Source organism: Triturus cristatus, chromosome 1_2 (genome assembly GCF_964204655.1).
Source record: "Triturus cristatus chromosome 1_2, aTriCri1.1, whole genome shotgun sequence".
Lineage (NCBI taxonomy): Eukaryota > Metazoa > Chordata > Amphibia > Caudata > Salamandridae > Triturus > Triturus cristatus.
Window position 1 is genome coordinate 386,395,123 of NC_140580.1, and position 144,179 is coordinate 386,539,301.

The window sequence follows — 144,179 nt, forward strand, 5'->3', positions numbered from 1 at the left end:
CAGGTTGTGTTGGCGTGCGATGGCCGCAAGGGGGCTCATGTAGACATTGAAGAGGGTGGGGCTGAGCGAGGAGCCCTGAGGGACGCCGCAGGTGACTTCCGTGGCTTCTGATCTGAACGGGGGCAGGCGGACTCTCTGTGTCCTTCCGGTGAGGAAGGAGATGATCCATTCCAGTGTCTTCTCCTTGATCCCGACGTTGCTGAGGCGCTGCACTAGGGTGCGGTGGCAGACAGTGTCGAATGCCGCGGAGAGGTCCAGGAGGATGAGGGCCGCTGTTTCTCCGTTGTCCAGCAGGGTTCGGATGTCGTCTGTGGCAGCGATGAGGGCGGTCTCGGTGCTGTGGTTGGCCCTGAAGCCTGACTGGGAAGGGTCGAGGGAACCAGTCGTCTCGAGGAAGGCTGCCAGTTGCTTGTTGATGGTCTTCTCGATGACTTTGGCTGGAAACGGGAGGAGCGAGATGGGGCGGTAGTTCTTGAGTTCGGTGGGGTCCGCCGTTGGTTTCTTTAGTAGAGCGCTGAGTTCGGCGTGCTTCCAGCTCTCAAGAGTGATCCTTTGCAGTGTAATGCTTTGTGTGTGATACAAAGCAGCTTGAAGGTGGATCTTCTGGCAACTGGTAACCAGTGGAAGGCCCTCAAGACAGTCGAAATGTGAGCTTGTGGCTATACATGTAGGAATAGTCTAGTGCCAGCATTCTGAATTCTCTGTAATCTTCTCATAGTTGACAGAGGTGAGCCGTGTTTCAGACCATTAGCATAATCCAGTTTTGATCGGACAAGCGAGATGGTAGCTTGAACTTTGTGAGGGAAACCTAGGTATGGAAAGATGTTTTGCAGTGTTTTCATTGTTTGAAGGCTTGTTTTGGCTACACTGTCCACGTGTGCATTCATTGACAGCTTGGCATCAATGGTAACTCCAAGGTTTCTTACCTCCTTAGGTATTTTGGCAGTGGTCCTAAATTGTCAGGCCAGGTGCAGAGACAGTCATGAGGTTTCCAGTCACCACATGTGAGTATTTCAGTTTTGTAGGCATTCTATTTGAGGTGGCTCCATGTCAGTCATTGGTCAACGGCCTAGAGGCAATTCAAGATTTTTGATCTTTCAATGTCTTTTGGGTTTTCCAGTGACGGCATTCTCTGAGTGTCATCTGCGTAGTTATAGCAGGTGAAGTCAAAACCATTGATCAGAGCTGGTAATGATTTCATATCGATGTTGAAAGCATGGGTGAGAGGATTGAGCCTTGAGGGACTCCTGCTTTAATGCTGTATGGTTTAGAATAGAAAAATGAAGTATGTGTAATATTTGTTCTATTGTGTAGGTTAAATGTGATTCACACGAGACCTGTGCCCTAGATTCAGGCTTTCTCAAGTCTTTGGATGAAGTGTGTCTTGATCTACTGTGTCAAATGCTGCTGAAAGGTCAAGGAGAAGAAAGGTAGCAACCCAATTGTACCTTGTTTTAAAAAACAAAAAAAACTTTTTATTTGTTTTCCAACAATATTGCATCGGTACATATTACACATCTTAACCATATTCGCGTTGTTCACCCCTGGTTCTGATAGCTCAACATCTACATCTGAGATGAGCAAGTAGTGATGTAGTTCACTGTCCCTGTTACAAGCCAGCTAAGTGCAAGAGAGATTGCCAAATAAAAGGTTACACAGCATAACATAATGAATGACATAGATCAGGCATCAGAACATCTGCTAATTGGAAGGAGGAGGAGACACCACCTCTGCTGTCAACTGGGCCATCAACGTTTGCCGTTCTCTTCGCATCTCTACCATAGGGGAAATGCAGATGCCTCCTCTGTACTTGTTCCTCTTTCCCCATTTATGTTCCCACTTCCTAGGACAGCCCCGTCCCTTGAACACCGTCTTTTCGGCAATCATAGCTGTGTCCATGTCTTTTGCCCACTCACCAACAAGCGGGACCCGACCCACCCCCCATTTCTGCGCTATGTTGCGCTTCGCGATGATTAAGCCCATCGAGGCCCAACTCTGTTCTGCCTGGGAAAGGTCAGTCGCTCCCCAAATATTAAGAAGACAGAGCTGGGTAGACAACCGTAGGGGCTTGTCACACGTCCTCTCAAGTTGACGGTAGATCTCCTCCCAATAGTTCCGGATTTGAGGACAGTCCCATATTATGTGTATGAAGGTACCCACTTGGTTACAATGCCGGAGACAGAGTGGGTCATGGCATCTACCAAGTCTAAATAGGAGCTGAGCGTCAAAGTAGACCTGATGGAGCACTTTCAGCTGAATGAGCCGTAGGCTCATGGGAATGGCCACGTCCCTGGGGGAGGCCTGTGCGTCTCGCCAGTCGTCATCTTCTATGCTTCCCAGGTCCGTCTCCCAGATAACCCTCACTTTTAGCATCGGATCTGCACGGTTATTTACCAGTTTCTCATAAGTGAGCGAGATGGCCTTGTGAGTCATGGGGTCCAATAATAACTGGTCTTCCAGGGGGAAAGAGTCAGGAAGTGGGGTATCCTTTGGCAGAGCGGACAAGATTGCGTGACTAATCTGTAAGTATCTAAAGGTCTCGGATGATGCCAATTGGTACTTTGACTGGAGGTCAGCAAATGAGGCCAGCTTCCCTTTTACCCACATGTCCCCAACCGTGGATATACCATTTGTGTCCCACTTATCAAATCCTGGGCATCGACCAAGGCGTCCCAGGATGTCAGGCTCCCATAGTGGCGTCGCCTTAGTCAGTCGTCCCCTCCAGCCCAATTTTCTAGTGACTATGTGCCAAGTCTCGACCACACGGGCCATAGGACCAGTTAAATGAAGTTTACGGGGATTAGTGTATAGCGCCCTATTATAGCCGCCCGTCCCATAAGCCAATGATCAGTTCAGAAGTTAGGCTCGTCATGCGGGCCGACCACCCAACTATTGATTGGAATTAGCTGGAAGGTATGATAATATAGTCGTAAGTCTGGTAGGCCTATACCTCTGTCATACCAACCCATGGTAAGCTTAGTCATCGCGATTCGTGGTGGTCTTCCCATAATAGGCTCCGCAATGTGCCGTCAATTTGGGAGAAATAGGAGTCTGGAATAGGATTGGGAGTGTTTTGTAACACATAAAGAAAAAGCGGAAGTGCAAGCATCTTGAACAGGGATGCACGCCCCAGGAGTGTGAGAGGGAGCGATCGCCAGTGAGCTGCATCAGATTTTAGACGTTGGAGAGACCTGAGCAGGTTACGTTCGAAGAAGAGGTTAACATCTGGGGTTACAAAAATGCCAAGGTAGCGAAAGCCTCCAAAGGGCCACCGGGATCTCGCAGCCCCTAAGGATAGCTGGGGGAGTGCCCCATAACACATACATCTGGGACTTGGACCAGTTTATCCTGTATCCAGAGTGGGCACCATAAATAGGGAAAATGTGTAGCACCCGCTGCAGAGATCACGCTGGAGATGCCAGATATAGGAGGATATCATCCGCGTACAGCGAAATGCGGTCCTCGTGGTCAGCTGTCCATTTGATCCCTCGTATCTCCAGATCCCCCCTAACCCAGATTGCGAGTGGCTCCAACACCAGGACAAATAGTAATGGAGACAAAGGACATCCCTGTCTAGTGCCCCGGTTCAGGGCGAAAGCGGCAGAGTGGTGATTATTGACGACAACGTGCGCAGTAGGTTGTGAGTACAGGAGCCTAATCCAGCGTATTAGCTTGGGTCCGAATCCCATACGAGCCAACACGGCGTAGAGAAAGTCCCATTCTATAGTATCAAATGCCATGGTGGCATCTAAGGATGACAGGATCGCATCTTCCTCAATTGTATTAACCCTACCAAGGGCCCCTTTCACCTGTCGCAGATTTCGAGCCATGTTTCTCCCCGGCATGAATCCGGACTGATCTGGGGGGACCAGGTCAGTAATGTAAGGAAGGATTCGATTGTCCTGGAGTTTGGCAAGGATCTTAGCCTCAACGGTCAAGAGTGAGATGGGGCGATACGATTTACAGTCTTCCACCGGCTTGTTTGGACTACTATAGCGGCCGTGCAGATATCTGCCGGAAGGAGACCTGACGCAAAACATTTGTTATATAGATTCAACAGGTGGGGAGCTAGTATTGTTGTCATGGGTTTAAAAAGCTCGATAGGAAACCCTTTTGGACCCATTGCCTTGCCGGATTGATTAACATGTATGGCCTTATGGATCTCCGTCTCCGTGACGTCCGCCTCTAGGGCATCTCTATCCTGTAGGGAGATGTTGACCACTTTAAAAGTCGCTAGGAGGTCGGCCGACATCGGGCCTGAGAAGCCTGTGGGACATTATAAACTTCCTCAAAATAAGATGCAAAGGTATCAGCAATCAGTTGAGGGTCAATTAGAAGAGTGCCATCTGGGCTGGCTATCGCACGGACCCACTTTGACGCCTGCTGTTTATGTTCCAGCCATGCCAAGAGTTTGCCTGTCCATTCACCTTGCTCGTAGATCCTATTTCGGGAAGACAGAGACTGCAACGTGTCCTCCCTCATTAAGGCCATTTCCGTGGCTACCATGTCTATTCGGGTTTAAAGAGAGGTCCGCACAATGGTGATTGCCACTAGGAGATCTTTTTTTGAAGGCTCCGGGTCCTCCCCCTGAGCTCCGACACCGCCAGGCCTTTCCTCCTGAGATTTCTGCCACCTGAATTTCTCCAGCTTGGCTAGCGTCACCATTCTCCCGCTGCGGCCCGTCGCCATCTCAGCTCCGTGGGAAGGGTGAGGTTGCAGGGCTAGGGGACAACCACCACTCACTGCCGCCTGCCGTGGGAACACCCACTCGGCCTGTCGGCTGTGGCACTCGGCCCTCCAACCCCACGTCGATGAAGCACTGCGAAGCACCCCTCGGGCTCTCTCGGGGGCTCCGGTCACTCACCTCGGCTCCAAGTATGAAACGCCCCACTTAGGTACAAGTTGTGGCTCTCCGTTCCGGTACCCCCGTGTCCGGCAGACACACAGGATTCCACAAATGTAGCAGGCCCAGATCTAATCACAGCCGTTGTAGTATTTCACATCGTCCCCTTGTGTGGTATGCAACTGCTGCCGTCACCACTCCTTCAATCTCCAACAGGCCACAGACGCCCCCAGGTCCTCCTCAGGGAAACACTGCTAGGTCCTAGCACATGACTGGCAACAAACAGTCTTTCAGTGTCCCCACCGGGAGCCCAGTATTATATATGGGGTAACGCATAGACCAGAAGCGTCCCCATTGTAGTCAAGGGTCTCTGCAGTGCTAGAGCAAGCCTCCTCTCAAAAGTTGCAGCGGCCCCCTGAATCGTCCAAAATGCTGTGGAGCACAAGGGGTGACAGTCTTTGCAGTCGCTGGGTCTGCAGGGAGACTCCCGCCCAGATATGTAACCTCCCAGTGATGGAAACACGCAGCAGCACAGGGGGTCTTCAGAAAGCAACGCCGATATTGTCCCCCCCGCAGTCCTCACCAACCTGCTTCGTTATCAATCAATCAATCAATCAGTACATTTATATAGCGCGCTACTCACCCGCGAGGGTCTCAAGGCGCTGGGGTGGGGGGTGCTGCTACTGCTCGAATAGCCAGGTCTTGAGGTGTTTCCTGAAGGTGAGATGGTCCTGTGTCAGTCGTAGGTGTGCGGGGAGGGAGTTCCATGTTTTGGCTGCCAGGTAGGAGAACGATCTTCCTCCGGTGGTGGTTCTGCATATCCGTGGGACGGTGGCAAGGGCGAGGTTGGCGGAGCGGAGCAGACTCTGGGGCAACGGGATGGAGTCAGGATGGGGGAACCACCCGGCCGGCTCTTCCGACCACTCGCGGACCAGGCCTCAGCTGCGGTGTTGCGTTGCGCACCTGCCCCACGGGGAGATACTTCCGCCCGGCGAGGCCACTTCAAGTGGAGCCGGTGTCTGGAGCCTCCCTCGGACAGCAGTCACGATCGGCCCTAAAGTCTGCTCGCCTTTCGGCAAGCATCCACAGCATGCAGGAAACCCCTCGAAGCGATGTTTCGGCCGGGGCAAATCAATTTAGGCGGATATTACGGGAGTGGGGCGACGGAGCTCAGCTACCTTGCGGCCATTCCCATCGGCAGTTCTGTACCGTGTTTTTAAGGTAAGGTCATTCCAGATAGAGATAATGGCGGATTCAGTGACTCTTCCTGGTCGGAATCCAGTTTGAGTCAGAAAGTATGGAATTCTCTTGTGACATCTGAGCTAAAGCTGCTCTTTCTATAAGTTTGCCCATGGATGATTCGCTTGCTATGGGTCTGAAGTTGTCAGGGTAGTTATTTTCTTTTTTTTTAACAGTATGCCTTTTGACTTCTGTGAAAGTGATTGTTTTGACTGGGATGGCCACAGACGGTGACAGTAGAATGTTTTTGAAGAATATGAGGTGGATAAGTATCAGAGGACCAGCCTGCTGGCTTACTCGCTTTTACAAGATCCAGAAATTCAGTTGATGATAGCTCTTTCAAGGAACATAAAAAGGCTGTTCTTGTCTTTCTCTGGAGGGTTTTGTAGGTAATGGGTTGGTGCTGTTGTTTTTTAAGTAAGGATCAAACAGGTTTGCTTTAGTTCTGTAAAGATTTGCCACTTTCTAACAAAATACTTGAGAAATGATTAGGTCGCTTCTGTACATTTTGGCTTCCAGAATTTTGTGTTTTATAAAATTCTTTATCAGCACACTTGGCATTGTAAATTCAGTTGGATTAGTATAATTTCTTTACCTTTTTGATTGTAGACTTGTATATTCCGTTCTGTCTTTTAAGGCATACCTTGCCTTGAGGTTTGTTTGTTTTGAGCCAGTTGAGCTGAAGTTTAACAATTTGTTTTTGATATCTTTTAATTCTGCATTCATTGAAGGGGTGTGTTTTCCTTTGTTATGAGTATATGTTTTCAGTGGGATTAGGAGATCAAAAGCTTTCTGGAGCTATTCATTATCTGTTTGTACAGTATTGATTGTGGTCAGATCTGTGTTTGGAGTAAGCAGGTTTTCTAGTTCCTCCGTATTTTGCTTGTTTCAAGTTCGATATGTGGTTGAGGGCAATATAATTTTAGTTGGGGTGGGTTTTGGTGTCTTGTGGTAGTTGTCTGAGTAAGTGACTGGAGTAATTGTTTGGAATGTAACTAGGTCTGCGTTGGTGAAGATGATATCTAATGTGTGTACAGCGGTGTGTGTGGGATTGGGAAGAAGCTGTTGTAAGTTGTGTGTGTCTAGGCCAGTGAGGATGATTCTTGGGTGTGGCATATTAGGTTTGTCGAACCATATGTTGAGGTCACCAAGGATGCATATGCTTGAGTATGTTGGAAAAAGGTTAGAGATTGTATCTAGCAATGTTCCTGGAAATGTTGTATTTTACTTTTTGTTTACTTTTTTTTATTGGCATTTACGTGTAGCATGCCCCGATTTGAGGCAATAACATGTATCAATATTGCTTAATACAATTGCAACAGTACCAAATTAGAGGGTAAAATTAATACAGAAAAGCAAAGAATACTGAAAAGCAACATAAAACAATGGTACATTAAGTGTAGATATACAGCATTCCACACAGCATGTAGTAGGGTATTCCAACCCCAGATCCCGGCACTTGGGTTTAACACAGGCATCCCCCCTCCCCCACCAGGCCAGTGTAACCAAAAACATATCATCTTCGTTACATGCTAACAACCAGGCATAGGTTCCAGAACCTGATGTGCGTCTTCCGGGTTGACTACCTACCCATCCGCTCAACCCCAGTGTAGTTGTCTTCCCCCGGCACTATCTAAGCCTCTTTCTTGCATAGTACTGTGTTCCATGTCCTGTGTTTGCAAGTCCTGTTGACTACCTCTAATCTCTCTCCCTGTGCATACCCTCCAGCAGTGCAGCCTAAACCTCCAAATCCTGCTGCAGTTTATCCTACTGACAATTGAGTTTCATGTGTACCTTCTCCACTAGCCCCCCTTAAGCAACATCCGAAAACCACAGTGTAATCAAGGGGGACCTTGTGCTCAACCACGCTTGTCTTCTCTTTGCTAACACTAAAGCGAGTTGCAGGAACTTCCAGTGCATTTTTCAATCCCTGAGCTGCCTGACAAGACTGAGCAAACACACCTGAGGGGATATATATCGAGCGCCAGCCCAGTCACATCTCGCAGACGTACAACTGCAGCTGTCCAATATACCCTCACTCCAAGACACTCCCAGGCCATGTGCAGAAAGGAGTCTCTCCCACATCTAGGGCAGTTGGCACTCCTTTCTACATAAAAATGACTGAGTTTCATAGGCATAAGCTGTGTGCGATGCACAAAGTTAAAGTGCACCAGCTTGAATCTGGCATTGCACAAAACCCTCATCATCAGCTCTCAAGTCATTTTCCAGTCAGTATCCGACAGGGGCACATCCAGCTCCCCCCATGCCTGTAGGGGTGCTGTCTCTACCCCGCCTTGAGTGCTTTATATAGGTGTGCCATCACATGTCTTGTTTATCCAGCTGTCGATAACTGTAAGGTGTCTGTTTGCCTGGGCATGTGTGGGAAATCAGTCCATATCTCCAGTGCCATGCTGGACACTGTGGCATACTACAAGAGTTGTCCCCCTCCTACTGAAAATGCATCCCATGCTTCTGAAAATGTGAGGAAACCCTCGCTCGGATAGAGGTCACCAAGAGTCTCACACCCTTCCTCTCTCCATCGAGCCAGTGAGATGGATTCATTAAAATGACTAAAAGGTAATACCGTCAAAATAACAAGGTCGCTAGCAAAGGGTGGCCTCTTCAAGACCCAGTAACTGTTCGCTCCCACAGCTCTGTGACTTGTCAGATCAAATAGTGCACATCCTGCGGTGTACGTGAGGTGTGCATCAACCGTGCCGTCAAGGAATGTTCGCTGTGAGTTCCTCACAGCAGTCTCTTCCCTGAGTCATCGTTCCTGTCTGCCCACAGCACTGCGTGCTGCAGTTTAGAGGCATACTAGTTAGGCTCCAAATCTGGAATGCCCCCCTCCAGGAGGTACTGCTTGAGGAGTGGCAATGCCACCCGGCTCCTCTTCCTAGCCCACACCAATGATGTCAGGAGGCTGTCAAGTGTCTTAAAGAAAATTCATGGCAGTGTAAAAGGAGTATTGTGCACTAAATAGAGACACCGGGGAAGAAAAAACATCTTTGCAACCGCTATTCTCCCTGCCATTGACAGCAGCAGTTGTGTTCCAAAACTGTACAGAATTAGTCAACCCGGTAATTAGCGGATTAATGCAGTATTGTTTCTGACTATGTAGCGAGTGACCAACCATAATGCTAAGGTAGTGAAAGACCTAAGTTTCCAAGCACAGTCCCAGTGGGGCAGCTCCCGCTCAGGGGTAATCCACAAGGCCACCAGTGGGAACAGCTATGACTTCCCTTTATTGATGTGCAGTCCCGCAACCCCTCCGAATTCCCCAAGTGTCGTAGTATCGGCACCATCTCCACGAGCTGTTAGAAATAGAATAGCATGCTGTCAGCATACAAACAGATGAGGTGCATGGATTCCCCCACCACCATGCCAAAGCCCTCCATCACATTACAAAGCCTAGCCGCCAGTGGATCCTTGCCAAGACAAAGGCCAGATGCAAGAGCAGGCAATCCTTTTTCATGCTCGAAATCACCTCCCACTCATCCAATACCAGGCCACCACTCTACACACTGAGTCGAGGAACCATGTAGAAAAGACCCACCAACCCGCAGAACTCGGGGCCAAAATTCATGTTCCAGAGAACCTGCTGGAGGTAATTCCATTCCTGCATGTCGAATGCTTTGGTGATATTCACCGAGGCTACTGCTGGATCCTCCTCACTGTTGTCTGCCGAATGTAACATGTGTCCAAGCCGACGCAAGGTAGGTGCCATGTGGGAAAGTTTTATTAGGTGGTGGTGTGTAGACACGGAGAAAGTGTACTTAGATACTAATCCCTTTATGGGTTTGTGTTCTTCAATTGCATTATTTTAATAGGTTCCCCATTGGGTTACTCATTCTTAGTGCATTTTACCACATTCTTCTCAACGTTTCAACATTCATCAATTTAATAACTCTTTTGGCTTCAAGGTACTTTCATTCGTTATTTATTTCATTTTGGGCATACTGTTGTGTCCTCAATGAATAACAGGTTTAGTGCCCTCCTCTCCCCAATGCATTTCGGACCTTATGCAGTCCTTTGTCAGAGGGTGTCCTGTTGCACAATGAAGGAGAAGTGAAAGAGATAGTAACATGAGAAGGTTGGGGTAGGGTTGGATCAGACAAGGAAACATCGTCAGCTTTGATGAGATTTGTTGTTTCTTTAAATATGACAGCTAGGCCACCTCCTTTTTAGGTCTCGCCTGACCCAGCGCATGCGCTGGTCTGGCAAGACTTATTGAGAGGGCTCCAAAAAGTGCTACCAGGCCAGCCTAGAGGTACAGTGCATGTGCGCGGGCGCGCGCGCCGCTCATTACCGCGATAACTTTCCCTTTCACGGCCGCTTGTTGAATCTGAATCTGCGTGTTTGTCACCATGTGCTGTGTGTTCCTGGTTGAATCTTCAATGCAGCATTCATAGCGCCTCTTTGGCTCACGTGCGGGTGTGTTATCAGCTGCTTTCATTCAACATGCAGTGTCTCTAGTGTGCGAAAAAAGCTGTTTAATAAAACTTATACTGCTTCTCATCTTCAGGCGAGTCAAAAGTCGTGATGCCGCTGTGGGTTAAAGGGCATGTGGTGTCACTTCTGTTATGCCAAAGATTTAAAAAACCGGCTGCATGTAAATGCGGGCACACGTTTGTACTGATCGAAAACAATTGTATTATTTTTTTGGCTTTTTCCCGTTCATCCGATTAATGTTTTATACAAAGAGCGCCTTTGCCAGGGTTGATATTGATGGTTAACAGGGCGTCTTTCCTATGAACACCTTGGTAGATCACGAAGTGACGAGCAAAGAGACGACCTTTACTTACTGTGTGTGCACTTTAGTTGTGTAAATGTTACTCAAGAAACATGTTTCCCAATTTATAGAGAGCGAACTGTGTATTCAAAGGAAGTGTTTCTTCTACCTTTCCTTGCAGAGATCCAGGTTGTTCTACGGATTCCTGTTCTTAAAACTGACCGGTCCTTCTACCAGGCCCCTTGTTTGATTTCCGTGCTGCAGCCCAGGGGTCGTGCTGTTCAGCTGCGAATATTCCATCCCAGTTCCCGGTTAAACGTCAGCCTACCCTTTGGTGCCCGAGCTAGAGTCTGCTGGCACCTGCCAGTGCCAACGCCTCAGAAATGGTGCCGAGACAAAAAGAAAAGAATAGAGGAAGGACTGTCATCAGTTATCACCTCGCTCTGCTGAGAAAGACCTCCCAGCTGCTTCTGCTTCCTCATCGCATGGAACGAGAATTATAGGGACTGGACGATTGGCTGCACCTGAGCATTGAAGAGAGATACTGACACTGCAGACCAAGCACCCAGAGCAATGAGTCCAGCCAAAGACATCCTCACACATCACACCGACAGCAAACAATGCAAACGCTGCTGTGACCAAACAGAACACAGTTCAATATTTACATTAATACCTTCAAAGTTCTAGCGGTAATTGGACCGAAATATCAGCAGCTGCTGTTTCTGGGTAATGGGTTGTTTGCAAGTATGCTTGAAATAGTACCTCCCCTGTATCAAACCCGGGGCATATAAATACATCAGTACATTTCACCCCTTTGTCCTCTTTTCTTCGCACAGTCCTTGCATTGTGTGATTGGGTCTGGTACAGGGCAGGTGCCCTTTATTATTTTCTTCGTTTTTAAATTGTTTTTTTTTACTCTTTAGACATCAGGATGGGCCTCACTCTGCACGCTGAGATCCTGAAGGCCTACCATTGCCTTGGACTTCTTACTGTGACACCCTGGGCCTAAGAGTCCTCTAGCTGGTCTCTGCTGATGGGGGTGTGTTAGTCCTTCGCCCTTGCTGTTTACCTCCTTACAAATACGCTCTCCCGTCTAGGCAGGTCAAGGTGCAAAATGCTCCTATCCCTATTGCTTCTTCCGGACGAGGGCGTGGACTGCAGCCAAGTGCACAGTAAACAAAAGAGATGCAACCCTGTGCCTTTAAGAAGATTTTGTCTCCACCCTCTGCTGATCAAAGTACGAAGTTTTCATGAGAAACGCCGTCAAAGCAGCAAAATCCGAAATAAACTCTGCTCTGCAATGTTGCTATATCCAGTCGCCGTTGTCTCCCTTCAGACACAGTATGAACCCTCAAGGACAACACATGCCATCCCACGAAGACAACGGGATGAATGTGCTACTTCTTGTAAGGACATATATGCTCAAAATGCGTTGTTTACATGTTTTGTAGATCGCCAGAATCATAGGATGATTGAGCCTCCCGCCAGACTCCAACCTGGTCCCCAGGTAAAAAGTCGCAATAAATTCACCTAAAAAAACCCGCACATCTGTGCCCTGCACAAACGCGCACCCACGTCATAGGGGCCTGTATTTGTAGTTCAATGATTGCCCATTTAATAAAACAAAGTGTATTCCAGTTATTGTGGGTGAATTCGGGACACTATATCTGGGCTGCGAAACCTGCTTATCATGAGCACCAGTTTAGTTACAGAAGGACACATTCATTTTTGGAAGGCACAGGGAGATGAAGTGATTTGCCCACAATCACAGGATGTTGATGGTCATAGCTGAGACTCGAACCCGGTTCCCCAGCTTCGAGGGCGACCGCTGTAGCCCGAAGGCTACATCCTCTCCCTTAGTTCGCCCACTCTCTTTCCCATGTGTGATAAACTGATGATAGTCTACAGTAGGTTCACTTAATAACGTAACTTCACCTCAGGAAATGTCTCAACGTATTTTATCTTTAAACATATTTGCTTAATTATATGATCGGTTGTTGATTAAAACTTTTGAGAGACTTTTTAAGAGTTTTATGACATGCATAAACAAATACAGCTTATCTGAATTGAGTCCAAGTTACACGTTTTTGCTGTCATTGTATTTGGATTGCCGTCCTTGTGTCAATCCTTGTTACACCCACATTGGCAGCGATTGCTCTCTCATAAGATCCCAAAGGTGAGACCTATTGGCTATGCCAATGCTTGTTTACCTATGCGATTTTGTGTTACAGTTTGATATCCTGGTGTGATAGCTGCATGCAATACTGGTGCCACATTATCCCCAGCCATGATTCGGTTATGAAAAGCAAGTAGGTTTTGTGTTTATCAATAGGTCAAAAATGTGGTACTTGTTTTTTTTTAAATGGAACGAGCATTTATCAATAGGTAGTCTAAAGAATGTTTGTTGGAGGTGGTGTGAATTTGTGCTGCATGAGAGTGAGTAATGTCCTGTGAAGTTGTGGGTGGTGTGCTCAGGTTGGTGGTGGTAACTCATGGTGGACTGAGAAAGTATTGTGTTTGTTCATCAATATCTTCCTCCAAAAGGCTTCAAGGACATTTTGGGGGTCTGAATGTGTGAGTGGTGGTGAGTGTGCTTAAAATTGAAGAATTGGGTTGTGTGTGAAAGCTAGGTTTGTTTTGGAATAGAGAAGGGGAAGCGTGCTGTGGAGTTCCTTTCTTTCTTTTGTTCACGTTGAAGGTGTATGGGTGAGGGTTAGTGGTGTTATATGGGTCCTACAAATTAGGTAGGAATGTGTATTAGATCAATTTAAGTTCATAATATAGGGACTGAGTCTTCTTTTATTATCATTAAATGTTGGTTTGACTAGCTCACAGTACCACATCTCAACTCCTAAACCTCCAGAGTTACAGATGCTGTCAGTAATCTCGAACATACCACTATTCTCAAGGAATTCATGGAAACAGATCTAGCACTTTCGTTTGTCACTTTTGCATACCTAAAGTTTCACAAAGGGAAGAGACAATAATACATTTTCAAATGTTTATTGTAAAGACCTAATACTTGTAAATAAACCACGGTGATTATTAGACAAATTAGATTATTAAAATGGTGAACAACAAAACAATTCAACCATGTTAATTGTTCCTAATGTTACTCCTGTCTATTACCCATACCCCTACACCAGCAAGAGCAGAATGGGAGTACCCTTCTGCCAGACCATTTTGGAATGATCTATCCCAATAACTTGGTGTAGTGTCTCAGGAAGTTGGCATCAGTGCATTAACGAAACTCAAGCCTGCACACATCTGCCTGTGCAGCTATCTTCTTTCTTTGAATGAATGTCGGGGATTGTGGAGCTGCATCTCAATCACAGATCTCAGCAGTTTCCAAGATAACTCCGGTGTGAAATGCCTCTCACCAAATTCAAAACAGACACTGTTTAAGCAATAAAACATCGGCCTTACCTCATTCTGCCAGAGATGCAGAAAAACATCTTTTACTTAGTCTGAGCTGTCACTTATGAATATAAAATAAAAGAAGGACCTCGCATTCTAATTATGTCTCTCTCTGGAACTAACAGTGCAGACTACAAAACGACAATGTCTACCAAAAAGAATTGTGTGCGTGACATTTTCTCGTGTTGGTCAAAAACCAGTTCACACCACTATCTTTAAAACATGCTAAGTTAGAAGGTAAAACTAAAATGGAGACTAAATATAATTGTTATAACAGTGGTGGGGCTTGAGAGTCATGATGATGGCTCTGAATTGAGCAATGGACATGTGAGGGAGTGTTGTTTGCTATTGGATTGAGCAACTGATGCATTTGTTGAATAGGAAGTGTGAGGTAGAGATGGGTTTTATTGTAATTTTTGGGGGCTGTTATTTAGAGAAGAGTGGATGTGTGTAGGTATGATGGGAAGTTGTTGAATGTGTGTGATTTTGTTTATATACATTGTGCATGTGTGTGCTGTATTGCTTTTGCGGGGTAGTAACATTTGGTATGTTTATAGTGACTTGAGGTATAAGATTCGAATGTGAGGGACTGGTGATTGGAGAATGTTGATCATGGGGTGATATTGTGTTTGAGAGTAGAGTTTTGTACAGTAGGAGAGTGGAAAAATATTAGCTTGAGAGATGGTTGAACGCTGTGTAGGGAGATGAATGTGCGTCACTGGTGGAGGAGAGTGTTGAAAGAGTATTGTCATTGGTTGTGTTTGAGAACAGGAGGATAACTGTGTGGTAATGTAGTATGATAGTGAGTTAAAGACAGAGAGTATTGAAAGGGTGTTGTTTGGAAAGGGTGGGAGTTAGTTTGATTAACTGTGTGAGTGTTTTGTTTTATTGTTATGTGAGCAAAATGTTGATATAGTACAGAGTTGTAGTTTGTGTATGTGAGAAGCTGGTCTGGTATATGATGTACACTTATGTAGGTGGACACCTTGCACCACTCCAGACAACCCTTATGGTGAGTTAAGAGGTCTTAGACAACCTTAGAAAGCTCTCAAAGTAGTAGAGCTGTGGAGAGCAGCCTTTAGGCTTAGTCCAGACAGAGTGTAAAAATGCCTGTTTTATCAGAATGCAATCATAGTATAGATACTAGTGAAAAATAATAAAACAAAGTATTTATAAAAATAGGTATTTATTATATAATTCTCTCAAACACATACAAATATCACCTACCTGGACATATGTACAATGCACACAATACTTGCAAAGCAATCACTTTAAATAGCACAAAATACATGGTGGGCCCCAGGGGGTGACCAAACCATATTCTAAGAAAGTGGTATAAGAACTACGACTAGAATCCAGACAATGTCGAGAGGATGTAGAAGTGCTGGGTACCCAAGGAACCACCCAAGGTGAGTAAGTAGGAGCCCCACAGAGAGCGTGTGCTGGGTGAGTACACGACCGCGTGCTCCGTACAAGTCTACGTGTAAGTCCCGGTTGGATTTTTAAAAATTAAGAACCCTTCCCAGTGGACCCTGAAAAAACCCCGTGGAAGACAGAAGATTGGAGAGGTACCACACCCGTGGATACCCTAGTACCCACGTTACCTACACAAGGGAAGCCGGGTGCATACATGTGAATTGGTGTGGAAAAACCACAGTCGTTTCCAATGGAGGACTTCAGGAAACTGCGGCTGTTAGAGGAGGAGAAAGTGTCCGGTGGAATCCAAAAGTGTATTCTAGAAGAGAAGTACCTGCAAGCAGAGGGGATAGAGTCTATGTCACTCAGGAGGGACAGGAGACTTGGAAGACGAATGTCCTCCGATGCCCGGTGTTGCAGGAGAGTTGACGAGGACCTTGACTCTGCAGCTGTGAGGACCAGGCGATGCTGATGAAGACCAGGAGCCATGCACAAGCTGTTGCACGAAAGATGTCGAGTGCTGAGGGGTCGATGTCTGGTGGGAGCACCACTAAACATTGGCAAATGCAACCAATGAAGGAGCAGCAGGGGAGTCTGAGCAATCACGGGAGCCCAAGAGAAACAAAGGTGACCCTCAAATGGACCCTCAGGCCATGGGCACTGGAGTCGAAAGAGGACCTCAAGCAGCTCAACAAATTTTGTAGGCCAGGGAGCACACGATGCAAAGTGGCTGAAGATTATGGTCACTGGAGATGCTTGAGTTTGGGGCTACTTCGAGCCCGAAGACCTTCTTGGAGAAGAGTCAACAATCCTTTGCAACTGCAAGTTGACAATGTGCACAGGGGTCCGGTTATTGCAACCCCCATGAGGGATACTGGGCTCAAACTTGGTGAGAGGGCAGGCCTTGGGAGCTGTGGAAAACCACCAAGTGTGTTGCAGAGCTGTCTGTAGGAGCTCAGGATCAGCAGACCAGTCGACTTAGTTGCGGTGCCTGTGAATGCAGGGGAGTGACTCCTTCACTTCAAGGGAGAATCCTTCAGGTGTCTATGATGCCCACAGGTCTTGGAAAGTTCCTTTACGGTGCACAGGCACAGACGATGCAGCAGACTGGAAGAGAGATGAAGTTGAGCCCAAACGAAGTCCAGCGAAGTCCAGAGTGCCCAGACGGTAGAAGTAGAAATGGTGTCTAATCTAAATCTTATCCCACAACAAATCTAGGGACCTACACCCAGGTAAACCTTTAAGTACCATAGAGAAAGGGTTGGGAAGATTCAGGCGGCCCTCCCAGGGGAGGGGCTGGACAGGAGGGGAGGTTACTCCCATGTCCTGTGTCCGTTTTCACGCCAGAGTGGGAGCCAGCAGCTCCCAGTACTGGTTTGAACTGGACTATGCACAGGGACACCAAATGTGCCCCTCATGCAGACTGAGTGGCTCTGGCATTTGCACCCACCCCATCCCAATACACTAAATCGTATCTGGGACGTGGTCACTCCTCCCTGTAACAGGATGCCTATTGTTCTGCCTTCCCCTGCTCGAGCTTGGCTCAGCAGCAGGACTGCAGAATTGTGTCTCTGGTCAGCAGCAACCATTTTGTGCTGTCCGGGTCAAGAAGGCTGGTAACGGGAACACTGAGAGCCTAACGGAGGACTCTTCCAGTGCTTGGAATCATCCCTCCTACACCGTTTATGGTGTGGGGGTATGATTTGAACATGTTTGATACCAAACATGAAAGGATTTATTGCAGCCAGATTCGAGATGGTCATCGCGTAATTATGTGGTGCCCCTCTATATAGTATATGGCTGCTTCACTGACAACCCGGGAGAATGGACTCCGTAGGCTGCAGGGGTGTCCTGCTCATACAGGGGCACCCTCTCACCTAGAACCAAGCACCTTGCCTTCAGAATTGCAAAGTCCTGCTATAGGGTTGACTTATAGGTTTTAAGTGCTGTGACCCTAGAAATAGGAAACCTATACATTTAGTAAGTGGTGGTAGCACCAGCTTACACAGGCTGAAATGGCAGGCCTGTTGTTCCATTTTGAATGGTCTCTCATGGGTGGCATAATGCATGCTTCAGCCCATGGCAGACCTCTGGGGTACCTATGCCCTGGGTACCTTAGCACCATATACTAGGGACTTATAAGGGTACGCCAGCATCCAATTTGGGATGTACCTAAGTACTGAACATAACAATTTAGGGGGAAAGCAGAGAGACAGGGGTCCTGGTTAGCAGGATCCCAGTCAGACTAGTCAGTAATAGCCTAGCACCAGGCAAAAAGTGGGGTTAACCATAGAAGCAGATCCTACTTTACTACAGTGTAGGAGTAGGTGGGTGTATGACTACAAGGGTATGTAGGTGTGTGTCAAATATCAGGTTAGAGTTTGTTACATTAGTGAATGGTGGATTAAATATGTTTGTTGGTAGAGAGTGGTGTGGATTATTGTGAGCTAATGTGCATGGCAGTGTTTGTGGCTTTATCTTGGAGTGTGCTTGTAGAATGTGTAACAGGCAGCATCTCTGGCCCTTTGCCTTAACCAGCCCAAACAGGTGACTCCCTTGTCCTGTCTGCCCGTAGCTGAGGCGCCTTGGGTGGAGGGCTTGTAAATGGTGCTTGGGAGGTCACTTGCCCCTTTCTCGGCCCCTAAGGCTCAGCTACATGCCCACAAGTGGTTGCCCAGCAACAGGCCAAAGAGTGCACCTGGGGGAGGAATATGGTCAGCTTTATGATCCACAAGCTGTGTCAAGGGGAACAGGTAGGAATATGAAAATGGAGAGTAGGGAGGCAGGAAATAAGGCTTTCTAGTAGTAAAGTTTTGTTAATGAAAGACGGAAATGCACAAATCACAAATGTTTACAGTGTCCCATTTAGAAACAAACAGAAGCACTGTTTAACTCCAGGAATGCAAAACTATAGCTTTTAAGAAGCACTCTGATTTTAGTCAAGGTGTACACATCTGTTGGGCTGATAGGCCGACCCAGGGAGCCAGCAGGGTCTTGTGAGAGGAGAGTCAAGGGGCCAGAGAAAGCAGGCCGGAAAAAACATTGGAAGAAAGAGTCTGAAAAGACAGAAAGCAGAGCAAACTAAAGGGAGCAGAACCCCTAAAATGGGAACGGGGGGGGTAGGGGGAAGAGAGGAAAAAGGGGGTAGAGTATAGAATTAAGAGAGGAAGACACAGGTTGCAAAGAGGGAAAGGAAGGGTGTTTTACAGGTTTTACACAAAAACAAATTGTTTTTCATTGTGCAACAGGAAAATGCAAAGCAAACCGGTTCAGAGTCCAAATGGACCTCTGAGTGTGCTAGAAATCAAAGATTAACAGGTATTACACTGTTATATTTGCAAACAGTCAGATCTGGATTAAGCTCAGGTTATGAGAAGGAGTGAAAGTCTCAAGCTCAATCCAGAGGTGATAGATACTTGATTTACTGCAAAAGTCGAACCATGTCCTTGTTGAAACCCCTTTGTAAGTGACTGTCAAGCTGTTAAGTATATCCCAGTACCATAATTATAATGTGACACCACCATCGCCCCACTGCAGTGCTTAATTTGTAAAATATTAAGTGCAGGTGCTCAAAATTTTTGGAGGAGGCCACACCCACTTCCCTCAGCTCCACCCACTTCCTCCACTGGCCCCACCCACTTACTATATTGGCTCCACCTCCATCCTCAACTGGTACTGCTGAAAGCCAAATGTAATGTCCAATCTGAATTTCAGCCAGGGTGCCTTCCTCAAGTAAGATTTTGATAGAAGGTTCTGCCCTCCCCCAAGAACATTTTGAGAAAAAGGAAATCAACAAGTGTATTTAAAGCACAATTTTGGAGTAAATCGGCTAAAATGACTAATGCATGTAAGGGGACACATGAAATATTCCAGTACCAACGACCCTCAGCATCATAGGGGACTTCATCACCCAACCAGTAACACGCTGGAAGGCGGGTTTGCTGAATGGTGGGGAAAAGGGACGGGGGCTCTGACGAGCTCCCAGCAATCCAGCTATGTGGGACTTACTGGTGGTAATAGCAGGGGTCCTTGGTCCCCAAGGACTCTCTGCAGCCAAGGGTACTTCATTCACCAACCAGTAGTTCGTCCGGAGGCGCCTTTGCAAATCAACCTATCTAGCAGATCTCCTGGTCATATCAGGAGGTGTACGCAGTAGCAGCTGGCAGGGAATGAGGGTGGGGGGTGGCGGAGCTGGGACAAAATAAAAAATACCTCTTACCTCTTCCTCCGGCCGCGTCTCTCTTCTGCTTCTCCAGCAAGTCCCGGAACCAGGAAGCACCCAGACTCCCTATAGCCAATCAAATTGCTGCAATGTAGCGTTGTGATTGGTCTGAGTGCCGTGGATCGGAGCTCAGATGGGGACTGGGGGCCTGGGCATGTTCCTTACCAGGCTGTGTAATGCAGCCTGGTGGGGAACATGAAAAGTGCACATGACTATTTGGCCAGCCTTAGACGGCCGGTCCTCAGTCATGCGCACTTGGAGTGTGCAAACCACTCCTCCTCCTGTGCCACCAGCCCTGCCTTAACCGAGCCCCGAACCTGCGAAAAATAAAATGATAATAACTATGGTATTATCATTTTATTTTTCCTGATCAAAGAGAAGTAGGGCGACACTCCTCTTCCTTAGCCTTGGGTGTAAGACAGTCAAGAAGTAAGAATTCTCAAATCCTGTAAAAACTGAAACTTGGATCTTCCCAAGCCCTGAAACAATCCTTTTCTGGTTCAACCTCAAGCACCTGGAAGTTGGAACTGACTAACTCGCCAACATTTTATAGTTCAGAAAAGGTCTAAAGACCTACTTCTTCACAATGTATTTCTATGAGCCTGGTTCTTCGACAGTTCCATCATAACGGGATCAGGAATGGCCCCATCTTCATTACAGGTTCAGAACTGACTGGGATCACCCCATTTAAGTCATGCACAGACCATTTTCTCCAGCAAAGGACATCGCATTAACTTTGTTGTCTGGGTGAGACCTCAACTTTCCAGGACCCAGCATTCCTCAGTGCCTCGCCCCCACTTTACCCATCAGCCCTCCTTCAACTGTAATAAGTAACCAATTCGAACAACGTGCCCCTTGAATGGCAGGCGTGAACTACTGACATCACTAACGTGATGCAGTCATCATGCCTGGAGCTGGGTGGGCCATCCTCGAAAGACATGCGAGGCAGACAGGCATACATCCGAACAGAAGGAGCTGGAAGGGACAGGCAGGTATATTTATTTTTAATAATTAGTGGGCCCTTTCACAGGGGATACAAAATTCAATAGCCCCGGCCCTGTCAATTAAGTGCCGGTGCTTAGCACCGGGAAACACCGGCACAAATTAAGCACTGCCCCACTGTATGCAATTCAAGCAATACTTTCAAGCATAGGAAAACCACTATGTATACCTACTACAGCAGTATATTCAATACCATTAAGTGTTGTTACATTTTATGCAAATCATTGCACACCATACATAAAACCAAATATAATACAAATATATTATGTAAACAGGTTCACACCATGCCCTGATCGAAAGCCTCCACTACATCAGCATCCAAGGGGATGCGCTCAGATGGATCAAATCCTTCCTCACTGGAAGGACCAAGAGGATCCACCTTTCACCTCAATGAGATCACCTGCAGTGTCCCCCAGGACTCATCCTTACACTTGTCAGCCCATATATGAGCCCGATGGCCAACAGCTTAAGATCCCACGGTCTCAACATAATTTCCTACGCAGACAACACCCAACTCATCCTCACACTCACAGACAATCCCACCACCACCAGAACCAACTTTCACAGATGCATGACAAATGTCGCCGACAAGATGGAGAAAAACTGCCTGCAGCTGAACACAGGCAAGATGGTAGTACTGATCTTTGGCAACAGCAGAAACACATGGAACGACTCCTGGTGGCCATCAGACCTAGGACCCGCACCCACTCCCTCCAACCATGCCAGAAACCTCAGAATCATCATTGACAACAAGCTCACCATGAAATCAGTTTAACGCTGTCTCCTCGCATGCTTCCTCAATCTGCGAATGCTACATAAGATCTTCATGTGGCCACCCTTACACTCAAGACACACCGTGACACAACCCCTCATCACCAGCCGAATTGACTACGGCAATGACCTCTATGTAGAAATCTCCGCGCACCTTCTACAGAGACTTCAGACCATAAAGAATGCCACAGCCAGACTCATCCTCAGCCTTCCCTGACGAACCCACATCACACCTTAACTTAGGAAACTCCACTGGCTCCCTGTACAGAACAGATGCCAATTCAAGTTGCTGACCCATGCACATAGCTTTACACAACCAATACATTAACCAACACCTGAACTTCCACCAACCATCGAGAGGACTACGCTCCACCTCCCTTTCACTTGCCCATACTCTCTGCATCAACCAAAGCAGAAGTGGAGGATGCTTCTTCTCCCACATCGCAGCAAAGACCTGGAACAGCCTCTCCATGCACCTCTGGACCATACCTCACTTCTGGAATTCCGAATGGCCCTCAAGACCTGCCTGTTCCAAGAAGCCTCCGGGGCCTGCAAGGGCCTGGATTCCCTATTGAGTGATTAGCTACGCTTTATAAATCCTGATGCGGGGTTTAGGAACTCGTTGTTCCAACATATAACCAGATTCTTTACCTCTAAAGGAAATTTGCTGGCATTATCTACCACAGTAGGGTGTGCCACAGCTCACAGGAACATCATTTCTGTGCAGTAGGAAATGCATTCTTGTCTCGGGGTTCCCTAGGCGGGCATTTTGGATGGGGGGGGGGGGCAGGGGGAGGGTTGTTAGTCAGAAAGTACATACAGGTTGTAAACACACAGCCTGGCAACCTTTACAGGAAGGTTGAAGCACAGAACTATCCGGCCATTAAACTCAACTCTTTGAAAGAATGCAGTTTGGAATCAGACAATGAGCTTGTTTGTGAATTCATCATCTTCGTCAGTAATGATAAACACTAGTATGTGCACGGCTGTCAGAATCAGAATTTGCATACGCCAGAACTTTTAGTCCATAAATCTAATTGTGATGAATGTTCTCTGCAGTGAAGCTGCACACCACGTTTCACAAAGCTTCAGGTGCTGCAGGAAAAAAAGCCCAGCAGCCCGCGTTGCCGGCCTTGGTATTCCACTGTGGCCCTGCACTTAATCTACTTTTGTTTACTCGAAAGCTCGTTATGGACTGCCTGCTGAGGTTCATGTTTGCCAATCCCTCGGCATGTCTCCTCGAGTCAATTCTTTTGACAATCTGTTGCTGTGGCGTCACTTCCAGTTTCCCTCGGTGATCAGAGCATGTACTGCTCACTGTCAGCGGCAAAGTCTTGTTGATGGATGAGTTTGCAAAGCACAGACAGGCCGATTGTGTATGTGATCTCCTTGTGAATGTTTGGGAAATGGTCCTGGGAGGCCAGTGGCACTTTAAAATGCCTTCTTTCTTTACTCCTCGATGCCTTCGGATGCATCTAACGTGAGAATGGGCAATTTCTTTCAGTTTTAGAGCTATCGATCGAAACATGCTCAGTTTCTTTTTGAAGTTAGATAGGTTTTTTTTTAGTGAGTTGGAAACAATTTGGACTCAGGACTTTTATTGTCACATATTGGCTTGTTTTCTGAGGGAAAATGAAGTAGGGAATGCAGAGAAATGGAGCACCCTCTGTGGTAAGCCGGAAAGAAAAAGAAATTTTAGGAGTAGTAGTAAATGTGTTACATTGATTTCCTGTAGAAACATCCAGACCACATTTTTATGGAATGAGTCGATTCCTGTCTTTTGCTAAGATCCTTCATGGCATGGACCATCGTGCCATATAATACATCCTCTTTTACCTGGATTGCTGCCATTTTGGGATTAAGGCTCCACTTTCTGCTTATTATGAACTGGAATGATTAATAAAATACAGTTTAATCAAAATCTTGTCTGACAATGCACAAATAAATGTACAATGCCTACAGTGACCTGAACGAGGCATTCCAGCACTCAAGTTCGCGGGGAAGAGACATATATGAGTGCTTAAAATGCATGGTTGCTATTTAGCCGCCACTGTGTGAATAGTGAGTATTCTCTGACATTTACCTGGATGCTGGCTAAATAGTAGATATTTTGCATTCTTTAGCTGGTGGTCTTGCTAAGAGCAGAAAAGCTCCACTTTTCATCCGGCTGCTTGCTAAACCATAGAGATTTTGCACTGTTTAACCGATAGCGGTGCAAATAGCTGGGATAATTCACTATTTACCTGGCTGCTGGCTAAATTGCAAGAATCATGTACTGCTTGGCCTGCTGCCATGCAAATAGCAAACAAACTTTACTATTTACTTGGCCTGTGGCTAAACAACATCCATTCTGTTCTGTTTAGCGGGCAGTTGATCAAATAGCAAAGAAAGCTCACTTTTCATTCAGCCATTGGCTAAATAGCAAACAGTATACACTCATTATTTATACAGCGACCAGGCAAACTGCTAAGATACTTCAGTCTCTATCAGGCCGTTGGCAAAAGAGCAGATATATACAATTTGGATATTGGCCATGCAAATAGCAAATAAACGTTGTTATTTACCTGACGACGAACTAAATAATAAACAGAATGCATAATTAGTTGCTGTGCAAATAGCAGATAAACTTCACTATTTACCCGGTTGTTATCCAAACAGCTAAAATTATGTATTATTATGCCGAGTACAGATTTCAACAGGTACTTACCACCAGGTAGAAATGCAAACAAGGACGGACTACAATTGGCACCCAACTCCTAATGCAAGTTAGTGATAAAACTGGCTTTAATGCAGTTTGCATCTGAACATCACTAACTCACAGATTTAAATAAAGGCCCAGTAGGCATTAAAGAGAAATTCTGTTTCCCATTTATTATGGAGGAAACAGCACTGAATGCCTCTCTTTTATACCAAAGGCAAGGATACAGTGACTTGGGAGGCACATTATGGCGCTGTCACTTCGGACATAAGTGCCCCATCTTTAAGTTTACTTGAAGAGTGTATGATAAAAATGATTAAAGGATTTACAAAACTAGGTGAAACACTTTACCCTTCTACAGCTATGTACTTGCACTTACAAAGTCATGGACATTTATGAAAATGCTACCTGTTATCAGAAAACCTCTTTTTCTGCTCTGAGTTTTCATGCATTCTCAAATTTAGTAATTCTGGTTCAAGTTAATTAACCCCTTGCGTGCGGGTTTATTTCTCCCGCTGTGCGGTAGAAATAAACGGCGTTCGGGAACACGACGTCTCCCGGCCGTCGTGCGCACACGCCCACCGTAATGCACGACGGCCGGGAGACGTCGTGCGCATGCAAGGGGTTAAACAAATCAGAAAAAAACACTCAAAAACAATGATTTATAAAAGCAAAGGCCATAACTGGAAAACTTGTATCCCAGTAACATGGTGCCAACTGATGTTTAGGGTGATCTTTTCAAAAAAGGAAACAATTGCATAGGACCCCTTATGCAAGTCACTAACACAGTATAATTGAGAGGCATCATTCCAATTTCATAACAGAAGGAGAAACAACAATATATTAAAAAATAGAATCAATTTTCTTAAACAAATGTCTGTCAATGTTCTTGTCAGATGCCATCATAGCTATTTTTAGCAAGTGAATGTTAAATATGTCTTAAAGATCGTGTGGTTGCAATTAACATGGTCATTTAAGTCTTATTTCCTTAAAAAGAAGTGACATGGACTGTGGATCAAGGATATATATACTTTGTAATTGATTTCCAAATATGAGATTCTTGAAAGGCAATATGACAAAAGGTAGGGGAAGACAAGGATCAATTGTGATCCAGTAGGGCATTAATTACCATTCACAAGAGAATGGAAGGTCCGGCCACAGTCGTAGCCCCAGATATGAAAGCAACAAAAAGAGATGACTGGGCTGTTCCTTAGGACAGGAAAGAGGAAAAGATCACTAGGGAAAAAGGGTTCGTGCTCAATGGAGGACAACCCCTGGGTATCCAATTAGTTGGATATAATGGCCTCACACACCCTTGCGAGTGTCATGCTTCATCATCGGCAATGCTCCTCGTCGGGCAGGCGGTGCAATGCCCAATGGGCTCACCTCTAAGAGGGGCTCTTTATCGGAGATCTTTTATCCAACTGCCTATGAGTGAAGTGGGGGTGAGGGGCCAGGACAGAGTAGATAGTGTGGGTGAGGATAAAATGTGGCCTAAGGTACCGGAAAGCAATTTTTATTCTGGTGGTCCTCTGCCACAAATAAAATCAAGGATAGCCGGTGCTCAGGGGGACTATGGTTTCCCGGAATGGACCAGGGCTAGAGTGCAAATGGTGTGGTCAACATGTTTCTCGCTTCTAGTACAATGACTGCGATTCTTCAGGACCTAGTAAAAAACTACAATCTACAAAACATGACCTAATGATTAGTATCAGTTTAAATACAGCACATAAGTTGTACTACCTGTATGACACTGCTCCTACCTAAGGGTTAGAGTTATAGGGTGTCAACAGTACCCGGTGGAACTGACATCAAGGGAGAAGCCATAACCTTTCAGGTTTCTACTGCTCGTGTCAGGGCCAGTCAAGCCTACCCATCTCACCGGGTCCGGATAGTGGAGATGGGTAGGCTAGGTCCTGAAGAATCGCAGTCATTGTACTAGAAGCGAGAAACATGTTGACCACACCATTTGCACTCTAGCCCTGGTCCATTCCGGGAAACCATAGTCCCCCTGAGCACCGGCTATCCTTGATTTTATTTGTGGCAGAGGACCACCAGAATAAAAATTGCTTTCCGGTACCTTAGGCCACATTTTATCCTCACCCACACTATCTACTCTGTCCTGGCCCCTCACCCCCACTTCACTCATAGGCAGTTGGATAAAAGATCTCCGATAAAGAGCCCCTCTTAGAGGTGAGCCCGTTGGGCATTGCACCGCCTGCCCGACGAGGAGCATTGCCGATGATGAAGCATGACACTCGCAAGGGTGTGTGAGGCCATTATATCCAACTAATTGGATACCCAGGGGTTGTCCTTCATTGAGCACTAACCCTTTTTCCCTAGTGATCTTTTCCTCTTTCCTGTCCTAAGGAACAGCCCAGTCATCTCTTTTTGTTGCATTCTTGAAAGGCAGCCTCTCTGCATTGCCTCTATTAACCTTTTGACGCAGTTGATGTTCAAAACTCATGGGATTTGTTTTTTCTCTTGTTAAACACTTCATAGTTTTTTTTAACAAATAGTGTAGGACTGATTTTGTACAGCCAGTACTCAGACTATAGAGTCAACAAGCATAGCCCATTTCATGAGCTGCAGTTCAGTCTCCCCACCTCTTATATTTTCTGCATGTAAATAAGATGCATGCAGTCTTTCAAAAGGCCAATTTCTGTATTCCACAGACAGACAATGAAATAATTCTTCCATCTCTATACCAGCGTTGTGCTATGTGTGGTAGTACCATTGAGTATTGGGGAATTTATAGAAACCTTTGAAATGTTCTTAAAATTATCATGAGTGGTGGATGGAATTAAATGAGTGTATTTCATTGATCTCCCAAGATGGAAAAGTTTAAATTAATGTGAGGAAAGCTGTGTGAATGACTTGGAAATGCTATGCTATCATTCTTTGTCAGTTATTCTGGCTATCCCTATGTTCACCTCATGTGAACTGAACTATCACGTGTGTCCTTGACAGTTTTCCATTCTTTCACTGTACTGTTTGCTGGGGCTCTGATGATGGGGTACACCCAAATTGTGCCCATACTAAGTGAGATTGGCTACTGGCAATTCATTTCAGGCTAAACAACAACAGTTCCTAGTAGCTACATATTAATATAGTGCGGACACAAGTCTTTTAACCTGTGTTGCGGTAGTGAGATTAGTTATTGGCTGTCTAGATCCCCAAATAGGTGGTCTCTTGACTTCCTCATGTATGCAAGCTCAGTATGTGTGGTTTAAGGATACTGGACAAGCAGGTGGCCCTTCAACACTTAGCTGTCTTAGTCCATGGTATGAATGCATTCTCTCCCCAAGCCCAACTCATTGAAACCAGTTGTAATTGGTGGATGAGGAGAAAGCATCCAAACTATTTGCAACCCATTTGTCATGTTAGGGTTCCTCCTGCTATAGTGAAACCCTCTAATACCCCGCGTCCAATGTTGCTGCGTGTTGCTTAGGCAATGAGTGCTGATGGAGAGGCCTGTCTGACCTGTAATCAACAAAACAACTTCTGCCCAGTGATTCGTGGCTCCAGAATGTAGGAATATTTGGACAACAAAAAAAGAAGCACTTCTCTAGGAATGTACTTCTTCAGATTCCAAAATGTATTTAGTGCTTCTAGCCACTTATAAGTCCCCAAAACTCTGTGTTGTCAGGTAAAAATCCACCTTGTTTGTTGTGCATGACTGATGTTGTGTATCCAGGTGGGAAACATTTGGTATCATTTTTGAGCATTCGACAATTGCTCTAATAACTTCATAGCATACCTGCAGTTAATGCTTAAGAATTAGTGCACAACTCAATCACCTATCTTTATGTCTCTTCTCTTAGTACCTTTCTTGGTATCATAATATTCCTTGGTGTTCTGTTGTTTTGCAGCAACACTGTTCTTTATTGCATTTTGATCAACCCACACATATTCTTTACTCTTCAACCAATCAGGAATCTCCTTCTTTCCTTGTTCTCTTTCCTTATGGGATATAAAAGATGATACTCCAGTCACAGAATGTGGTGTTATTCTGTGCGCCCATGTCAATTTTCTTATCTCATCTTTCCATGGCAACGCATTGGCTCAGGACAGCTGAATATTCACCATAATTAAACTGTTCACCCTTTCAACTAATTAATTGGCTTGAGGTATGAACAAAGCTACATTTTCATGCATACCTTCCATTTTTGTCAAAAACTCATTAATGCTTCTGAAGATAAATTGCACTCCATTATTGGACACCAGTGTCTTGGGAACTCCTCCACTCATAAATACCCTTTCTAAGAATCTGATTACATTTTCATTGTCAATGAAATCTAAGGTTTTTGTCATGAACCATTTGGTGTGGTAATAAATTAAAACAATTGTGTACTTATCCCTGCTACTTAATCTGACTATAGGACATAAGAAATCTAGGACCTCTCTTTCCCAAGGCTTATTGGGTAGCTCCACACTACCCAAAGGAGGTTGTCTTGCAGTCTTTGGATTGCCACTGTTGGCACCTCCGTAATAATCCCTAACTATGTCTTCAATAGTGTCACCCATTTTGGGCCACCAGAAATATTTTCGGACACACCTTTTTGTCATGTTGTGAGCTGGGTGCCCTTCATATGCTATTTAAATGATCCTTTTCCTAAGTTTCTCAGGGGCACGATTTGACTTCTGATCAGTTTCCCTTCATGCACACTCAATTTGTCTTTTACATTGTAGTATACATTCAATTCCTTATCACAATACTCATTCCCTCAACCTGCTGTTTCACATCTCTCTTACTCGCTCAGTAAAAGGTCTTCTTCCATAGCAACTCTCCATTCTTCTTTTTCTAGAGCTACTTCTTCATGCCTGTTCATCATTTCCTCCATGTCTACTTTCATGTTCTGTTCTGTTTCCTTGATAGGTAATATAGATAAACAGTCTGCCACAACATTCCTCAGACCTATCACATCTTCCACTTTGAAGTTGTATTCAAATACAGACAGCATCCACCTGGATATTTTAGCTGTCACGTTTGCTTCTATTCCTTTTCCCGCTTCGAACAGTGTATTAGGGGTTTATGATCAGTCCTGACCTTAAAGGGTAGTCCCCACCCAAAGAGCCTTATTACGAGTTTGGCAGTTCTCCTGTTGGCCGCCTCCGCCATGCCGACAGGAGGACCGCCAAGCACGTTGAGCGCCCACCGACCGGATTACAACTGTAATCCATTGTGGGCGGTGCTGTAGCATTCTCCCTGCGGTGTCTCTATAGGGCTCATAGGTGATCCTTAACTGCAGATGCCCCAGTGACAGCGCCTGCAGCACATTTCTGCACGGTGTGGCATGCATGCCCTAATGTGCAGGACCTGGGGTGTAATTCCAAGGGGGGGCACAACATGAGGCCCCCACATGCACCCCCAGGCCCAGCAGCAGTTGCCTCTACGCTACCCTTTTCATGGCCATGAAAGGGGCAGTGGACATGCAACTCGTAATATGCAAGCCGGTGCAGCAGCGGCACCCTCAGCATATTGCTACACTCTTCCGCTGCGCAACCTCCACGGGATCCTGGATCCCCAGCATACGCTGCGGTCCTGTGGCGGTCCATCCAGCACACTCTATATTCTGCGGGAAGACCAGCAGTGGTGGGACAACCACCACGAGTATGGCGGTCCTGTAGAGCTTCTCTTTCAATTACTGAGTATGAAGTGTATGCCTTTTGAAGATGCCTCGAAGCACACCCTATCTTTCACTTGTTGCTCCAATCCCCACACTACTCGCATCAGTTGCTATATAGGTTTTAGCAGTGGCATCAAAATGTCCCAATGTTGGAACTTGCAAAATTCCACCTTTTACACTTTTGAAGCGTTTGTCACAATCTCCATCCCGAAAATTGCATTCTTTTTCATTAGTAACCCCATGGGTTAAACAATTTCAGTGAAATTGGCCACAAACTTAAAAAAATATTCTGTGAGCCCTAAGAATGATTTCATTTAGTCTTTACTTTCAGGTCTGGGTGCTTCCTTCACTACCATCACTATGCTTTTCTTCTTTAATAATTTGAAAGAAAAACACCTGTTGTCCATAGAGTAAAGAATGTCCCACAATTTAATGAGAGAACCTATGCAAACATAAGTTGTTTGAACAAAGAATATTTGAACCTACCGAGTCAGCGAAGTGGTTGGCACCAGTAGTGATGGCATCAAAACAGAGCGGGGAAGATTCAGCTATGTATTGATTTGAACAAAAACATATGGGTAGACCGGCGACCGCTGTCGTATATTTCTGAAATATTAACAGCTGTGGGGAGTGGAGTGTTCTTTATTGTGATTGACAAAGTCATTTACTTTGTAAAGCAAAGCTCTGCAAATAATGATTAAAAGGTTTTATGTTGAATATTACCTAGTTGGACCCATATTGTTTTACATGTTATATACCATTTGAAAAATAATTGTATACATATTAGAGGCTGGCGGGTTATTTAAATAATTACCAAGAGTTTCCATTTCAAAAATGATGGAATTGTTCCAGGTAATTAGTTCTCAAGTAGGAGTGAATCCACATAATTAGAAGTCAGTCAAGTAGGGATAAATCCATTTAACAAAGAATGAGTCGTCAATTAGTTCCCTAGTCAGGATGAATACATCAGACGAACCTTAAGTCAACTCTTGTTTTGTGACAAAATAGATTTAAATGACGCTTCATCAAAGTTTCTCCATCCACCCAAGCAAGAAACCCCTACCCGGGCCTGCAGGATTGTGTTACTGGCACTCTGCAACACAGCCAACCAGCGCGCGGACTCCAGGTCCCGGGGGTCCTCTAGAGCACTACCGATTCCTGTAATCCATGCACACCGAGTGACAAAGGGGCACATTCAAGAGAAAGTATCCAGCCTACTGGAGCCTTGACAGGGAGAGGGGGGGAGGATGAAGCTTCCAATGAGTCCTCATGTGGGCACGTCAAGGAAATTATGTTTTGATTATTTATTTCAAGTACAAAATGTCACCAGTGACATTGGGATGGCACATTTTCCACCACCAATATAGGAATGGTAAATGTCTCAAATGTGTAGTGTCACACACTGCTCAGTAAAAGTTTTCACAGAACCAGCTATAACCCATATTCTTCAGGAAAAAGACTTCCAGTAGCCTTGAGTCTTAAACCCCGAAATCCATATAATAATTATGCACCTCAACGTGAAACAATCAAACGCATAGTGCAACATTGAAAAACAAACACTAAACACATTGTGTGGGAGACTTCTATACCCAAATGTTACACAGGAATCATGTGGTGGTATCTACCTTCACAAACATAAAAACTTTATTTTTACCAAAGGTTGGCAGGCTGCCATTCACGCTCTGGAACACTAGGGTGCCGATTCCGATCCGGGAAAAAAAAATTAGCGTATGAATCGTATCCGTATATTTTCACGTACGAATCGTACAAGTACCGTACAAACTGCGAAGTACGATTCGTACGTGAAAAATACATACGAATTGCGTCGGGAAAATGGTCCGAGAGGGAGCCGTAAATATTTACGTCCGAATAGCGTCGGGAAAAGTGTCCGATAGGGAGCCGGACATTTTTACGTGCAAATCGTAAAACAGAAGTCCGAGCGCGCAAGTACGATCCGTTCCGCCCGTCCGAATACACAACCGCATGTAAAAGGCCCCGTACGGAGCTAACGCTGTAGCCTACATGTACACGGGTAAACTTGTGCCCAAATACGAGTCGTACAGCCCCCCTACCCCGCACATGTCAGCACTGTACCCCCGTATGTCAGCACCGCACCCCCCCTCCGCACCGTACCCCAACACCGTAGCACAGCCCGCACCTGTACGGGCCGCACCCCAGGCCCGTCTCCCAGCTCCGCACCTGTACGCCCCGTACCCCAGGACCGTACCCCAGCCCCCCACCTGTATGCGCCGCACCCCAGGCCCGTCTCCCAGCCCCGTACCCGTACGCACCATACCCCAACATCGTAGCCCAGCCCCGTACCTGTACGCACCGTACCCCAACACCGTAGCCCAGCCCCGTACCTGTACGCACCGTACCCCAACACCGTAGCCCAGCCCCGCACCTGTACGCGCCGCACCTCAACACCGTAGCACAGCCCGCACCTGTACGCGCCGCACCCCAACACCGTAGCACAGCCCCGCACCTGTACACACCGTACTCCAACACCGTAGCACAGCCCGCACCTGTACGCACCGCACCCCAATACCGTAGCACAGCCCGCACCTGTACGCGCCGCACCCCAACATCGTAGCACAGCCCCGCACCTGTACACACCGTACCCCAACACCGTACCCCAGCACCCTCACCCAGCATCGCGTATGTACGGACCATACCTACGCGAAAAAGACTCGTACAGAACCAGGACACTGTAAAACAGCACAAGGAGGGTCAATTCGACTCGCACAACACCACAAAACACGTCAACATGACAAAATGCATCTCTATGACTGACCTGGCACATCCAAACAGGCAAACAGAGGACCAAATCCCAACCACCTCTTATAACACACCCACCACAAATTCAAACACAGCCACACCCACAAATGGACCAATAAAAAGGGCCCACACACAACCCATGAGCCATTGCAACAGACCCACTGCTCACAGACACCAAAGACAAACAACTGCACCTTACTCACACCTTAACTACACCTTAACTTACACACCTTCACACAACCTCCTTCACAAACACCCCTTCTTCACCTTCACACACACACCGTCACATTCACACCCACACACCCACAACCATCCACACCCACACCCCACACCATGCCCACAGACAAGAATCCAAAGTTCACAACGGCGGAGCTGGAGCTCCTTGTCAACGAAGTCATCAGAGTCGAGCCACAGCTGTTTGGAACATTGGTCAGAGAGACCAGCATAGCCCAAAAAACCAGCCTGTGGCAGAGGATCGTCGATAAGGTGAATGCTGTTGAGCCCGTCCGAAGGACCAGGCATAAATGCCAAGCCAGGTGGTACGATCTGCGCAGGACAGTCAAGAGGAAAATGAATGAGGAATACGCCCAGAGTAACATCACTGGAGGTGGGCTGCCCCGCAGACCCGTACATTACCATCCCTGGGAGGAGAAGGTGATGGCCACGCTTCCGCCAGAGTACACGGAGTTGAAGGAGTCGCAGAGCCTGGTGAGTACACAAACAACTCACGTAACATGGGGGGGAATGGCATCCACACCACAAATACACCAAATGCACGCAACTACCCCCAAGCCCTCACCGCACACAACCACACCCAAAAACCACGCTCATGCCACTAACGTCTCCATGCCCCGTTCACAAATAAAGGCAATGCCATGTCCCAGGCCACACAACCACAAACCCAAGACTGGATTTCCGGGATGCTGGGAGGGTGGGGCTCACACAACACATTGTGCAACTCAGAACCAGACACCAATGCCCACAGCCCATATGGCCTAGGTACATACCCATGCACCATGCCCAATGCACAGGGACTGGCAAAGTAATGACAAGGTAGATGACACTTGGCCCTGCTGTAGGCAGCACAAGGCCCTCCTGTGACCACTGTATACTCAAACAACAACTCCACTAGCTCACATACCCAGCACAGGAACTCACACACACTGTCATGCCAGCATGCACCATGAGGGGACAGACACATCACCTGGGAGACCCAATGACAAATCACACTACACACAACAGCAGGCCTGGTCACACACCCCCCCTCACACAAGCACACACCCCCGGGGCAGGCAACGTATTTACCCACTCTCACAATGGACATGTGACACAACAAGACCAATTCATAGCCAAATAAGCATCACAGCCAAAAATCTACTGGCAAACACTCAGGAGCACATACCAATCTGTCCCCTGCAACATACCCATCCCCAAGTGTACATTGAGAGGAATGCTAGGCACATCCAACCACTTGGAGGAACTGTGACTACTTGAATATGTATGAACCATGGATGTGGCATGAAACAGCATTAACATTGTCTCTCTCTCACACACAGGGCAACGTCATCGACCTCCCCCCAACAATGGGGGGGAACAATCACAGTCCCAGGCTCAGCGTGAAGATGATCCCACCGGCAGCGACGACTCTCACCACTCCGTGGATGACCCCGACCAACCTGGCCCCTCTGGTGCCCAAGCCCCTGCAGCACCTGCTTCAGGTACATCTGTGCCAACCCCCACCCCCATCCCTGCCACATCCTAGAAGACACCTAGGAGCCCCGCTCGCACTGAACAACACAGCCAGTCTGACCAGGAGGGACAAGGTTCTCCGGGCACCCAGGAGAAGGCAGACGACCACGCTACTGCCATCCCTCAGGTGTCCTGTAGACCTGATGTGCCCACAACGGCAGGCCAGGCTTGTGTGGGCAGGGGTGGTGGGAGTGGAGGCAGGCGGAGGCGAGAACCTGACCAGCCAGCTGAGGGAACCGGTATGGCACACATGCGCCACATCCTGGACACATACCGGCGTGACACCAGGGGCATCAGCCAGGTTGTGTCGAGCCTCACAGACATCAAGGGGACCCTCGACGAGATGAAGAACCTGCAGGCCGAGCAACATGCCAGTCAACAACAACACCAAGGACGGATGGAGGCAAGACTGGCTGAGCTCCTGGCGGTGCAAACGGACATGAGCCGTTCACTCCGTCGGATTGCTGACAATATGGGCAACCCTCCCTGTGACACCAGGCGAAGACCACCACCAGCCACAAGGAGGGAGGAGGAGGAGGATTCGTCCGATGTCACTACAGGGTCTCGGATGACAGTGGTACAAGGTTGGTTTTGGGTCAGGGTTGTGGCCTGCCTCCTGAGTGTTGGTGAGGAGTCTGAAGGTCATCCTGCAGCACACAGTGATCCATTGCAGCTATCTCTGTTGGACGGTGATGTGGCTGGGGCGCGGGATGTTGACGCTGAGGTGTGCAGATGCAGCCTGGATGTGGACAAGTGTCCCTGGATTTTGGATGTGGTTGCTCCGTAGAGGGCAGGGCAGTATTTGACACAGATGTTGTCGTGGACCTGGGGGATGGTCCGTCTTACCTTGGAGTGGATCTATCTGGGGATCATGTGCATAATGCTGAGGGTGTTGCAGTGTGAGGTACAGATGCTGGTGATTACCATGGCAAATTAGAGCAAGCAATCCATGATGCACAACATCTTGTGTGCGTGGACACTGGGTGCCTGTGCGGGGCTTCTGTGGGTGGGACACAAGCAGTTGAGCCAGCTGTAAGGGGACAATCCTCAGATGTTGACCTCAGTCCTGTACAAGTCCAGCCTCAGGTGGCTGCTGTTCTGCCATTCATCTATGGATCCCATGCAATCTTGAATATTGGAACTGGAAATGTCTGCGTCCTTGGTGAGGGTGAGGAGCGCCTGGCTATCAATGGCATACGAGTTAATGATGAGGTCGTGTGCGCATGTGATGGTGGATAGGGGGTCCTGGACACATTGTAGATTGACACGCTGAAAGATGATACCTGTGCCATGTGTCTCACGACGAAGGCATACTACATGCCGAAGCCTTGAGTCCCACTCCCATGGCCTTGCAGGGGTACAGATCGGTGGGGAGTAGGAGGGACATGACCTGGTGGGTGTGACAGGTCCTGGAAGGTGTGGCAGCGCTGTGTAGGCAGTCGGAGTTGCACACTCATCATGCAAAGGTGTTGTGTGTGCGCTCAGTGCATGCCTGAGAGCAGGCGGGAGAAGTGTCCCTGGATTTTGGATGTGGTTGCTCCGTAGAGGGCAGGGCAGTATTTGACACAGATGTTGTTGTGGACCTGGGGGATGGTCCGTCTTACCTTGGAGTGGATCTATCTGGGGATCATGTGCATAATGCTGAGGGTGTTGCAGTGTGAGGTACAGATGCTGGTGATTACCATGGCAAATTAGAGCAAGCAATCCATGATGCACAACATCTTGTGTGCGTGGACACTGGGTGCCTGTGCGGGGCTTCTGTGGGTGGGACACAAGCAGTTGAGCCAGCTGTAAGGGGACAATCCTCAGATGTTGACCTCAGTCCTGTACAAGTCCAGCCTCAGGTGGCTGCTGTTCTGCCATTCATCTATGGATCCCATGCAATCTTGAATATTGGAACTGGAAATGTCTGCGTCCTTGGTGAGGGTGAGGAGCGCCTGGCTATCAATGGCATACGAGTTAATGATGAGGTCGTGTGCGCATGTGATGGTGGATAGGGGGTCCTGGACACATTGTAGATTGACACGCTGAAAGATGATACCTGTGCCATGTGTCTCACGACGAAGGCATACTACATGCCGAAGCCTTGAGTCCCACTCCCATGGCCTTGCAGGGGTACAGATCCGGTGGGGAGTAGGAGGGACATGACCTGGTGGGTGTGACAGGTCCTGGAAGGTGTGGCAGCGCTGTGTAGGCAGTCGGAGTTGCACACTCATCATGCAAAGGTGTTGTGTGTGCGCTCAGTGCATGCCTGAGAGCAGGCGGGAGATGTGTGGATGGACCTTGCTTGGAGGGTGGCTGCAACATCACACTGTAGTGTGATGTGGGTCATGCAAGGACCTGAGGGTCGTGCAATGTGCACGTTGCATGTGCAGACGGTCCAGCCTTTGGTACCACGTGTCCGCAACTGTGGCACAGACAAACTGAAGACAGCCAAATGAATGTGTTGAGGGAGGAAGGGAGGAGCACCTTTGATGTGTGTGTGTTGCCAAATCTGGAAACTACGTGTGCCCTTGCTGCAGTGGCTGCAACAGCAGGCGGCATGTCCTGGGAATTATGCCACAATATCCACACAAAGACTAGGATGTCAGAAAGGACTACTGCAACAGGTGTATGTCAAGGAAGGAGTTACCGGTTTGCAATGGCACACCCAGAGACAAAGGATGCACAATCACCAAAGATGACTGACACCGGATCATGAAACTGAAGGCCGAGCTGCGCACATGAAACACACCCCAGAAGGTGTTGACGGCCCGTGGGGGGGACTAACATGGCAAAACACATACACAGCCATGGACATCATGCACAATAACGAATCAAATACATGAAGAACAGCATGCAGGTTGCTAATCTACACATAGACTCATATGCACAATCCTTGACAACCATGCCAGAGATGCCGCATGCACAGTGGCAAGAGACCTGCATTGACAGAGATGAGGCACCTTGGAGGCTGAGGAACACCTTTATTACTCAGGCTCACACCTGTGCAAAAGAATCAACATTAACAGACTCACAGGTCTACGCCTTAATGTTACTCTTCCAAATAGGTGTGTCCTCACAGTTTCCCTAGCACCCCTTCAGCAGCTTGAGGCCATCACAGGTGAGTATTGTGCTTCATGTCTGCATTGAATGATACATTGTGACCCATGTGTGTCCTGTACCAGACTCCGATCCCAGGTTATGGATGTGTGGAGTTAGTTCAACACTCAGGCATAGTTTGACATTTACACACACATATGTTGGTGAATAATGCCAAATGACAGCAACATCTCATGACAAAATAAAGTATTTATTTTTGGTGGGGTAAGTCTTTTGGTGGATGAAGTAAGGTGCTCTACCGGGTGCATTGAATCCAAAGTTCACAGGGGGAAATGGCATCCTTGTCAGTTGGAGTCATCAGAGTCCAGACCACAGTTTTGGTCATCATTGGTCAGACTGTGACCAGAAAGTCCATGTGGCAGAGAATGTCATTGGGTGAGGTGGTGCTGTTGCGCCAGAGGGCCAGGTGCCAGGCCAGTGACCTGGGAGATGTGGATGGACCGCTGACTCTCACGGTCTTTTCTGTGGACAACCCACCTTCCTGGGGGCACCCTCAGATGCAGGCCTTGACGATGCTTGTGATGCTCCGTCGGATGAATCCTCCTCCTCCTTCCTCCCTGTGGCTGGTGGTGGTCTTCGCCTGGTGGCACAGGGAGGGTTGCCCATGTTGTTGGCAATGCGACAGAGTGAACGGCTCATGTCCGTTTGCATCGCCAGGAGCTCAGCCAGTCTTGTGTCCATCCGTCCTTGGTGTTGTTGTTGACTGGCATGTTGCTCGGCCTGCAGGTTCTTCATCTCGTCGAGGGTCCCCTTGATGTCTGTGAGGCTCGACACAACCTGGCTGATGCCCCTGGTGTCACGCCGGTATGTGCCCAGGATGTGGCGCATGTGTGCCATACCGGTTCCCTCAGCTGGCTGGTCAGGTTCTCGCCTCCGCCTGCCTCCACTCCCACCACCCCTGCCCACACGAGCCTGGCCTGCCGTTGTGGGCACATCAGGTCTACAGGACCCCTGAGGGATGGCATTAGCGTGGTCGTCTGCCTCCTCCTGGGTGCCCGGAGAACCTTGTCCCTCCTGGTCAGACTGGCTATGTTGTTCAGTGCGAGCAGGGCTCCTGGGTGTCTCCTGGGATGTGGCAGGAATGGGGGTGGGGGTTGGCACAGATGTACCTGACGCAGGTGCTGCAGGGGCTTGGGCACCAGAGGGGCCAGGTTGGTCGGGGTCATCCACGGAGTGGTGAGAGTCGTCACTGCCGGTGGGATCATCTTCACGCTGAGCCTGGGACTGTGATTGTTCCCCCCCATTGTTGGGGGGAGGTCGATGACGTTGCCCTGTGTGTGAGAGAGAGACAATGTTAAGGCTGTTTCATGCCACATCCATGTTTCATACATATTCAAGTAGTCACAGTTCCTCCAGGTGGTTGGATGTGCCTAGCATTCCTCTCAATGTACACTTGGGGATGGGTATGTTGCAGGGGACAGATTGGTATGTGCTCCTGAGTTTTTGCCAGTAGATTTTTGGCTGCAATGCTTATTTGGCTATGGATTGGTCTTGTTGTGTCACATGTCCATTGTGAGAGTGGGTAAATACGTTGCCTGCCCCGGGGGTGTGTGCTTGTGTGAGGGGGGGGGGGGGGGGGTGTGACCAGGCCTGCTGTTGTGTGTAGTGTGATTTGTCATTGGGTCTCCCAGGTGATGTGTCTGTCCCCTCATGGTGCATGCTGGCATGACAGTGTGTGTGAGTTCCTGTGCTGGGTATGTGAGCTAGTGGAGTTGTTGTTTGAGTATACAGTGGTCACAGGAGGGCCTTGTGCTGCCTACAGCAGTGCCAAGTGTCAGCTACCTTGTCATTACTTTGCCAGTCCCTGCGCATTGGGCATGGTGCATGGGTATGTACCTAGGCCATATGAGCTGTGGGCATTGGTGTCTGGTTCTGAGTTGCACAATGTGTTGTGTGAGCCCCACTGTCCCAGCATCCCGGACATCCAGTCTTGGGTTTGTGGTTGGTGTGGCCTGGGACATGGCATTGCCTTTATTTGTGAATGGGGCATGGAGACGTTAGTGGCATGAGCGTGGTTTTTGGGTGTGGTTGTGTGCGGTGAGGGCTTGGGGGTAGTTGCGTGCATTTGGTGTATTTGTGGTGTGGATGCCATTCCCCCCCATGTTACGTGAGTTGTTTGTGTACTCACCAGGCTCTGTGACTCCTTCGACTCCGTGTACTCCCTCTGGCGGAAGCGTGGCCATCACCTTCTCCTCCCAGGGATGGTAATGTACGGGTCTGCGGGGCAGCCCACCTCCAGTGATGTTACTCTGGGCGTATTCCTCATTAATTTTCCTCTTGACTGCCCTGCGCAGATCGTACCACCTGGCTTGGCATTCATGCCTGGTCCTTCGGATGGGCGCAACAGCATTCACCTTATCGACGATCCTCTGCCACAGGCTGGTTTTTTGGGCTTTGCTGGTCTGTCTGACCAATGTTCCAAACAGCTGTGGCTTGACTCTGATGACTTCGTTGACAAGGAGCTCCAGCTCCGCCGTTGTGAACTTTGGATTCTTGTCTGTGGGCATGGTGTGGGGTGTGGGTGTGGATGGTTGTGGGTGTGTGGGTGTCAACGTGACCGTGTGTGTGTGAAGGTGAAGAGGGGGTGTTTGTGAAGGAGGTTGTGTGAAGGTGTGTAAGTTAAGGTGTGGTTAAGGTGTGAGTAAGGTGCAGTTGTTTGTCTGTGGTGTCTGTGAGCATTGGGTCTGTTGCAATGGCTCATGGGTTGTGTGTGTGGGCCCTTTTTGTTGGTCCATTTGTGGGTGTGGCTGTGTTTGAATTTGTGGTGGGTGTGTTATAAGAGGTGGTTGTGATTTGGTCCTCTGTTTGCCTGTTTGGATGTGCCAGGTCAGTCATAGAGATGTATTTTGTCATGTTGACGTGTTTTGTGGTGTTGTGCGAGTCGAATTGACCCTCCTTGTGCTGTTTTACAGTGTCCTGGTTCTGTGCGAGTCTTTTTCGCGTAGGTACGGTCCGTACATACGCGATGCTGGGTGAGGGTGCTGGGGTACGGTGTTGGGGTACGGTGCGTACAGGTGCGGGGCTGTGCTACGGTGTTGGGGTGCGGCACGTACAGGTGCGGGCTGTGCTACGGTGTTGGGGTGCAGCGTGTACAGGTGCGGACTGTGCTACGGTGTTGGGGTATGGTGCGTACAGGTGCGGGGCTGTGCTACGGTGTTGGGGTGCGGCACGTACAGGTGCGGGCTGTGCTATGGTGTTGGGGTGCGGCGCGTACAGGTGCGGGCTGTGCTACGGTGTTGGGGTACGGTGCGTACAGGTATGGGGCTGGGCTGCGGTGTTGGGGTACGGTGCGTACAGGTACGGGGCTGGGCTACAATGTTGGGGTATGGTGCGTATGGGTACGGTGCTGGGAGACGGGCCTGGGGTGCAGCACGTACAGGTGGGGGACTGGGGTACAGTCCTGGGGTACTGGGCGTACAAGTGCAGGACTGGGAGACGGGCCTGGGGTGCGGCCCGTACAGGTGCGGGGCTGTGCTATGGTGTTGGGGTACGGTGCGGAGGGGGGTACGGTGCTGACATACGGGGGTATGGTGCTGACATGTGCGGGGTGGGGGGGCTGTACGACTCGTATTCGGGCACAAGTTTACCCATGTACATGTAGGCTACAACGTTCGCTCCGTACGGGGCCTTTTACATGCGGTTGTGTATTCGGACGGGCGGTACGGATCGTACTTGCCCGCTCGGACTTCTGTTTTACGATTTGCACGTAAAAATGTCCGGCTCCCTATCGGACACTTTTCCCGACGCTATTCGGACGTAAATATTTACTGCTCCCTCTCGGACCATTTTCCCGACGCAATTCGTATGTACTTTTCACGTACGAATCGTACTTCGCAGTTTGTACGGTACTTGTACGATTCGTACGTGAAAATATACGGATACGATTCATACGCTAATATTTTTTTTCCCGTATCGGAATCGGCAATCTACTGTTCCAGAGCGTGAATGGCAGCCTGCCAACCTTTGGTAGAAATAAAGTTTTTATGTTTGTGAAGGTAGATGCCACCACATGATTCCTGTGTAACATTTGGGTATAGAAGTCTCCCACACAATGTGTTTAGTGTTTGTTTTTCAATGTTGCACTATGCGTTTGATTGTTTCACGTTGAGGTGCATAATTATTATATGGATTTCGGGGTTTAAGACTCAAGGCTACTGGAAGTCTTTTTCCTGAAGAATATGGGTTATAGCTGGTTCTGTGAAAACTTTTACTGAGCAGTGTGTGACACTACACATTTGAGACATTTACCATTCCTATATTGGTGGTGGAAAATGTGCCATCCCAATGTCACTGGTGACATTTTGTACTTGAAATAAATAATCAAAACGTAATTTCCTTGACGTGCCCACATGAGGACTCATTGTAAGCTTCATCCTCCCCCCCTCTCCCTGTCAAGGCTCCAGTAGGCTGGATACTTTCTCTTGAATGTGCCCCTTTGTCACTCGGTGTGCATGGATTACAGGAATCGGTAGTGCTCTAGAGGACCCCCGGGACCTGGAGTCCGCTCGCTGGTTGGCCGTGTTGCAGAGTGCCAGTAACACATACCTGCAGGCCCGGGTAGGGGTTTCTTGCTTGGGTGGATGGAAAAACTTTGATGAAGCGTCATTTAAATCTATTTTGTCACAAAACAAGTGTTAACTTAAGGTTTGTCTGATGTATTCATCCTGACTAGGGAACTAATTGACGACTCATTCTTTGTTAAATGGATTTATCACTACTTGACTGACTTCTAATTATGTGGATTCACTCCTACTTGAGAACTAATTACCTGGAACAATTCCATCATTTTTTAAATGGAAACTCTTGGTAATTATTTAAATAACCCCACAGCCTCTAATATGTATACAATTATTTTTCAAATGGTATATAACATGTAAAACAATATGGGTCCAACTAGGTAATATTCAACATAAAACCTTTTAATCATTATTTGCAGAGCTTTGCTTTACAAAGTAAATGACTTTGTCAATCACAATAAAGAACATTCCACTCCCCACAGCTGTTAATATTTCAGAAATATACGACAGCGGTCGCCGGTCTACCCATATGCTTTTGTTCAAATCAATACATAGCTGAATCTTCCCCCTCTGTTTTGATGCCATCACTACTGGTGCCAACCACTTCGCTGACTCAGTAGGTTCAAATATTCTTTGTTCAAACAACTTATGTTTGCATAGGTTCTCTCATTAAATTGTGGGACATTCTTTACTCTATGGACAATAGGTGTTTTTCTTTCAAATTATTAAAGAAGAAAAGCATAGTGATGGTAGTGAAGGAAGCACCCAGACCTGAAAGTAAAGACTAAGTGAAATCATTCTTAGGGCTCACAGAATATTTTTTTAAGTTTGTGGCCAATTTCACTGTAATTGTTTAACCCATGGGGTTACTAATGAAAAAGAATGCCATTTTCGGGATGGAGATTGTGACAAACACTTCAAAAGTGTAAAAGGTGGAATTTTTCAAGTTCCAACATTGGGACATTTTGATGCCACTGCTAAAACCTATATAGCAACTGATGCGAGTAGTGTGGGGATTGGAGCAACAAGTGAAAGATAGGGTGTGCTTCGAGGCATCTTCAAAAGGCATACACTTCATACTCAGTAATTGAAAGAGAAGCTCTACAGGACCGCCATACTCGTGGTGGTGGTCCAACCACTGCTGGTCTTCCCGCAGAATATAGAGTGTGCTGGATGGACCGCCACAGGACCGCAGCGTATGCTGGGGATCCAGGATCCCGTGGAGGTTGCGCAGCGGAAGAGTATAGCAATATGCTGAGGGTGCCGCTGCTGCACCGGCTTGCATATTACGAGTTGCATGTCCACTGCCCCTTTCATTGGATTAACATGTGGGACCTACACCGGACACCCCCTTTGCACCACAGATGCTGTAAATCCATTGTACTGGCACACAAGTGAAGGGGTTGAGCCAAACATCTCTGCTGCACACGGAGAGGCTGCAATTCCCCATTGAGCATCATATGGGGATGTCCCGCAATATGTCCACCCGTAGCCTCCCGTATGTTTCCGACGGAAGTTGTACACACATTGATGCCTTCATCACAAACCCCAATCCCATAACAGATGACTGTCACGAAGTGTGACTATCAATTCATGTGAGTCATGCCACATGTCATGTGCCCCATGGTGAGTCGACATGTATGTATAGGAACAAAACCTGCACAGGAGCAGTGCCCACACATTACAAACAACTACCACACCCAAAAAGCCCTGCTGCAATCCGTACCCAAAGGAGAATTTTCACCATGTCCGTGCATGTAACGCTGATTCAGCACACGTTGCATTACTCATGAGGAATAGCAGGAGCACAATGATGCCACGAGCAGACAGCATGCACAACTACGTGGGGATGAGAGACACATAAGAAGTCAGGAAAAACATAGTCATCTGCATGCATGGTCATGTACTCTACATGAATAAGGTTGACACCATGCTAGTTGTCAATTGAGTGTGTCAGCTAAAATGTGTGGAATGACATCAGCACTCGAGTGCCACATCAGCACACACCTCAAAGTCACTTAGCAAACAGTCAGCTGGACACACACATTGCAACACATGCCACACAAGGCTCCAAGCGTGCACACTCAGACCCAGGGACTCACCATTATGAGAAGAAGTTGCGTATGAGCTGACTCCGGAAGTCCTCCTCCTCCTCCTCCTCCTCCTCACTTGCCTCGTGACCAAGGCCGTCATCCTCCATGGGTGGATGTTCCTGCTCATTGGGATCCAGGATGAGTGGCACAGCTTTCTCCACTGCCATGTTGTGCAGCATGCAGCACACGAGGAAGATTTTGCAGACCTTCACCGGTGCATATGGGAGGGACCCGCCGGTCTTGTGGAGGCACCGGAATCGGCTCTTCAGGAGGCCAAACGTCCTCTCAATCACTCACCTGGTCTGCCCATGGGCGTTGTTGTAACGGCGATCTGCAGCTGTTCTCGGGTTGCGGAGAGGCGTCACCAGCCATGGCATGTTGGAATAGCCAGAGTCCCTTACATGGAAACATCATGTAAAGAAGTGGGTCAGGAGATGCCGTCACATACTAAGATACCGCTGAATACTGGACAAACAGAGTCTACTCACCAACAAGACATGCTCGTTCGTTGTGCAGCTGCAGCATCATTTTTGGCACCCTGCTACGCCTCATGATGTAGGCATCGTGTGCTGACCCTGGAAAACGTGCACAGACATGGGAAATCACCATGTTAGCAAGACACACCACAAGGGCATTAATGGAGTGGTGATGTTTACGGTTACGGAAGGCTACCTCCTGTGCCTGTGGTGGTACCAAAGCCACATGTGTCCCATCAATGGACCCAATTACATGGGGCATCCCTCCCAGGGCATAGAACTCCCCCTTGATACCTGTCAACTGCTCACGAGTTGGAAAATGGATGAATTCATCCAGGTGCTCTAACATGGCTTCTAAAACATCATGCAGGACACGGCTGAACATGGTCTAAGACATGCCACCCACATCAGCTATGGTCAATTGAAACGTACCGGTGGCAAAGAAATGTAGGGCTGACATCACCTTCATCCTGGGGGTCAGCGCAGTCGGATAACTGTGTCGCGGTTGGAGTTGTGGTGCCAGCCTGTTTGTCAGGTCCACAATTAACCGTTGGGGGAATCTGTAGCGGCGTATGCAGTCACGTTCCCTCATGGCAGCCAAGTCTGGCATTGGTCGGGGGAGAGGCGGTGCCCTGCAGAAAATTAGAAGGAATAACGAAGATTGAGTACATTACTACACCAATGTCATTGAACTGAGCACATGTTCAACAGCTAATACACATATGCCACATACAGAGTCTGGTCTGTGCAATACATCCTGCACACGTATGCCAGCCAGGTGATACTCCTACCAAGAGCCAGCTACAAACATGGATTGTCAAGGTCTACATGACATGCCATGAAAGTAGCTGTGGGCCAGTGTGAGTGAACAGCCAGACACATTACAGGAGTGACATACATCCACATGTGTGAATTTGAAGGATGTCATCTCATACAGACAGCTGCCGGCAAGCTAGACGCACAGGTCACATGTCATGGAAAAAGGACAGACCACACACCTTGCCATGAAGGGGAACATGTCAAATATGATCACACAGACATTGAGACTACGCAGATATGTCTTAAGCTCGCAAGTCCCTGTTAGATGCATACAGACACACGTCACGTGTTATTCCACATGTGTCTTGGTGTGCGTAATAGTGTGACATAGGCATCTACACACAGACACATGTTGGATGCAGCTACAGCAGATGCCGTTGACGGAACACCAACAGCAAGATCATGGGAACACATGACACACACATGACATAGTCACATCGTGGCACGCTGGTAGTGAGATGTCAGGTGTCATCATCCGTGTACCTGGCATCAGGGGACAGTTGCGGGTGTTGGGGTCTGTGCCATGCCAGTGATGCAGTGCTTGACAAGTTTGAACTATATGCACACATGTAAAAGGTGTGAAGGGGAAGTGCGCCACATGATGCCCCATCACACATGACATGTGTCCACAGGTCATCACATAACTATTGGGTTAAAACATGAGGAGACATGTGCCAGCTCACTGCCTGACACACCTAGGCCCTACACATGATGCACTGCACTGACAATGACTTGATGTCCATCCTTGTGCGAGTCATACACCTCCATTCCTTTCCTGTGCGCCTCCTATCACCAGTGTAAGCTGTGAAACACACCGTACACACGCTCTGAGGGCGTGTGTACGGTCGTATCACAATATGGGGTTTGGGTAGGAGTACGCCTGTGTGCAAGGACCGTACACACGTACGTGTACACACTGGTCCTATCCCCATGGTAGTGTTGGCGTAGGCATACGCCATAGAGATACGGCTCGTACCCGCATATGTATGGCCCGTAGCACTATGGCGTACGCCTACGGCAACACTACCATAGTGCTACGGGCCCTACACACGCGAGTACGGCCCGTAGCACTAGGGTAGTGTTGGCGTAGGCGTACGCCATAGAGATACGGCTCGTACCCACGTATGTACGGCCCGTAGCACTATGGCCTACGCCTACGCCAACACTACCCTAGTGCTACGGGCCGTACCCGCGTGTGTAGGGCCCGTAGCACTATGGTAGTGTTGCCGTAGGCGTACGCCATAGTGCTACGGGCCCTACACACGCGTGTACGGCCCGTATCACAATGGCGTACACCTACGGCAACACCACCAAAGTGATACGGGCCCTACACACGTGTGTACGGACCGTATCACTGGAGTAGTGGTGCCCTAGGGGTACGTGTGGAACGCACCGTACCTGTGTGTGGATGGTGAAATTACATAGGGGACACATGAGGGACAAGTATAAGGGCCTAAATGCATGCTGGTTGTCATGGAGACCGAGTTTCCAGTTCAAAATTTTGCATCAGGTGGCCAGCAAAAGTCAGTTGGAGACAATATACTATGTTGCAAAGTGGTTGTTGACTTGACATCATGCTCAAATTTTGAACCATGCAAAGGCCCTCACTGGGGTAGGTTTAAAGGGATTGGAGGAAACGTAGGATGCAAATGAGATTGACCAATCACTCTGTACTCCTGTAAATGAAACAGCCCAGCAAGGGAGATATAAGGCAGCCAGGACCCATGAGAGAGCACTTGCCTGCACAACCTTTCATTCCACACCACTGCTGCTGCTTGTGATTCCTCTGGCACCATGTCCAGGTCTGTGGAGGGGGCCCAGCCTTTCACCCAAGAGGAGAATGAGGCGTTGCTGGACGTCATCCTCCCACAGTACCCCTGCCTGTATGGGAGACCAGAGGAGCAGGTGAGTGCTGACTCCACTAGCTGTGACTGTGCCCCTTTTTTGTGTCTGTCACTTCTGGCATTGTGTCCAGGTGTGACAGACATGCAATGTTGTTCATGGTGGGTCTCGGGGGGGGGGGAATGCCTTATGTCTCCCATGCAGAGCCTGATGTGGTTCATATCTGCACTCCTCACTTGCATTGTGCTTACTGTGACAATTACTGCATGGTGCATGCCACATTCAGCCTGGCTAATCCTCTTGGGAATGTTGTTTCTATAGTCCTGGTGTGATTCTGTGGTCCCCCCAGTGTGACAGGTGACTGTACCCACAGATGTGTGTGAGTTGAGTGTACCTGTGAAGATAGTGTCCAAATGATGTGTACGGCCCCTGGACATTGGTGTGTGTGTGTAAGTCCCCTGTCATGTGGGTGAGTGTCTATGTGGAGTGTTGCACCCCAGCTGCATGGAGGATGCATATGCCCTACCCATCTGATGTGAGCAGGGAGCCGTGCTGTGTGTCTGACGTGCTGAGCTAGCCCCACACCTGTGACTCCCCCCAGTCAAGTGGCACATGTGCAGAGGGATGTTTGTACCCGCAGTTGCCAATGGCAGGTGATTGTCCTGTGCCTGTGTGTGGTGTGTACTCCGCTGATGTTGCATCAGTGGCCTGGGGCAGGTGACTGCTTTGAGGTGCTGTCCATAATCCTGGTGTTGCTTGTGATGCACAGTGTGAGCCATGATCATTGATTCTGTCGCACCCCTCATGCCACCTGTGTACTTTAAATGCCACATAGTGCATTTGGCCTTCCCCAGAGGATAATGTCCCTATGACAAAGGTGCAATGAGTTGGCTGCATACTATGCCCTGTTCAAACAAGCCCAATTGTTCTAATGTGTGTCTCTGTGACATGGAGCAGGTGTATTGATGTTGTCCCACTTTGTCATCCTCCCAGGTAGCCGCCTACGCCAAGGGGGAGATATGGAAGCAGGCCGTCAGGGCTGTGAGGTCGGTGGAGAGTCGCAGTCGGCGCCTGGCCCAGGTGAGGAAACGCTGGCAGGATATCCGGTGCTGGACCAGGAGGATCACCCGGGTCCTGCTGGGGGACTCACCTCCATGCAAACACGGCAGGCGCCTGACCCACCAAATGAAGCGTGTCCTGGCGGTGGTCTTCCCTGACATGGATAGGCAGTTACAGGAGAAGCAGCAGCAGGAAGGGGGTAGGTACATGTGTGTTTGTTGTGTGTCACCAGCTTTTGGAAGTGCTCAGTCGCCTGGATACACTGCCAGGGTTTATATGTGCAGTGCACATCCTGTTCCCCAAAGTCAACCAGTCCTGTTCTTCCTACCTTCCCCTCCTTGACATGTGTTTCCTGGTCTGTGTGTAGTCACTCTTGCACAAGGTAATCTTGGCTGGCAGTTAATCCAAGTGCCCAATGCTTGCAGCATCATGTGTGGGGGTGGTCTGTGACATATGTTGGGACCTTGCCTGTGCCCTGTCCAGTTCAGTCATTTGGGGGTCCATGAATGTTGGCACTGATGCAGAGTCTCAACATAGGAGTGTGAGGCTTAAAATGAACTGCCTTGCAGAATGAATGACCGATGTTGTGGCCTCAGACATGATGTGCATGAGGGGGAGATATGCATAGTGCGGGGACAGTTGCTCCTGTTGCAGTCAGATCTATCCAGGACCATGGAGCAGTATGGCCACTACAGTCCCCTGAGACACCTTTTCCTAGGAATCATGTGTGTCATCCAACACTGTGGACATTCTCTGTGTCTTCAGCATAGGTTGGCCTCTGTGGCATTGTACCCTGGCCTCATTTGTATTTACGTAAAGTGTGCTACATGTGTACACTGTACAGGGTGACCCAATGTGGCTTGTGCATCCTCACACTGGCCAGTGCCTGTGTGTCTGTGTACAACTATCTGATGATGGTTGTTTGTCAATAATATGTGTGGTCAGCCCCACGAGGGGTAGTTAGAGTGCAATTAGGATTTAATGGAGCCCATTTTTGTGATCCCTGATTAAGAGGTGTAAGTCCTTCCTCTGTCTCAATCACATAGTCTCAGGTGGGGGGGGTTTGTGTGGGCAAGGCCTACATGTCCAAAGCTTATGTCTCCTTGCCAGGTCTGGCCTGTGTGTGATGATAGTCGGAACAGACACTCAACAAGTATTGACCCAGTCATGTTGTGCAGGGTTTAATGTTTGTGCTTTGCAGCATGTGTCAAAAGTTAAAAGACATGGTTCCTGCTCATCCATTTTTGGCAACGGTGTGTGGTCCAGATGCTGTGCTCCACTGTCCACAGACACTAGCTTCTCTGTATAATTCGATATCAAGTTCTTTGCTGTTGTGTCATGCTCTCCAATTTTTCAAAGTGGCATGGTGGGTCAACCAACTGTGTAGTGCAGGGCCTACATATGTGCGTAGTATTGTAGATGTTACTCATGATGCTTTTCATGCTATGCACTGTGACCTATGTAGTTTGGACTCATGTGTCATATGTATACAGGTGTCTGATTATTTCCTGTCTCTTCACCTTGCCCACAGCATCGTCGGGGAACACCGAGGGAGACACCGGCACGGACGTGGAGGAGGGATCCAGCACCGGTGCCACCAGTGCTGGGGAGTCTGGTGCAGCAAGTGGCACGGAGGGCGAGGGGAGTCAGGCGGAGGACCTGTCCAGTCCCAACACCGACTATGACGCTGACAGGTCCGAGGCTGAGCTCCCAGAGGGGGCGGAGGCTGCTCCCACAGCTGAAAGCAGCAGTACATCTCTCGCCGCCCCCTCCATTCCCATCACCGCCCTCCCACTTGCTCGGGTCCCTTCTGTCCGTGCTAGGCGACCACATGTCTCCTTCGTGCCAGGCACCGCACCCCCTGCCCCTGTCTCCCCTGCTGCCGTCAATGCCGAGTCTGTGGACATCCTGCGGCAGTTGCAGGTTGGTCAGACATCGCTGCTTAATGTCCTCCATGGCCACACCAGACTGCTGACACAGATGGTGTCGTACATGGAGGGCATGTCAGCAGCGATGTCTGACCAACGGATGTTGCTGAGGTCCATGGACTCGTCACTGACGGCATCAGTGGGTCTCCTGCAGTGCTCCGTCCCCCCCCAACCCCTGCACCATCCACACTTCCCACTCCCATGCCTGTCCCAAGCACACCCAGACATCCCCATGCACGCACCCCACCAGACACAGGCAGCACACCAACAGGGAAGGCCAAGCGCACACCTCCTGTCACGCACACACAGGGGGAAGTAGGCACACCCACTGGGTCGGGGGGAAACGGCAGACACGCAGCCACAGTGGGAGTCCGCAGTCCTCATGACCCACTTCCTCCAAAACCACTCCCCTTAGCTCCCCTGCCCAACAGTCAGACAAAGAGTCCGTCATGGCCAGTCTGTCCCTCAGCCCCAGTGTGACACCACCCCGCAAGCAGTCGAGGAAGTCCCCGGGCAGGGGAGTTGAGTCCCCCCCCTGTCCACACCCTCCCCCAGTAGCGCTGCAACCCATCCCTCCGACCCCCCCCTCCTTTGGACCTGTGGTTCCTTCGGGTGCAGGGGAGACGCTGGAAGACCTTGCGACCGTGTGCAGCGCCATCCTAACCACCACCTTTGGCGCTGCCCCACCCCCTGTGATGGAGTCGTCCGTCCCTGCACCCACAACACCTACCCTTGCCCCTCCTGTCCCTGCGGTGCCTGGTCCTTCCCCCCCACATGATGCCCCCCCGTGGATGAAAAGGAACTCTGAACTGTGCAGGCAAGCTAGGGGAGACGCATCCCAATGTGTCCCCCCCCCAGGAGTTCGCATATGGACTGGCCTCTGGGCCTTGTATATAGTGTACATTTCAATTCAAATATTATTTGTATGCTGAATAAAGCATTTTGTTTTTCATTTGCACACTAATGCTTTTCTGGTATTGCTGTTGGTGCTGCTGCTCCCTGAGTTGGGGTGGTGATAATGTGTTAGGTGTCTGGGAAATGTTGTAGTGTGCTGCTCATGGGGAGGACCCTGGTATCTGGGTGCCATCACAAGGTCTCTGCAAATAATCTTTGGTCCTGTAAGCTCTTACTGTATGGTGACATTGTCCCAAGGAGTGTTCCTTCCTCTGTGGCACCTGACTTCTTCCCTGCAGGGTGTTTCCCAATTGTTGTGCTGACCTGTGTCTACATTTCCTTGCTGTGTGAGGGATCCCTTCAACTTTGCCCATGCCTGCTCAGCAATTTCTCCGCCTGCATTGTCTGTGCCATCCTTGGTAGTCACTGTACTTGTGTATGGAGTATGTTGCCATGGCTTAATGTGGACATGGTCCCTTTTCCGCACTATGCATGTGTGTACTCCCAGCCTAGCACACATGTGTTACTTGTTCTGCAGGGTATTTGGGCACCTGACTGACAATTGTGGGCATTGTATCTGTGGGTACTCCACCCTTTTCCCTCCATGGGAGGCAACAACTTGTTGGCAGCCCCAGCATCTGTACATTCCTATCAGTCCTGGAATGTGGGTGACCGTGTGTGTTCCCTTAGGCTCTCTTAGTTGAGTGGGGTTTAACCTGAGGATACAGTCTTGTAGCATGATCAGTGTTTATTGTGCTGCCACCGCCAGGGGTGGATATGCATGTGAGATTTGACATCACACCCACATGTGGTGTGTCATGCAGTGGGGGAAGGACATCCATCCTCATGGGAGTGGGACACTGCTGTCAGTATTGTGTTGTCATGGCACTATCAACATAGTCGCACATTGTGGATGCCTTCATGCACCCATGGAGTTTTGCTAATGGGAGGATGATGTACACACCCCCATGTCCGTGTCCACTGCTGGGAGGCCTCTGCACCCACCCCTCATTTGTCTGGGCACTGCTGGGGGTCCTCTGCACCCACCCCTCATACGTCTGGGCACTGCTGGGAGTCCCCTGCACCCACCCCTCATATGTCTGGGCACTGCTGGGAGTCCTCTGCACCCACCCCTCATATGTCTGGGCACTGCTGGAAGTGATACGCACCCACCCCTCATATGTCTGGGCACTGCTGAGAGTGATACACACCCACCCCTCATATGTCTGGGCACTGCTGGGGGTCCTCTGCACCCACCCGTCATATGTCTGGGCAGTGCTGAGAGTGATAGGCACCCACCCCTAATATGTCTGGGCACTGCTGGGGGTCCTCTGCACCCACCCCTCATATGTCTGGGCACTGCTGAGAGTGATAGGCACCCACCCCTCATATGTCTGGGCACTGCTGGGGGTCCTCTGCACCCACCCCTCATATGTCTGGGCACTGCTGGGAGTGATAGGCACCCACCCCTCAAATGTCTGGGCACTGCTGAGAGTGATAGGCACCCACCCCTCATATGTCTGGGCACTGCTGAGAGTCCTCTGCACCCACCCCTCATATGACTGGGCACTGCTGGGAGTGATAGGCACCCACCCCTCATATGTCTGGGCACTGCTGGGAGTGATAGGCACCCACCCCTATGTCTCTGTCCTCCCAGCGCCTTGAGACCCTTGCGGGTGAGTAGTGCACTTTACAAATCTGCTGATTGATTGATTGATTGATTGTCCACTGATGTGGATCGTAGCACGACACCCACCCACCCACCTACACGCTCTTCAGGCCTGGGTACGGGCTGTACCCCAAATGTTGGGGTGCCGTAGGGGTACGGCCCGTTCCCAGGCCTACAGAACGTGGGTACGGGCCGTACCACCATTGTTGGGGTGACGTAGGGGTACGGCTCGTACCCAGGCCTTAAGAGCGTGGGTACGGGTTGTACCACATGTACCCCTACATCACCCCAAGAATGGTGGTACGGCCCGTACCCAGGCCTGAAGAGCATGGGTATGGGCCGTACCACCATTGTTGGGGTGACGTGGGGGTAGGCGTGGTACGACCCGTACCCACGCTCTTAAGGCCTGGGTACGGGCCGTACCCCTACGTCACCCCAACAATGGTGGTACGGCCCATACCCACGCTCTTCAGGCCTGGGTACGGGCCGTACCCCCGTTCCCAGGCCTACAGAACGTGGGTACGGGCCGTACCACCATTGTTGGGGTGACGTAGGGGTACGGCCCGTACCCAGGCCTTCAGAGCGTGGGTACGGTCGCACCACGCGTACCCCTGCGTCACTCCAAGAAAGGTGGTATGGCTCGTACCCAGGCCTGAAGAGCGTGGGTATGGGCCGTACCACCATTGTTGGGGTGCCGTAGGGGTACGATCCGTACCCAGGCCTACAGAATGTGGGTACGGGCCGTACCACCATTGTTGGGGTGACGTAGGGGTAGGCATGGTATGACCCGTACCCACGCTCTTAAGGCCTGGGTACGGGCCGTACCCCCAATTTTGGGGTGATGTAGGGGTAGGCGTGGTACGACCTGTACCCAGGCTCTTAAGGCGTGGGTACGGTGCATACCACAATTGTTGTGGTGACGGGACGCGTCCATGTCCACTTCCATTGTGGTGGGACGCAGGCCTTGGTGGACACGCCCCCCCCGGAGTGACCAGTCCCTGGAGGTACGGTATGTACAGGGCATGTATACATTTTGCCTTGGGTGGGGCTTATGTTTCCTGCCCCTGCCCCCCACCTTTGCCCCTGGGTGTTGTTCTGACCTTCTGCGGCATCTGCGTCGGTTCCTGTGCACCAGGTCGTAGGCTATGAGGGCCGGGATGACACGTAGGATGGGGTCCATGGCTGTCCGTCGCGTACAGGTGCTCCTTCCTCGCGTCCTCCTCAATTTCCCAGCAGTTTTTGGCTCACGTAAAAAATGCTACGTGCGGAGTGACGTAGGCACAAATCGTACTTGCTGGTTCGTAAAACGCTGCCTGACTCCGTCCGGACGTCACGTACACGGTGTCCCCGATCGGAATTGAGGGTATATTTTAGCCGGTCGGTGTTTTGTACGATTCGTATGGAAATGGTATTTCTGTACGAATCGTACTTGCGGGTTTGTAAGGTGGTTTTCCCGGGTACGAGTGGGACGGAGAAAACGCTCCATACGACGGTTCGTACCCGGGTTTTACAGGATCAGAATCGGCACCTAGGTCTAATGCAAACTTCCTCACTTCTTGCATGACATACCATTTTACTGGTGTCTGTGAGGTTAGATCTGAAAACAGTAGAACTGATAGAATTAATGGATGTTTTTAAGAATCAAAAATAACAATGCAGATTGTTATCCTGGTTGGAAAGGGTAACCATAACTCAATGTGACTTTTTACAGCATATTCTACCAAACTTTACTGATGCTCCATCAGGTGGTCAGAAATGTTGACATTTTCAGCACTAGATCATCTCTGCAACAGGCATCCTCAGGACTCTTAGTTTGGCTGCGTACCACTTATTGTCCAACCTTTGTGTTTGTTCTAATTAATAATAATTAATAATTAATTAATTAATAGATCTACCCGCAAGCCAATTGCTTAATTCAGTTTGTCACATTTGAGTTCTTCCACTTTAGGGATATTGCTGATCACATCCAGTGCACTAATCTTTCTTTTTGGTGCAGGAAATGTAATGTTTAGAACCACCAGGAAGATTTTCACTGGTCACTTTTAATTCAGTACTATCATACTTGAATGGATTGCCTTCAAAGTTACCATAGGGCTTAGGGCCTTATTACAACTTTGGTGGTCTTCCAATGGGACCTCCACTGCGGTGAGTCCCAGGAAGACCGCTAAGGTCATGGTGAGCCCACCTGATTATGAGTTTAATCCAGGGCGGGCGGGCGCTCTCATGGCGGTGTCTGTGTTAGTCTCATAGGAGAGCCTTAACAGCATACTGCCGCCGTGAGAGTGCCTGCAGCACGTTCCTGAACAGTGTGGCATGCACCATGTCATGCAAGCCACACCATGCAAGAAATGGGGTGTAATTCCAGTGGGGCACATCATTTGTCTGCCGCACGCACCCCCAGCAGCAATATTTGGTCGGGGGCCCTGTTTGGGTCCCCTAATCTACTATCTGCCACCCTTTCCATGGCGGGTTCCCTGCAATCAAAAGGCTAGTGGATTTGCAGGTTGTAATAGGCTCGGCAGTGCCGGCATCGGCACCCCAGCATATTCAGGCTTCTTTACGCACGCCACCACTGTGGGAGCCTGGATCCTGGCGGAGGCGGCAGTCCCACCGCCACCATCATAATACGGTCTGCATGCCCGCAGTGGTGGTGGTGGTTGAACCGGCACCGTGAGTTCGCTGGTCTCAAGACCGCCATACTCGTAATAAGGCCCGAAACTCATTTGGTCGTGCCAGACCTATTTTGAGAGGGGCACTTTCTTTTAGTAGTGATTCTTCCTCATCTGTTGCAGTTTGAAAAGCTATAAAATGGTGTTACAATTGCTGGTATTATTAGTTTTGCTGTTATCCCTACTATTGGTTGATATGCAGCATGTGCACTGAAAGCTTAGTACCCTCCCTTCTTAGGAGTGCACCATCTTCCAACCCCACATGTATCAGCGTCGCTGAAGGGGAAAGTCTATGCATCCTGTGTTCTGGTCACATGGCTCTTACCTTAGTTGTACTGCTCCCTTTTCACCTATGCATGGGAAACAGCATTTACAATGCAGTACAAACTCCAAAGTACCTTTACAACACAGTCTTAACCATGCTTTAGCCTTTATCATGCAGGTTTTTGCAACTACTATGTCTTTACCACTAGTGTAATCACCACGCATGAGTTTACAACTATTTTTAGATCTAGATATTTAGCACACGTGTCATTACTACACATTTGTTTACCACTAGTGTAATTACGGCTTATGTGTTTTAACTAGTGTCATTGCCACGCTTTTTTTTTTTTACTAGTAGTGTCATTAGTACTAATGTGTTTTACAACTAGCATCATTATCACGTGTTCTGCTACTACTAGTGAAATTAGTACTTATGTGTTTTACTACTAGTGTCATTACCACAAATATGTAAGAATATGGGTAAGTATATAGGTAAGTATGTGTTATAGGGATTTGGTAAATATTAATTTTATAATTATTTTTTATAAATATATTTTAATGATAATAAGTTTTAGGAAAGGGATGTAAGGGTTATTGGGTATTGGGTGGGGAAGTGTATTTATACCTGGATATCAATTGTAATACTTTAGTATTAATAATTGTGAATTTTAATTTTATTAAATTAATGATAATTAATTTTTTTTAAATATTTAATGAAATTGCAAACTTTGCATTTAGGGTATACTAAGGATATAGGAGTATTGGTAGGGGAAGTGTGTTAACACTCAGGTATTAGATTAAAAGGATTTGTATTAATATTTATAAATTGTAATTGTTTCAAATTAATGATAGTTACATTTTTAAAAGATATTCAATACAATTTCAAAATTTGTATTTACAGATGGGATGCAAGGGATATAGGGTATTGCGTGGGAAAATGTATTAATACTAAGGTATTAAATGTAATGCTTTAGTATTAAATATATTAATTGTAGCACATTTATTTAAGTTGACAAATATTTTATACAATTATAAAATTCATTTTTAGGGACAGGATGCAATGGATATAGGGGTTTTGGGGGGGGAAGTGAATACATATTCTGGTATTAATTTTAAAAACTTTAGTTTTAATGTGTAATATTTGAAATTTTGTAAATAAATAATATTGAAATGTAAAAGAAATTTAAAATGTAAAATTTGTGGATAGGGATGGTATGTAAGGGATTTGGGGTATTTGTTGGGGAGGTGTGTTAATACTTGGGTATTAATTGAAGTAGTTGAACAATAATAATCAAAAGTAATTTCTTTAAGTAAAAAAAGTTGATGTCAAATTGTTTTATAAATTAAATACAAATAAATATATCTTATTGAACTTTTAAAATATTTATTAATATGAAAATATATAGTTTTCTAAATTACATTTTGACATATTATTTGAAAATATGTAAATGTAATACAAAGGTGTAATATTTATATCATGTATTTAAGCATGGTATAAAAATATCTAATAATTGTACAAAAGTAGTAAATAATAAAACAGTTTAGAAAAATATAAATAAATTTATTGTAATATATCACATATTTTTTAAACATTTCTTACACTTTTTCCACATGGTTTACCATTAGGTTCAATGGTGAAAATTATCCTTTTTCTGTTTGGAAGCAAGGAAGAGCTGCGGTCAGATAAGAATAATTTAATTTACGCTGCTTACTATATCGGTGGCTATGTTTATTTTTAAGGTACAGGGAAAGGGTAGTTAGATGGAAATATCTGGTGTTTTTTAATGTGTTTTTATCATTTTTCCATTCCCATGCAGGTTGTGTTCATATGCTCACATCTGGACTGTTGTTTTTTTTCAATGTCAGTTAGAAAAGTTATAAGATGCGTTTGTAAAACGTTTAAAAACTTTTTTGAAAGGAAAGCAAAATTTTTGCTTACATGTTTTTTATACTATTATTTCTTTTCTCTGAATGAATATCATATGGCTTGAGGATGAAGATGGAAGTATCGAATACAGTACTACATCTTTCTTTTTGGGATATTACAATTTACAAACAGTGTTATGTTTTAAGGTCATATTATTAACAGAGTTTCTGATATGGATGTTATTTTTTTAAATTGCGGAGGTCGACAGTTGTGTATTACTACTGAATTTTTTGGGAAATCATTTTATTTTTGGAGAATGGATTTTTTTCTGGCTATTGCAGCAGAAAAATGTGTAAACTTTTTTTCATTTTTACAGTGCGTTTTTTAGACTCAGAAGTCATATATTTGCAATAATTGAGTTCCAGGGGATTACAATTTTACTGTGTGTGTTATTTTGTACATATATGGATTAATGGAGTATTGACTCTTAGTGACACGTTGTTTATAAAGTCACCAAGAGCTGAAGAAAGGTACAGATAGGAATTGAATTTTTGGTAAAAAAAATGCCAATTGAATTGTATGGAATTCTTAAAACTGGGCAGTAATTTAGGTGAGTATTTGTAATGTAATATATATGCAGTACTGTCCAGGTAGTCTGAAGTCACCATCAACAAAAATTGTCGAATTTGATCCAATAGTCCCTCAGACATTTGTTTACTCTTTTTGGAGTACCTGTGTACAGGCTACCTGACAGTGATTGTGCAAGTTTCCTTTCTTAGAAACGTAGGCGCCGATTACAATGGCGGATGGACTGGAGTCTGTCTGTCATCGTGGTGGAGACTGGGATCGCTTGCAATACATGCGGCGGTCCCGCCCACCAAATCAGGATGCGACCGCCACCATGGCGGTTGCATTTTGCATTTTAACACTGCCGCGGGTGCTGCTGACAGCAGCAACCGCCGCCAAGTTAAAATGGCATGTTGTGCATTTCACTGCACTACGTGGCAAGCACCACACGCAGTGGTGTTTACTGGAGGGAGTGCTGTGGGCAGTGGGGCGGGTGAGGGTCAGGATGGGGGGTAGTAAACTCCGGCATACAGCCGACCGGAGTTAAGTAAGTAAATAAAACAAATTACATTGCGCGTGCTGCATTGCATCGCTGCAATGCAGTTTATATGTGTATGGTGTTGTAGATGAAAATTTTAATTAAGATATGGGTTGGAATGTCTGTTTTTCACTGAGTTTTATTGTGTATGTGTTTTTAATTATTTTTGTTCATAAAATGAAAACATTTCTTTGACTTACTATTGTAAAACAAGAGCCATTCGTTGGGAGAAAGGTGACAGTAAGGTGTTAAAACAAAGGTAGAACTAAGTTGCAAATATATTCAGGATTGGGTTTTTTCGATATTAGTGGTATTGTCTCATGTTTCATGTATGATATTTATTTGTGGAAGGTTTTTTGGAGGATATTTGAAAATGTTTTTGTTATTTTGAGAATTTCTTTCATTTTTTAAATATTTTGTGTATTTAGGTGCTTCTCTCCATTGCTTGTAACAGCGCGTTGTAACTGTATGCGTGCTGATGTGATAGTGGTAATGACACATTTAATGATACTCTATGTATATGCGTGGTAGTGTGTTTCATTTTGAAAATGTGCAGTGTAGAAGTTAGTCCGTTGTTTAGGTGTGTGTGGTAAAGATAATCATTGTTCCGTCATATATCTGTTATGCATATGTGCGCTGGCTTTTTTTTCTTTAATTTGCCAGTGCTCAACATGCAATTTCCCTCACTCTGGCATTACTATCACCACTGGGTCCGGGTAATACACCCACATTCAATGGGGCCTCGTTGCAACAGAACTCACAGAAATAACCAGCCAGCTTAGCTTTGTGGGCCTCTTTACTTTGTGTGGCTACAACCTAGAGCCCAATAGTGGACCGAGTGTTTCGGACCATTGTCATATGAGATGCACAAAAGGTTCCTGCCAGTAGGCAGCTCCCTCCATGCCCCCTCCAAAGTCCCAAACCACCAGTCACTAAGGGCAAATGCTAGACAAATGATAAAGCCCACAGGCAAGAGCCATCTTGAAGGTCAGCTGGCTATGGGCTCTGACATGTGCCCATTTAGCCATTTTTTTCTCGAATAATTAGGAAAGAGAGATCAAAGGCAAGTAAAAACAAAATCTTAAAAACTGCTGTCATAACCATTTTTTTAAGGTACAGGGAAAGGGTAGTTAGATGGAAATATCTGGTGTTTTTTAATGTGTTTTTGTCATTTTTCCATTCCCATGCAGGTTGTGTTCATATGCTCACATCTGGACTGTTGTTTTTTTTCAATGTCAGTTAGAAAAGTTATAAGATGCGTTTGTAAAACGTTTAAAAACTTTTTTGAAAGGAAAGCAAAATTTTTGCTTACATGTTTTTTATACCATTATTTCTTTTCTCTGAATGAATATCATATGGCTTGAGGATGAAGATGGAAGAATCGAATACAGTACTACATCTTTATTTTTGGGATATTACAATTTACAAACAGTGTTATGTTTTAAGGTCATATTATTAACAGAGTTTCTGATATGGATGTTATTTTTTTACGTTGCGGAGGTCGACAGTTGTGTATTACTACTGAATTTTTGGGGAAATCGTTTTGTTTTTGGAGATTGGATTTTTTTCTGGCTATTGCAGCAGAAAAATGTGTAAACTTTTTTTCATTTTTACAGTGCGTTTTTTAGACTCAGAAGTCATATATTTGCAATAATTGAGTTGCAGGGGATTACAATTTTACTGTGTGTGTTATTTTGTACATATATGGATTAATGGAGTACTGTTGACTCTTAGTGACACGTTGTTTATAAAGTCACCAAGAGCTGAAGAAAGGTACAGGTAGGAATTGAATTTTTGGTAAAAAAAAATGCCAATTGAATTGTATGGAATTCTTAAAACTGGGCAGTAATTTAGGTGAGTATTTGTAATGTAATATATATGCAGTACTGTCCAGGTAGTCTGAAGTCACCATCAACAAAAATTGTCGAATTTGATCCAATAGTCCCTCAGACATTTGTTTACTCTTTTTGGAGTACCTGTGTACAGGCTACCTGACAGTGATTGTGCAAGTTTCCTTTCTTAGAAACTTAGGCGCCGATTACAATGGCGGATGGACTGGAGTCTGTCTGTCATCGTGGTGGAGACTGGGATCGCTTGCAATACATGCGGCGGTCCCGCCCACCAAATCAGGATGCGACCGCCACCATGGCGGTTGCATTTTGCATTTTAACACTGCCGCGGGTGCTGCTGACAGTAGCAACCGCCGCCAAGTTAAAATGGCATGTTGTGCATTTCACTGCACTACGTGGCAAGCACCACACGCAGTGGTGTTTACTGGAGGGAGTGCTGTGGGCGGTGGGGCGGGTGAGGGGCAGGATGGGGGGTAGTAAACTCCGGCATACAGCCGACCGGAGTTAAGTAAGTAAATAAAACAAATTACATTGCGCGTGCTGCATTGCATCGCTGCAATGCAGTTTATATATGTATGGTGTTGTAGATGAAAATTTTAATTAAGATATGGGTTGGAATGTCTGTTTTTCACTGAGTTTTATTGTGTATGTGTTTTTAATTATTTTTGTTCATAAAATGAAAACATTCCTTTGACTTACTATTGTAAAACAAGAGCCATTCGTTGGGAGAAAGGTGACAGTAAGGTGTTAAAACAAAGGTAGAACTAAGTTGCAAATATATTCAGGATTGGGTTTTTTCGATATTAGTGGTATTGTCTCATGTTTCATGTATGATATTTATTTGTAGAATGTTTTTTGGAGGATATTTGAAAATGTTTTTGTTATTTTGAGAATTTCTTTCATTTTTTAAATATTTTGTGTATTTAGGTGATTCTCTCCATTGCTTGTAACAGCGCGTTGTAACTGTATGCGTGCTGATGTGATAGTGGTAATGACACATTTAATGATACTCTATGTATATGCGTGGTAGTGTGTTTCATTTTGAAAATGTGCAGTGTAGAAGTTAGTCCGTTGTTTAGGTGTGTGTGGTAAAGGAAATCATTGTTCCGTCATATATCTGTTATGCATATGTGCGCTGGCTTTTTTTTCTTTAATTTGCCAGTGCTCAACATGCAATTTCCCTCACTCTGGCATTACTATCACCACTGGGTCCGGGTAATACACCCACATTCAATGGGGCCTCGTTGCAACAGAACTCACAGAAATAACCAGCCAGCTTAGCTTTGTGGGCCTCTTTACTTTGTGTGGTTACAACCTAGAGCCCAATAGTGGACCGAGTGTTTCGGACCATTGTCATATGAGATGCCCAAAAGGTTCCTGCCAGTAGGCAGCTCCCTCCATGCCCCCTCCAAAGTCCCAAACCACCAGTCACTAAGGGCAAATGCTAGACAAATGATAAAGCCCAGAGGCAAGAGCCATCTTGAAGGTCAGCTGGCTATGGGCTCTGACATGTGCCCATTTAGCCATTTTTTTCTCGAATAATTAGGAAAGAGAGATCAAAGGCAAGTAAAAACAAAATCTTTAAAACTGCTGTCATAACCATTCTTTTTAAGAAAACTTTCGATATTGAGCCAACTTTAAAATCACACAGTAACCAACTTAGTGTATTAAGCAATGCTATTGTAAAAGGTCATGGTCTAGAATTTACAGATTTCTCAGCAATTCATCCCATAGTTGAAGGAATATTTACCTACCCTTGTTAATAGAAACTGCTGCTGTTTTACGGATGATTGAGGCAGAATGTAACAATGCACTTGGGCAGTTTATGTTCTCTACACTTGTACTCCCATCGATTTCAGAGACCCTTACTGCTGACAACCTGTCACTTATCGCTGAAAGCCGCTTGATTAATTTTTCAGCTTTGAACCATTGTTCCGCATTTGACTTCAGAAGCCTTGTGATTGAAAGGAGCAGCGATGCAGTAGACTTCAGACATTCTTGTAGCTGGTTTCTTAAAGAATGAATATTGGGAGGGGAAAGTCCTCTTTTGTCCACGGTGTGTATGGCAATCACACTGAATAGTCTAGACCAGACATGCAGGAAACTTGTATTCCAGAAAGGGCTGGCAGTATCGCTATGGCCAACTGTTCGGGTCATGGCCCAGACAAAAGAATGATTGCAGTGACCAGTGGGTCTAACCCACCAACTGCACCTGAAGAGTCAAAAGGAAACTCTTGAGTATGGCCTAATGGTTTGCATTCCCTGATGAGGCCACCAGTGAATGGGGAATAACTGTGAATATGTTATGCGAAGGATGGTGGGACTGGGATTTGCCTGACAATTAGTAGTCTCTCCGACCTCAAGGAGGATTGCGTTGTTGCGTCTGAATGTCATATTCCTTTGTATGTGTAGAGTTATAAATAAAATACTGCTTTTTTAAAAGATGAAAACAAGTATTTGGTTGGACATTGATTTATTGTTCATACTGTTTGCACCTTGAGTTATGAGTTGTGTTCTCTGACCTGCATCTACATCATCCTCAAACCCCCCCATACCCTCCCCCCCGGGGAGCCTTTACTGCTGGACAACAGCTACCCATGACCCTGAAAGTCAAATGAAGAAGGGGTACTTACCTTCATGGTTCGGCCCTGTAGCCCCAGTGTGCATCGTGGCCCTCCGAATAGGGTTCTGACAATGAACAGAGCTTCATTTAGAAGTTGATCAATTGCTCTTAGTGGTCAGTAAACTTTCTGTCACCTTGTACAAGTATGGAGGAGCTTGATATTTAAGTAGCTGTACAAATTATTGTTACTGAAATGTCTAGTTGATTTATTTAAGAAGCCAGTAACTTCCTACTAAAAAAATGAACTGTTGACAAATCCAATGTTTCTGATATTTGTTAAATATTGATTTAGTGCAAATGTGTGTAAGGGGTATAGTGATTGATTTTGTGCCTCTGTTTATTTTATTTTATGGGTACAAGAAAATATATTTGCTGTAAGGAGTACAAAATTAAATGAAAATGGTTAACGAATAAAAATATTATTTGTGAATATGTTTTATTTATGTATTTGCTCGTGCTACGAGGCAGTGGTGTATTTTAGGCATCGTATGTTCTTCCTATCTGTAAAATAAATAGTAATTGGTTGTAAAACCTCAGCTATGGGTTTATTGATTATATGGTCTAACCCAGCTCCTGTGTTATACTTAGGGCCTTATTATGAGTTTGATGGTCCAATGAACATGCTTACCGCTGCTGCATCGCCAAGCATATTAGGAGTTTCCTCGCTGCCAGTGAGCTCACCATGAAAAGTGTGACAGTGAGGGCCCCTGCTGCCTCCGCACCTGGGAATACATGCAGGTGGGCACATATTGTGCACTCACTGTATGCATGCATCCCCACTTCCTGCAGGGCATTGACATGACAGTCTATGCCTTACAGGAATGTGCAATGGCGTTCCCATTGCAGTGCCTTGCTAAGTCTCATGTATGAGCCTTAGCACTGCACCGCTGCAGGCCAGCCGCTGCAGGACCGCCCAACCTGGTTTCCAGTCGGAAACCTGCGGGCGGTCTCATTATTTGCCTTGGCGGTGTTGCAGCGGAGCCTCAAAATTCATAATAAGGCCCTTGAAGTCCCAGGAGGAAAGGCATGCCTCAATATATTGTCTTATATAACATTATGCTTTAGTTTGCTTATAGGCTCATGTGTAACTTTGTGTACATTACAAATTATACCATTGTATTCTGTGTCTTTAAGGACTTTAAGCTAGCCCGAAGAGAGGCATTCACTTTTACTAAGCCTCAAGTTTTAAACATTTTTCAAGATCAGTGTATAATTTCCCAAAAAGTTAAATTCAAAATCCTGTGTTCGGTCTATATTGAGTTGTTGTTTGGAAGTTATACAAGAGCTCAGAATGAACAGATACATAACACTTAGGAAGTAAACAAGGGAAAACTGGAGACCATTATACTACCAATGTGTGCATCGAATCTACAGCAAAAAGTACAAAATCTGGTTTGTCCTCTTATCCTAGAGCATAAATCTCCCTGCCCTCTGCTTTAAAGAGAGCATTAATTCCGTGTATAGATGCAATGATAGATCCTTCATTTTTGATACCTCGAGTCTGGCCGTGCTAAACACTTCACAGGAGTTCAACAATGTGACTCCCTAAGATGCGGCTCATTGTGATGGCTGGGTACCTTTAGGGAGCTATCCCATGTGATGGTTTATTGGTTCTTAACCCATAGTCCGAGGACCCCTGGGGGTCCACAAGGACTACTCAGGGGGTCCACGACTGTATTACACATTTTAATAGTATTACAATTAATATGTTATAAATTAAGAAAGTATATACAAAGAAGGAAAAAGTCTTTCTATATTTGATTGTCCATTAAACTAAATATTTAAAAATGTGACCATTTGTTTGGTGCATACATGTTTTTGTATTTTTCTGTATTATTTTGAAGTTCAAATCTTAGTAATGGGGCTCGCTCGATTCCAGTAATGATTCAGTTGGGGTCCACAGAAATTAAAAGGGTAAGAACCTTTGGTTTAGAGTACCTAGGATGCACCACGAGTTGATTGGTTGCCTGTAAGATACACCACTGTGTGGCAGACTAGTGTCCTATGTCGGCAGTTTGATTTTTGCGTTATTGTACTTGGATTAGATACCTTGGTTTGCAGTGTATTGCTGTGTGTTAGTGTCCATAAGACGAAGCCCAGAAAGGTAAAAAAATTGAGTTGGCTGAGGCAGTTCTTTGCACCTGTTGAAATGGGGACTGGTTTGGGGTTGTATTTATGCTTAAAGGCATTTTCAAAATGATAAACATTTCCTGATTTTCTTTGTTTGTAACGTTCACATTCGGTCTCTTGGGGATGTCCAGCTGCAGTGCCACAAATTGGCAAGTCATAAGGATGAGAAATTAGATTTCTCTCCACTAAGTACTGGTGTAGGTCAATACCAAAACATAGAGGATCCCCACTCTAGACCCGGCAGAATCAGAATGGGTAATGACAGCCATGACGGTTGTGTCGGATTGGCAATATTTCCCCCACAGGTGTCAGAAACAGTTGTGTAGGATGTTGAAGGGTTAGAACCAACAGTGATATCCACTGTGTTCCACACGTCACTGTTCCCCCAAAGTGTGTGGCTTGATAGATCAAAGGAGATGATGCCTCACAGACAGGGGAAAGAGATGGATTATTTTAGCCACCAAGCTTCTCTCTTTTGAATTTCGTTCTACTTGGGCTCATGTTGAGCTCTTTGTAATGTCCGGGATAGCTTAGTGGAATATTTAAGTAAATTAAGATATCACAGCCATGAAAAATATGCTACTAAGAAATAAATGAATATATTGTCCAAACATTTGTGGAGGGCTACAATACTTTTTGAAGGGCACTCAGAAGCCAGAAAAGCTTACCCCTCATCTTCCTTATCTTCTTGTCCACACAGGGGCGCATCCAAGCCTCTGCCTTATCAAATCCATTAGCAGTACATTGTCATGTCATTGATTCATGTCCCTTATTTTCAACAAAAAATCACATTCCAAGAACACATGATTACGTAATTTAATTATCGCAATCTTGATTTAGTTCATCATAGTTTTTGAAATTATTCTATCAAACAACACACATATATATACACACAAACAATATATACAGATCACATGAAATTCATAGATTCCTTCTACCCGCTTGATGGAAAAAACAGTGTTCGCCTATTACATAAAGGGAACACACTCAGAGTTCGTCTTGTAAGCACATCAGGTTCTTATTCCTCTTGAAACCTAAATCACAAAACTGCATTCAATTGTCAAAAGATTAGTCAATTATCGTCAGACTCCTCTCGTCAAAACCTGTCGACGCGGACACGTTTCGGCCTTCCTATACGTCTTGGCCTCCTCAGGACAAGGGTTAGGAAACAAACTAAATGGAAACAAATCCAGATGCCATACGGTCAAGACCGGGTTATCAAAATGTGTCAACATCCAGGGTATATCACTTCACTATTTGTTGCATGCACATCAATATTCGAATTATTAGAACCCACTCCGGGGCCTCTATACCACTTCCCGCTGGAAATCTCTATCCGCTTGCAAGCATACGTGGTCTGTGTACCAATGCAGCCTTCTTATCTGCAGGTTTAGTTTCAAATTGCCAGCGTAGTCCACCGTGAGATAGGTGTACCTCTGGATGCAAAGTGAAGGATCCCCAGGCACCAAATTTCCAGTGTAGCCTACCAATGCCCAGAATCAGCCCAAGATTTGTAGTGCAGCCCATGGTAGCACGGGATTAGTCTTGAGTGCCGAGTGCTGCCACAACATATGTAGGTTCAGCTTCAAATGCCCTGTACAGGCTTTCAAGATACCAGTATATTCTCAGATGCTTAGTGCAGCCTCCTCATGTGTCCAGTGCAGTCTCTCCATGGACAGGTAGTATCTTAAATGCCAAGTACAGCCTCTTCATGCACAGGAACATCATCAAAGGCACAGTCTTGCCCCTGCCCATTTAATACACATAGTCCCAAGTATCAGAGCAGCCACCCTATGAGAATGTATGACAACATAGCATTCTCTTCTAGCAGCTCAAGACCCTGAAGTCCTAGAGCCGAACGGCCAGTGGTCTGTGTCGTGCAACCTTCCACAGCACTGTAGTGGTCTGCACACATCCTGGGACTACGTTTAACCTAAGATCATTCTCCTTTAGCTTCCAAAGACCCTAAAATCCCTGAGTCAGATAGCTAGATGTCTGTACCCTGAGTCTTTCCTCCCCAATATACACACTCAATATACTGCTGACATACACAGAAATACTACACTGCACCACTCTTCTCTATACAGATTTCATTACAAGAACGGAGGCTACATTATGCATATTTCTTTTAATGCAGTCCAAGCAGCTGCATACATCACAATATAAGAAGGCTCCAGAACAGAATATTAGAAACAAATAAATGGCATGAGCCATCAACAATCTCTCTCTTTTAAATGCGGCTCCGAGCAGATGAGTTGACTTTATTTCTACTTGCTAATTACTGTTCTTCTATTGTTACCTTTTCATGGTATCTACCCTGTAGGTTAAACCCCCGCCCCCACCACCCCTGCCTCCATACCGATATCCAATTTATGGCAATCTTCTTCCTGCCCTTTCCCTAACTTTCACCACCACATGGGCACCTTTCTGTTATCTATCAGAAAGGATCCAAAGGGATCCTAATAAAGCCTACCTAAGATTATGTACTCTACAATTAGTAGAGTCCTATACTAGAAAAAAACACTTGTTTTTTTAGAGTCCCCTCACTCACCTAGGGTTTCCCCAGGGTGACATGCTTCATCATAGGGGTCCTCCCAGGCATCTACTGTCTGGGGCGTGCTACAACTTGGCGGAATACGCAGGAGCACTTTTTTATTTTATACTATGTGTAGTGATGTGCTGTGTGGAGTGAAAAGTGAAATAAATCAATAAAAATTACCTGGATAGTGAGCCCTAATTTTATTCTGCTACTATCCGGTAAATGTATATTAAAATGGGCTAGTAATAGAGAACAGTAACCATTATGTGAAGCTGTCCCTATTTACTTGGTCGACATGTTTCGTGGTTACCCCAACCACTTCATCAGGACCACACAAGGACCAGCTCTGTGTGTACCACTCCGTGCCTTTACGAACAATCAGATAGATTTATACTTTTTGCAACTGATTTGGTTTGCTAAATACATACGATTCCCATGTTACAAGGATTTCTTAGATGCATAGGGTCGAAGTTTCTGTATAAAAATATAATGACACATAAGGATTAGTTACACACCCTAGTCCACTAAATGATGTGGACAAGGGACCTCAATCACTTTATATTCAATTTAAGTGTCAAAATTCTCTTGTATTTCTTAGAGAAATAAAGTGCATATTTAAAAGTGCTCAAGTGAATATGGTGAAACACATAGACATATACACACATAGACATAACACAAAAACTACGGTAGGTTGCATGGGTATAACCTACTTTTATGGAGGTGTAATTCTACTCCATGGTGTTGCTGGGGCAGGGAGGCTCTAGATATCTAGATCAAGGTATGAGATATTGTAAGTTAAACGCAATGCGAATTCCTAACAGATGAAAGAGACTGAATCATAAGGATTCGTCATGGTATGTTGCTTCCTCTATGCGAACTTACTTGTCTAGATAGGACCATCAGCCATTAAATCTAGTAGCTCCCAGGAACACCGCATATTGTTGTATCACTGCCGATGCTCCTTTTTAAATGTTTCTGCAGGCGGGAAAAGGGGAACGATTCACAGGTGTGTGCGCCGAGTGGTTTTGGGCGCCATCTTTGAGTGGTGAATCAGTTCTTTATTCGTTTAAGATAAAGTAAAGCATGGATTCTATCATCCAGCTAAGAACACAGCGTGCGATTCTTAAAAAGCAATATTTGTAGTGTGTGAATTTGAGCATAACGTGGGTTCCCCACCACGAACATTAGTAGTAGATGTTAACCGAAAGTAAAAAAGTTAGAAACACTACTGTTCCGAGTGGATTTTGGGCGCCATCTTGGAGTGGTGAATCAGTGCTTTATTCTTAAGGACATAGTGAAGGCATGGATTCTATCCTCCAGCTAAAATCACAGCATGCGATTCTTAAAAGGCAATATTTGTAAGTGTGAATTTGAGCATAACGTGGGTTCACCACCACGAACATTAGTAGTAGATGTTAACCGAAAGTAAACAAGTTAGAAACACTACTGTTCCGAGTGGTTTTGGGCGCCATCTTAGAGTGGTGAATCAGTTCTTTATTCTTAAGGACATGGTGAAGGCATGGATTCTATCCTCCAGCTAAAATCACAGCATGCGATTCTTAAAAGGCAATATTTGTAAGTGTGAATTTGAACATAACATGGGTTCACCACCACGAACATTAGTAGTAGATGTTATCCGGAAGTATAAACAAGTTACACTACTGTTCCGCGCTAACTTAGTGGGTGTATAATACTCCATGGGATGGGAGACATTCTATTGCAGTATTCCTTGAATAAACAACACTCTGATATCATTTCTAAAGTAACGGTCTTCACTCAAGTTTTTCGGGCGCCATCTTGGAGTTGTAATTTTAACCCGATAGTAATAAGGGTTTGAGAATGTGTTGCTCATACAAATCCTAAAAAGGAGGCATTATTACCAGGGATGGGTTTCTAAACGGGTAGGGAGGATAAACCGTACCATGGCCCTGGTATTTTGGACATTGCAAAGCGATATTTTTAGAGGGGAGTTTTTCTCATAACAAGAGTGATCATTATCCAAATAGTTTCTTTAATATTAATGGATTTTTATCATATTAGTTATTACATACTCACTCCAAATGGTGTGTTTGTTGAGACTGGTGGTTTTGGATCAGGCATAGTTTATTATTTAAGATCTTTAAGGAAAATAGTTTACTTATTTCTCATGTACTATCTTTGTAAATGTTATTCAACAGGTAATCTTTCTCAGCGATTTAATGCATTCCACGGAATATTGTCATTGAGGCCTTGAGTATCTATATGTATTTTATAGACCCATCTTTGTTCTTTTACATGTAAACGCTGCTCGAGATTGTCACCAGGTCTTATTTTCTCAAGGATGATCCAATTCATATCATTAGGAGAATGTTTCTTCTCTAGGAAGTGATTAGTCATTCTTGTGCTTGTCCTCAGACATCGGATGGTACTGCGATGCTCACGAATTCTGGTTGTGGTTTTTCTTGTGGTCATTCCCACATAGTGGAGGTTACATGGACAAGTGATTAGATACACTGTTCCGGTGGTTTGACAATTCGTGAAAGTTCTGAGGTCCCAAGTAGCCCCTGTATTGAAAGTGAATCTCGTGGTTTTCTTGGTTAGATGACAGACACTACAATTTCCACATGGGTGGTGGCCTTCAGGGAGATTGCTTGTCTGCTGGCTGACCTGTTGGGTCAGTGGGCGTGTATGTACCAGAATATCCTTCAAGTTTTGGCTCCTTTTATGTGAGAACATTGGTAACGGTATATTGAGACCGCTGCTGTTGAGGGTAGACCAGTGTTTCTTGACCACTTTTGTCACTTGGTCAGACATTACATTGTACGTTGTTATACAGATGGGACGTTTAGGTTGTACTGATGTTTCTTTTTCATAGGTCTCCAACAACGCTTCTCTGTTATTGTTGCCTGCTCTCTTTTGTGCTTGTCTTATTACAGATCTTGGATATTTTCTTTGTCTTAGCTTCACCGCCAGATCTTTTGCTTGTTCAACATAATCGGATTTCTCTGAACAGTTCCTTCTTAACCTCAGGAATTGTCCATAAGGTAAATTGGCTTTCAGATGTCTGGGGTGAAAACTATCGTATCTAAGGAGGCAGTTCTTTGCGGTAGGTTTAAAATGGGTAGTTGTCCGCAAACCTTCACTGGAAACATGTATAGTGAGGTCAAGGAATATTAACTCTGATCTACTCATGGTATGCGTGAATTTTAAAAAACTGTCTTGTTCATTGAGCCAAATCAGGAAATCCAGCACTTCGTTTTCATTTCCTTTCCAGATAATAAGTACATCGTCGATGTATCTCCACCATCCTTGTATCTTACTTCGATGAGGATTAACGTCATTTAGGATCTTGTTGGTTTCCAGATGGTAAACATAAAGGCCAGCCACACTTGGAGCAAAAGTGCTTCCCATACTGGTACCGTGTTGTTGCTTGAACATGAGATGCTCAAATCTAAAGAAATTCTCTTGTAAAGCCAATTTACAACAATCCAGTACAAAATGTTGTGGTGTCTTATATGGCCAGTCACTCTGGTATAGAGTATCTTCCAGTATATTCATGGTGTCATTGTGCAGGAGACTCGTATATAAACTTTCCACATCTAGGGAAACAAGAATGTTTGTGGTGGGATCAAATTCTAATTCATTGAGTAATACCAGAGTTGATTTGGTATCTTTGAGGTACGTACTAGTTTTTTGTATAATAGGACGTAAAAAGGCATCGGCAAACTTGGATAAAGGTTCTAAAATTGAACCAATACCGGATACAATGGGGCGTCCGGGAAGATTGTGTAATGATTTATGTATTTTCGGTATAGTATAGAAATACGGGATTACTGGTTTTTTGTTGATCAAAAAAACACCCTCTTTAGGGGTTATCCAGTCGTGGGTCAGAGCTTCCTCAACCATACTTGTGATGTTGACACGTAGCCGCTCCGTAGGGTCAGTCTCAATTTTCTTATAATTACGGTCTTCAGTGAGTAGCCTTAGACATTCATTTCTATATGCCTCCGAATCTTGTATCACTATTCCTCCGCCTTTATCTGCGGGTTTTATGGTGATCGAAGTGTCATTAGCTAATGTTCTTGTTGCTTCTTGTTCATTTTTGGTAGTATTGTAGAATACCCTGGATGTCGTGGAGTCCAAGTCATCTAGTTCTCTTAGGTCTACCTTTTCAAACGCCAAAAGTTCTACTGGTAGCATTGTAGGTAAGGCGTAAATGTAGATTTTTTATGTAGACCTGTGTCTCCTCTCTGAGAATCATTAGGTGTTTTATCGCGGAAAAATACTTCCAATTTTAGTTTTCTAATCAATTCATTCATTTCGCAAATAAGTGCAAATCTATCCAGCGTAGGAGTCGGTACAAAACCCAGACCTTTTTCCAAGATTTGTGTCTCAACTGAGGATAAGGTTTTTTTAGAGAGATTGACAACAATGCTTACGGATTGCTCATTACTTAAGGGTTGGTCATTGTTTGTTGATCCGGGAAGCCCATGCTCCTGGTGTTCATTCATGTAGATGTTAGGGGTTGTGCCCATTGGACATTGTTCTTTCCTTTTTGACGTCCTCTTTGTTGTCCTCTGCCTCGGCCTAAAAAAAGGCCCTCTTTGATTTTGTCCTTCATTCTGGAAACCTGAATTCCAAAAAGGAAAAGGTTGTGGTTGGAATTGATGAGGTCCCATCGTTGGGCCATAGTAGAAAGGTGGAGCTCCAAAAGGTGGAGGTTGATAGTAAGGCCACCCATAATCGCCTCTATTTCTTGTAGGATTGTTACCCTGTCTCCGTCCTCTGCTATTGTTCCTTCTTCCAGTACTAGAATCTGAATTATCAGATCCTGTGTCCGATATGTCTGAATCAGTATTATAACCAGCATTCCTATTCGTTGGTTGATGATCATCTCTGGTGTAGGGATATACTTGGTCATGTTTAAAAAATGTTACATCTTTTTTGTATTTTTGATATTTAGACTCCTTCAGAGCAATCTTGAAATCAGTCATTTCTTTATTCAAATCTTCTAGTCTTTTTCTTAATTCTGCTGGAGTTTGAAAAGTTTTTAGTTTGACTTCGATTGTATGTATTTCATCTTTGAGTTCGTTGGCTAGTCTGGCAGCTGTTTTAATGATTAGCCCAAGCCAGTCTCTCGTACAGTGCCAAGATATTAAAGACCAGTCTTTGATGAATATTTTATCATTTTGGAAGATAAAAGGTTCATTTTTTACAATGAGTCCTCGAGGAGCCGCATTAGATCGTAAATATTCTGACATCATGACGCCGTGTAAGATTGTTTTGACTTGATTCCGTTTCAGTTCTGATAACTCATCCCAACATTGGGTAGCTTCTGTACTGTCTCTGGGGTTGATACCAGAGAGAGGTCCCATAGTAGCTAGGACTCTCTCAACCTCCTCATCTGAGTAAGTCAATCCTGTAAACTCAGCCATGTGTTTAAGCTATGGTGTATTTATGTGTTGTTGTGAAACTAGTGATGCCTAGTGAAAACAAGTGATAGGGTATTGGGAACTCCCGCAGCTCTCGCTGTAAATATAACCACAATAAAGAAAAGGGAGTTGGAGGATAGGAAGGTAGGTTTTTGCCTCCTGTTATAATATATCTATCAGAAAGGATCCAAAGAGATCCTAATAAAGCCTACCTAAGATTATGTACTCTACAATTAGTAGAGTCCTATACTAGAAAAAAACGCTTGTTTTTCTAGAGTCCACTCACTCACCTAGGGTTTCCCCAGGGTGACATGCTTCATCATAGGGGTCCTCCCAGGCATCTACTGTCTGGGGCGTGCTACAACTTGGCGGAATACGCAGGAGCACTTTTTTATTTTATACTATGTGTAGTGATGTGCTGTGTGGAGTGAAAAGTGAAATAAATCAATAAAAATTACCTGGATAGTGAGCCCTAATTTTATTCTGCTCCTATCCGGTAAATGTATATTAAAATGGGCTAGTAATAGAGAACAGTAACCATTATGTGAAGCTGTCCCTATTTACTTGGTCGACATGTTTCGTGGTTACCCCAACCACTTCATCAGGACCACACAAGGACCAGCCCTGTGTGTACCACTCCGTGCCTTTACGAACAATCAGATAGATTTATACTTTTTGCAACTGATTTGGTTTGCTAAATACATACGATTCCCATGTTACAAGGATTTCTTAGATGCATAGGGTCGAAGTTTCTGTATAAAAATATAATGACACATAAGGATTAGTTACACACCCTAGTCCACTAAATGATGTGGACAAGGGACCTCAATCACTTTATATTCAATTTAAGTGTCAAAATTCTCTTGTATTTCTTAGAGAAATAAAGTGCATATTTAAAAGTGCTCAAGTGAATATGGTGAAACACATAGACATATACACACATAGACATAACACAAAAACTACGGTAGGTTGCATGGGTATAAACTACTTTTATGGAGGTGTAATTCTACTCCATGGTGTTGCTGGGGCAGGGAGGCTCTAGATATCTAGATCAAGGTATGAGATATTGTAAGTTAAACGCAATGCGAATTCCTAACAGATGAAAGAGACTGAATCATAAGGATTCGTCATGGTATGTTGCTTCCTCTATGCGAACTTACTTGTCTAGATAGGACCATCAGCCATTAAATCTAGTAGCTCCCAGGAACACCGCATATTGTTGTATCACTGCCGATGCTCCTTTTTAAATGTTTCTGCAGGCGGGAAAAGGGGAACGATTCACAGGTGTGTGCGCCGAGTGGTTTTGGGCGCCATCTTTGAGTGGTGAATCAGTTCTTTATTCGTTTAAGATAAAGTAAAGCATGGATTCTATCATCCAGCTAAGAACACAGCGTGCGATTCTTAAAAAGCAATATTTGTAGTGTGTGAATTTGAGCATAACGTGGGTTCCCCACCACGAACATTAGTAGTAGATGTTAACCGAAAGTAAAAAAGTTAGAAACACTACTGTTCCAAGTGGTTTTTGGGCGCCATCTTGGAGTGGTGAATCAGTGCTTTATTCTTAAGGACATAGTGAAGGCATGGATTCTATCCTCCAGCTAAAATCACAGCATGCGATTCTTAAAAGGCAATATTTGTAAGTGTGAATTTGAGCATAACGTGGGTTCACCACCACGAACATTAGTAGTAGATGTTAACCGAAAGTAAACAAGTTAGAAACACTACTGTTCCGAGTGGTTTTGGGCGCCATCTTAGAGTGGTGAATCAGTTCTTTATTCTTAAGGACATGGTGAAGGCATGGATTCTATCCTCCAGCTAAAATCACAGCATGCGATTCTTAAAAGGCAATATTTGTAAGTGTGAATTTGAACATAACATGGGTTCACCACCACGAACATTAGTAGTAGATGTTATCCGGAAGTATAAACAAGTTACACTACTGTTCCACGCTAACTTAGTGGGTGTATAATATTCCATGGGATGGGAGACATTCTATTGCAGTATTCCTTGAATAAACAATACTCTGATATCATTTCTAAAGTAACGGTCTTCACTCAAGTTTTTCAGGCGCCATCTTGGAGTTGTAATTTTAACCCGATAGTAATAAGGGTTTTTAGAATGTGTTGCTCATACAAATCCTAAAAAGGAGGCATTATTACCAGGGATGGGTTTCTAAACGGGTAGGGAGGATAAACCGTACCATGGCCCTGTTATTTTGGACATTGCAAAGCGATATTTTTAGAGGGGAGTTTTTCTCATAACAAGAGTGATCATTACCCAAATAGTTTCTTTAATATTAATGGATTTTTATCATATTAGTTATTACATACTCACTCCAAATGGTGTGTTTGTTGAGACTGGTGGTTTTGGATCAGGCATAGTTTATTATTTAAGATCTTTAATGAAAATAGTTTACTTATTTCTCATGTACTATCTTTGTGAATGTTATTCAACAGGTAATATTTCTCAGCGATTTAATGCATTCCACGGAATATTGTCATTGAGGCCTTGGGTATATGTATGTAATTTATAGACCCTTCTTTGTTCTTTTACATGTAAACGCTGCTCGAGATTGTCACCAGGTCTTATTTTCTCAAGGATGATCCAATTCATATCATTAGGAGAATGTTTCTTCTCTAGGAAGTGATTAGTCATTCTTGTGCTTGTCCCCAGACATCGGATGGTACTGCGATGCTCACTAATTCTGGTTGTGGTTTTTCTTGTGGTCATTCCCACATAGTGGAGGTTACATGGACAAGTGATTAGATACACTGTTCCGGTGGTTTGACAATTCGTGAAAGTTCTGAGGTCCAAAGTAGCCCCTGTATTGAAAGTGAATCTCGTGGTTTTCTTGGTTAGATGACAGACACTACAATTTCCACATGGGTGGTGGCCTTCAGGGAGATTGCTTGTCTGCTGGCTGACCTGTTGGGTCAGTGGGCGTGTATGTACCAGAATATCCTTCAAGTTTTGGCTCCTTTTATGTGAGAACATTGGTAACGGTATATTGAGACCGCTGCTGTTGAGGGAAGACCAGTGTTTCTTGACCACTTTTGTCACTTGGTCAGACATTACATTGTACGTTGTTATACAGATGGGACGTTTAGGTTGTTCTGATGTTTCTTTTTCATAGGTCTCCAACAACGCTTCTCTGTTATTGTTGCCTGCTCTCTTTTGTGCTTGTCTTATTACAGATCTTGGATATTTTCTGTGTCTTAGCTTCACCGCCAGATCTTTTGCTTGTTCAACATAATCGGATTTCTCTGAACAGTTCCTTCTTAACCTCAGGAATTGTCCATAAGGTAAATTGGCTTTCAGATGTCTGGGGTGAAAACTATCATATCTAAGGAGGCAGTTCTTTGCGGTAGGTTTAAAATGGGTAGTTGTCCGCAAACCTTCACTGGAAACATGTATAGTGAGGTCAAGGAATATTAACTCTGATCTACTCATGGTATGCGTGAATTTTAAAAAACTGTCTTGTCTGTTAACCTGTGTTAGCCTTTTTAACCATAACACTCTCTTTCCTTGATAACGCCCTTTATTCAAGTCCCAGGTAAGTATTCCCCGTTTTATCACATTTACTATATTATTGTATTTATGATAATTTCTTTATTATGCTCTTCATTCGCGTACCTTTTATCAGCGCAATCCCAGTTTTCCTCGATCGCCACCCTTTGAGTATGTTCTGAATCAATTGAAGCACGGGGAATTGCCTCTATCCCTCCGATGCAGGCCGCGGGCTCCAGCGCGGTCCGCCATCGTGTAAAGGATTAGAGGTAAGCTCCTTGGCAACGGAGACACAGCGTCCTCCCATCGCCAAGGAGACTTTCTTCCCCACGCTCATCACATTGATGATCGTGCTCGAGGCCCCACATCGCCATATCAACAGGACAGCAGCTGATCGCGAAAGCACGCGAGCGTCCGTTGCTCGATCCTAAAATCGCGATCAGCTGCTTCCATCTCGACGATTAACCCAAGTTAAAATGTAATAACTCCTATATTAAATAATTAAAAAAGGGGAGAACAATCCTCTTAGCGTTATTTTGGCCTTTTAACTAACATTTAATCACGACACTGCACTGTTCCCCTTAAAACTCAGACCTGAGCATTAACAACTCTATCCTTACGTGCGCCATGTCTGACTCTGAATCAGATGACCCTACCGCCCCTACTCCTAATATAGACAATGAAGCTTTTAAAAAAACCTTACTTAAAGAAATTAGGTCCTGTATGATTGAGTCCTTGAGTTAGGTCATGTCCTCCAAAAGGTCACTCCCCACTGAGGAGGATGAGGTTACAGAAGTCCTGAACGACGATATCACTGAAGTAAGGGGTAAAAGACTAAAGAAAAAGAAAAACATTGATCAAGTAACCCCTAAGAGCACAATGGGAGTTCCTAGCACCTCATCGAATCGTGGAGGTCTTAGAACCTCAATTAATAATGGAGGACTTCGCACCTTGAACTTCCTGGGTGTCCCTAGTGGCACAACCTGCTCTGGTGTCCTTGGTGGCACAAAATATCTGGGTGTCCCTAGCGGGACAAAATATCACAGTGCTCATTATAATACGGGAGATAACGAATTCCATGACAATGATTTCTCAGACATACCTGATGAGTACGTCCTAGATCTAGATGAGGACGATCAAGAATTTTACAGTCCTGAGGAGAAACTCCCATCATCGTCAAAAGACAACATCCTTGACCCCTTGGGGGAAGAAATGTTTTCCCCACTAAATATCAAACACCCCAGAAGCTCCAAGTGGTGGTCACAAGACCACGTGGCCAAGTTCATTAAAAAATGGCTGAGAAACCTCCTAGAGAGAGACACTCGGAACATACTCTGAGCCGAGTGCTTAAGACCCGCAATTGTGGACAAGACCTGCCACACTCCTAACTTGGACCCGGAGCTGATTAAATTCCTTTTCAAGCTCAGATGGGATCCAAGAAAAGGGATGGAAAGATCCCTCAAGGGGTGCCAGGACCGTCTCCTTGACGTCCTGGGACCTTTAGCCAGAATCTTAGATTCTGCTGAGGAAAGCCATATCAACGGCACAACTCTCAATACTGACCTAATCAGGGGCTGGAGCCAGAGAGCACTAATACTACTGGGCAATGCCAACACAAGCCTCAATGCCGAGAGAAGAAAAGTCGTTCTGACCAAAATCAACCCTAAACTCAGTGATATGGAGAGCCCTCACAAAACTCCAAAGGGTTACTTTTCGGGGCAGATCTTATAAAATCCCTGGGAAAGTACGTGTCCACATTTACGGCCTTGGATAAGGCCCAACAAAATATGCGGCGAGTGTTTAACCCTAACCTTTTTGGCCGGGCTGGAAGAAGGGGCCTCTCTTCCGGCCGCTTCACTCAAAGGCCCTATTCAAGATCCCGTGGCTATGGAAGAGGTTATCAGCAGTACAACACACCTCAATTCTACCCCCAGAGTAGGAGAGGACCACGCAACAGAGGGTTTAGATTACATGCACCCTCCAACAGCAGCAACCCACCAAGTGAGTACTCTTCCCCTCCCCCTTCTTTCCCCAAAAAGGTGGGAGGCAGACTCAAATTCTTTTATCAGAATTGAAGATTGATCACTCAAGACCCATGGGTATTAAACACCGTCAACGGATCCATGATAGATTTTACAGAAATCCCTTCACAAACCTCTTTCCCGAGAGACATCCCACTCTCTCTAAACCAACAGAAAATAGTAGAGGAGGAAATCTCGTCCATGCTTCAGAAAGGAGCGATAAGAGAGGTCCCAATGGAAGCCTTGATTTATAAGCACACTCTTTCTCGTGGAAAAAAAGGACAAGGGTTGGAGACCCGTGATAAATTTAGGAGAACTAAACAAATATTTGGTTTACAGGCACTTCAAGATGGAGGGCATCCACCTCCTGAGGGATCAACAATTAGAGGGTGACTGGCTAGTCAAACTGGACCTAAAAGACGCCTACTTCACCATTCCAATGGCCAAAGTCCACCAACCCTTTCTCCAATTCATGTGAAAGAACCACCTATACCAATTCCAGGCACTTCCCTTCGGACTATCTTCTGCCCCTTGGTGTTCTACCAAGGTCATGAGAACAATTGCCTCATCCTTAAGAGAAAGAGGTATTTGTCTGATCATATACTTAGACAACATCCTTATGATGTCCCAAGACCTTTCACAAATACTCCAAGATCTGAAGACTGTAATGGACCTCCTAGAAAGCTTAGGGTTCATCATAAACAAAGAAAAATCAATTTTTACTCCCTCCAGAACACTGGAGTTCCTAGGTTTCACCATAGATACATCGAGATGTTTCCTTTTACTCCCTTCCAAGAAAATGACCAAAATCAGGTAGGAAATAAGACATGTCCTGAAACAAGAAGGCCTATCTCTGAGGGAGCTAGCCAGACTACTGGGTCTCCTCTCCTCCTCCATCCAAGCCATCTTTCCGGGCCCTCTAAACTATCGGGCCCTCCAAAGAGTAAAAGGGAGAGCTCTAAGATCTGGCCTTTGGTACGGGGATCGCATTACTCTGGATCAGGAAGCCAAATCGGAACTAGTCTGGTGGCTCGAGAACCTAGACGTATGGAATGGCAAAGCGATCTTTGGTTCAATACTAAAGTATGTTTTAGAACCATATGCCAGCCTTCATGGCTGGGCAGCTTACCTTCTCGATCAGAACACCGGTGGTATCTGGTCGCAGGAGGAGTCCTCTCAGCACATAAATTACTTGGCACTAACAGCTGGCCTTTACGCCTTGATGAGCTTCAAACACTCTCTCCAGGGCAGGTCAGTCATCTTAAAGATGGACAACATGTCTGCGGTAGCATATATAAATCGTCTTGGAGGTACCAAATCTGCGGACTTCTCGAATTTAGCCCAAAAACTTTGGATGTTCTGTCTGGAACACAAGATCGCTCTCCGAGCGGAATAAATCCCAGGGAAAACAAACATCTCTGCGGACTAGAACTCGAGGTTCCTGTTAGATCACAGCGATTGGAAGCTCAATGTTTCCGTGTTCAGGACCCTAAACAGGATTTGGGGACCCCTAGAGATAGACCTATTTGCGAACAGACTAACCTTTCAACTGGAGAAATATTTCAGCTGGATGCCCGACCCGGGTGCTCTAGCAGTGAACGCCTTCCTCCAGTCTTGTAAAGGAGTCGAAGCATACGCCTTCCTAACCTTTGCAATGATCCAAAGAGTTCTACAGAAAGTGAGACAGGATCAGTGCTGCCTTGTCCTAATAACTCCCTTCTGGCCATTTCAGGCCTGGTTCCCCACCACTCTAGAACTAGATTACAATCCCCCCTTCTTAATTCCTACCCAAGAGAATCTTCGAACAGACGTAGATGGAGGAGGTCACCCCCTAATTCAGACAAGGAGTTTGAACCTTCTTGCTTGGAGAGTGTCAGGAGATCCAATGAAATCTCTGGCTTTTCGTCAACAGATACAACTCTCCTCGAAGAGTCTTGGGCCCCAGGCACTCGCTACAGATCTAACAACATATGGAGAAGCTGGGTTCGTTGGTACCTGGAAAGGAACCTGGATTCCTTGGAGGCACCTATTGTTGACATAGTAAACTTCCTTGTTGATCAGCTTGATAGGGGTCTCAGCTATAGAACTATCAATTGCTATAGATCGACTATCTCTGCTGGTCATGCCCTTGTCAACAGGAAAACAGTAGGTAAAAATGTCATTGTTTGCAGAGTAATGAAAAGTATTCATCTAAGAATACCTCCTAAACCCAAATACAAAAGTCTCTGGGACGTTAAATTAATTCTAGATCTTTTCACTAACTGGCCCGATAATTCTCTCCTGAGAAGGAAATATCTTTCCATGAAACTTGCTACTCTATTATGCTTGATTTCCTGCTAAAGGGTCTCTGATGTCAGAGCCCTGGAGGAGACAAATAGAACCTATACTATGTTTGGTGTCAAATTCGAGAAATTTAGAAGAACTAAGACTATGTCTGATTCTATCTTTTATCCACATTTTGACTTATGCCCAAAACTTTGTGTAGTAGATTGCATGAGAGAGTATGATTGCAGAATGTTGGATCTTCATGCCCAGGGTGCAAACCAGTTACTTATATCCTTTGTTAAACCCCATAAAGGTATAACCTGGACCTCTATTGCCAGATAGGTTAAAACTGTCATGAATTTGGCAGCTATTGACGTAAAGAAATTTGAAGCTCACACTCTTAGAGGTTCTATGGCCAGTAAATCTCTCTTGTCTGGCAGTAAGTTGGAAGACATTCTCAAAGTGGCCGATTGGTTGAATGCTAGCACTTTTGCACAGCACTACTGCAAACCTATCGAACATATGTCTGATTTAGTCTTACATAGCTACCAACATGCATAACGTAGCCTCCGTTGTTGTAATGAAATTGTGATTCTCCAATTACCATGCCTAGAGAATCTGGATTTCATTAAAGACACGGAGGCTGACATTATCCCACCTATCCCACCCCATGGATGGCTGGGGCTTACAGTGAATAAATGTTCATTTCTATTACCTCTGTTAGAGATGTATCATAATTCATTTAATAACTTGTTAAGATTTATACTATGCGTTTTGTTCAGGAGGGATTTACTTCTCTCTCTTTTCAGGTAACCCTTCATAACTGTGAGGCGTCTAACCTTTGGATCCTTCGGGATGACCACCTGAGAATCGTTTATAAGATTAAGATTTGTGGACTTATTCTCATCTCTACCACATTTAAAAGAGGCAGATTGTTGATGGCTCATGCCTTTTATTTGTTTCTAATGTTCTGTTCTGGAACTTTCTTATATTGTGATGTATGCGGCTGCTTGGACTGCATTAAAAGAAATATGCATAATGTCAGCCTCCGTGTCTTTAATGAAATCCAGATTCTCTAGTCATGGTAATAGGATAATCTCAATTCTCAGACCACACGTAATATGACAAAACACCACCCTTGGCATTTCGGGACCCTGAAATTTTAAGACCAAATAGCCATGGGTATGCACCCTGCATCTCTCGACGTGTCCCCAATGTGCATATTTGAGAGCCCATGATCATAGGGGTTCCACTATATTTGCCAACCAGGCAACCTAGGGTGCATATCTTTACCCTGCTAGTGTTCCCAAGCCCACGTGAAGCCTGATGTGTGCGAAGGCAGCATCCTAGGAGCATTCCTTAACAAACTCTGACAGCTCTGCCCTCCTAGAACTCTGACCACTATAGGAATGAAGGGTACCTACAAGCCCCAGCTGTCAATCACAGTCTTCCACTTCAGCTTGTGGACACCACCAGTAAGTGCATCAATAAAGAAGAGGCAGCTGTTTGGGGTCTGAGTGCAGTCACTGCCAGAGGAGGAGGTGACACTAGCCCTTGCTCCTCTGGGACTCTCCTGGGCTTAATATTCCTCTAGTAGGCTACCTTTAATTTAAACATTTTAATCCTCTGGAAGGTGCACCTTCTCTCGCCAGAAAGGAAATATTTCTTGCACACAAACACTCACACTCTTGAATACCAGAATGCTAACTGTACAAAATGAGTACCCATCTTGATAAAGTGATTTTGTAGGTTGGTACAGCATGCCAGACATTATTACCATAAATACACTATGGTCAATATTAGAGTAATCAATGCTCTGGTATTATTGTATTCAATGTTCATTGATGCCTTGAGCTTAAATATGTAACTACTGTATGAATTGTTTATCTGTGAATATGAAGATTGCCTTGCCCCTCTGTACCTTTCTCCTTTGCTCCCCCAGGACCATCGTTGACTGCTTACTCTGAGACCGTACCAAGCAATAATGTACTAATATTTAAAAGCGACACTTATTTTGGAGAAAAGCTTCTTTAATGCAAAACCTACACCAACCTGCATTCAGTATAATATGAACAGGCCTTCATCCATGCAACCAGCACATCTACGTTTACCCATCTTTGGACTTTTTCCAGATATAGAACAGCACTTAATGATCAACTAAAATCCAGGCACAATCCTAGCCATTCCACCTACAAATGTTCACGCATAAACAGTACTCCTTAGGCAGAACTGCCTCACTACCATATGCAGAACACAGCTCCTAAGCCTTGTAGCCAGGAAAGTGCGCCCACACTAAATGCCACTGTAATAATCCACACCAACGTGCACCCTCGAAACATCCAGATTCTACTGGTATAAATTTAATACAAAGTCAGATGGCACAGCATTGAATTATAAGTCACTAACCTGACTTGAGAAGCTACCATGAAAAGAACTGTACACTGGCAGGGTAAAGAACGAAATAACCCGCCCCCCTCCCAAAATCACAAGAAAAATAGAAATGTATTCGGCACACCCACCTATAGACAAAACAACAATAGATACGCCTGAATAAAACTGACTTTACTCTCGTATATACACAAACAATTTTGAATCTAGCCACTGTAGAAACTGTGTACTAACTACACACCATCAAACACAAAACAACAGACACTAACAAGTAACAAATGATTAATGGCCCTACCAGATACACACAAAATGGTGCCCAGATACAGAATGCTGCACCATGTCATAACAATGGTGGTTTGAGTGCTTAACTTGTAAAAGAATAGTTCCAGGGCCCAAGCTTTTTTTTAAAAGCCCGCGGGCCGTACTATTGAATGTTGAGCTGCCAAATGCCATGACTGCGTATTCTCGAGTCCACCTTATAACCCTTGAATCCCCACCAGACCCTCCCTGCCTCTTTACCTCACTCTTGGGAAAATGCTCAAGTGCAAATTAGAGCACTGGAATGTTGAGAGCTCCAGTGAAAACAATGGAGTAGCTCCGGGCTTGTGATGGCTGGTATAAGCCTTCTGCTCCAACATTCCAATGTTTGTCTTTTCATTTCTCCCATTTTTAATTTGGAACAATCTTCACTCAGTGAGTAGAATATTCTAATAGCCTTATAGCATGGTGCCTGGGCTCAGGTGTATTGTTAAAGACCCTCACCATAGGCCGGAGTCGCAGGTTCAGGGATTTTATATACCGGTATAGACCTCGGCCCCTGGCTATAAAGCTATGTGATAAACAATTACATGAATGAAAAATATTACAGATCGAAGATGGAAGGTCTGTGTCTCATTCACACAATTTGTGTGTGCCCACTGTTGTACTAATGCAAACAAGGGCTTTGGTTTTCAAATGATTCTCTGGTTGTGTAAAAAATGCCCATAACAGATGGGTAACCATAAACTATAGAAGACCGATTGAAACACATAAGTATAAACGTTGGTGGGTGAAGCTGTTAAATCAATAAAAAAAAATATAACGTTGAAAAAGAATACCACATTCTCTCCAGGCAGCAGAACGAATGCATGCATTAGCACTTGAAAGTCATACCTATTGGCTTTGCCAGTGCTTATCGGTTCTGTGCGTGGCTGTACGTTGAACTTGTGTTTGTCTTTCACATTCAATTCACGTTTACAACATCGTGTTTTCTCTAACAGCACTTCTAGACTGATTGTGCTTGAAAAACGCACTCTTGAGATTGCTCATTAGGGCCCATTATGTTCCTGCTTTGGGTCTATGCTAAAATTAAAAGCTGCAGTTTTTCAGATTGCTCGTTTAGCCTTTTCTCGAGGTGAGGACAGGGTAGCTATTCTCCTAGCGCTACAGCTATATTTATAATGTATTTTTTGCATAATATTGAGCTTTACATAATGAGATATTCACTTTACATCATAATTAAAGTGTGCAGTGATTAATGAGAACTCTGTGCTATTTGAAAGCTAGTTTTCCATCAGCCCTGAAGTTTACTAAAAATTACTTTCTATGTTCATATTTTCGGTAGATCCGAAGTTAAAGCCACATTTCCTTTTACAGAAAGGTATTTTAAGAACCAGGTGGGCATGAACGATTTCCAAAACGCCATAAATCGAGTGAGCGAATCGAAGGGTGGTCCCGGGAGTTACACACTCAAATCATTTTTTAATGTGCCTTTTACAGCAGAATTCTCAAGGATTTTAACCTAAAAATATTTATTTCTGGGATTTCTCAGTTGGGGTTTCATGAAATAATAAAAAAAACCTAAGGCCAACAGTATAGACATCCATGAACTGTTTTAATAAGTGGAGAAAGGATGCATTTTACAGCACAATTTTTCATTAATTTACTTAAAACCCCTAGGTTTTACAGGGCGTTCTGAAGAATCACTCCTGTAATATTTCATTACTTTCTTGAGGAACCAGATAAAGCTCATAATCTCTTGTCGGGGCAGGTGGAGAGATCACGGGGAGGATGTCCTGTCACAAAACAACTAGGCAAATATTGGTTACAATACAGAGCATTTTTGTGTCTAATTTCAATAAGCGAACGGTTGAAAGTCTTAGGTTTTGCAGACAGTTTAAGTGGTCTGGTGATACAATTTGCAACAGTTTATCACCCTGAAAACATATAAACCATTTTCCTTCAATTCTACCTTTTAACTCTGTTTATTTTCCCACTTTGCCTCCTTAAAGTAGATTTTCGGTAATATTTTATGAGTGAGAATCTACTTGAAGGGGACATGATTGGTTAATTCTTCAGTTCCAAAACTATGCCATTCAGGAGTGCCTAGCCACCCAGGCCAGTTGTGGTGAAGCCGCAGTAGAGCCCTGGCTAATCAACTGGCAGATTGCTGCTTCAGATTGAAATGCAGTTTTTATGCCAGACAGGGATTTCACATGGATTAGGAAGCTACTTATAAATATATAGTAAATATGCCTTCATCATTTTAGCTCCTGGGACATATTCCAAAATTAATTTCGGTGAGAATTGTGAGGGAACAGTTTTCTCCCTCAGACATGATTTATCAAATCACAGTAGAGAATACTCATTTTTCACAATTTCTCCACAGTTCCTAAAGTTAGGATCACACTGTCAATAACAAATTATTTTTATCGTGATAAAAATGATCACCCTTTATAATGCTCCTTTTGCTATAAAATACAGGCATCACTACATTGCATTAAATGAGACGAAAATAGTGGTACCTTACCACCTACATTTTTTAAAATGTTAAGGGTCTTATTAACAGTAATATCCAAGAGGGTGGGCAATCCTAGATAGTTATTGACGGAGGTGGTGCAGGCCCCTTGTCTTTGCTTTAGGATGTCACTCGACCTCCCCTCTAGAACTACCTGTGAGTGCCCTCCCCATGGATAATATTGCTTGTTTAAAATCTCATGGGTACGACCCTCCTGACCCTGACACAGTTGAGGTGCGTAAGCCACCATGATTTTCTTGTTTCTTTAATGCCTTTTTGCTATGATATTTCGTTCTACTATATTACATGTTTTTTTCCATTCCTATATGTAGGTTTGGTTTGTGTAACTTCATGCTTGTTATATTCGCTTTTCACGAGACTTTTTATTGAACTGTTTATTCCTTGTATGTATTTATTATGATGATTATATCCCCTCTCCCCTCCCTTCTCCTTCCCTCTTTATTTCCTCAATAAACTCAAACTTAAAATCTCATGGGCAGACAAGGTCAATAACTGGTTTAAGGTGACAACAACACTCGATTTGGCTGTGATAATATTTCACACCAGGTTTACAAGCTGCTTATGTTATTTATCGAATTATAGTAACAGCTTTTCAAGCTTGTTTAAAGTATTAATAAACATTTGGTACCTGTATTATTCACATTTTGCTAAGTTATAAAATACTATAAAATATATTTTTCAGTATACCGTAACATACTAAAAATCTAATTTGAGCATGGTAGCAAGTATCAATGAATGTTCTCTTCAATACACTTCAGAAACTGTTCCCACGTGGATGACTTTAAGAACTTTTCTTCTGGTTATGTAATAGCCAGTCAACAGTATACTCTGATAACCTTGTGAGCTAAGAGTTTTACGTAGAGTGCTACGCTCTTTTTCGATCTGGCTTAAAATTGTCTCAAGCGCCCAGGTAATCACAAAAAATGAACACAAAAAACAAACATTGGGAAGGCCAGTTGTCAGGTCCCTTTTGCATTTTCAGACCTGTTGGCTTCTTGCTGTCCTGCTGTCGATTGACGATACAATACTGACTTGACATAGAAGTTGGGAGTTTCTCCCTGGTCAAGGAACAGACAAATGTGTAGCCTTTTTTGTGGACCATCAATGGTCAGTAGTTATTGGACAGTAATTTTTGTGGATACAATCTGCGTCACCACTACTATTGCGTTCTCAGTTCGGTAACCAACTTATTGACACAGTAAGCATTTGAAAATCATATGGCAGTCAAAATTTCAACTTTGTGAGGAATACGCTATGAAAAATGGCTGTTAACAGTTTAATAAAATTGTGCAGTTAAAAAGTCATGCACAAAAAAACTAGATGGCAGTTTGAGTCGAAGCTACTGATACTGAAGATCGGAGACCTCTGTGGAATGTTGTGACTCCCTGAGCCATATCATTAGCCCACAAATCCATTGGATCCAACATGCTGTTCCAGTGAGTAGCTTTGTTCTCCCAACTCTCTAGCCCTCCCCCCCACAACCATCACCACCCCTAAGAGAAGCTCTATTTACAGAACCCTGTGGAGGGATAGTTTTTGAGTCTACAGTCTTAGTCAGAAGGTACTTAATCCCCATGGAAAGACCATACTTTGGTCAGGAACCTCCAGGTAAATCAGTGATGGCAGCATCCCAAAAAAAGCAAAGCAATGTCCTCCCTCATGGGCATGGAGGCAAAGTAGAGATTAACTGAATTTCCAGTACAAGGTGACTACGATTAGCAAGGCAACTCCTTTATTGCAGCTGTGGTACCGCCATCCTTGAATACAGTCACTGACTTGCATTTGGAATGAATTTATTCAATCCTATGAAGGTCAGTCTTCTGGTAGAGGTTAGCACTATCGTGAATTATATCATTGTAGTACTAGACAGACCATGTGCTCATTACCCATCCAAAACTGTTGCCCTCACCATTTTAGTTTGGCACAGTCCTATTTTTTTCATTCAACTCAATAATCCCGTGAGCCTCTGTTTTTGAGAAACAGCTGGTCTTACATTTCAGGGCTACCCAAAGAGTAACCACTTGAGTTAGCATGGTAGTAGCCCCGCAACATTAGCTGGATGTTGACTGGCTGTGGTGACATCATGTTTCTAGTTATGAGCACATGGCTTTTAATCTGTGGTTAAAGTGGTGTTTTTGACCTTCATGTCTTTGACATATGAAAAATGCATGTGGCTTGTGTTTTTGTTGTTGTTGTGAATGGACTTGAGGACCTTACGTGACTATGATGCAGAATGCGGTATTCATTGTGCTGGGCTGGTGATAACCATCTAGACATTACAGTCTGCACAACCACGTTCTACTATTAACCTTCCCGGAAACTGGCGTACCTGTTGCTGAGAGAGGAAAGCCACTCAATTCTCTTCATTTCAAAGTGTGTTTAACTCTTTCTGGGTGAAATTTGCTGTGCTGTGGCTATCTCTTCTGACAGTTGCTTTCCAGAAAGGAGACGGTCATGTCGCATCTGAGCTTATTTTGACCACAGTTCTCCCTATAGCGTCCTTGACCTGTATGGAGGTCGTACTGAATCCATAACTATTTGAAATGTTGTTCTAGCCCTTTTGAAACGCGCCAGGAGGAAGTGGTGACACCAACCACTGATTTGCAGTCACACTCACACTCCACTGCAGATTGAACTGTCAGGGTGAGATGATGCACAAGTGTCTCAAAGTCAATCCCAGGGGAGTGCAGAGCCTGGGATGAGTGAGCCAAGTGGAGGCACAGTGAACCAGGTTGAAAAAGCTGTACGTGGGTGCAAGCAGTTCGACCCGAGAGGGGCAGAGAAGAGAAAGGTGGGCAAGAAAGGATGAAGGACTGAGAGCTGTTGTTACAGAGGAACGCATCTCAGAAACAATCAAAGAGGAAACAGAGAAAATTGAGCAGTGTAACAGCGATGGAGAACAGCCAGTAATCAGGAGATCAAAGAGAACATGGGTGACCAGTCTAAGGTTTTCAGCTTCTGAATGGACTTCCTTTGCTAAGACTGGAACTGACTCGCAAAGACATGAGATGAGAATCCTCAAAAGTGTTTGAAAACCTCCTTGATTTAAGCTGCCGCAGCAAAGATTAAAACTTGTTTTCTTTATTATTGACTGACATGATTCAAATGAATTCTAGATGACTGAAATGTTTTTTTTTAACCTTGTGAAACTTCGTAGAGCCCAGACTCCAGGATAAAGTAGGGTCATCATTGTGAAAAGAAGCTGGCATAGGATTAGGGACAACTTCTGAAGTTGACTGAACTCAGTGTGAATTAATCAATATTTTATCAATTTGCACAAGTAGAAAACAAGTGGAATTTGCATTGATATTTTATGTTTGTGCTCTTTTGATCTGACTTGAGGGAAACGACGGTGCCTAACTCACCAAACAAGTGTAGAGTGATAATAACTGTAGTGTCAATTGACGTAGCTATCTTTCAAATTGGTCTATTGGTGGGCCTAACTTCTTCTGTTGGCCATGCTTCCACTGAAACTAAACTAGAGTCATTATATAGAGGAACTGTATAGATTTACTAATAAGATTTTACACAGCCATAGATCTGAGTGAGATTTCACTGATAATGTTTTCTTTAAACTTTTGTGTGAGTTCTCCAGCAGGGAGAGTTACATATCACCACTTTCCTTTCAACTTCTCATTGTCTTTTAGCATAATTATTAGCCTTCTTTATGAGAAGGGTATTTTTAAGTGTTTTTTAGCAAACTATGACACCCTCTGCGATGAGGTGCCTATTTATAATTATTTCAAACGACATACTACTGCTCGATCCATTAAGTGAAAAGTTACTTTAGCTCTCTCACCATGTAAATTGACTAGCCCTGAGAATGATTTTATTGAAGAAAGAAGGGAAGGGATTGAGCTAAAGGCAAGGAGAGGAACTAAGGGATATTGGAAAAAGGAAGAAGAAAGGTTGAAAGCTCATGGATTGCATCCAAAGTTAAATTTGTATTAGCAATGGGAAGGAAAGCTTTAGGAAAGAAAAGGTCAGAAATCCTCAGATGGTGGGTTGGAGGAAATATGTATGGGGATTTGAAGTAATAGGTGAGCAGATATTTACAGGGAAGTATCCTTTTCTTGGAGTTTATTATGTGTGTGGGAAGAATGCTTATTTCCAGCTTCCTGAAAATTGGATAGGAAGCTGCTATCTAGCTTTACTGTTACCTAAGGTGTACCATGTGGATAAAATAGATTACTTCAGAAGTAGTGGGTGACATCTTTGCCGCTATGATTCTTTCTGTAGGAGTAGTTTTAAATGACTGATTATTAGAGAACACCGCAGTAGCATTGAATGCCATTAATCCAGAGCGATTGCTAATTAGGGCAATAGTTTTACTGAACGGGTTTGCTTTAGATATATTACTCACAAAAGAGGGTGGAGACTACTTCATGTCACTCATCATGTAATAGTACACTTACGTGCTTAACAAGAGTGGTGAAATTATTATGTTTGTCACTAACATTTCTGAGGTTACTAAGGATCCGAAAGACTTGGATGAGATCGGTGCTTCAGAGCAATAGGAAATTTATTTTTTGCAGTTGGTAAATGGCTTAGTGGCACTGACAGTAAGTCTGGGACAAACTATAATTGAGGAAAGAAGATGACAAAAGAGAATGGGAAGCACGAGAAGAGGTGGAGCTTGAGGAGTTGCAGAGTCATATTAATGATGAATCTAGGGATTTGGAGGAGTCTAATTGTTAAGAACAAAAGTCAGAAACTGGTATATGAAGCATTGTTTCAATGGGATTTTTGAATGTAATGTGTGATGACAATCTGAGTCATCATATGGTGGAGATTTGATGCAATTTTATATTTCAATGCTTTGCACAAATATTTGCATTAATCTGTAGCATCCATACCAATATTTTGTGTCATATTCCATTTAAAGTTGACCATAGTTAATGTAGACCTCAATCTAAAATGGTTCAGGTTTAGTTGTCTTATTTATCTGCCTGTTGTGTATTTTTTCCCTTTCTCATTGCAGGAGACAAGCTGTACCAGCCAATGTTAATTAAATGTTCTACTTGTTTAGTTTCTGTGTGAAAGTTTCTGTGTATGTTCCTTGGAGAGTGCAGCAATGGTCCAACACCAGTGAGTGGAAAAATAATGACCAAGTTGACACATTCCACTACGAGATATCCACCTAAAGGTCGTGCAGCAGGGACTCGATTGTATGCCAGTCGTGGCAAAGAATTAGAATTTTGTTACCACCACGTGGTGATCCTGATTGGTTTTCCTTATGGTAATCGTGGGGAGCTATATCTCTTCGTAGAAGACAAGATTCAAACTATGCAGTATAGTTCTGATTCCCTTTCCATTTTCCTGAGAGGACATGATTCCCTTACCCAAAGAGTTAGACTCCTGGGTGGAATCCCTTCTCATTTTTTTGACTGAATCTTTATTTGATTTTGCCTTTAGAGTCTTTACATGCTGACACCTTCTGCCTGACCTCTCTCTAACTCTCCCAGCATTTCTAGTTTATTAAATCAGGGAATTTCCCTTCATGGAAAGTCCCGCCTGTTTTTTTGTTTTATGACAACAATAAACAGTTTTATTTTTGTATTTGCAATTTAGATTGATTTGAATAATAGTGACTAATGCATTCATTTCTTAATTACTTATTGACCACTAATTTAACTGGTTAGCGTTTGAAGTTTACTAATCTGCTAATAAACCTCCATGGTTTTGCACCTACCATTCTCGGTCCTTTCAATGCAGCCAAATGTGCTTCGCGTTATTTAAACGTAGTTGCGTTGTTTTCTTAGGCCTCTGCTGCTTGAGTACAGCTTCTACTTGAGTCTGCATGGTGTAAATCTTCTGCAACTATGGTTTGGGCTAAAGCACCCAGACTTGTTGTGAACCTCACTCTAATGACATCCCAGTAATGTCACATAACTTTATTGGTCATAGACCTTCCAGATTTTGAAAAATGCAGCATGTGGTGCGCTTGACCACTTGTTCCTCTTTATGAATAAAAGCATAACAACTTCTCAGACTTATATGCATATTTGGGGTTTTAGATATAATAAATCTTTATAAGTACACCAAGAACTGCTAGCCATTGGGTTTGACTTGTATTAAACATTCAGAGCCTTATTTGTGAGGCCTTGCAACACTTTTGCACCGCTGTTGAATCACTTTTATTTTTTATTTTTTATTGGTTTCTCAAAAAACTTACACCCATCTCAGCATATTCAGTGTTAGGTGCTATACATGTCTTGCTCAGCTGGATTACATAGGTAACGTGTATACAGCAGTATCCAAATTACATACATGGTAAAAAGTCATAAATACGATAGTGTTTAACAGAGATCTATCTCAGAGGCAATAAAAGCATATTTGTTGGGTTGAGTGGAAAGCACTCTAGGTATGAAGTTCAATATTTGCGGAGGATTGTGGGCCTGTCTCCCGTGTAGGTGATTGTGCCGCATGGGGGGCCTCCAACGGGTGCTCGAGCAAATATGCCTTGAGGGGGTCCCATATATCCTTAGGGCGGGATGCAAGGGGGAGTAGTTCGGCATATGTGAGCGACTGTTCCTGCCAAAACACCATATCCTTAATCTGCTCTTTAAATTTTGGTGCTCTGCCGCGTCCCCATCGACATGCTATTTGTCTTTTGGCCAGTAAAAGAGCAAGTGACACAAATCGGTGGGATGTGACCTCTACTTCCTCAGTGTAACCTAATAAAGCTAATAATAGGGAAGCGTGTAATTGTAGTGATGTCATCTGTTCTAATGCGCAAAAGGCCTGTTGTCAATATGTCTGTATCGCGCTATATGTCCATGTGAGGTGCAGAAAGTCAGCATCATCTGTCACATTTGTCATTATCTCGCAGTTTATATCTGTAAAGTGTGACAGGAGTATAATAGGTGCGATGCAGGAACCTGTAGTGTTTCATGCGCAGGCAGCTGTTAGACGAAATGCGCTCAGTTTGTGTACAGCAATACCCCCACTGCTTGTCAGTTATTTCTTGGGCTATATCAGCGGCCCACTTTAATCTGGCTGGGCAGTGATCCGAAACCAGGTTGGCATACAGGCCATGGTATAGTGTTGCTACCACATGCGATGCATCATCATTGCGCAGAATGTAATGTAATGAGTGGAGGTCTTGCGGTTCCTGTGGATAACGGGGAGTATGTGCCCTTATGCCTTGGCAGAGTCTGACATATAGAAAAAATGTCCATGGGGGTGGGAGTCGCACCCATCAACATTTGTTGTGCAGTGCGGAATTTACCATTGAGATAATGATCACCCCAGCTGGCAATATGAAAGTTTGCTTTAGTTTTATAAAACGCTCCTTCCTGTAGTAACGGTATCTCAGGGTGGTAAACCAGGGGAAGGAGTGGGAAATACATCATGGGAGCGTGTGTACATTTGGCAATTCGCTATCATGCTCTTATCGTGCACGTGATTGATGTAGGTGCGGGGGCCCGAGGCATGACCGGGCTGAACAGAGCCCCTTCCAGAGGGAAAGGGTCCGCTAGCCAATTTTCTGTAGCTACTTGAGGCATATACTTGAGTGGATGAAACCAATAACGAGCATAATGCGCCTGTGCGCAGAGATAGTAGAGTTCCATGTCAGGGATATCAAACCCACCCTGGGAATATGGTCTGACGAGCGTCTCCCATTCTAGCCGAGGTCGCTTGCCTCCCCATGTCAGGCGTATCAGTTCCGTGCATAGCGTAGAGAAGGAATGTCTACCTGGGTCGTATGGTATATTTAAGAAGAGATAAAGTAGCTTCGGGAGAATGACCATTTTAATGACGAGGTACGCCCAGCCATGGAGAGTGGGAGCGCTATCCATCTTGTGACACTACTGTTTATATGTTCCAGCACTCTGCCATAATTTAGGCGTATCAGTTCTTCGCGATCAGCTGTGACATAAACCCCCAGATACTTGACCTCTGTTGTGCACCATTCAATAGGGAAGTCGGGCGAGAACTCTGTCGCCGAGGGTGTTAGTGGAAAAATCTGAGATTTTGTCCAGTTGATATGTATTCCAGAGAGTCCCCCAAACCGCACAAACTCATACAGGAGTGGGTTAAGGTTTTGCTGCGGGTCTCTAACATATAGGGTGACGTCATCTGCATATGATGTCTAAGTTTAGCAGCGATAGGCTCAATTGCAAGTGCCAAAAGGAGTGGGGACAGGGGGCAGCCTTGACAACTTCCTTGTGTGATAGGGAAGGGAGAGGAGATATGCCCATTAATCAGAACTCTGGCTGCAGGGGAAGTATATAGAAGTTTCACCCAAGATAGAAACCCTTTAGGCATTCCTATATTTTGTAGTACGATGAAGAGATAGTCCCACTCAACAGAGTCGAAGGCCTTCGTGGCATCCAAAAAGACCGCCACCAGGGCCAGCTGCGGTCGTCATTTCGCAGAATAGAGAAGAGGGTCCGAAGATTGTGTGATGTTGCTCTTCCAGGAATGAAACCTGCCTGATCCGGTAATGCCAGCTTGTCCATCAGAAGGCTGAGTCTGTTTGCCAGTACTTTGGCGAGGATTTTCGTGATCAGTGAAAGAGGGCGGTAGGAATCACATGAATCAGCAGGCTTACCAGGTTTCAGCAGCAAGGTAATCAGGGCATCTCTGAGCGACTCTGGAAGGAGTCTGCATTCCTGCGCCTCTTCATAAACCTCTTTCAGTATGGGGGTCAGCAGATCAGCATATGTTTTGTAGAAATCAATAGGAAGGCCGTCAGGCCTTGGGGCTTTCACCGACCTCATCTGCACAATCGCTGTCCTGATCTAATCAATTCCAAGGGGTGCCGCCAAGAATTCCCGCTGGTTATTCCCAAGCCAGCCAAGAGTAATGTCTGTTAGGAACGAAGAAAAATAAGGGGATTGCGCCCTACGAGTGCTGTATAGGTCGGAATAGAACGATACAAATTCCCCAAGGATATTCTGGTTATCTCTATGACGTACGCCATCACCATCACAGATCTCCAATATGTGATTGGTGAACCCGGGTGCACATGTCTCCATCGCCAACGCTGTGCCTGGTCTCCCCCCTCCCCATACCTTCGGGGCAGTGTGGTATTTACCCCTGAAGCGAAGGTCCCTCTCAGCGGTGTCTCTGTAGTCAGTCAGCTTATCTCTAAACAAAGCCAGTTGTATCATGCGCCATGTCCTCCTCTAAATCTTCCAACGCATTCTCAAGTTTGCTTAGATAGTTACGTATATCACACAATACCCCAAAGCTCTTCGCAATGCAGAAACCTCGCATCGTAACCTTAAAGGCTTCCAAGACAACACCCACCTGTGTAACCGAGCCTATATTTCTTTGGAAAAACTCAGTAATTTCCGCACTGAGTTCTGTTTGGAAAGCGGAGTCTAGTGGTGCATCCGACATGAGCCTCCTTCTAGAGGCAAAGAGTGAATCTGGAGGAGCTAACGTCAGCCGTACCCGTGTATGATCTGACTATGTTTTGGCAAGATGTTCTACGCTGGTTATCCATGTACCCACCCCACGGGAGACGACCCAATAGTCTAAGCGTGCCTAGGTTGCATGCATTGTCGTGTGGTGCGTCCCTTCCAATGTATAAGGGTGCACATGTCTCCATGCATCAAGGAGGCCATGATCTGTGATTATGTCTGTCAGTATGCCTCATGCTTTTGTGTTGTGGTGCGGGAGGGGGTTAGATCTGTCCTGAGGGGGGTGAAATGTGATGTTAAAGTCTCCGCCCCAAATAATGTGTGTGGAACCAATCGCGAGAATATGCCCCCATAGTGTAGTAAAGAAGTTTGGGTCATCTATATTAGGACAATAGCAGCAGACGAATGCAATCGACTGGGATCCAAGCTGGCCCCAGACCATACAGCTCCTTCCTTGTGAGTCATGTTCTACCACGCTCAGTAGGAAAGGAACATTCTTCCTAACAAGAATCGCCGTACCCCTGGAGAATGTAGACCTGGAGAATGTAGAGTAAGAGGAGTAGACCCTATGCTCCGCCCATCTGCTAGCAAAGACAGTGGGGCGGTGTAGATCAAAGTGTGTCCTTTGCAGCATGGCTATATGGATTTGGTGTCTGTCAAGGTATGCCAAGATCTGACGACGCTTTCAGGGGTCTCCTAGGCCTCTGACATTCCAAGTAAGGAAGTTTATTTTTTGCACTTCAGAAGATGGGGCCATGTATATGTGGTTGAGATGACATCTGAAGGATATGGGATGTGTTGCTATGCATGTATCTGGTAGGAAGTATCCACTCGACTGTTTGCAGAGTAGGTGTTAACAATGAAGTAAAAAAAAACAAATCCCTACCCACCCCCACCCACAACAGCACCTCAAACATACTGGTATTATATCTCCCACCCAATCCCTTCTCATACAACCCATTATAGTCCAAATCAAATATGTAAAATGTTAGGGGTAACGCCTAAGGGGGGGTCACTAGAGGCACGTGATATGCACCCTTCTCCAGTGAATGACAGGAACAGCCACCATGATGGGGGAGAGCATGGAGAAGGGGGGGGGGTGCTTGGCATTGTTAATATTTCAGCCATAATGCATGCCTTACCACAGTGGTACATTGAAGTCTCTTATTGTACTTATCTGACTCCCGAACAGCGGCCCTCACAAATCCGAAACCCATGGTGAGTGCCGCCTGTTTCGGGCCATGCCAGCGTAGCCACAGATTATGAAGATCAGAGTTCAAAGGCAGTTCAGCATTGTCCCGGAAGAAAGTATGGATTTCACCGTATATCACCAACGGGAAGTCCGATGTCGCTGGCGTATCACTCCATCGCTGGAGATGCAGATCTATATGGACGCCCTCTGTCACTCCGTTGTGGGGAGTGTTTTTTGATGCTCTTGAGGAAGTCCTCCACTTGTTGTGTATTCAGAAAGAAGTGCTGTTTACCTTGATCAGTGACGCTCAAGCGGACAGGGTACTTAAGAGTGAAGTCAATCTGTGCCTTGCGAAGTTTCTGTTTGGCGGGAGGAATTTCCGGTGGGCCTCCCGAACGGCTGCCGTGAAATCTGGATAAATGGTGAATGCTACACCCTCAAACTGTAAATCCTTACTTTCTCTGGCTAGATTCAAAGCACTATCTCGATAATTAAGCAGCCGAGCTAAGATCAGACGGGGGTTGCCACCTGTGGGGGGACGAGGGCCCAGAGAGCAGTGTGCACGTTCCACCAACAAGTGTGACGAGAAGGCGTCCGCGCCAAATGTGTTCGTCAGGAGAAGCTTGACAAAATCCTCCATGTGCCCCGTGTTGGTACTCTCCAGAATCCCCACGACTCGTATGTTGATGCGCCTGCTGCGCGCTTCCAAATCTTCACTTTTTTGGCAGCAATGACCTTGAGAAGCTTTTCCATTTGTGTGACTTGTTGCTTCACCTGTGTGGTGGTGCCCTCATTTTCTGAAATGCGTCGCTCCGCCTCCTTGATCTTCTCATCCTGTTTATCTAATTTTTGGACTATGAAGTCCATACGACTGGTCATGGTGTCCATTTTACTAGAAAGGTCGGAGAGGCTTTGCTGCATGACTAATAGCAGACACTTTATTTCATCACCCTGAGTGGTGGACGATACTGATGTCCTCTCTGCCGCTGCTAGGTCGTGCTCCTCTGATCTGGTGCGTATCGTGGTTTTTCTAGCCTCGAAAGGCAGTTTAGCTTGCTTATCATCCGGTTTGCCCATCTTGAGGCGATTGGAAGTTACTGGTGTTGATTACAGTCTTGATGTGGTTGCAGGGGCTGCACCTATTTGCAATGGAGGGTGATAGGACGGGCACACAGGTGAGGAAGATTCCACTCCGCACCTCAATATTGCAGATTTAGCCTGATACCCGTGTTAGTCACACGCTAATGATGTTATACTGTGCTCCTCAACAGCACCCCTGGCCACTGTCCCTTGACCGATGATTAGTGACAGCCCAGTCAGCTTAGGATCTGTTAGAGGGAGCTTCGTAGGGTTCGGGGCACAGCAGCTTCCATGCTTTTTGCGAGCGGGGGAGGTACTATCATGTACTTCTACATACGATTACGGACAAAAATGAAATCCAAGTGCCACTGTAATAGTTCCCAGCCCACAGGCGTCTCCCCACTTCGTGATCACCAGAAATTGACGTGTGTGTGATCCCTCAGAGTGGGACTCTCGCAGCGAAGCATTGAAGGCAGTCCTACCATCATGTTTTGAGTGCAAGAGATATCCTCAAAACTGTTGGCCAGGATCTCCACCACACCCCACAGGGGGTCAGCGCGCCTCTCGTCGACAGCAGACGAGGCCTACCAGATGCCACTCAGTTCTAGAGGTCCATTCGGGGCAGGCGCTCTCCACTCAATGGCCCCACCAGCGCCCGGACCAAGCGCAGCCAAGCACGCAGAGGAGGTTGTTCCGCTGCGCGTCAAGTCACGGCGGAGGCATCTACCGTGCCGGGCTCCGGGGGGGGGGCAGACAGCCCCAGCCCCTGTGTGACGGGGACTGTTTAGGACTGAGGCAGTGGAATGTGCTCACCCGGGTGGGAGTACCCCTTAGCGGCCTTATAAAACGTATTTCAATGTCGCCTCATTGCAGTAGTAAGGATCGTCGCAGCCTGTGTGATGCAGTATCCCGGACGTCAGCAGTCCGCGTCGGTGATCCAGCAGGGAGGTCAGGCCCTCTAATCTTCTGATTGGAACCGGATCAGAGGCCTACGCCGCACTTCTGAGCCCCGGACCTCGCCTGAGAGCTCCAGCCGGCAGCCCCTGCAGCAGGGCCCACAGCGGCGCTCCGCCCAGAGCCACAGACGGGCGCTCCAAAGTACAGAGACGACCAAATTGGCTGAAACTCGCTCCGGTGCTGGGGAAGACGTTGCGATGTAGTATTATTGTAGGATTGTGCCACCAAGCGACAAGAGACTCACAGGCGTGCTTCCATCTTGATTGTGCGCCACCTAGCGCCCCCCTGTTGCATCACTTTTTCTGACGCATCGGTGGCGTAAAAAATGAGCCATGTTGGCCCTATTTACAAAGTGACACATCGAAGTAGATGCACCACTTTGTAAAGCACTGAGCTACATTATATCTGAGTCAGGTATAATGAATGCAGGGTGGACGTTCCCCTGCAAAAAGCCACGTAGAAGTGGCGCAGTAAAATCTATCAGATTTCACTGTGCCACTTCTAGGACGCCACTGCATCAAAGTCTCACGCCTGCCTCACAACAGGCGTAAGACTGACGCCGGCACATTTAACATGGGACTTGTCCATTGCTGGAATTGCGTAACTTTTGCGACGCACTCCAGCAATGCATCATTACTGCGCCTACAGATACGTCAGAAATACTGACGTATCTGTAACTCCTTGCGACATGGAGCGCTGTACATTGAATACAAAAACAACAATTGATGGACAGAATGCAAAACAACGTCATACATTCACCCCAGAACAGAGATCTGGGCATAAACCCATCGTTTTTAAGCTCCCCATGTCATTCCAGTTTGAACCCAGCCATATGCAGATCAGTCTTGACACTGCGCCAAATGGGAACAGTCTAGCCCGAACTGCCAGGCCAGGTCCTTCCTGGACTGGAAACAAGCATCCTAGGACCAGTTTCGGGGTATCACCCCTCATCAGCCAGGATAGCTTGATTCCAGTGGCATGGAGAGCACGGGACCCATGACTGGGCATACCCGTCCCACTCGGGGTGACAAATGCGAAAACACATTAAATATGGCGCATCCATCATGTCTCAAGGAGGGCGCAGTGAAAACGGTTGCATCGCTGTTTTCACGCAGTCATGCAACAGTTTTAATAAATGAGGTCCTCTGTGCCCAGGTCTAAAAGGTAAGCTTCGAGGTGTCCCATTTGGCAGCCGGACTGTTCGGATGTTTGACTCAAATTTGAGAACGACTCATCGCTCTGTCTCTGTCCCAAAGACCCACGTGCTCACGTAGCGTGCTGCTATTTCCTTGTTTTATTCCTGTATGTCTTTGGCTGCTGCCCCCTGCTTCTAGCTCAGGGCAGCTCCTGTTTAGATTTCTAGCGCCAAGATGTCTCCGGGTGTGTACGTCACGCGTTTTATATTAACAAATAATACACAAACCCCAAATTCCGTTAGCCACGCTTGCCGTCTTCACATTATCACGTTACTGCTATCAGAGAGTTGTTAGAGATCCTGTATTTATCATAGGAATTATATATTGTGAGGTCTCTCCGGTTTCATTTTTTTCAAAACATATTTTGCTAATTAAATGCAAAGCCTGCCGTGCCACTGTTCGCAGTCTTAAAACACTATCTAGTGCAAAATGATGGCCCCCCTGCAGAATGTGATGGAGACCACCGAGTCTCGTTGTTGTTAATTGACTTTGGCCTGAAAGAGGCCCTCAGGAGGGTTTGCTCAGCCCCTGCTCGTCTTCGAGTTGCCAGTTTCTTGCTTCAGAAAGGTACACAGGCAGGCTTGTACTTCCATCGTTGACTTCTAACGCGTATTAATAAATGGGGGGCGTGCAGACGTCATAGGCCAGCTGGGCATTCCTCGGGTGCACAGTGTGATTCTTTCATGCAAACACATGCAAACCATTGGCAGCGAGATCAGAAGGAAACAGGTACAGAGGACAGGAGGGGAATGAAAGTGTGGGCGGGGGCAGCAGCAAATCCGCGTGGCTTGCTCTATTCGTTGAGGCATCAGCTAAGAGCTAGCCAGAAAGTGCAATTCACTGTCTGTCAATGACTGCACACTTGCATGAAATAAATAAAACCTGGGCAGTGGCGTTATGCCTTTAGGATATGGTATGGTACTAGAGTAATGCAACCTACATGTTCTAAATAGAATTTACAAACATATCTGCCCGTTGGAGTTAATGCTCTCTCCATAGTCCTTGTAGTTGCACATAGCATATCATAACATATGTCAAGTTTTTTTACTTTAACAGTTTCCTGACCCGGAAGTAATTGCTAGCTGCCCCAGCAGAGTGCGCTGCGTTCAATTATGCTTTACTCTTTTTACACTACACATCTCTTGTCACCCCTGACAGGTAGCAATGCAATGTATATGTATACATTGGGGGAATTAATTTTGCATACCCAGATATGTGCCTTGAAAAAATTGGCAATATGCAGTTTGTTCACGTATCCAATGTGGGGCCAACCAAACAAATGCAGAAAAACAAAGAATTGAAGCACTTTTTTTTGTACGGTTACCAATTCTTTTTTTTTGTTTTTAAACTGAGCACCGTGGACCTGACACAGGCACGACTTTGATAGGTGCTTACCCATCAAATCTAACCCTACAACTGCACATTGTCCGTGGTCAAACATCCACAGTTCCAGCTAAGAAAAATAGGCTTTTTTTTTTCTTTTTAGGAAATCTTTTCAGGTGTAAAGAAATCCTTCCCGCAAAACCCAGCAAAAACAGAGCTGTTTCATGATCTTCCCTGTTCCAAACTGCATCACTTCCAGCTGCCCTTGATGGTTGTAACTTTACATATGTAGTTAAGATGACAAATGCATTGCCAATATTAATTGATACCCACAAAGTCAAGTGCGGAACGGGAAGGCAAAGCCAGACAAATAAAGAGACCGCGATGAACACCCCCAGAGGGCAGGACCGTCAGGAGACGGAAGTCAGTAAGCCCGCGAAAAATCACTGCAAGCCTGCAAAATTGGTCACAGGCGATTGGGCGGCATGGTTCAAACCCCCCAATCAGATGGAAGCGCGCAGCAGCAAAAAGAGGGTTAAAGGGCAGGGTACCCGGGGCAAAACTTGACCACTCCATGTTGGCCCACCCAGCCACACCGGATTGTAGGCATCGCAGCCGCAGTTTGGGAGCGGTCATGGAGTCCCTAGAAACAGCATGCTTAGACAGTCAAGAAAGCACAATAGCCTAGGAAGAGGAGACACTCAAATAGTGTCCTTTGGATGCCTTACGGCAGGGCCACTGGGAGCAAAGGGTCAGCAGCAGGCGGACATGGCACTTGCAGCCCGGGCAAGGCCTGACGGCCACCTACTCAGATCTCGGTAGCAAGGGAAGCCTAGAGGCCGCGAACGCTGGACACCTGCTATAGTGCCAATATCGGCAACAGTTATCACAACACACATAAGTACATAAATAAAACACACGACACTGAATGTAAGTGGAGAAATATTGCTGCAGGTTTATTAGCATAAGCAATATGCAAACATGGTGGGTTATCTTACGGGCGATCCCAGGGCAGGCCAGCCCCTATGCCGCCTGCCCGTCTGATAAGCCTAGAGTCACCATGGCAACGCCAATTGGTGTATACCTAATGTTGGGAGGGTCCCCCCCTCCCACCTGTGGACCACCAGTCCACTTGCTACACACGCCCCCCCGTGATGGGTGGGCGGAGCATACATGGCAGCCCCCGGTTGCTCAGACCCACAACCGCCTGTCGGATAGCGGGGCGCCGTCGGTCTTCCAGTGGACACGCTAAACATCCCTGGGTATCCTGGCTTAGCACCACACGGTGCTGCTGCATGCTATACCCCTTGGTATGTGCAGACCCTGGATCGCCCTGTAACTCCTCCACAGCCTTGGGAGTGGCCACCGTCACTACCAGGGCCCCCCCACCAAGGTAGCCTATTTCCTTACAACCTGCTGCAGCCAAAGCTTCCCCTCGGTCCACAGGAAAGGATCCATGCCTAAACTAGAGAGGTGCACCCCATCTCCCTCCAAACACCCTGTGGACTCGGCGTGTATAAGACCATGCCTGATGAAGCCAGAAACCACTTATTGCCGGGCTTCTCCCAGGTCCAGCCAAAACAAGTCTTAACCAATACCCTGCCAGAGGCCATCATGCCCCAACACGACATGTGCCCCCATCCATTCTAAACTCCCCATGGATTTATGACTGAATATACCTGCCTAAAGATAGGCGACGGTCCAATGATACATTTGCCTGGCTGAAGAACAAGACCCATTCCAAGCTACTCCAGCCAGGAAGTGCCCATGCGAGTGTAGTTAAGAGTTGACAAGCCCGCTCTACCTCCTCTTACCTCACATGGCTGAATCTAGCACTAGCCGGAGTACAACCATCACCTTCCGACAGTCATCACCCTAAGTGAAGCCTTGCCCTCCCAGACTTCTGCTCGCATACCAGGGAGCAGACAGGACAGCGTGACCCAGGGGGGAACCAGAGCGTAAATACCTCTCTGTTGAATACTGGGAATGCCCGTAGTTCTCCTGCTACTTAGTAGCCCAAAATGTTTCCCAGGAGTTTCCCCCAATCCTATGGACCAACGCCCTTGTTGGAAGGCCACTTCCACAAACTGCATAGCTGCCAGCCAGTGCTGGAGGGCGGAAGAAGTTGCCCTCTACCGTTGCTCCCATCAATGGTACCTGTTTCGTCTAACTCAAGGACGGGCTGCTAAGTGGGCTTACCAGGCTCCGCCCTTGAAATAGTGGTCAGACCCAGGCCCATCGAAGTTCTGCTGCTTCACCTGCCCGTTAACCGAATAACTGGAGCAACTGAAACACTTATCGCCGTGTACATGTCCACCTGGACAGGTGCACGGGTACCTGTCCAAGCAACCAAACGCAACCAGCCAGAATAATATCACTGATCTAGTCTGAGATATGTATGCGCTACCTCAGGGATCTATCTCATGATTCGCCTATCTGTCAGACACCAATCACTCATCCTGTGCTTTGTGTGATCTTGGCCCACTTTGGTGTGAGCAGATCCCTGTGAAGTATTTCTTGGCTTGTAGGCCAATAATGCACAAGTGGTAGGTAAAAGATGAAACCATACTTGCCGACCCCAGGCCAAAACTGACAACCATTTTACCATATGTCAACAGTAGAACATGCCTCAATAAGACATTGATAAGGGCCACCTGCATACCTCCTGGTGGCCAAAGGCCTTGTTGGCCAAGCAGCGAAATCTTCGCTCAAAGCAAAATACGAAAAAGACTTCTCGCGGCGCCCGCCACCCATGCGCCGGACAGGACACCGAGGATTCACCGAAAAACCCCAGATTACCACAAGCCAAACCATTGTCAGTCGATACTTTTATTTCCATAAGGTAACTAGGCCACAATTAAAGCGACGTAACAAGGCGAACGAGCGGACAAGAGGGCGAGGAGGGGGCGGAGACAGAATATGTACCCCCCTGGCTCCTCCCCGCCGGAAGCAGCTATCTGATGGGGTCTCCCTTGGTCTATCCCAGGGACACGACCTCCCACCCCTGTGCCTTCCTGTGGCACTAAGGCGGCCGCCCTCAAAGGGGCGGGCCGCTGCGCAACCCCCCCCCCGGGCAGCCTTACAAAGGGCCCTCAATCAGCGGGCTGTGCAGAAAGTGCTGTAATAGTTACTGTGGACCAATAAATCAGACTGTCGTTTTTACTGAGATGGGATACAAAGGGAGCATGAGGAACGCTGGGGGCCCCTGTTGGTCACTCGCACGTCTGGGAGAGGTTATGACGTTGTTTGAAACATTTACAATGAGCAGTCCCGTTGGGCTCTCCTCGGCAACATTCTGTTCCCATTCCTAACTCAAACTCACAATGGTAGAAATGATGGCCACCTGGCAGATATCTGGTTGTAGTAAGTGCCTTCTGCACCTCAAAAATCTTCCATTTGCAAACGCAAAAACACCAAGTATTGCTTCCTTTGTGTAGGAAATCAAAAATGTCATGTAAGCTTGCTATTCCCTCATTTACTTTACTCCTCATCTTCTCAATGTTGATGCAGGCTTAACGAGGCTTCAAGTAATGCTACTGAAGTGCCAGACTTCTCCTCAGAACACCCAGTTAAGGATATTACGATGTGTCACACAAATGGACATATTTAATGCATTTTTATTATTTATCAATCATGGGTGCCCTAGTGGTGTAGCTAGAGATTTTTTTCGTTATTGCCTCCCGGGCAGTCCCTTAGTTTGCTGCCCAGTGATGGCCGGGGCAGGTAAGAGCCATGGGGGAGGGGGAGTCGACAGACGACGACGAGGTAAAATAAAATTTAAAAAAGAAAACCACTTACCTTGCGCTCGCCGAAATTGCTCAACTCACCGCCATCCCCATAAAAGTGCCACCCGGGGTTGACTGCCACCCCCTCCTCACTTAGCTATGCCACTGCGGTGCCCTCTACCCTCAGAGTGATCCATATACTTATTTGTGTGCCTGTATCCAGGGCTTGAGTAGAGGGTAGACAGTGTCTACCCTGCTGCAAAGCTGGCCACTTCGTGGAGTGCCAAGTTCCTTTCCAACTTCTCCCGGGATTCACAGAATCATCTCGGTGTTGCTTTCTGACACCAGGACACTTTCACCAGTGCCTGCACATTGTCTGCTTTTGTTTGGATCAGCAACCTGTGGGCATCGAAGGGGCTTATCAGATTCCGGCTTGGCCCATAACAAAAGCCAAAGTTAAGGGGCCATTAGGTCTCTTTGTTAGAGTATTCTGACTGGGAGCTATATGGAGCCTTACACCTAGATGCAATGGAGGGGAAACAAAGTTTCACATCTTATCACTTCACAGGTAATTAAGAGAGACATGATTTTGACCTTGTTCAGTCCCTGTATATATGAGATATGCAAACACTGTAAGAATGTCAGATGTGTTGGTCTCCTCAGTATTTACACACATTACAATTTAAATACCCCTATTTTGTTTTTATTTCTTTTAGAGCGCTTTTGCACTACTCATCCCAATGCAGGGTGTCAGAGCCCTTTCCATCACACATAGAGATTATACATTGACAATAAATCATGTGTGTGTACATAAATATAAAGGTTGAGTTACATAAGACAGTGTGGGTTATAAGGTGTAGGAGCCACATGTCCTTGATAGCTCACTGTGGTATATTAAAAGGATTACACTTTATGAACTGCAAGTAACAAAAGGATCTCTTTCTTGAAAGCAGTAACCCACTTATCAATTTACATAAAATAAAAATGAAATCTGTGTGATACATAACGTGCTTTCCAAGAGACATATTAACCCTCTATGCCACTTTGATTCAAAACTAGGATTAGGCAGATCAAAGATCACTCCAGCAAATACGTTATCTTCCAGAGATATCTTACCATTATTCACTGAGATTTAGCTGGCACACAGCGATCTCTGCAGCAGGTGCCTTAACCCTCTAAGGTATTTTAAAATACAGACATTGCAACCAATTAAGCAGAACATATTTTCACAGATTTACTGCCACGTTTCTCCTGGTTGCCAATTTCTTTGTGGCAAAGTTGAAAAAAGTAAATGTTTAAGTTGAGGCCCAGATTTTGTGTCGGGGTTGCGTCAATATTTTGGCACAACCCCAATGCAAAATCTAATTTGTTAAATATTGTAATGCCTCAAATGTACTCATGATGGACCTGCTAAACAGATGTGAGTACTTAAGATCTGATATCACTTCCTGTGAGGTCATGGATTGTGATGCCACTTCTGGTGATGGCAAATGCTATGCCACATGTGGTGATGTCACGCACAGTGATGTCAGACCAATTCTGCCTAAGTTGGTAAATCCCCCCACTTCTTTTTTTAGGACTTGAGCCCTGGCTGTATCTAACTAAGTAATCCAGTTACTTGAGAATTCTTGCAGACACTGTGCATAGTATGCTTCTAGAAAGTTTTGAATGTAAGCTAATGTATTCTATAGGTATTTTTTTTTGTAATGCATCACACATTCCTAGTGGAATATCTGCATCACTACAAACACATTTTTGCCTTTAGGAAGCAATTGGGCCAAATGTCCTACTGTTCATGTGGTTGCTTGAAAAACTGCAGCACTGCTTTGTCCAAACAAGGCATTATTGTACAGCGCTAACTGTTCAAAGAGCTGCACATTGATGACACCGGTAGTGTTTCGCTAAACTGTCGCTGTGTGTCATTGAGGCAAGGCATTGGTGTTTCTGGTGGTACATTTACTTGAGGTACACCCACAAGTACAAATTCCTACCTGATGACTGTGAGAAGGCGGCCTGGTGTATGCTGTCCACTAATTAAAGTGGCCAGTCTGTACGAGTCCACACGACCCTTAGGATGTATGAGGTCAAAGATAACCTTTAGAAAGCTATCCTAGTGGTAGCTGTGGAGAGCAGCCTTCAGGCTTAATCTTGAAGGAATGTAGAACAGCTTGTTTTTACCAGAATATCACCTCCTAAATTACTAAATGAAAGGAGAACCACACAGTGTTGTATAAAAATATGTATTTATTAATATAACATTCTCTACTAGTCTCTTTCTGAGACTATGGCACAAAGTACACAATACTGAAGCAATAGAAAATTAGTAAATAGCAAATTACACAGCGGGCTCCAGGGGGAGACCGAACCATATACTAAAAAATGGTATAACAACAACGATTTGACTAGACACAGTGCCTAGACCACGTAGAATCGCTGGGACCCCAAGGAACCACCCAGAGGAGTGACACAGGGAGGCCACGGAGGACGGGTGTAGTGTGGCAACACGAACGCGTGCTCTGTACAACTCTATTTGAAAGGCGTGGTTGTAAAGTTACAAGTTAAGGACACTTCTAAGAGGACTTCAAGCAACCCGTTGGAACATAGGAGGTTCTAAGTCCAACCCACCAGTGAGTACCGAAGTACCTGTGTTACCTATCCAAGAGGAGCCGGGTGCATAGGGGTCAAGTGGTGTCGGAAACCTTTGTCGTTTTCAATGGAGAGTTGCAAAGAGGTACTGCTGCCAGGCGGGCGAAGAGTGTCCACTGGAATCCAAAGTCTGCATTCGAGGTGAGTGGAACCTGAAAGCAGAGAGGGCAGAGTCTGGGTCACTTCAGGTGACCAGGGGCTCAGTAGTCGAATGCCCACCGATGTCGAGTGCTCAGGAGTGAAGAAGGGTTGCTTGACTCTGCAGCCACGGGGACCAGGAGATGTCGAGGATGACCAGGATCTGGAGGTCAGCTGTCCCACGAAGGATTTCGAGAGCTGAGGGGTCGATGGCTGGCTGGAGCACCAACAAGCCTTGGCAAATGCAACCCATGTGGTCAGAGTAAACACGTTACAGTGTGAACCAGAAAGGTCAAGGGGACTCTCCAAACACTGGAGAGTCAGAGCACATCTGGAGCAACCAGGTAAACCCTAGAACAAACAAGGTGACTCTCGCCAGGACCCACAGGCCAACGGACCAGGGATCGCGAGGAGACCTCAAGCAAGTTTGCAAAGTACCAGCCCACAGGACACTCGGTGAGTGGAGGCTGGAAATCTTCAGTGCAAATGCTGCTCGGGGTCAGGACTACATGAAGTCCAATGCACAAGCTCGGAAATTGTCAACAAGCATATGCAACTACAAATGTACATGGTACACAGGGGTTCAGGTTGCACGGTCTCCACGAGGGATACTGGACTCAGAATTGCTGAAAGGACAGACCAACCTCAGGGACTTTCAGGAAACCATATCCTGTGTTGCTGACATCTTCAGAATCCTTAGGAGCTTGGGAGAAGCAAACCGGTCAGTCGCATTTAGGTGCCTGATTTTGCAGGGAGTAACTCCTTTACTCCAAGGGAGATTCTTCAGTCATCCAGTGTTGTGCAGGCCGTCAAATTACTTGGTTTCTTCTTAGTAGAATCTTGTCCAGGTAAAATCTAAAGTCCTGTAGTCAGGTAACCCACTTTATACCCATGGGAAGGGGTGGAAAGATTCTGTGGACCCTCCTAGGGGAGGGGCAGGACAGAGGGGTGGCTACACCCATGTCCTTTTTCCAGTTTCGTGCCACAGCAGGAGCCAATGGCTCCCAAAACTGGTTTGAGCTGGACTATGCACAGGGATACCAAATGTGCCCCGTGCAGACTTTCTGGTACTCTCAGAGTGCTCCAACCCAGCCCCAATACACTAAACCCTGTCTGGGAGGTGGTCACACCTCCCTGTGACAGGATGCCTATTGTCATGCCTTCCTCTGCTCGAGCTTGGCTCAGCCGCAGGAGAGCAGAATTGTGTCTGCGGCTGGCAGCGTCCATTTTGTGCTGCCCAGGTCGAGAAAGCTGGTACCGGGAAGACTGGTGACCCACTTATGTCCCTTTGGAGGGGTGGAATCATACCTCCCACACCAGTTAATGGTGAGGAGGTATGATTCCAAGGTGTTTGACACCAACCACGACATATTTCTAAGCAGCCATTTTAAAGTTAGCATTTACCGCAAGGTTATAATGCACTTAAACATATGTCTGGCTGCATCACAGACAACCTCGGAGAATGGTCTCTGAAGGGTGCAGAGGGGCTCTGCTCATGCAGGGGCACCCTCTCACGTAAAACCCAGCACCATGCCTTCAGGACTGATAAGGCCAACGATAGGGGTGACTGATAGGTATTTAACTGTAATGATTTAGATAGATATAGTGAACCTATATCTTATATAAGTGGTGCAAGCACCAGCTTACACAGTCTGCAGTAGCAGGCTTGTCGTGTCAATTTGAATGGCTTCTCATGGATGGCATAATACATGCTTCAGCCCAAGGGGGCCTCTGGGGTACCTATGCCCTGGGTACATGGTGTACCATATACTAGGGACTTATAAGGGTTCCCCAGTATCCAATCTGGAGTGTACATAAGGTACATACATTGCAATTTAAGGGAGAAAGCAGAAAGGCTGGGGTTCTGATTAGCAGGATCCCAACCAGACTAGTCACAAACCAGCAAAACACCAGGAAAAAAGTGGGGGTAATCATGCAATGACAACCAGCAAAGAGTAAGCAATATGAAATGTTGAAGTTCTCATATTACAAACGTATGGGTGGGAATGCCTCTCGATATTCTGCTTGCCCGTTGTTTTCGCCTCGTTCAGTACTGGAGTAGGAAAAAAAAGTTAGGCCAGGAACCAACAAATTGGGAGTCTGGGTCTGGCCACAGAAAGGGAGTGTGGAGTCACAGGGCAGGATCATGAAAAGTGGAGTCTGACAGTTAACATATACAGAAACTGGCAACAAGGAGAAAGTTGACCAAAAAACTGTTGTGGCTTAATAAATTGACCACAAAGAAGCTGCATTTTACAATATCTTGGGGGTAAAGGCACCTGCTGCAGAGATGATTATGTTCCCAGCAATTTTGAGGGGATAATGATAATGGTAAGGGTACTCTGATCATTAATGCACTTCCTGGAGAGCTCTGCATTATGGCTAGTCACAAATTTAGCTCATAAAGTAACATAGTGGGTTAATGTAGATCACAGATTTAATTTTATTCCAATGGGTGAGTGGTTACTGTTTTTGACACAGTGACACTTTTTTTAGTTGCTGTTCTTAAGTTGCAAACTGTTAGAAATGTGGTTTCTGGTTGGCTAGGGTAGGCACCTAAGACAGGCAGAGCCCACCACTCTAGTCAAGGTAAGGGAGTTATACAAGATAACCACTGCTCACTCCCTTGGTAGCTTGGCAGAGCAGTAAGGCTTATCCCAGAGGCATGTGTAAAGCGTTTATGCAACACACCCACATACCAGTGACACTCAACATACACCCCAAAAGAGACTCCACACGGTGATATATGAAAATATCACTTGTATTTTATATAAAACACCTTAGACGAAAATCACTTTGTATCATAGGCAAATCATATGAGACCACAATCACTTAGTATCATAGACAAATCATATTAGGCCACAATCACTTTGTATCATAGTCAAATCATATTAGACCAAAATAACTTTGTATCATAGACAAATCTCCCTCTAGCTTGCCAATCAGGCAGGTGCCATAAGTATAACAGTGAGAACCTTTAGACTTTTAGGTAGCTTATTTTCATACAAGATCACTTTCCCTGCTCACTCCTGCTACACAGAAATGTGTCCCATTGGTTTCATCAGGGCAGACAAATGGTGGGAATCACTATGGGAAGATGAGGGGAAAGAAAACTGCCAGTATCCTACCTTGAGATAAGCGCCTCTGGGCTAATCGCTCGCGAGCACACTGTGGATTTTGGCCACTGGCCCGTACCTTCCTCAAGAATGTGGCTGGAGGACAAGCACACAGAATGCCCCAAATGTGAGTCCCTACTCTCCTTAGGGGGGGTGGGAGAGACCTCTCCTGGTCTCCCGCTCTTCGAGGAGCCGGCAGCTGCTGCCTGCGGATGTGCAGTGCTGCTGCCTTCCGCCCCACTTCCTACAGGGATCCAATCTGAGACCTCAACCGGTCTCCAGCTGCCTCGCAGGGACGTGCTGGTCCTGCGTGGTGCTCACCACCCTTCCAGGCTCCAGAAGGAGGTGTTGCTTGCCATCCTCTGGGCTGGCCAGGTTCCTCCCTTCACAGGCTGGGGCCTTCTTTTGATGCGGCCGGCTCTACCTCACTGGAGAGTCAGGCCGGCCTTGTAGCGGCTGATGCAGACACACTCGATACATTGGGTCACAACTCTTGCCAAAACCCTGGTTGCCTGGAAATGCCTAGGACCCTGTTGCGCTGTCTCCGCTGACGGGCGGCTGCGCTTTTAATCGCAGACTTCCTCCAATTTTGGCTCTGCCTGTTATCGAGTGGGGCTCAGTCCAGGAACAGTAAGCTTAATGCCCTCCGAAGCTTTGTTGGGCCAGCAAACCACACAGGGACTTCCAGAAGTAAGCACAAGGAGCCCCCAGAAAGAAAGCACCAGAAAAGTTTCAAAGAAGAAAAGTGCAAGGAAACTTCCAACATGTAGAAGCCAGGAAGACTTTGAGGTCCCTGAGACTTCCAAAACAGGAGGACAGCACAAACAAGCTCATGGAGATTCTCTTCACAAGCAGGATACCACAGTGGGGCAAAAAGAGTCAGTCCTTTAACTCCGCCACAAGGAGAAGTAGCAACTGCAGGCCAACCCACCCCTCACACAGAAAAGACAGTGCTGTTCACACAGTCCTTCCGCGTCTCTTCTTGGAAGGGTCCTCTTGTTTCTTGAAGTAATCTAAAGTCCTAGGGTTTTAGGTCTTATATATATATACACCTAATTTTGCCATTATTCTCTTTGTGGCAAGGGTCTCTGAACCCAGTCCAAACTCTTCCTGGCCTCCTTGGTGCAGCATGACCACATGGGGCGAAGACAGCATTGTGAAAAGGAGACACAGCCTATTCAGGTGCAAGTGAAACTCCTCCCACCACTCTAAATGCAGACCAGCTCTATTCAGCCCAGCGATGAGTCACCCAGGAAAGGCAGGGCACACCTAAACCCCCCTTATGAGTGTCCCAACAGTACAGAGGAGCCCAACGGAATTTGAACACCAATAAAGAAATTGGTTACACACTGTTCAAATGTAACAGAGTATAAGATTTCTACACAGAGTTTCTTTGGGTAGCAATAAAGTTGTATTAGCACAGTCAATTACAACCTGTAACTGTGTTACATTTTAAATTTTGATTTTGCGGGTCTACTAACGAGGCACTCTTAGGTTATAATGCTTACAAGTAGGGAGGGTATGTTAATCCTACACCATGTCACCCACATTATCTTATGTAACATTTCCTGTACATTAATTTACACTCTTGTATGATATATTATCTCTATATGTGTATGTGATGTAAGGAGATTTGACACCCTATATTGGGATCGGTAGTGCCAGGATTTTTTTTCTATGACAAAATTACTAAGTGCTATATAAATTATTTGGGTAATTGCTCATACAGAGAGAAATGCATCTTACATAGCATGCATATCTCTTATATACATGGGCTGAAGAAAGTAAAAAACCTGCCTTCAGACCATAGTACTTGTGAGGTGATAGCAAGCTGTGTGCCTTTGTTTCCATAAATTACACTGGCATCCAAGCGTTTGGCTCTACATAGCTCTCAGCAAGGATGATACTCCAACAAAAGAAGGTCTGTTGGCCCTTTAAATCAGAACCTTGTTTTAGGCCAAGTGGAAGTGAAAACAAGAAAGCCCTTCGCTCATGAAGGAGAGGTTACGGTCCGTCAGCTAGACTGCCGACTTTGGTGCTGGAAACCAGGGTTCGAGCCTCGGGGTCGCGTCCACATCCTGTGATTCTGGGCAAATCACTTAATCTCCCCGTGCCTGAATGTGTAATGTAAATACGGTGCTCATGTAAAGCGCTCCAATACCTTCGGGTCGAGTTTGCGCTATATAATATGCAAAAAAACAAAAAAATGGTTGCTGCTCTAAACCAGGGACGCAGGCAACGTGCGATCACTGCTGAATGTGCCCCGGTGTTGGCAAATTATACTGGGACAAATTCAGCCTATTTCATGGAGGCCTGACCAGAACCAATTCAATAATGGCAGCTGGATCCCCCTCATTTCCTGAACTGGCCTGGTTTCCTTTGGCATTAGGATTTCAGCCAACTTATGATATTTTTGTTGATGGTGTTTGAGTCAAGGCTATTTGTGCTGCCCCTGTCTGTTACACCCTCTGCATTCATTAGCAGCTGGTTTGTTCTGCACAATGCAACATATTTTTGGCACCAGATGCTTCAATTTTTGGCACGAAAGAACTGTTGAATGAAAAAGGTAGTGGGCAATTCCATTTATGCTACTTTCCATCACACACCACAACTTAGCATAGTGGGAGTATTGGTGTTAAAGTTGTAGTAAATTCAGACCAAACTAGTTTTAAAAAAAAATACATTTGCCTAGACAAACAAGTGTAGTGCTAAAGTAATTGTGCAGTGCAAATAAGGGTTATAAGTGTGCAAATGTAAAACGGAGCACCAATTTGTGGAAATGTGAAATTATCATGAACACTTGTGGCACATTTTTAAAATGAACAAAAAGTGGTTGCCAACTGTGAGAAATTTGGTTGTTGGTTGAGGTATGTGAGCCCTTCTCAAGGAACATCCACAATCCTTAACCATAAAAAAGTCACTAAACTAGCCTGTGCTTAACCCTCTGGTACCTGAGGCACAAAAGCAGTAAGGCCTAACTTGTAAAGTATTTATGCAGCACTTAAACAGTAATAGAGTGAAAACATAACACAAGAAAAATCCCACACTAATTTAGAATATTAGTCACATTTAATAAATTATTTACACCAAAACGACATAAACCTTATCAGTAGAATGGGAGTTATGATTTTTTAAAGTGAAGAAAGAGCTAAAAAGATCAAAATTCTAAAAAAAAACTGCAGACATCTAGTTGTGCAAAATCGGGGCAAAGTCAAAAATATGGAATGAAGATGCAGGCTGTAGTTGACAAGTGTACCAGGAAGCCAGGTACCCCATCTGCGAGGAGCCACTTAACAGGGTTTGCCGCTGCGGAAATGAATGTAGAGGAAGCTATTGTGAAGTCAGGCTGACCTATCCAGCTTGGGTAGATAGGTGAGCAGGTAGGTTCGGATCTCCTCTTATTTCTCTGAGTATGTTTTAGCTGAACATTTCTGAGTCCCAAATATTGAATTTGGGCTATCTGGGCACGTTTAGCTCCAATTCCAAGAGTCCAGGACTGGAGGGGCACCACTTGGAGGGTCAGGATTTACTGGGTACAGATGTGGATTCAAGATGGTGTGAGTGTTTTCTGGCTCTGATCAGAAGGTCAGCCAACTAGCCCTTGAAGCCACTCAGGTAGGCCTGTGTTCAAGCACAAAAGCAGGTCTCAAACAGCAGGTCAGTCCTCTGAGAGCATAGGGGAAGATTCAGACAGCAGGGCAGTCCTATGAAGTACACAGCAAACCGCACAGTGCCATCTGCAGGTTCGGAAGTGAATTGAAGAGTTGGTCTGAGCTGAGGGTCCTATTTTTATACCTGGTGCCAGCTTTGAACTGGAAGAAACTTCTAGAGTTTTCCCTTCACAGATGGTGTTGTAATTTCCTTTCTCCCTGCCCTATTTCCAGAATATTCTATAGCACAAAAAGCTAAGGTGAAGTTCAGTGTGTGTTGGCGGAGGAAGCTTCATTGAAGTGTAAGTGGGGCTATGCAAAGCTCCGCCCCTCTCTTCCAGTCAGGATGATCCGTCCTGCCAACACTCAGTTCCCCTTTTGTGGAAGGCCAACTGCCACCTACAGCTAGTCAGGTGGCCCAGTAAACAGGCTGCAGACACCAACTGGTTAGGACAAGAAAATGCTAACTTTCTAAAAGTGGCACTTTCAGAATTGTGTCTTAAAATCCAACTTTTCCATTAAAGAAGATTTTAAATTACAATTTCCTAGACATTCGAGACATGAATTTTTTACCTGTTGCCACTTATTAAATCTATAATAAGCCAGCCCAATGTTATCCTATGAAAGAGATAGGTCTCACAGTAGTGTCAAACAAATTTGTGAGCTTTTCACTACTATGACATTTAAAATGTAAAAGTACAATGTGCAACTTTTGATATATAGCGCACCCTTTACTATGGGCTGTTTAGGCCCCTGCTTAGAGGTGACTTATAAGTAATAAAAAGTGAGTTGTAGGCCTGGCTAGGAGTTTATTTTGTCAGGACGATTTGGCAGTTTAAATCTGCATACAGGCTGGAATGGCAGGCCTGAGACGTGTTTTCAGAGGGTACCTAAGAGGGTGACACAATAACTGCTGCAGGCCACTAGTAGCATTTAATATACCAGCCATGGAATATGGTATACCACTTTATTAGAGACTCATCAGTACATTTAATATGACAATTATGTGTAAGCCAATTTCCCTATGTTTTAGGGAGTAAGCACATGCCCTCTAGCACTGGTTAACAGTGGTAAGGTGCACAAAGTCCTAAGGCTATCAAAAACACACTTCAGAAGAACAGTAGGGGAGAAGGCAATATGTTTGAGGGAAGGCCACCCTAAGGTTGACAGGACTAACAGTGTCCCATCCCACAGCTAAAAGTGGGGAGAACTACCCAATCTCTTGGGAGTTTTCATCACTAAGGCAGAAGAACCTGGAATTGCCATCATCATTGGAGTGGTCTGACCCAAGGCGGTGTTCTACTGTGAAGTCCATTGCCTGTAGGGAGATGGACCACCTCAACAGTTTGGGACTCTCACCCCTCATTTGCATGAGCCATCTGAGAGGCCTGTGGTCTATCTGAACTTGTAAGTGAGCCCCTAAACCAGGTATGGTCTCAGCTTCTTCAGTGCCCAGAGCACAGCAAAAGCTTCTCTCTCAATAGTACTCTACCTCTATTCCTTGGGAAGTACCCACCCCCCCCCAACGATGGAGGCTACTGGCTGGTCTAGGCCCTCCTCATTTAACTGTGATAGTATAGCCCTGTAAGATATTAAATTACTGGGCGAGTGGTGTGAAACCTCACTCAAGTAGCAGCCACAATTCTTGTCAGAGTTAAGTCACAAGCAAACACCAAATTAACCTGTTCTTAACTCTCTGGTAGCTTGGCACAAAAGCAGTCAGGCTTAACTTAGAGGCAAGTATTTTTGCAGCTCTCTCAGGCCTCTCTTATGAGCTAATTGTTTTTCTTTCAGACCCAGCTTCTCCTCTATTTTAAGCTTAGCCTGACCTCCCTCCTTCCTGTCTACCCGCTACTCTGGGGACAAGTTCCTAGAAGGCTCATTGCCCCCTGTCCTCACATTGGGCTGTCATTCAATGAGCAGATGGTGTTCCTCCTCTGGGAGTTCCCACTCAGGGCCCTCAGGCAGGCTCTCCTCTGCTCCTAAGTTACGTTCCCCTTCATCAAGATCACCCTCAATAAGATCCCCCTTCTTAGACTGCTCAGGATTGGATTGCATCCTTGTGACCTTCTCATGGGCACTGAGGGCTTTATGAAGGTCCAGGTTTGTGGCCCTCTTTCTAAAATGCAGTCCCCTCTCCTTGCAAAGGTTCACATTCTCAGCCCTGCTGAGGCTGTCCACATAGAGCATCCCCATGATATTAAGGATATAGGGAACTTAAATTTAGAAAAAGGAAAACAGTAAATCAGAAAACTAGGTAAAATTGGAAAAAGGTTAAAATATGTCTCAGATCACTTATTTGGGATTTTCAGTGAAACACAAAATCACTGTCTGGCACTGGACACACACAAGTCCTAATCCTCACTGCTGAACACCAATGTAAGAAATTGGTTTACTGGTTGAGGGAGGTAAAAACCCACTCACGCAGTGGTCACAATTATTGTCAGGGTCAAATCACAAGCAACTCCCAAATTAACCTGTACTTAACCCTCTGGTAGCATGGCACAAAAGCAGTCAGACTTAACTTAGAGGTAATGTATAAAATATTTATGCAGCACTTCAAGCAGTAATAAAGTAAAACACAATGCAAGAAAAATACCACACTAATATAGAAAAATAGAGTAAAATATAATGAATTATTTGACACCAAAATGAAAAAAATATAATCAGTAGAACAAGAGAAATGCAATTTTAAAGATTTAAGTAAAAATAGCACCAAATAGCACACAGCAACAACTGTGGATATCTGGTCACACCGGACCAGATCAAAGTCACAAGTTCAGGCTGACTGCAATGGAGTGCAAGCTGGATGCAGGGACCAAGTTAGGCCTGCTGAACAAGAATACCTTAAATCCCGGTTATGGAGCGTTGTGGAGTTCTGCATCGAGGATGCGTCATCTTGCAGCGATTCCTAAGAGCTGCAAAATTGCGATGCTAGGTCCTGCATCATCGCCGAGGATGCCGTTGACAAGAGGCTTACGATACATAGTCCTGCATCAAGATCAGTTGTGCAACTCCTGGTTTGGAAGAAGTTGTGGGGAATGCAAAGCAGAGTCCTGCATTTTTGTTGAGGATGCCGCCGATGCGGAGCTTGAGATGCAAAGTATATTGAACACTAAAGGGTAGCTGTGTGTTGTATCTTCATACAATTTTCCATGTCCCTGTCCCTTTTCCTTTAAGTATTTTATCCATGTTTTATTCTGGCACATGCCAGCTGCTCAAAATTGAGGATTTCCCCTATAAAATATATCCATCCTGAGACTCACTTATTTTCAAAATCCTAATCTTTTTCTCATCCTAACTCCATTTATTCCGCAGCCTAAAAGGCCGAAATCCCCTCTTGGAACAGATACCCTTTAGTGTTCAATATACACGATCTTGAGAGCATAGGTACTAGAACTCTTTTTTTCTGTTCCCAGTCTCTACTTCTGTGATTTGTGTCTTGAGATGCAAAGGCCTGCATCGGGCATGTGTCCTGCGGCAGTGGTTCCTGAAAAGCTGCAGGTGACGATGTGAAGCCCTGGGCTGAAGATGAATCACACAGCAGGCCCAATGCGATGCGTCATGCAGCATCTCCAGTGTGTGGTTTCTGGTTGGGGATGCATCACGGTGTGGCTCTGATGCATTAGTTCTGCTGGGACCACAATTGGGAATGGCGGAGCACCTTCAGCCCCAGTTTCAAGAGTCCATGAATGGTGTGGCACCAATTTGGAGGGCAAGACTCACAGCAGGAAGAGTCCAGGTGGTGAGTTCACGGCGGCTGGTGCCTTTTGTTTCTCAGGCTCTGGTCAGAAGGCCCTTGGGGTCAATCTGGTGGTCTGGGTTCAAGAAACAGGTCCAGTCCTTCCCTCAGGGAGCAAGCAGCAGGGCAGCAGGTTGGCAGTCCTCCTTGAAGAGCAGCACAGCAGTCCTCCTGAGTTTCCCCACAGTTTCAGATGAGTACTGAAGAGTTGGGTCTAAGGGTCCAATATTTGATCTGGTGCCCACTTTGAAGTAGGAGAGGGTTCTGCAGGGTTCCTACCCCCTGATTTGTATACATGTTCCTGCCTCCCTGGCCTCAGCTTGTCTGTGGTCACAAAGAATCAGTGCCAAAACCTTTATGAGAGAGAACTCAGGCAGTGCCTTTGTGATGTGCAAGTGTGGTAGGTGACAGCTCTTGCCAGTCATCAACTCAGAGTGGCCCATCTTGCCAACACCTATCTTCCCTTAGTCTCACTGTCTGGGAGTTCTACACAAAGATCAACTGCCAGCTACTTCTAGCCATGTGGCCCAGGAACAGGCTGCTATCCCCTAACAGGATGATCATAGAGGAGCTTAAATGGGCTTAACCCAACTCCCTTCTTTGGTACCCTCCCTGCAGGAAAAAGGCATGCATGGTATGAGGACATCGCACTTCTGCCTCATGGGCTCAGGTAGGCCCATATTCATGCTTTTGAGGGTCTTATTGAATCTCTCAACAAGCCCTGACAGCGATAGAGCGTGGAGAACTTGAAGGTCATCCCGAAACTCATCCCACATGGACTTCTTGTATGCAGATATGAAGTTGGTGTATTTGTCAGACACCACTTGCGTGGGGAACCCCACTTGGGTAACTTGACTTCGGGCAGCAGGGCAGTCCTCTGAAATACACAACAGGCTACAGGCAGTATGGCAGTCCTCGGAGTCCTCCACAGGTTCAGAAGTGAACTGAAGAGTGGGTCTGAGGGTCCTAATGTCATATTTTGTGACAGTTTTTAAATGGAAGACTCTTCTGGAGTTTTTTCTTCCATAGATGGCGTTGGAATTTCCTTCCTCCCTTCCGTGCTCCCAGTATGTCTTGTGGCACAAAAGGCAAGGGTGATTTTTGTGTGTTTGGGCTGAAGCAGCTTTTTGAAGTATAAAGTGGGCTGTGCACAGCTCTCCTATCCTGTCAATACCCAAATCCCTTTTTGGGTGACTATCTGAGAGGAATACACAAAGGCAAACTGCCAACTACACCTAGTCATGTGACCCATCCTATCCGACCTACAATATGGGTTCCGTGAAGGTTTGGGGACCATAGATCAAGCCTTGAACTTATCACTCTTGATCGATAAATATGTAAACATCAAGGCTGGAGCACTCTACATGGTTTATGTAGACCTGTCAGCTGCGTTTGACTGCGTTAGTGTTTCTAAACTCTGGTCCATCTTATTAGATCTAGGGATGGATCAGACTGCAGTTACCTTTATGAGGGAACTTTATGCTGACGCAACTGCCAGGGGGAGATTTGGGACCAGTGGAGAACTCACTGTGTCGTTTGGGGTGGAGAAGGGCGTTAGACAAGGATGTGTCCTGGCTCCATTTCTATTCACCCTTTACACTAATGGTTTGGAGAGGGAGATGCTGAGAGGAGCTCAGGACCTTCCTATGGTAGCCAATCGCCGCATACCGGCTCTCCTGTATGCGGACGATGCAGTGATATTGGCTCGTACCCCAAACGAACTTCAGAGGGCTCTAAGTAGCTATGCACTTTTCATGGCCAGTCTGGACCTTAAAGTCAATATTGGGAAAACCTTCATTATGAAGGCGGGCGTTGGCAAGAAAAATAAAAATCAGGTCCATTTACTTGAACAAGGAAAGACTATAGACCACTGATAAATATCCCTATTTAGGCGTCATGATCGACGAAAAATTAACCTGGAAACCGGTAGTTGAAGTGAGAAAACTCCAATTCGCGAGAACCACCTCCGCACTTGTAAATTTCTCTAGGAAACTAGGGAGAAAAGCACCTGTGGAAATGGTCAAAATCTATAAAGCCAAATGTATTTCAGTGGCTTTATATGGAGCGGGTGTATGGGGCCACGCAGCTGTGGGCCCCCTTCAAGCAGTAGAGAATGTTTTTTTGAGATACCTTCTCGCTTTACCAACTACAGTCGCAAATTATTCCTGCCATTTGGTACTGGGTCTTCCGTACGTGACAGACGTGGCGAGAATCCAGCCTTTGTTATTGTGGCACCGAATTTGATCGTCAGAAAGAACAGTCTTTACCCAAAAAATCATCCAAGACTTTAAGGTCCTTGATAATGTACATAGATCTAGGTGGTTAGTCTATGTCAAAAAAAATTTAACTGACCTAGGATTAGCAAAATACTATCACGACCCTACTCTGATTCAGGAGTTAACGAGGAAGGTTTTCTATAACCTTTGTTTTAATCATCTTGAAGACCTACGACTTAACTCAGAGGTTATGAAGCAGTCAGGCACAGTCTAACAGTCCAGACGGTATTTGGGATTCAGCCTTACCTAACTTATAGTATTACTTCTTATGAATTTTTTCTTTTAGTTAGGTTTAGGCTGAATCTTTTCCTTCGTCTAGTAGTCTTTCCGTTGAGAAACAACTGGGCTAAAACACTACCACCTTGCCCTTGTGATGGGAGTTCCTCCCAGTCTACAATCCATACTATTCTTTTTTGTAAATATTATATGGCTCAACGGAGAAAATGACTAATCCCCCTATTAAAACGTTTGGGCTTTCGTACTTGTCGCCCAGCTCTACTCTTTTTACAGTCACTGGAGGGGGAGGGGCTGGTCTACATTGTTTCTAATTTCCTACAGAATATCATGCGACATAGACCGAACTTAGGTTGATTTTATCCATCTGATTTTACTGTCAAACCGACTGTTAAAAACTAAATTGATGCTCTTTACCCAGATACTTTGCATGCATTGCCCCTTTAAATTTGCGAATTGAAATCACTGTGATCATTTTTGTCTGTGATGAATTTTAAATTAATGGGATTTTTATGTGATATTTTATCATGTATTTTTACTTGTATCTTTTATGACCTCTCTTCGGAAGGCCGAATAAAGAAAGTTTTGATTTGATTTGATGTGACCCAGGAAACAGACTGCAGGCGCCAAATGGTTAGGACAAGAAAATGCCAAATTTACTTCTCAAAAGCCCTAATACATCCAGGTAGAAAGGGCCTATACATATAGGAGAACAAAGGGCCAGATGTACGACCAAGGAATATGCGACACGCAAATTGCGTTGCATTAGCAACTCGCAATTTGCGAGTCGCAAATTGGTATGCACTACAGTGTCTGCAACACTGATTGCGATTCCCAATGGGGTCGCAAATTGCATGCCTCATGCAAATTCATGAGGCACTCGCAATTTGCGACCCCATTGTGAACGGCTGGCCCCCCCACGTATGGTGGCCTTAAAGGAAAATGGGATGCATTTAAAAAAAGAAAAATGAAACGTTTTTGTTTCGTTTTTTAAGGGCAGGTAGTGGTCCCTGGGACCACTGCCTGCCCTTAAAAAATATTTTTAGAGCCAGTCATAAAGGGGAAGGGGTCCCCTGGGAACCCCTTCCCATTTGCGAGTTGTTTACCACCCTTCTGTGTAGGGTGGTAAACTGTGACTGTTTTGCGACCCCAATTGCGGCTGCAAAACAGTCATACATGGCATTTAGGGATCGCTATTAGGAAGGGAACACCCCTTCCTAATAGCAAGACGCAAATCCTATTTAGCGAGTTGCAAATAAATTGCGACTCGCTAAATAGGGTTTGTACATGGCCCTGTAGGTTTTTGCATGCGCAAACGGGTCACAAACCTGTTTGTGCATGCAAAAACGGGTTTTACTTCTGGCCCACAATTTCTAGCTGACAGAATACAATGCTGTTTTCTACTACAACAGACTATTACCAAACTCTGATTGTATTGGTCTCTATAATTTATCACATTATCTTTTTTAGTACTGTTTTTAGAAAAAAACATTACATTTAGCTTTTAAGAAACAGAGTTAGAAACCACACTATTTGTTTCAACATTGAACATATAGACAAGCTAATACAAAAACCTAAATAAACATTACAAGTATAACACACAAATTAATTGAAAGATAAATTAAAGTATTCAACCAGTTAATATTTTCACAGCAACATTGATCTTGATTTTTAATTGGATTAACAGTTCATCTGAAAATTGCTGACCAGAAGGAACAAAAGTTCAAGCACATAGGGTATACAAACTTTCAAATAATCCCCATAAAGCAATTCCTGTTTCCATGCTAATGTTTCCTCAATGGTAAAGCGTGACGACGTGTTTCAAATTACAACTTGATTCTTGGGATTTTCCTCAGGTATAAGACTGGATGTAATCTGCTAAATGTGTCATGCGGACAGCTTTCTTTTAGTCGGTAGAAATGACGGCGCTCATGCTGCAGACCAGCCGGTTTCCCAGTGCTCTCTCGAAAAAAATTGGGGGTTACTGCTCCTTGTACTAGGATTGTTTTTCTCCATAACAGGTTTAAATTTTCTTCGGCAATTCTTCCGTCTACTTAGTTCTGGCGTTTTGCTCTATACCCAATTCCCTTTTTGTTTGACTGTCTGAGAGGAATACACAAAGGCAAACTGCCACCTACACCTAGTCATGTGACCCAGGAAACAGACTTCAGGCGCCAAATGGCTAGGACAAGAAAATGCCAACTTTCTAAAAGTACCATTTTCTAAATTGTGACTTAAAATCCGACACCAAACATGATGTTTCTACCTGCTCCCAATCAAAAGTTCTCACTTATTCAAATTGATAAGGTAACCCTATGTTATACCATGGGAGAGGTAAGCCTCCTGGTAGTGAAAAACAAATTTGTGAGTTTTTCTCTACCAGAATGTGTAAAACTTAAAAGTACATGTTCATCATTTGTAATGCACAGCACCCATCCCTATGGGCTGTTTCTGACCTACATTAGGAGTGACTGATATGTATATGTATTAAAAGAGAGTTTTAGGTCTGGCAAGGGGTTTAATTTGCCAAGTCAAATTGGCAGTTAAAAACCGCACACCGGCTGCAATGGAAAGACATGTTTTAGGGGGTACTTAAGTCAGTGGCTGTGGTGTCTTGCGTGCCCTTGGTATTTCTTTGACCGGTTATGCTACTTATGGAATGCTGTTAGACATTCTGGTCAAAGGATTCCAAGAATGACAGTTGAAGCTATGAGGGTGTTGGATAATGCATTAAAATAAATATCTCTGGAAGTTAATATGATTTTAAAAGGACCTACCAGTGCATGCAGTACTGAAAACGGCTCCACACGCCCTGCAGGTCTTGGTGTTGGAGTTTGGGAGCGGTTGTCATGTTCCAGGAGGGGTGACTTTGACTGGAACTATATTGTCAGCAGCTCTTGGTGGCAGAGGTCGGCGGCATTCATGGCAGTTTCTGGAGAATTCTGAAAGCCCATCTGCTGCTCAGCTCACAGAAGTTAAGTGAAATACGACCTATCAATGGCTGGAACATTTTGCTGCCGGCGTAGTTCATGTGTGGTAACTTTATGAACAGGCGGTGTGTGCATGCTGTCTGACTGTTACACTGTGAGTGAGGGGGCTTAGATCTCATTTAAAAGTTCCCTTCAGGTGCACATTTCATTGTTTGGATGCAGTGTTTTTGATTCTGCAGCTGTTGTCACAAGCAAGAGTGCGGCCTGTGTAATGAAAGAAGAGTTTGCCTGCTCTTTTCTCACTACATCTAGCCAGTGATGACTGGATAATTGCTTCAAGCTTCTTTTCTGGTCACTTCACTGCTAAAGAGGAGTTTCTTGTGGCAAGGAAGTGCCAGGGTGCTGTAATAGTTGGGACATGGTGCCAACTACTGACTGTTTCCTTCAGAGCAGTTTTGATTTATTTTTTTCCTGGATTGTATTACAGAGATTGGCACGCTTCTGACTGTGTAAATTTTTCAACAGTGATTAACCCGCTTTTTATATATAAAGATAGAGCTAGCTAATATTAGTTTTTCAACAGTGATTAGCATGCTTTTTACCTATAAAGAGAGTGCTAGTTGATATTTATTACAAGTTAAGCATGTTAAATGATGGAAATTATACCTTAGTGGTATTTTAATTGAAAGGTAGTGAATTTTGTATGAACCAGGCATTTTAGTGGAACAAAACTGATTGTAGTTATCCTGGAAGCAGTGATGCAAATATAACGCCCTCCCCGGCCCCCCCCCCCTCATTTTTTCACAAGTAATTTAGGGGAACCCCCTCTTAGGTGGGCGAAATTGAAAGAAGTTTTTGAAAATTATGCCATTATGCCAGTATGTGGTTCTAATATAGGAATCGAAATGAAAGTGGTTTTGTTATTACATTGCTTAGGGACAGAAGGTCAGGAAATTTACTTGATTTCGAGAGAGATGTGGTAATGGGTCTTAATGAATATGAGGTGTGAGAAAAAAAATTAGCTCTACATTTTCTGCCTTGGGTACATACTATGTAGTATCATTATGGCAAACAGTGGCAAGAGGAAAATGAAATGGTGGAAGAATATATAACTACATTGTGTAAATTGGCTGCTACCTCCAAATTTGGGGCTTTGTCTGAAGAAAGGATTAGAGGTCAGTTTTTACTGTGTTGCAATTCTGACAAAATCCATGAAGAGTTATGGCTTAACGATGAACCAAATCTACATGAGATGATAATTGTTGCTAAAACGGTAGAACATTTGGTGAAGTATGTCTCTGAACACATAAAAGTGACATGAAAACAACTGAGAAAGAAGCCATAATGGTAGTAAAGAAAAATGAAAAACAAGATAGAACAGAATGAAAGGAAAGGGTGTTCAGAGGACAATATAGATGTGGCCAGCATGGTCCATAGTAAAAATTGTCCAGCGGTAAATGACATTTGTAACAAATACAACAGGAAAGGACACTTTGCTAAATGTTGTGGAAGTATAGAAATAAAAAGGTTCAGGAAGTACAACATGTGCAGTCTGAGGATTTTATATTACAAAGTAATGGGAACTCAAGAGGTAATCCTGAAGGGTAGGTCAACATTGGAGCCAAACAAATTCAAATGATGTTTGATTCATTTTGTAAGTTGACTATCATTTAAAAGAAGGTTTATCAGGATCTCTTTCACTGAATAGAACTGTTGAAAAAAATGGATACAAACCAGTTGGTTATGGAGTGAATCGAATTGATATTTTGGGCTATATCTAGCCACTATATATCTGTCTTCTAAAAGTATAATGGGAAAAGTTTATGTGGCGGAACAAGGAGATGATGTTTTATGTTGGCCACACCAGAAAAAGTTAGGAGTATTCCTAGATCCTAATGCAGTTCCACAGGTACAGATAAAGCAGGTGGAGAAGTCACAAATTGATTTTGTAGAACAGTTTTCTGAAGTGTTTAATGAAAATTTAGGATGTCTAAAGGACTATGTGGCATCGTATTACATTGAAAAAAGAAGCTAAGGCAGTAACCGCTAAGGTCCGTACATTACCATTATGTGTATAACAAGAGGTGCAGAAAGAATTGGACAAGCTGTGTGAGTCTGATGTAATTACTCCGTAAGAATCTAAAGAGGTGCTATTTCCAATTGTAGTGGCTAAGAAGAGTAATGGAGACATCAGATTATGTATTATGTGCACATGTGTATGAGGTTGGGGTGGACATGTTCCCCTTACCTAATATCACATAGATAGTATCATCATTAGAAGGGGAAAATGTGTTCACGACTTTAAACTTAGCCTTGGCTTACCACCAGGTAAAACTACATGAAGACTCTCCTCAAGAATATACTGTGTTCATCACTCCAAAGGGAGCACTCACATTTTTTAGAATGTCATTTGGTCTGGAAACAGCAGCATCGTGTTCCAAAGGGTCGTGTTTAAGCTCCTTAGGGATGTTCCGGGAACACTGTTCTGTCAGGCTGATCTATTAATTTATGGTTCTAACCAAACTGAGCATGATGAAAGAGTGAAAACAGTATTGAACATTTTAAAGAACAATGGCTTAACTCTAAGGAAAAATAAATGTTGTTTCAGTAAAGAAGAGATTACATTTTTGGGTCATTATGTAAATATGCAAGGGACATTTACTAGGAAAGAGCTAGTGGATACAGTTGTAGGAGCTAGTGGATACAATTGTAGGACTAGAAAGGACAACTAAGAAGTGTTGTCGTTTCTTGGAATGATTGAGCATTATGCAGGATTCATTAAGAATTTGACTGAAAAAACTTGAGAGAGGCTCCTAGTTTCAAAGCATTTGTACCATGTAAAACATGTAGTATAACCACTGATGCAAGTCAAAACGGTTTAGGAGGAGTGTTGAATCAAGAGGTCGATGTAGAGGAATGAACGATTGCTTTTGCATTCAGATGCTTGAAAGGAGCAGAAGTAAATTATAGTGCAATTGAAAAAGAAGCTTTAGTTGTAAAGTTGGCAATAGAGACATTCTGATTTTATCTGTGGGGAAATCAACTGAGTATAAAAAAAAATGATCACAATCCGTTGGTGGAGATTTTTTAATAACAAGTGTCTTGACAATGTTTCCTCACACTTACGTAAATGGGTTATTTCTTTGCAAGACTTTACTTTCAATGTGCAATATATACCTGGGAGATGTAACAAGACAGCAGATTCTCTTTCAGGTTTAGTTTACTTGGAGGTTAACGTACCTCAGGAGGAGTTGGATTTGGATGAGGAGTGGATGGGAGTATGCATGACCACAGAGGGTGCTATTGAAGAGTAGGAGTGGAAAAATGAGGTCAAACTTTATAGTGTCATTTGTGGTCTTGTAACTTGGATAAAATGGAGGGACAGGGTCAGGATAAGCTTGCTGAGGAATGAAGATCATATAAGTTGATTAAAGATGAGTTGTCAGTAAATGAGGATCTATTGTTTAGGGGTTCCAGACTAGTGGTACCCAGCATGCTCAGGAAAAGAATCATAGACTTATCACATCTTAGACTTATGGGTGTAGTAAAGATGGAAGAAAGAATCAGACAAGAATTCTGGTGTCCAAGGGCCATATGTAGGTAATTTCAATTTACCGATTCATAAATACCGAATTTTACCGATTCGGTATTTAAGAATCGGTAAGTTATATGTAGGTCAACAATCGGTAAACATTACCGAATCGGTAACATTCGGTAAACATGAATTGGAATTTACCGAATCGGTAAATACCGAAGTGGTATTTACCGAATCGGTAAATACCGAAGTGGAATTTACCGAATCGGTAAATTCCGAAGTGGTATTTACCGAATCGGTAAATACAGAATCGGGAGTTCTAAAACACATGACTTGAATCAGCCAATCCTGTGCAACCTAAACCCCACCCAACCAGGAAGGGGCCACACCCAGGCAGGTGCACACAATCAGCAGACTCTGGTGAGGCTGGGAGTGCTGAGGAGAGGAACAGAGCAACTGCCTGATTCAGCCCTGGAAAGTGCAACAATGGCCAGCCAGGACACAGAGAGGGAAGGAGGGGAGAGGAAGCGAAAGCTGAAATTCAGCCAAAAGGAGCTGCAAGTACTGGTGGAGGAGGTCGTGAAACAGCACCAGAAGCTATTTGGCAAACAGTCACAGCAAGTGCCTGAGTCAGAGAAACGTAAGATCTGGCTTGGAATCCAGGCACAAGTGAATGCGATGGGAGTGACACACCGGGACATCGATGTCCTCAAGAAGCGGTGGTACGCCATACGTATCATCACGAAGAGGAAGGTGGCAGATTTTAAAAAGGAGGCCAGCCAGACAGGAGGTGGACGCAACAGGGCACCAGCCCTGACAGACCTGGAGGAGCTAGTGGAGACCACCATTGAGGCAGAAAGCATCGTGGGGATTGGGGATGCTGACAGCTCCGGCAGAGGCACCTCCAAACAAGGTAAGACGCTTGCACAGCAATGTGCCCCCCCCCTACCTCTATCCCAACTCCCCAAATGCGCAATGTGAATCCCACTATAGTACAGGTGGCAGTGCATGCTAGCAATGCATCATGGGAGATGTAGTCCCTGCAAGCCCAAACATGATACGATTAGCACAGAATAACAGGGCATGTGACACACAGTGGCGAGAAGCTGCCAGAGGACATTGAGATACTGTTTTGAAAATGTACTGTCATGTCAGCAAATCAATGCTTCAGGTACACTTAGCTGATGTCGCTTTTCTGTCCACAGGCACTACTGCGCACAGAACAGCCCATGATAAGGGAGAGAGGGCACACCACAAACACAGCGCAGAGAACGCCACCACCAGCACTGGCCAGGGACCGGCACCACAGGCAGTGACACCACCCCAGCCAGCATCGCCGCTCCAGCCAGCATCCCCACTCCTGCAGGTGTCACCACCATCTTCACCACCTGCAGTGCACAGGTTGAGGCGCCGTCCTGCTGCCAGGTTGGATGTGACAGACTCATCGTCTGAAGACTCAAGGGGGGCGGAAAGGTCCACTGTACCCCAGGATGTAACCCATGCCAGTGTGCCTTCCGACTCAGAGGGAGCCAACACAGTTGGCAGACGGCGCCGCAGGGCTCGGCCGCAGAGTCCACCTCCCCTCGGGCAGGGCCATGGAGTGTTCTCAGGGCTTGAGGGCACCATGGTGAAAATAGAACGCATCCAGGCAAGGGCAATGGTGTCCGTACAGCGACAAATGCGTGGCCTCAATAATACTTTTGGAAACATTGACAAGGGCATCAGCGCCATGGCAGGGGGCATGGCTGAGATGGCAGCGGGCATGCGGGACATTTCCCAATCCATCATGCTGCTGTGCTCAAAGTACGATGAGGGCAGGGCAGCACGGCGCAGGGGACATCAGAGAAAGGATCTGACCTCAAGGGCAGTGAACCGGCTGGCGACTGCCACATCGCTGCTCTGCAGGCGCTCTGTGGCGATGCAGGAGGGCCGTGCACACTGCAGCACAGATGTGTCCAGGGGGATGGTTAGGGTCACGAGTGCACTAGAAGTGCTGCTCACCAGCCAGTCTGCAACAACTGGCGCTTTGGATGCTGGTGACACAGAAGACACGACCAGCAGGAGCAGCATAACCCCCCCTGTCCCAGACACTCGTCGGAGCAACAGGCGTCAAGGTGGTGCCACTGGTACCCCAGCCAGTGAGGACGCTCCCTCAATTCCATCCCGCACTGGTGCGCGTGGGCGCAAACATTAAAGCGTCAGGCAAAACAATGACACCATTGGGTGAAGTAACCCTTAACTGACAAAATTTTATTTCTCATTGTTGTTGGAATAGGTTTTCCTTTGTGTCGTGGCGTAGTGCTGCCTGATTAAACTACGTTATGGCATCCGACTACTGGCTGTGTCCCCTTACTCATTCAGAAATAGTTGCATGTGATCTCTGCCCGTCTCACTCTCCCATCTGTTGCTGTTGGCACTCCTGCTGCGTTGGCCTCTGCCTGTGCAGACTCATCATCATTGTCCTCAATATATGTCATTTCGACCTCTGTGCCTCTCTTTGTGGCAAGGTTGTGCAGCATTGTACAAGTGGCAATTATCTTGCAGCAGAGGATGGGTGTGTACTGGCGTGCACCTCCGCTCTTATGGAGGCAGCGAAACCTGCTCTTCAATAGTCCAAACGTGCGCTCCACCACATTGCGTGTAGATTTGTGTGCCACATTATATCGTCTCTCACTCTGGGTTGATGGGTGTAGGTAGGGAGTGAGGATGAATGACCGCACGGCATATGCACTGTCCCCTAGGTGAGTAAAAGGGAGACATCAGTCACATGCCTCAATACACTATGATTTGCACTGAGTACTATGGAGCGTCACTGTTACTTACCTAGCAGGTATCCTTCTCCAAATTCTCCCGCAAGCAGTCGTGTGTAGATCCCACTGTTCTGGAAGATGTAGGAGTCATGGGTGCTCCCAGGGAATTTGGCAACGATATCAGTGATGATGTTCCCTGCATCGCAGATTACCTGCACATTGATGGAGTGGGTGGACTTTCTGTTTCTGTAGATGTGCTCAGTGGCAGCTGGTGGGCAGATTGGGATGTGTGTGCCATCTATACAGCCAATGACATGGGGGAACTGTGCCATGTGATAAAAGTCAGTTTTAGTTTTCTGCAGTTCAGCCTGTGTGTTTGGGAAGCTGATGTACTGGTGCATTCTCTGCATCATGGCATCCAGGAACTTCCTGAAGAAACGGGACAGGCAACTCTGGGATACACCGCCCACCACAGCTATCACCCCCTGGTAACTGCCAGATGCAAGTAGGTGTAGGCTGCAGAGAACCTGCACATGTGGTGGTATGGCATGCGCCCTTCTTGTTGGCTGGTCCAGGAGTGGGTGCAGGTCCCTTATCAGGTCCATGATGGTTTGGGGGTGTAGCCTGTACCTTTCATGTATCTCAGCGTCAGTCAGTTGAAAAAGTGTGATTCGCTGTCTGTAGATGCGTTCCTCCCGTCTCCATATCCTCAGTCCTGCTGCCTGTAGACGTAGCTGCCTTGCAATGACATACAGAGCGGCCATGTTGTCCACGCTGTTGCATTTTGGGATTGCTTATATGCACTGTTGATGCTTACCACCTGCTTTCTATCAGTGTTAATTACCGACTCTTATTTACCGATTTTCATGGATTTCTTAATTACCGAATTTACCTACATCTCTTTTTCCGTTTTACCACTTCATATTTACCACTTCATATTTACCGAATCGGAAAATATGTATTCGGTAAATTTGAAGCGGTATTTTAGAATTCGGTAAATATGAATCGGTATTTACCGATTCATATTTACCGAATATGGGTTTTTGGCCTCCTACATCTCAACTATCTAAATACCGGTCGGTAACGGGTTTTTTACCGAATTTCGGCCGTTACCGACCGGTATTTAGCTACCTACATGAGGCCCCAAGTCTTGATATGCAAGTAGAAAGAGCTATAAGAGATTGCTCAGAATGTGCTGGCAATGATAGGATTTTGAAACCAAGTGTGGCACCGATGATGGTTGGTTAACAGGCAAAGGTTCTGTGGCAAGATGTAGCGTTGGATTTATTTGGGACCGATATCTGGGGTTTTGTATACTTCTTATTTATTAGTCTTAGCAGACATATATTCCAAGTGGCTAATTGTACAGGTGGAAAAAGACATTTACACAAGTGTAATCAAATTACTAAATAATGTGTTTGAGAGTGAAGGTTTGTCAGGATCAATTCTGACTGAAAATTCCGTGCAGTTGTTTTCACGTCAGATGCAGGAATTCTTAAGGACTTTGGGGATCATTCACAAGAGGTGCTCATTATATCATCCTCAGACAAATGGTGTCATAAAAAGATTCAGTCACACAATTAAACAATCTTTGCAGTTGGCCATGGCGACTGGTTTGTGTTGGAAGACAGCCCTTCACAATAGGGTCCTCACATATCACTTATCACCACATCAGCCTACGGGAATGACACCGTCTGAGTTTTTCAGAAGTAGGATTCCTAATAGTCAATTAGTGCCTTCGTGGATGAGTTGGAGGAAAGGATGGGGCAATGTGTGTGATGAAACCTGAAAGGCAGTGTGCCAGAAGAAAGAAGAACAGAAAAGGAGTTTGTAGTATCATGGTGTTATGGATTGCCTCTCCCATGTTTCCCTGTCTGCTCAGCCTGTGTGAGTGTACTGAATGGAATGTTTGGTGTGTGGGCTGTGAGTGGAATGCTTGGGTGACTGGATGAGGAGTGACAGTTGGATGGATGGGACTGAGCAGCTACCACGCTGCTCCCGGTGGGGTTTCCTATGACTTATATTTGGACTTATTCTACCTGTGTACCTGCTTACCTGATACCTGAATAAACCTACGTTGACATCATCCCTCCAGTGTGGTCTCCTGATTACTACACCTATTTTTAGCGACGAGGGTGGGATCTGCGATTGTGCCTGGAAGAGTGAACACAGGTGACAAGACATATTTCGAAGCACACAAACAGATTTTCATGGTCTTAGGATTGCCACTACAAGCTACAAGGTGTGTTTTCTATAACGGTGGCAAACGGAATGGGACTAAATTTGAAGGAGTGTTTAGTGTCTGTGTGTCGAAGGAGTCTATTAATCAGAGAGCACCATTTTATGGTTCCTTTTTGCTGCAGTGGAAATTTAAAGAGAGGGCCATCGTGATGAGAAATTTACAGTCTAAAATATGGTTTTAACATAGATTTTCATTTGTCTACGATGAGGCAAAACAGTTGCACTGCATCTTAAAATTCAAAAAACGGCTTGCGCCTCTTACCTTTTTCATGGTGTCATGCGGAGCTGTTTCAGAAACTTTCATGACGTCTGGATCTTTGCTGTTCATCAGTTCTGTTTTTAGACGTTTTGCAGCAGGAGCGCGCCATGAGCCACTCGGCGTGCGTCTCCTGTGCGTGATGCCATCTTGTGGATGGAGCCACCGGCCACTCTAAGTGTGAATTTATGCATTGCAGTGTGCATTTTGTTGTAACTTATGTTTCCCTGCTGCTCAGCTAGAATGACTGTGGTGTGGAATGTTGGATGGATGGAATGTTGGATGTCTGTGAATGTCAGTTGGGTATGGGCTGAGCAGCAGGACAGCTGCTCCTGGTGGGGTTTCCCTTGTTAACTTAAATAAAGGAACTTAACCAATCTACTATAGAAGACCAGTACATTCTTTTTGATTACAACACATTTCCTCCTGCAATTTGCCAACCACGTCTCTCTTTATTTGATAAAGATAGTTTTGAAGTATAGTGCTGACAGGAAATCACACGGACGTCATGTCGGGAAGCAGTTGATTTTCAATGTATTTTTCCTCCTTTGCCATTTTTGTGTCGCTGTGACTTTGACTTTGGATTTCATTCTCATGCTCAGTTGGATGCTTTACTGATAGAAGATTTTTGTTAGGTTACACGTTTCCACAGCATGGATTGTGCCTAACTCGAGGAAGCACATAGTTTATGCCTAAAATGTTTTTTTTGTAGTGGTTGTATTGTCACTTTGCGGGAGGGATGTTCTATTACAGACTTTTATTCTGGAACTTCTACACAGGTCTAAGTTTTTTTGGGCTTTCTCCCACACACACCTTATTTGAAGGTTGGAGTTCTTAGTTCTATTGTATGGCTAGTTCACATTATTCCTTACATGAGGGATGGCCATAGGTTTAGGTACATATATCTTTTCCCATAAAGTGTAACACATGGCCCCTACACAGGGGTGAATCCTTACACGGGGTAAGTTTTCCGAGTTTATGTTGCAGGTGGTGTCCCTGCGTACTTAAGACACCTTGCCCGCACAAGTTAATGTTGCAGGGGTGTCCCTGTGTGCTTAAGACACCTTGCGCCGCATAAGTTTATGTTGCAGGGGTGGTCCCCTGGCGCTGCATGGGTTTTTTTAGTTGCAGGGTTTTCATCCTGTCTGACTTCTCACATTGGAGAGCTCTAATGCTCTCTTCACAGGTTGTCCCTTAGTTCTAGTGGGGGCAGGACGTTGGGTTTAGTCCCTTTTGTCCTCAATTCATAATGATTTTACAATTGGTGTCCCTTATTTTATTTTGGGGCAGGAAATTGGGTTTAAGTCCCTCTGTCCACATGTATTTACACTCTGTCCCCTGTTTAGGGTGGGGGCAGGACGTTGGGTACTAGTCCCTTCTGTCCACATTGACTTTAATCCTTACATGGAGATTTTACATCTTTACGTCTATTCATTTTTTTCATTAGAGGAGGGGGATGGGTTTTATTGTTTTTCCGTCTTTCTCCACAGTCTTTTGTTCCTTTCCCTCTAGTGATGTGTGTTCCTTGCCATCCCTGGGTCTGGACACTAGATTCATCTTTATTAGTTCTATTCCCTGTGCGATGTTGTTTTTTCCTCATCTCTGGGTTGTGAACTATTTATTCTTGCTGTAATTTTTAATGCATATAGTTATATGCTGTTTTCATCTTTTATGCTTTATTTACATTACATCTATCTTTTGTCCATTAGGGAAGAGGTATTCAGTATCCTGGTGTTATGGATTGCTTCTCCCATGTTTGCCTGTCCCTGGCTTCTCAGCCTGTGTGAGTGTTCTGAATGGAATGTTTGGTGTGTGGGCTATGAGTGAAATGCTTGGGTGACTGGATGAGGAGTGACAGTTGGATGGATGGGGCTGAGCAGCTAGCAAGCTGCTCCCGGTGGGGTTTCCTATGACTTATATTTGGACTTATTCTACCTGTGTACCTGCTTACCTGATACCTGAATAAACCTACGTTGACATCAGTCAGTCAGTCAGTCAAGCAAGCTTTATTCGACGTATAGTCATAAAAGCACATAAAACATTTATAAAGTGTTGCAATAATACAATAAATATCAACAAATTATAAAATAAGCATGTTTGACCAGTAAACAATTATGTACATCATAAAAACAGCAATAGATAGTTATCTTCTGGAACAATCGCCACAATAGCAGTAGGTCAGACCCTAGCACAAAGTTCACATTTCATGAAACACTATGAATGAAAGTTCATACTAAAATGATAAAATCACTGTGTCAGAGAGATGTTTTAATCAATTAAACAAGCATGTTTTGGGCAGGGCTGGATTTCAACCTGATTATCCACATCCAACCTAGATATTTTGCAACTGCTAGGGATATGAGGGGTGCGGTATTGGTGAGCAGGATTCTTTCTGCTACCAAACTACTTTTTGTCCCCATGATCTTGCATATAGGGCTCAACCACACCCTTCATGGTATTTCATAAGCTGGGCAAACAAATAGCATGTGTGCAACTGATTCATTACATGCCTGGCAACTAGGACACTTACTGTCGCCTGATTTGTTCCACCTTGACGTAAAAGACCCTAAGGGCAGCGAACCTGCTCTCAGCTGAAAATACAGCTTCCTGTTCCGTGGTTTAGTGACAGAATCCCAATAGGATTCCAGACTCGGGGTGATTTTAAAATCCAAGAATCTTCCTGTTAATGAGGAAGATTCGCTAGTTATTGATTTGTTGAGTACGACCATTTCCCAATACTTTTCTTTTAAAACCTTTTTTGAGGGAAAACAAGCAGTAGCGGGGTCCTCCCAAAGCATCAACATACCAATTTTGGCTAAAATATCTTTAATGCCACGAAACCAGCTGATTTTGTGGAAAATGTCAGATTTTATTATATCCGCAAAACCAGCGGCATATGGTGCCAGTTCTGGTGTAGTCCACAGTCTACGCCAGTATAACACAATACGTAGCTTTGCAAGATCATAAAACAGCGGGCACAATGGCGTGCTTAGTGGAAGGTTGGTAATACCCCATAGGAACTTGTTTTCTGACAAACTGAGCTTGGATATGTTATCTAATCCCCATAGTTCAACACCGTATAAAGCTGAGCTTACCACTTTAGTGTCATATACCTGGAGCACCGGTCTGATAGATTTCGTAAAGGACCTGTTGTGCTCGAGACGTAAGGCCCATGAAAGTTGCCTGTGTTTTAGTGTGGCCACATCAATCTGGTGATTCCACTTGAGATCACTCTGTATGTTCACCCCTAGGTATATGAACTCCCTAACTTGCTCCAGAGGGCAATTGTTCATTATGATGCCACCTTTAAAAACTTTGTGTAATTAATTTTGTTTTCGAGACGTTGACTTCGAGACCCCGAGCAGTACAAAAATTCTCAAATACTTTCAGAGCTCGTTGGAGCCCACTCGGGGTTTTCGAAATTATCAATGTATCATCCGCGAACATAACAATCGGGACTTTAGACCCAGCTAAAATCGGAGCATCAGTGTTCACACGGGTCATGCAGTCAACTACACTATTAATAAACATAGTGAACAAGGTCGGCGCCATAACACAACCCTGGCGCACCCCCTGCTCAACAGGTAAAGAGCTAGTAACTTGTCCCTGGGAACCCCATCGTATCTTAGCATAATTACCCTCATGCATTCTCTTTATGAGGGTCAGGAGTTCAGTGGGCATGCCAAGTTCATGGAGGGTTACCCAGAGGCTAGAGCGGGGAACAAGTTCAAAGGCGGATTCTAAGTCGACAAAGGCAGCATACAGACTGCCTTTGCCCAAGACCACCACTTTCCAGTGTATTAAAACAAAACAAACCACCTGGTCAATGGTGCTTATGGAAGCACGAAAAGCAGCTTTTAAGGGTGACAATATAATGTACTCCTCAACCCAGTCCTGTATTTTGTTGAGGATCAGTCTCCCTAGTATTTTTTGTACTGAGTCAATCAGGCTAATGGGTCGGTAATTCCCCGGCAAGGACTTATCACCTTTTTTGTACACAGGGATAATTTCCGCTCCTTTCTACGTTGACATCATCCCTCCAGTGTGGTCTCCTGATTGCTACAGAGTTATGATGAAAGAAAGAGAGTATGTGAAACTAAGGTGGGGATTGGTGATTTTGTCAAAATGTTTACAGGAGCAAACCCATTTTCAAAGTTCCCTGCACTGCTAAAAGTGATTAAGCTGTTCAAAAATCCATTTAAAAATCAGGATGGACGAATGTGAATAGAGTTGATCCTCTGCATGGTAAAAGAGAGATGTTTAAGTGGAAAGTGATGAGAATATAGTATTTCAGGAAGAGAAGAGGAATGGAATAGAGGAAAGGCAATTTAGGAGATAATGTCGGGTTTGCATTTCACCTAAATATTTGAAAGATTTTGTGTAAAGGTTCTGTAATATCATTTGTATCTAGTCTGATAAGAAGAGAAAGTAAGAAGTTGATAGCTTATTTATGATTTTTCCATATGTTTTGTTTTAAAACTTTTAATGTATATATGTATTTCTTTGTTTTTTAATTGTAGATTTTAGAAGTTAGTATACAAAATATTTGTGTTAGGTGTTTAATGGGAAGATGTATGGTATCTTGCGTGCTCTTGGTATTCCTTTGACCAGTGACACTACTTATGGAATGCTGTGAGACATCCTGGTCGAAGCATTCCAAGAGCGACAGTTGAAGCTGTTAGAAGCTGTTAGAGTGTTGGATAAGGTGTTTAAATTAATATCTCTGGAAGTTTTGTTGTATTTAAAGAAGCTCAGTCCTACAATGGTATAATAAGAGGTGCTGGACCACTGGTAGCAATTAATTTAGCGGCCTGGGGTACTTTAATAGGGACTTATAAGTAAATAAAATATGGCAATTAGGTTTAGGCCAATTTTAGCATGCTTTAGGAAATGAACACAAGCACTTTAGCAGTGGTAAAGTGCACAGAGTCCTAAGGCCAACAAAAACCAATCCTGCAGAACAGGAGGGGAGAAGGCAAAATGTTGTGTGGCGGGAGACCACCTAAAGGCTGATATGTCTAACACTGACTGTATCAAATTCTGATTGAGAGCAGTGCGCATGACTAATCATGCATAGTTATTATGCTAACAAAGCTCCAGTCAGCATGGAAATCGATGAATACAGACCTGTTCATAAAAATCCATAACTATTAGGGATCATTGGAATCTGCTACTGCTCAGTGTTTTTTCTTCCTCTTGGACGAGTATTCAACAGGAAGAAAAACATTTCCACCCTCCTTTAGTGCTGTGCACTATTCCCACAAGTATATCTAATGGCAATACTATAGAGGAAACTTGAAAAAATATATATTTGAAGCAAATCAATCTTACTCCATATGACATTATCAGATGCTGTGTTACCCAACATTACAACTATGCCACAAATCACATATCAAGCAAAATAAAATACCACAATTGTCATGGAAAATGAGAAACTACTTTCGTAAAGCAGATCAGACTTTGTTTTAAAATAATGCCTCCTTGAAACAGGAGCTAACCTGGAAAAATGTAATAAATATGGCTCAGCGCTGCTTTCTCCACCCTACGCAACACAGCACAGCAATTTTGGTTGTTGCACTACACTAAAACATAAGGAATCTACCCCCTAGTGTACATGGTTGGCCTGCCCAGCCATAAGTCTTGCATTCTCAGGCAGTTAATGGCGATTAAATAGAAGAAGTATATTTCTGTCATCTCTCTCTCCTTACTACATCTTATTTCTTTGATCTTAACCCTTTTTCTTAGCCTATGCTTCTCTATCTATCTTCAACTTCTCTCTCTGTCTCAGTTCTCTCTACCTCACCATGTGTACCTCACCCCTCTCTCATTATACCCATTATACCTCACTCAACTACATCTTTCTCATGACTTGCCCTACTATATCACTCTCTGTGCCTGCGTCCATATCATTGACTCTTAACCCCTCTCTCTGTCTCAGCTCTCACTGCCTGATCCCTCTCTCTGTACCTCACTGCCCCTTTTCCATCTGGCCTCCCCATATCTGTCCTTCATCTATTTCATTTGCCACACAACCTCATCCCTACCTCTAGCTCACCTCTCACTAAGTGTCTACCACTCTACCTCTGTCTATGCCCTTTCTTTACTCCCCTCTCCTCTCTATCTCACTTCTCTCTCTACCTCACATCTACCTCACTACCTCACTTCCCTGTACTCTGCCATGCTCTCTCACTACAGTATATCTGAATTTACTTTAATATCTCACCTCACTTTTCTCTAATTCAACCTCTGTTCCCTTTCCTTAACCTCTTTCAATACCTTACTTTTTTCTGACTACCTCTGTTTCTCTACCTCTATCCCCTTTTCTCTTTCATCAACTTTTCTCTCTCTCTCTCTCACATACACAAACACATATCTATCTTCTGGCCCTTTTTTCCTCTTCAACTCACCCCCTCTACCTCAGCTATCTCTATAAACCTCTTTCCTTGTAGCTCTCTCTACCTCACCATCTTTCTCTCACAACTTTCTTCTTCTGTATAAACATCACCACTTTTACTCCATTTCACTTATGCCTTACAACTTTCTCTTTCATTCTACACCACATCCTCTCTTTCACTCTACACTCCGTCTCTACACATCTCTCTTCTATATTACTCTTTACCTGATCTGTTTTTCTATACATCATGTCATTTTGCTCTCTCTCAATCTTGTATCTCTTTGTTTCTCCTCAGGTCTCTCTGTATACCCCTACTTGTTTCTGCATGTACCTCTGTGTAATTCACTTCTTTTTCCACATTACCTCTTGGTCCACCCCTTGGAATGCTGTCTTCCTGTGCTTCTCTCTACATTTCCTTCTCCCTAGCTCTGCCTCTTGCTACCACATTGTAAACACTATTGCTCTACTTACATCTTCCTCTTTCTACCTCACTTTATTATTCTTTCTGACTACATCATCCTTCGCTCCCTCCCTCAAGTGTCTTTCCACATCTTCTCTAGCTCTACTTTCTTCTCCAGGTACCCATGCCCGGGCATAGCTATGCACTTAAAGTGACTCACTAGTATAAAAGGTATGCTTGGCAATGCTAGAACCTGAGGCCCTTGCGTCGTACATGCGGCTTGTGCGTCTGAGCCTCTTTGCCGCTGCATCATGGCTAATGGCCAACAGCCCACCTGAATTAGGAGTCATGACATCACTCTGGCTTGCTGTGAGTCATTACTCGCAGCCAAGGTCAGGCAGCTGACACCTCTTGAGGACATGGGTGTGTGTAGCTATCAATAGTGTGGCAGGTACAGTCAGGGCTGGTGCTAGGCATGGTCAGTATGGGCAGTATGGGCAGCTGCCCAGTGCCTCACACGCAGCCCCCCCAGCATGGTGCCCACCCCAGTGCAACACACCACCAAACCTCTTGTGCCCCTTCCGATCCCTTTGAAGAAAGGTGTCTGTTTGCAATTGGGCTTACAGGAGAGGGCTGCCTCCCTGGGCCACTCAGGGATGGTGCGGGGAGGCCTAGGGGAGGGGTACACTTCAACTTGTGCCAGTTGAAAGGAGACACATTTTGCAGGTGTGTCCTGCAATTAAGCCTCCTGTCTGGCTGCCCATTGAGAGACACTGCGGTATACCTGATAAAGCGATCTTTTTACCTGCTCTGAAGTGTAAGGGGAGAGAACCAACCCATCCAAAAAAGATCAGTTACCAAATCAATTCCAATGCTGAAGAATCACTAACTCCGTGTTAAGTTTAGGGGGTTTATTACAAAGCCAAAAATAACTGAATATACAAGCACCTCATGACAAGGTTAAGAAAGTACATGGGAACTAATACAAAGTTAAGTCTATGCAGCAATCTAATTCAATGAAGCATAAAGAGAATAATGAACTCCAAAAATATCAAACAAAAGATAACTGCTCCAATAGCTAAATCAATCTTCAATCGTTGCTGTAAAGAAATCCGTTAATCTGTCCCTACACTATCCCTGAAGTGACATCCCTACTTAGCATTCCCCTAGGCAAGATCGAGGAAAAGGTGTCAGCTTGTGAAGACTTCCTAAGAAGTACACTCACTTTGCATGGGTCGATAACCAAAGCTACAGCATCACTCTAAGTCTTCTCGCTCTGTATCGGTCCCTTATTATTCCTGCCCTCTAACACCTCTCTGTCTCATCTCCCAACTCTTCCCTCGGGACACTGCCCCTAATACAAATGCACAACATAAAAGACACGCCTTTGTTACACCTCTTCTGGCTGGACACCTCCTGGAGGTAACTTTCCATCGAAACCTGTATGGCGTCCAATAACGGTTGAAACGTCCTTGAGTCCCAGGCTCCCTCAGCAGCAAAAGTATCGTCTTCTCATTATCTGCATTCCTGGATACTCTTGTAGCAAACGCTCCTCCATACCTAACTCCTAAAACAAAAGGTTAGTCTTAGCTAATGAGGACGATGTCTTTGCACCTGAAATAGAAGCTTGAGCTTGAGAAACTAAAATCCTCGCTCTTCCTCAGTCAACACAGAGTACATCTCTATAAATAAGTGTTGATTCGCAACCTTAAAGGTGGCATCATCATCCTTCGTCTGTACTTCCACTCCTTTGGGCGTGCAATAGATGGTACAATTCAACTTGCACAAAAGATCTCATCCTAGCAGGCAGACTGGACTTGAGTCGCACACCACAAACTGGTGTCGGTCTCGGAAGGTCCCTTTTCTCACAGGAATTGGTGCAGTCAGTGGATTTGTCTTTTTTTTGTTTGCTACTCCTACGACTTGGATTTATAGTCCCGAGAGGGGTAGGTTAGGGACTACTGCAGATCTCACAGTAGAACGGGTAGCACCAGTGTCAACCAAAAAGGTGGTAGGGTGAATATGAACATCCGCCTCCACAAACGGTCCCCTCTGGTCTACCTCCAAGACTGCCCCAAGAGTGCAGTCTTCCTCCCCCCTCAGGCACCGTCATGCCAGCGGGTCTGGGCTGTACTCATCAAACCGTTCAAAGAGAGGAATCTGCTGGTATGTCTGGGTCCCCTTCGGGATCCTCTGAGGTTGCGGGACTTGGACCTGCGGGACCATCATCCCCCCTTTCATGAATCTAGGAGTCGTTACTGTATTGACATCTTCAGGCACTTGCACTGCCTGTACCTCCTGTTGCACCTGGTTTGCTGGGTTCAATGGACACTCGCGTTTCCAATGCCCGATCTTGTGAGAAAGATGACACGCAGTGGCCTTCTTCAGTGTTGCCACATCCACTCCTGTTTTGGGGTCTACAGGTTTCCCCTTCCCCTTCCCCTGTGCATTCTGATTCCCTCCTTGATTGTTTCCCTGTCTTCTTCCTAGCGTCCCTCCAGTGGGTTGAATCTGGAGTTCCTTATCTGTGGTTTGCATTTGAACAAGCATCTGCTTGTCCTTCAGCTTCCTGTGTTTCGAGTCTACTTCGTCACTGCAGTACCTGGCATACCGCAGTATTTCATCTACCGGTTTGTTCTGCCAGCAAATCAAATGTTGCTGAATCATGAGACTAACCTCGGGTCTCAATCCCAAAACAAACTTTGAAACAAACTGTCCCAATGTCCTTGGGGTCTAAGGTGTCCAATCCACTGTACTGTTTGAAGGCTTGTAAGAGCCTCTCATAATATTCATGCACAGTCTCCTTCGGTTCCTGGACAGTCCGATCTATCTTAACCCAGTCAATATCTTGAGGCAAGATCTTTAATTTCAGCCACATGATTACTTGTTCAAATTTTTTCATGACTATCGGTGAAGGGCCATTGGTAATAGGATCCCTATCTGGTTCAGAAGTTGGCCAATCAACTGCAACCTTACAAGCTGCCCACAAATCACTTGGTACTACAATGTCAAACAATGTATTCAGATCGATCCACAACACCTTTGCGATTTTGACAAACCGATCGACCTGCTTGTACCATTCGAAGGGTTTCTCCCTCAGCCGAGTGAAATCATTTGTGAATGCTGCCAAGTCACCTCTACTCCAAGGCACATGCACATACCCTCCATTCTGCACCTCTCGTAAAGGGTAATTCTCCACTCCTACTATTCCTGCTCCCGGAGGAGGTGTCTCCCCTATGCTTCTCTTAGTGCTTTTCTTTTTCAACCACCTTTCCTCCCACTTATAAAACATGCTCCATGCGTGTATCCCTATAATCTATTCTCGAATATGAGCCTTCAACCCTATGACTCTCTTCTCTTCCAATTCCTGATCACTGTACTGCAAATTGTGATTTCCCTGCAACATCTTTGTTTTGGACAGGTCCACTTCATACCTTTTTGCTAGTTCGGTCAATTTCTAGTATGCGGACCTTGCTTTGCGAGTTGCATCCTTCGCTACAAACAGCAACTCATCTGGCTCATAAAGTTCTATTCTTTCCAAAGGCAGATTCCCACTAACTATCTCGTCCACCTCTGCCTTCAATCTCACCACATCCAACATCTTTGCTCTTATAGCAACTTTCAGTGTCCCTCGACTCGATGTGCCACTCGACTCTTCGTTCTCAAAGCTCTGATCTCCACACCTGTTTGCTTCTGCTATATTCCTAAGAATTGGTCGACCTCTTGAGTCCTCCCGATCCCAGTCTCCTTGCATTCTGTCACACTGGTTTCTTACTGGTGGCTCCCACATTCTTAGATCTGATCTGGACTCAGCCAGGGGCCTTGGTCTTTCTGATCTCACATCCACTTGTCTTCTAGAGGAGTCTTCAGTGGCTGGCAACGGCGTACTCGATTCTATAGGTCTCGGAAGGTGAGCTATTCCACTCACCGTGCCATTCCCTCCAGGGGTAATCCCTTCTCCTACTGCTGACTGCACCAGGCTCCCCTCTCTCACCTGACCCAGGTCATACACGGACACTATGGGTCCAATGGTGACCGGCATTGTAAGAGCACCCGGTAACCTTGCAGTTCCGTTAGCCTCAGTACTTGCTGATGTCTGTATCCTCATCCCTTCTGTTCCTGTTGAAATTTTCCTCACTACTCTCGCATGGGTTTAGATCTGCGAATCCCCAGTCCCCTCTTTCGGTACTGACTTTCCCTCTTCTGAGTCTGGATTATATGGAGGTGGTCTCTCTGATAGTAGCCTCTCTAGCAAGCCATCATCTGTGTCGCTATCATCTTCTTCCGTACTCTTCTTTTGCGTGTCCCCCACCTTCACCATCAACGGGAACAATCTATCCCACTCAATTGTCTCCACCCTCCATCTTTTCTCCAATGTGTCCCATCGCGCATCCTGAAAAGCCCTGATCGACTTCTTCACCCTTTCTTGACTTCTGTCTCTTTTCTTGTCATACGCTGCTCTTATCCATGCGTGCACCTGAAAGTGCCATAGCATGGAAAAGTCAGTTCTCCCTCTCTCCTTCAGTCTACTTATGCCAATTTTCAAGCCACAGTATAGTATGCAAACCCACACTCGTTGCCATGTAATGAGACGGGGTATCTTCGGGCGGAGCCTCTTCCCCTCCTCAAGTAACCACCGCTCTATCTCCTCTACACATGTCTCGTAAAACTTTAAAACATTTCATGGTAAAA